Source organism: Strix aluco, chromosome 7 (assembly GCF_031877795.1).
Source record: "Strix aluco isolate bStrAlu1 chromosome 7, bStrAlu1.hap1, whole genome shotgun sequence".
In the NCBI taxonomy this organism is placed as follows: Eukaryota; Metazoa; Chordata; class Aves; order Strigiformes; family Strigidae; genus Strix; species Strix aluco.
This window is the reverse complement of record NC_133937.1, coordinates 30,033,179-30,177,357: the sequence shown is the minus strand read 5'-3', so window position 1 is coordinate 30,177,357 and position 144,179 is coordinate 30,033,179. Positions and strand designations below refer to the sequence as shown.

Below are 144,179 nucleotides of genomic sequence, written 5' to 3'. Positions count from 1 at the left end.
ACCTGCCTAAGCAACAGCCCCAGCTTTGCTAGCCCAAATCGTGTGAGAAGTCAAGTGCAAAATTCAGTAGAGTGGGTGAAACAGAAGCGGTGATGGAACCATGCTCAGACATAAAAGTGACCATATGTTCTACTTAAAAATAATTATTCTGATCTCAGCTGCCCTTAATACCACTAGTAAGGAAGATGGTTATGTTATTATGTGTGTCTTTTATAAAAAAAAATACTACTACTAGTACTGAAAATATCTCTACCTCTGCAACAATTTAATCAAGGTTTTTCAATTCTCCTCCACGCTCCTGAGCCCTATGGGATTAGACTACCTTTAGGGCAGCCATGTGAGCATGAACACAATCATTTCTAGTTGCCTGTTTTGGGGCCAGTGTACTCAGAAGCCAGCTCAGCCTGATCTGAGTCCATCAACCCCAGACACTGTAAACCAGGTGTGAGAATCCACTTCTGCTTCCACCACCCTCCCTGTTAAGCCAGAGAAAAGGGACTGGTCAAAAGCAGGGTGAAAGAAGATCTTTCTGCCCTGCCAACATTACAGATTGAAAGCACCAGAGAATGGGAAGGTGGTGGTTCGGTATGTTTTTACAGCAGAGAGAGGAGGATGTCAATAATACAGAAAAATGTGCCCTGCAGCTCTCGTGGTACTAGTGCTATAACATGCATGCATTTCTGGGCCACCTAATAATAGCAGAATATTGATAAATAGAGGGCTGGGACTAGGGTAGACAGTGAGTGGTGAAAACAATGATGACAAAGGATAAGCTGGTGCGGGAGGAGGCAGGAATTGATTAATATGAGAAAATTCGAGCAGGTAGGTAGCTCCACTATCAGCTGTCCACATGCTGGTGAAGGACATAAGTGGGCAGGCTGGCCAAGGTGACAGCCTGGCTGCAGGAGGTATGGGGTGTTCATCACCACTGGGGTGACAAGTGTCAGGTGAGGGGCTGCAGTCTGATGGGCGGCAATGGCATTTGTTTCTACCCTTCTCAGCTTAACCCAGACCAGCCCAAAACAGCGCAGCCCCACACACCCATCAGCTGCCGGGCTGCAATGCGGACAAACTTGATGCTCTGTGGTCCAGCCCCAGGCAGAGAGAGAGAGAAAACCTCACCGCCACGTACCACCCTCTGCACCCCACCCTGCATCATGGCCAGGGCCAGGCTTTTACACAAGCACTGATTTAACAAGATTCTCTGTCTTTTGCAGGATCGTGTCCTTCAGAGGTCCACAGGGTGAGGCCATGACATAAGGGAGCACTTTGCAGCGAGAGAGAGAAAATCCAGCAATGGGGAGCCCTCCCTGCCCGCTCCCACACCAGGAGAAGTGGCACGACCTCTCTGCATGCCCGTAAGTGCTTCTTCCTGGGACATAAATTGCTAGTAAATAAACCAACACATACGTCAAGGCTTGATTTGTTTTTTCCAACCTTTTCAAGCCCTTGGCAGCTATGAAGAGGGATGGGAGGATCTAGTTTTGGTAAGGAATTAGTGAAATTTTGCAGTTCTTGTTTATGTGTCAGGCTTTGAGGAGCCAGCGCTGAGCCCAGGCTGTGCACCGCCATCAGCAGGCCACGAACAAGCCATGACTTAACCACTGCTGAGGAAACCGAGTCGGAAAAAAATCCCTCGTGAATTCCCAAAACGGTCACCAGCTGATCTGGTACTGAGGTGACTAATAACAATTTGGACTGATTTTACAGTCTGTGGCTTTACTGGAAAGTTAACTCCCCCCACCGCCAGCGTAAAGAGGCTCCCTCCTCTTGCTGGGTTCCAGGGAAGTACAGAGGAAGCTCAAACAAAATAACAATTTACTTCAATGCTGTAAATGACACAGCAATCCCCATGGGAGGGAAGTGGGGAATTTAATTTGATCTGTGCTAAAATGTCCTAACTAGATAGTGTTCAGATACAGCATCTCAAACAGGCCCCACAATAAAGATGGCCAAGAGCAGAGAACAAAAACACACATCGAAGAGGAGAAATTTAAGCCAGTCTCTGTCAAAAAAGTGTGAGTTGGACCTCAGTGCACCTTCCTCTTGTTCAGCTTTGCTAATTATCCTGCCTAGGTTAGTTGGTTGTTTGCTTGTCTTTAAAATATTATTTCCCTGGTTTCTGGTTGAAACCTATTACACCTGCTCTCCAGGCTTCCGGGAAGCATTATCAGCCTTCAAAACCTCCTGCATTCCTCCTTCATGCTCCTGTTCCTGCATCACATCATCATCCACCAGCCCTCTGCCACAGGTGTCAATTAGAGGATGATCCCAGGGCACTCATATGATGCCATCAAAAAGCCACTGTGTCACCTCCTCACACCACTTCCTTGGCATTTGTTCCTACTATTTCCATTTTGCTGGAAGAGAGGAGCAGGAAAACAACTGTGACCTGTGCTTCTCCAGGACATAGTCGCAGCAGCTCTTTCTGTCAAATTAGTAAAAGGAACTGGCAGAGAGGAGCCTGTTATTCCAGTTCTGCTGGTTACCTGATGACAAAAGCAATTGATCCCAAATGTAAATAAAAATGTTATGAAATGAGTAAGAGTCAGTTGTCCTTAAAAAAAGTTTGCAACCAGAAAACTGCATTTTTTCTTTCCTTAGTAACAAGCCAGAAACAGAAATAAATTTGTCAACTGAATCATCTGGAGGTGCTTAGTCTGCAGGTTTCTTGAAACAATACTGAAGGATGAGATTTTTTTAAAGTTGGAGAAGAGGGATACAACCAAGCTGGCTCCTTCTTCTTCCCCTTTTCTAAGCATCCTTACTTGCATTGTCAGCAGAGCTACAGAAAACATAACAGAGGGAATTCAAGAAGCTCAGAAATGTTACATTTTTTCTATCAAGTTCTGAATTTTCCAACATGAGTCTTTTCAAGTGGGATGAAAAGAAATTCTATTTTTTTCTTAAGAAACAAATAAACAAAGAAGCCACCCACAAAGCATAACACCAGAAGCCATCCAAGTCGCGGTTTCAAAGTGAGCATTTCATGTAAATCTAATGTCTAGTTTTGTGAAATTGCTCCTGAGAAAAGCTCTAAGCCACAAATAACTCAATTATAACATTTTCAGACCCGAAGTTCTCAGGATTCATACTGCTTTGGGGCATTTGCATTTTCCCCCTCCCTCACTTCCTACTTCACCACAGAAAATATTTCAGGGAAGTTTAAATGCAAGTAAAAATCTGCTTTCAGTGCTGACTGTAATTTTCAAGTACACAGTATTGAATAGGAAGGGGAGGAGAATCTATCTTGATTTTTCTGTGGCTTTGTCCTGAATCACAAAGACCAGATGGGTAATTTCAAGCAGAATGATTTTTATGTCTGAATGGGAAACACGCAGAACAAATGAGAGCAAAAGCCAAGCCTCCTGCATAGCAAGTCCCTCCTATGGCAGTCCTCAGAATGAAACATGAAAAGCATCCCTGCCCCTGCAGACCCCTCAGAAATGGAAAGCTTCAGAGCGCTGAAATGCCTTTTTAAAAGACACTTCATAGCTATATGCACCAACTTTATAAACCTGTCTATTCCTTCACAGACAATATAGGATGGATGAACACTGAAAGGAAAAGCTCTTTTTCACTCTGTTAATATAAATGTGGCCTATTCTTTTATTCTTGTGCAGAGACTCTTGAGTGCATGTACTTGGTGTGCAAATAAAACAGTGCAACATTATTCTGATTCAGTCTTTACCTCTTGCCAAATGGCTGTAACTGAGAATAAACATTTCTATAAGTATAGCTTGCTCCACTCTCTAATATTTCTTTCCATCCCTTTGTGATGACTTAAACAATTATTTCTACAGTTATACAATCCCAATGCTGACTCACCTGTACTGGTTAAACCATTGTAAAGGGATTATTTCAATTTAATCCTTGTTGTCCTATAGATACAAATGAGAGCAGCATTTGAAATGCACAAGCCAACTCAACCTTTAACTTATGGTTTCCTTTCTTGTTCAGGTGTCTGTGGTCTCCCTTGCCTTAACAAATATCTTCCTATTGCTTCCCTTTTCAAAGCTCAAACATCACATCTGCACCTATACATTTCATCTGTTCTTGTACTGTGCCTCTCCATATTCCCTTCTCCATCTGTGTCTGCTCTTTTACCAGCTACTCAGATGCCACCACCCTTTCACTGTGCAAATACCTCTGAGCATCTCACACACTGAACCCCAGCTGGGTTTGCACCTATCCCTTCAGAAAAACCAGAAGAGCATCCCTGTTCTATGAGCTCCTGCTCTGCTGAACACCCACTCCAACCAAGGCATGGAGAGGAAACAATCAGTCTACAATGGCAAGGTCTCTTTTAACTGTTAATATTTCTTTCAAATTTGCATATTAGGAGATAAAGACAAGCCTGAAGCTCTATTACCATGGCCCCCTCTCCTGTAGTTCCTCCTCTTTAATGTTACATGTCATGTATTAGATTGCAAACTCTTTGCTCTGTGCAATGTCTCTGTTGCCAGTTTAGTAGTTTGACACAATGAGCTTCCAACCTTGATTTCAGTCTGAGTGACACGATAATAAATAACCAGTAACAAATATACCATAATACATTTCTACATGCTTACTGAGTATATCTGAAGGATATAGGCTGCACAACAGCATCCCTTGTGATTCTTGAAACTGGCAGATCTAATACTCCAAGACTTCTCTAAGCCTGGAAGTAAACAAACTCTCTACGGCACCACCCTGTGCTCCACCCATCAACTCTACTTTCCAAAAATAATGGGCAGTGAGTGAAAATGAAAGGGTTAATTTCTCTCTGTCCCTGGTTAATCTTTCCAGGCTATTCAGTTTCCTTTCAGACTCCAGCCCATTGGAGGCATTTGAGGTGAAGGATAGAATTACACACTGGGCATGTTTCCTGTACTTAGTGGGTGGATAGAGCACAACTTCCGCACTAATAATGTCAAGGTAATTAGGACATCCTGCAAAACCTGTAACAGGGAAGAAATAACCATTGTTTATTGTCATTTCTATTGCTGAGGTGGTGGGCTCCCCTCACAACTCTTCTTGTCTTTCGTTTTGAGCCCATCTGTAGCAGAGACACAACTGCGCCAAATACAAGAACCCCAGGATTTGCAATATGGACCTGGTCTAAAATCTGATTTTTTTTCCAGCTCCACCACACCTCCCAGTGCTGTCTAAGGGCCTGAAGCAGGCACTGAAACTGGCACCTCTGTCTGCCATGCAAGAGTCTGAGCCACTTGGCTGCAGAAGCACATCTCTTACTCAGCAATTAATTAGTTTATGCAGCATGACACATTCCCAACAAGATGGATCAAGAGTGTATCTCACACACCCACTTTTTCCACAAAGCAGACTCTAGTCTGGTGGTCAGGACAACCCTCAGGCAGACGAGGCAAGGCTCTAGAAAGGCATCTCCCATCTCAAGAAGAGCCCAGTGTGCAACAGCTTCTTACTGGAGCCACTTCTCTTCTTGGCTTCTGCTGCAAAGAAACACTTCTTGCTCAGCAATCGAAAGAAGAGGCACCAGCACTGACCTCCAAGTGTTATGAAGCCCAGAAGCCCCCTTCCAGGACATGTGGGCCAGAGTGGGATAAGATTTAAATAATTCTGCTCAGTGTTTCCTACTGGCTCCCTTAAAAAGCTCCTTTCTTTGATGTAGGTTTTGGTGGATGCCATTTAGAGGAGAGCTCTTCCTCTGCCCTTTGAGAAGCCAGATTTTGAAGAGAAGTAAAAAACCTTCCTTGGAGCCAGTGAATGTAGCTGGAAAAAAAGCAGACAAGCTTTGGATAACTAAGATGTCTTTTGGATCTCTGTTTCACAAGATTTTTAGCAGAGACAACTGACCTTACAGGTTTGCTATGAACTGCCTCTCCTCTCACTAAAAATATGCCAAGGATGACACGGTTGCATGGGCACGATACTGGGAACCAGTTGGATGTGCAGTCCAGGCCCCCGGCCCAGAGCTCTGCATTCACCGAGGGGCATGGATAGGAAATGAGACAACTGTGAGACAATGCGCAAGTCTTCGCCTCTCAAAAAAAAAAAAGAAAAAAGATCCTTTGCTCATCTTTTCTGGCTGCATTCATCACAGCCTGTGCATTCACGCAGATGCCAGCACAACCCGTCCCATATCACAGGAAGCGTCTACATGGTCAGATGCAGACAGTCATATGGTAGCTCAGCCTCACCGGAGAGCTGGGGGCTGCTGGGTTCCTGAAGCCATTTAGATGCATTAGCAAGGACCATCTCAGTATCACTTAAGCCTTGGCAAGGGAACGTGACTGTGCAGATGTACCCTTGACCGGGGCCACTAGGTACTAATTTGTGCATACGCTGCCCAGCTAAACGGGCCTTATGTTCATAATGGAATACAGATAATAATCTGTTAAATTACTGCTCTTTCCTTTTGTAAGATTTCCTGGTGCTGATGTTCGTAAGCACTTCAAGGAAAGCAACACTGATTTTTCCTCAGGTGGAGGATTTCAGGATGCCGCGTGTCTCTTGTTTGCTCTGCCAAACACATTTCTGAGAGTCATGGTTTTGCACACATTGCAAGCACAGCCTGCATCAATATCCTGGGGGAAACTGTGATTCTAATTAACGACAGAGTCCTTCTAAAGGTGTCTCTATTAAGCTTGTACATAAGGGCAGTCTGCTAGGAAATTTCCTTTCCCTCTCACATGGCACTAGCTGTTGCTATCTGCAACTTTTGCAATCTATTGACAATAATGCTGAGCCTCAATTGTTAAGTGTACTGCTGCTGGGCTTGTGGGGAGAGACACATGTTGTACAAGCCCTGTCTGAAGGGGTTTGTGTGTAATGAAATTCTGTACTTGCTTTTTAGAACTGCCAGGTTTTCAAATTGCACTTGTGATTGTCATCAAATTCAGCCTGTAAAAGAAAGCTGTGCATTTCAGATGTGAGGGAGAAGCAGGGAAAAAGGATCTTGGGTCCTGAAATAATTAAAGATTACTCTGAAACAGAGTCTGAAAAAATGAGATTGTGAAAATAAGTAACAGTATAAGTCAAGGCTAACAATCAGAAGATAATGGTTGTCCGTAACAACACTTTTCACTGTACAAAATAACATTGGTGTCTAAAGGCTGGTCTCCACTCAGAATTTACTTGCATAATTATACTGCTAAGAACACGACTATAGCTCTGGTTGGACACACTTATTTCAAAATAAGAACATTCATATAGGGTGGAAATACTGGTGTAACATAGAGTATAATTATTCTGGTAAGCTTCCTTTCCCTAAGGAAAAAAACCGCTTGTCTAGTTCATTGTATGCACTGATTTTAGAAGCAATCTCTGACCCGCAGATGAAAGAAAGAGCACACCCACCCAACAGACAGGTCCCACAGCCTGTGTGCTTCTCCATCTGCCAGGCTAGAACCAAAAAGCTGAGACTCACAGAAAAATCCACCTTTCCACAAAAGTCTGGAAGGAGAAGGTTGGTGGCCGAAGTGACTAAGTAACAGCAATGCCTCTGGTCTAGCTCACTGTTTCCTTTTCACTGCTACAACGTGGGAACAAAGCTGTGGGATAACTGGGGGTGGGAGAGCTGCAATGGTTGGTCTGGGTTGGTCTCTTCCCCTCAGAGACTGAGAATTTATATACAAAGCAGCCTGTGCCTCTCAGCCTTCTAGAGAAGTGCAGACCAGCAGAGGTTAACAGTTGACCCTAGCCCTTCTGCCTGGGAGTGGGCTGAACTGAGGCAGAGGCAGCACAAGTTCCTGCTGACGGGTCCAGAAGGGTCACCTAGGGATAGACTTAAGTTCTACCCAGACTCTGAAGAATGGCCCCGCTTGCCAGTTTTGCTAGGCCATTGAAAAAGTGCGGATTTCATGGGGCTGCTCAGCTGCAGGATTTTCCACCTAGTTTTCTTCTGAAAAGGAAGATCCCAGCCACTGAACTTGGGCACTGTAATCCTGAAGGTCATCTGTGAGCAGTCCATGACCATTCCCTGCCTCAACACTTTGCTTAACTCAGCCTGCAGTGACATAAGTTTCATGGGTTTCAACCACTTCCTTTGCAATGCTGCCTCATAGATATCCCCATGAGGAATGTCATTTCCTTTTGCTAAGCTTTTCATGCTATTTCTAGTCATGCCCAAGTAGCTATTCTCCTGTCTGATCTAGCCTTTGAAGACACACAGCTCCTAAGAGAGGCAGGTGCCAGAAGGTACTCTCAGGAGGAGTCCAGCATTAGGACATGAACACTTAATTGCTGCAGGCCTTCAAGTCCCAAGCATGTTGCACCAAATCTCTAGTAACTATTAATAGCAACGAAAGAAATGCTGTCTTTTGCCCTAGAGACTCTCCACTACTTGTTTGTAGCAGAGGGCTTTTGAAACAAAGCAGAGCTGTCATGGCCTGGATACAGACCAGAGTCAGTTCTGTTCATTGACTGCCTTCGGTTCCTCCCTCGGTCAACTTTCTAACAGAGAGAAGCAGCTACCCAAGACTCAAAGTTCTTCAGATGTTGATTTAATCTGTGCTCAGAGCTGTGTCTGCCCACAGGAACTTGGAGATGTCAGATAGATATAAGGAAGAGCTTTTGGTGGAGGGACTTTGGAGCAGCTCTGCTGCCTGCTCACAGATGCTGGAAAACAGATTGCGTCAGGACACAGTGAGTGAAAGAGGCCTATGAAATAATACTTGACATAGTCACTTTGAACAAAATGTGAATTTACCAGTGGAAACCCTTCACGAGAGAAATGAGTCACCAGAGAGCCTCACAGCAGGCTACAGACATCACCCAGCTCTCAGGGAGGAAGCAAATTCCCTTCATTGTGCAGTGCTGTGCAACCAACACATCTGCATGTGGCGACAAGCATCATGTCAGGAAAGAGCATCCACAAGGGATGACTGGAGACAAACAAAGAAACTGAGATGCCTTGCAAGGACCCTTCTTTAGAGGTCCTCTCACATTTTATATGGTTTTATAGGATCCCGAATGGAGCATGTTGCCTTACATGATGCTGTCTGGTGGAGGAGACCAGCTGGAGCACTCAGAAAATACACAGGGCCGCACTGAGTGGCCGCGACCAGTGTAGATAACCTGTGTTGGAGCTTAACTGCCAGATGGCATTGGGACTTTCATCAGACAATCAAAGGTCACACAAAACATGCACATACTTTAAAATAATCATTGACACCCTCAGAACAGAGATGAAGAGGCTTCTCTACATAGTTATTACAGCCTTGTATAGCTCCAGTTGGTGAGAAAACCTTAAAAGTACTCTTCTCATGAAAGTGATCACAGAAGTATTTCCCATCTCAGCTATCAGTCTGCGAACATCGCAGAGCTCAGCCTTTGCTTATGAGACACCCTGGATGTCAGGAATAACATAAGTCTGTTAATTCCACTAAATCATGCCTTCTGGTTCTTCAAAGAAAACAGCAGTCTCACTAAAGGCTCATTGTCATTGAAATTTCTCACACAGAAGAGCAGCAGAGCCGTTTCCCACCAGGTGGCCCTGTAAGGGACATCCTGTACAGACATGCTACCAGACCCCTACCCCAGCTCAACGGACACCTTGAGTGATCATGAACCCCACAGGTGCCTTGTCTCAAGTCTAAGTGCTTGGAGGATACAGCAAACGGTAGAGATTTCCCCTCCAGGTCTGCATGGGAGACTCATGAAGTCATGTCTGCACTGAAAAGCAGCATCGGCTGGTTTTTTTTAACTTAGGTCACCCTAAAACAATCCTTTGACTTAATCCTAAACCAGTCCCATTCCCGTCAGGACAGAAGTATGTTCCAGCGCCATCTAGCCAACGTGCCTTAGAAACACACAGCAGCACCTTGAAGCACGAAACCCCGTGCAGAATTTGTCCCTAAAAGCACAAACCTCTCACCACCAAACCCAACACCGAAGGGTGCCAGCTCTGGTCCCGACGTACACCTTGGCTTAGTAAGTTTGCTAAAGGCCTCGTGAACTAAGTTGGCTGATCAGTTCAGTGTTACCCGGAGACTGAGTTTCATATGCCAAAAGAAAAAAGATAACGAGGGAGCTCGTGTGACTTCAACTAACTTTCATTTCAGGTTTTGTAGTTCCTCTGAATGAGAAGCAAGAAGTGAAACCTTAGGGTGAGGGTGCAGTGTAAATCCCCAGAGAGATCAAATTCGATGAAAACTAGAGTTCTCTGTTCAGCTCTGTAATATGGCTTGACCTACACCAAAGATGGGCCTTAGTAAGGGGGAAGACTTTGCAAACAACTCCAAGCAAGAAACCCAGCCAGCACTCGGGATGGCTGTGACATGCATGGAAGGAGAACCAGTGCTAACAGAGACTAGCAGATTACATTCAAGGATTTGTTTTAGTGATCAGTTTAAGCCAATCTGAGTCTGCTTCCTCCCTGCTATACACTGCCATCAGCTCTCTTGTGTGGGTTCTGGTGACCAGAGGGTTAGGTGCAGTGCCAGACTGACCTGCTGATCCAGATGAAAACCAAAATCCTGAAAAGCAAAAGTCTTCAGACAGGTAGAAGCTAATCCTTCTCCCCATCCCAAGTGCCAGCACCAAGAAGGAAGATGGCAGAAAGATGTAGCCAAATGTTCAGGGGAGGACAGGACTGCTTCTTTGGGCCACAGTGCAAACCTAAAGCACAAATCTGTACTCCTAGCACTCTAGAGAAATCATTTAATTCCTAACAGCTAGCTAGAGTACATGCTTAGTGTCCCCACTGAGTACCCCTACCTCAGAGGTGAACTTTCATGTGAAACATCAGAAGATGACATAAAGGAAACCAGAAACTGAACTGCAGTAGCAACATAATAGCACCACCTGTAAGGTGACATGTCTGAATGCTGACCTTTTTTACTGAAAGTTCATTCTGCATCCTTCACACAGAATAGTAAAAAGAGATATTTGCTTCATCAATTGCAATCCAACCTGCTTTGTGTGTACAGAGGATCCCCAGCATTGATAAGATACAAATAAAAAGAAAATTCCAAGGTAGAATGGTTTACTTCTAAAAAATTAACAGAACCAATACTATTTGGGGATTAATTATAAATATATACACACATATATATATACACACATATATATTAAAATATGCATAAAAAAGAAGCAAATCAGTACACTGCACAATTCCTTCTGGCCTCATGTAAGTAAAGGCCACTAAATTTTAGTGGAAGAAGATTCGCGACAGCAGATTTTTCCTTTGTAGCAAACACTATGGCAGGTGTCAGTGCAGGCAGTTCTGTAAAGCTGGGCTGATGTGAAGCACCAAACACCCCAGTAATGAGTTTCTGAGATTATGGATTTGTGAATGCCTAATTTTAGAGAATGTGGGAGTGATACCCCTATTCCACTTGCAAATAATCTCATGAGCATTCTGTCCTTACGAAAAGAAATATCAGCCTTGGTTCACTGGTCACCAGAAACTGCAGAAGACTGCAGCCTAAAGCTGCATGTTGAAATGAGACATGCATACCTCAACCCTGGTGGGACGGTTTCTCCCTGAAGAGACTGAGGCAGGAGCCATTCAGACATTTCCCCCCAAGCCTCTAGCACATATGCCAGTCAGTGCAAAGGGCACAGGCAGTTCCCAGCAGTGTGGAAAGGCAGCTCCCAACTGCCAAGTCATGGGAGAATGACTTGAAATGGCCAGTTTTGCTTGTCCCTAGGGTCTCAATTTCCTCACTGCAGCATGTGGACGAGACTGCTTTTGTCAAACCTCTCTCCAGAGAGACAAGGTAACAGTTCAACTTTCACCCGTTGTCCGACTCACCCCGTTCAGAAGACTCATTGGACTGGCAGAAAGCAATGGTGTGATATTACTCACTTGGGTTATAACCCATCACACATTTAAGAATTTTGCCTTTTAATTTGTAAATGGGTTTTATTTTCATTTGAAAGTATTATAGTGCAATTTGGAATCTGTGCTTTCCCAAACACCGGAAAAGCAAAGGACTCAAAGCTTCAGTCCAGGCCTATCTCCAGGCCAGAATTTGGTGAGGAAACCACTGGCAGTACCCAGTATTTCCAGTTTTTCAGATCTAAATGCTGACAGCAAACCTTCCCCCCTCCCTGATGCTACATGAACTTTGATACAGCTGCTTCAATAGGCACAAAGAAGGTGACAGCTGAATTGCATATCTTTGTGTCACTCCTGCATCACCTGTGCCTGCATTAACCGTGGTAGAGCTAGACTCTTCATCTCTGGATTTTCTAAATACAAACAAGGATGTATTTCTATTTCTGACGGATGTGCTTTAAAAAAAACCCCAAAAGCCAGAAGTTATTGAGCCAGCGCAAAGATGAGTAAGATGAAATTCTCTCTAAAAACATGTTTCAAGTCTGAACAGTAGTGGGTCATTTCTGTGTTATAACCCAGGATAATGGGAACACAAATGGGGTTGCTTCAGAGAGTGATACAAGTTTGTGCCATTGGAGGAGAAGTGCTGCACCCCTGATTTTGCCATGAATATTGAGTCAATCTGGTCTGCGATATGAAGAGAGCCCGCAAATGTCTCCTGGTTACCCATTTAGTTACCAACCTCCCCAGATCATCACTTGAGGTAGCAACATGGCAAATGAAGGAGTGAATTGGTGTCACACCATGAACCAGGTAGAAGTTTATTTAGGAGGCACTTATTTACAAGTAGGCTACATCAGAGCAAATCTGTTAGGGCCAGTTATTGAAAGTTACTATGCAGATCGCTGAGCTGATGCAAAGAAGGGCTGATATTTGGGTAGGTTCTTTCTATTTAGCAAAGAGAGATACAGAAGAGTTGGCCCAGCAGCAGCCTTTTCTATATAATAACATCACAGTGACAGGAAATGCATGCTGTTCTCTGGCATTGACTTTCTAATTCTGGCATCTTGCTTCCCTCAAACAATTTTTGTCTTCTATGTAGCTGCACTAAAGCATTATTATCTTTTGAAAGCCTGGTTTGCAGCTTTTTGTGCTATAGTCAAACACAAGCAGTTTTTTGGCTTTGTAAAGAGTAGTATATTATTGCTCCATCATCGGAAAAAATTGAGAAATTTCTTTTGAGGCAGAGAGGAGTTGCAGAGGGAAAGAGGGAGAAAATATGTCTGTAGCTTGTTATGGGCTTGATGGAGATGCTCTGCTGTTTTTGTCAGTAGCTGTACAGCTCTTATATAATATTTTTGGACAATGGCCAGCTCAGCCTCACAGAACTGTTTTGATCAATGTTTTTTGGAAAGTAGGAGAGGATTTGAATATATCTGATATCTATGGGTAATGGAACAAAAAACAAAGATGATGCAGTTAATGCTGCAGCCCACATACATGGCTTCTAAATGCAATCATTGAGAAAGGGATTTTATCAGCAACTCTTCCCTGCCTATGTATGGTAAAAATACAATTGAATGCTGTGATAGCTAAGAATCCTAAAAAATACCCAGGGCACCCCTACCCATGGAGGTAATACTTTGCACTAACCAGCCCCACAGTACAGCTGGTGGAGTCCCACCTGTACCCAGCAGAGAGGCACGGTTTGCAGAGCGGGAAGGGAATAAGCATAATAAGGTGTTATGTGTAAAAGTCCTCTTACTAGAACAGCAGCATAGTCTCAAGAAGCTTTACAACCCTCCCGGTTGAAAACAAAACAGAAGCAACCCACACACCTGATCAGCATAGTTACACTAGTACCACATCCCCCTGCCACCTACAAGAGGACACCAGGCTGGGTCAGATGAGCATCTTGCATGGACACCTGTGATTTGACATGCCAAACAAAGTATTGGAGGAGGCCACGAAGATGCTTGGGAAACTGGAGCACCTCCCCTGTGAGGACAGGCTGAGAGAGTTGGGGTTGTTCAGTCTGGAGAAGAGAAGGCTCTGGAGACACCTTATAGTGGCCTTCCAGAACCTAAAGGGGGCTACAGGAAAGATGGGGAGGGACTCTTTATCAGAGGGTGTAGGGATAGGATGAGGGGTAATGGTTTTAAACTAAAAGAGGGGAGATTTAGATCAGATGCAAGGAAGAAATTATTTCTTGTAAGGAATATTTTCCTGGGCACAGGTTGCCCAGAGCAGCTGTGGCTGCCACCTCCCTGGAAGGGTTCAAGGCCAGGTTGGAACTGGATGATCTTTAAGGTCCCTTCCAACCCAAACCATTCTGTGATTCTGTGATTCTGTGATTCTGTGATTCTGTATTTGGAAATTACTGGATAGCAGGAATCCTGAGCCAAACACCAGAGACAAAAATACCCCAGCATTACGTAATATCTATAGCATTACTTATGGTGTATATATTTACCTAGATGTAAAAGGGAATTACTTCTACTGTGAAATTTTTTTCCTGCTTGAAAATTACCACTATTCCAGTAAATGCTGAAAAGCCATTGGAGATGCCCCTGTTGATGCTCTACTCTGTTAAACCTGCTCTGGTGCAGTAACTGTCACTGTGTCTAAAGGTGGTTACTGCTTTTGCTTGTCCATTCAGGCAAACTAAGCATGTGGTACTGTAATTTTGGGCTTGCTGGGCAGATGACTGATTTAAATAACCTGAAGTCTGTCTCAAATAACTGCAGCATCAGTATCAAATTATACGAATCCTGTGATTCCAGGATACACCTAAAGCAACCAGCCACTTTCTTGGATGGTCCCTTTCAACTGCACCTTCAACTCAATCCAACACACTCGCTGTCCTTTCAGCTCCCATACTGAAGTTGGTGTGCTGATGTGTGTCTTGGGTGCACCATGACTGGGGACTCCTCAGTCCCCAAAAGTACCAGCTGACATCAGGAAGGAAAAAGGAAGTGGTGAAAAGCCATTACTCCTGGTGGCTTTAAACCTTGAGATTGCATCATGTGAACAAGAACAGCCTCATAAAACCCTTTGTGCCTGCCTGGGGATTTGTGATTTCAAGTTTTTATTTACGAGCTGTGGCCAAATTTAGTTTCAACCTATGACATTCCTCTGTCATATTTTTTCCCATCTATATATTCTTGGTTCATCCTAAATTAGCCTATGGCCCAATCTAGACTGCAACAGTCAAGGACTCAATTACAACTTGTGTTGCAATCAGGTCTGGGAACAAATTATTTCCGTTTTGTGGTGTTGATGGGAACCGTGCCCATGAAAACTTGAACCCAGAGAAAGCCAGATGGTCCCATCAACTCCCTTGATGGGAGAGAGGAGCGGTGCTGGCAGAGCTGCTTTTGCACTGTTGTGCTGGACTATTATGAGAGCAAATTTCTTTCTCCATCCTTTAACCCAAGCTCACATGCACATTTTTGGTGGGTGGCACATCTGGCTCTCAAACTTATTGTTTCTCTGACTGACAGTTGGCAGAGGTTGGTGGGTGATTTTCATGACAAAAAGGCTTTTGTTTGGCACTCCTTTCCGGCTAGCAGATGAGAAGCAAAGACACACAGCAATATTCAATGAACATAGCACAGCTCTTTCCAGGGATATTTTCTTTTTGAGCCTTTTCTGCAATAAAAATAGCTTTTCCACTGAAGTCTACACATTTCTGGAGAAATTATATATATATATATATATATTATTGGTGTTACTCCTCCAGAATAAACATAGATATTTTGTATTTTAGCTTATCTGCTGTGAAGACTATTCAGTTTGCACAGCCACCCCAGAAGAATCTCAAAAACGAACTGAACAGCTTGAACTCAAGTCTCAACCTCAGATTCCCCTAACCAGTCTAAGTAAATTCAACTCAGGTCTGCATCTTATAAATGTGAACCAAACAAACTTCCCCGTACTGCTCTGAAATAGGGAATGACTGCCTGCATTATATAAAGGATTATTTCAGTCTTGCACAGAAATATGTTTGCCCAAGGTCACAAGAATATTCTGGAAGAGGCAAGAATAAAAATCTCTATTTCTTGTCTCCCAATCTGCCCTTTAGGCAACTGAAATCAAGCAAGTACCCTGGGGAAGGAGATATGCAAGCACTGCACCAAATTGGGAACAGGAGGGGAAGAGAATTATTATGACAGGACAAATATTCTCTTCCTCATGGGAACTGTATCTCTAAGGCCCCTTCCAGCAGATGCTGAAGCTCAAAGAAAAGGCTGATCTTTTTTCTTGTACCTCGGAAGTGCTGGGAGCCCACAGACAAGCCGTAAAACCAGAGCACCGACATTTCCCATCCCTTCACTGACATCCCAGGAGAGTTCACATCTGACACCAATTACTCCACTCGCTCCAGATGGTTTTCAAATACGTATCAGCAAATATTTAAGGTGTGTTTTTCCTTTTTAGCAACTGCTTTTCTTTATGGCTTAAAGAAATGCCCATTAATGAATGGATAAGAGAGGAAATCAACAGAGGAGTCAGAGGAGTGTGTTATTTGCTCCCAAACCTCACTTCCCAAATTGCTTCAAGACTTTTAACTGTGAAATGATTCTTCAGCATGTTAAAATGCATTAAAGCAAAGCTTGATTCCAGGCTTTAGTCACCTATTGGTGTCCCCTTAAGTGTCCCAGCCTGCCAACCCCAGCGGCTGGCACCCATCACCCCAGGATTCTCCCATCACCTGTGGCTGCTGGCATCGCACTGACTCCCCGTGCTGCCTACCCTGCTGTGATACAAGCTGGTGCTAAAGAGAAGGCTGTCTTCATGAGAAAGGCCGGACAAAGAGAAGAGGGGCTTCCCACCTTTCAAACACAGGAAGGCACGCCATCCCCATAGCACACCTGGCTCCATACTTCTGTGACAACCCAACTGTCAACTACAGCCCACGAATCCTACTTTGCACTGAGGCCCTTACACTGGGCTGACTCCACTGCCATGGCAGAGTCTGGAAGATTTATTTTTTTTACCTGCCTCTGAGAAAACCTCCATGAAATGACCAAATAGCACCTGGCTGCTGAGATGAAGAGTGGGTTAGTAAACCTTAATAACACTGTGCTCACCCAGAAGCACCCTTTGACAGAGGACTGACAGCACACCGGTTTTTCAAGTCTGAATTTGGCAAGAGCTGAGGGTATGCAGTGGGAGGAAACAAGTGTGTAAATGTGGAAAAGGCATACAAACTGTTACAGTGCTGTCAGATGAGTGATCAAGACCTTCCAGGGCTGGCCTGGATTACCACTGTTGCATCAGTGCCTAGTAAGACCAGTCCTGGGCTGAGCTGCCCCACGCTCCTCACCATGGTGCAAACACAGAACAAAGACCGTCCTTATGCAAAGTGCTTAGTAGAGGATACCCCAACCCACAGCACCACCAAAGCCACTCACCTCCAGTCACTGTCAGTACACTGCTTGTTCAGGTTATGAAAAAAAAATTTCATCTGTAAAAGCCTGTTGAGATCTTCGGACAAGACCCAGACCCCTCCTACATGGTATCTGTAAGAAAAAATAAGTTATATTGCATTGGCCTCTGAGGATCCTCATAATAAAGTCTGGGCCTGCTTAACTTAGCAGGCATTAATACTGACAAGAGTTCAGGGTTCATCAGTCAAGCTAATTTGTTGAACATTACCCTGCTGTTGCTTATCTGGGATACTCTTTCCTGCTGGAGGAGGGCAGCAGCAGGCTAATGCTCTTGGATCCCTTTTACATGAACTAGTTTTATCTTCCAGCCAGTGCTCCTGCTCTATTACAGCATTTCTGTTTAAAGGTGGCCACAAAGAGGGAAGAACGTGTATCAGTGTCTTTTGTTTCTATTTATTTCATGATGTGCCAATGAGACAATGAAGGCTTATCTCATTACGAATACCATATCTGTGCAGTTTCAGCAGCAGTACCAGAGGGCTGATATCGTGATAGGGTAAAACTGACGGTTTGTGAGCAAATCCGTTTTGAAAAGCCTCTGTGAAATTTGTTTTTGATAACCCAGATTTTCATTTATTTTCCCAATACACACTTGGGAGAAAAAGTTGTGTGGGAGATATGCCTGCCTCTTCCATCAGGAACTGAGAAAACTTTTATTCATTGATTCACTTGTGAAATTCTCCAGCAAAAACATTTGCCTGAAACATTTCAAAAACACAGAACATGCTTTTGTTGAGAAAGCCTTCAATGAAGGCACAGTAAATCATGAGACCAGACCACTTTAGCAGGGAACCATCAGTGTGAACGGAGCAGAGGAAGGGCTGAGGGACTGCACGTTCACTGAAGCATATGGTTACCAATTTGCTGGACATATGTTGTATTCCCCACAGGGCACAGGAGGATTTTTGGATTAAAGGGTGTAAATCATTGGTTATCACCATAGAATTAAGTTCTATTCTAAATGTACAGAGTCTAAATATATACCCTTTTCTCCCTGGAGATCTCTTCCCCTAGTTGTAGCTCAAAAAACACCAATCACATTGTGCATTTCTTTTAAGAAAGAAAATTAAAATAACTGTTCACACAGACTTTCTTCCCCTTATTATAATATACTTTTTTGGGGGCAGGGAGGGACAGAAAATGGCAGGGAGAAAGTAGAAAGATAGAAAAATGTCTTGGGACATTTTATCCCGTAATTTCCAGAGGGAGCCATTTATCACAGATGTGCTTTTACACCACAACAGCACTTAATTATTTTTCAGGATTGCTGCAATACATGTTTAGGAATCTCTGAATAATAGAACCATATGGTAACATTGTCAGGAGAAAATAGGAACCCAGTAGGCTGGGGGGGGAGGGAGAATGCATTAAAAAGTGCTGGCTGTAAATAGAAAACAATTTGTCAAACAAAGAATGAGGAAAAAGCAGGAATGTGAATTGTTGAAGATAATTATTTTCTTCACGCTCTCTGGAGAAGATTCCAAGAGCCTCGTTCTTTGTTTCCCGGCCTTTTTGCTACAGTCACTCCCAGAATACATGTCCTGTGAGACTGGGTATGGTCTGTCACAAAATTTTTGGAGGACTGAGCAGAAGCTTGGACAGTTGCTTTACACCAGGGCAGCAGACCTGGACATGACATGCACAGGGAGTTCTGGACGTGCCATCAGTTGTGTGAGGTCTGATGCTTCTGTGAAAGCTTCTCCTGGTGTCTTGAAAAGTGCTGAAGCAGCTACAGAAATATGGGAGGCTTTCCCATGGGATAGTGTCTGTCTGAACAGAGGTTGTCCAGGCAGTCCTGGTGTCTCCAGCTTCACAACCATATGAACACAGACTTGAGGCACACACTTTCTTTCCTGTAGAAGTTAAACCAGGGCCCACTGAAGGGTCCGGCTCTCAGAGGCACACTGAAAGAGCTCCTTTTAGGCCCATGAACTTCCACCTCTGCCTGGAGCATCTAAAATAGATGTGTATGTAATAGATAACACATAGGGAAGAGGGTAGTCTGATATGTCCCAGAGTGGAAAGAGCCTCTCGTGAACAAAAGGATGCCACCACAGTGATTACAATGTCCCCAGCATGAGGCAGGGGCAGCTGTAATTGTGCAAAGTGCTCTTTATTCATTACCCTTCACTGAAGCTGCGTTCTTGATTGTGCCTCTCAAAAAAACTTCAGGGTGACTTTCTTGTCCTCAGAAAGATGCAATTTCCTCTCTCCTCCTGGAGAGTATATGTAATCATTCTGTAAGGGACCAACTTTAATTGGCTCAATGACCTAATTTTAGATCTTCATTCCTGACTTCAGATTCACTTCAAATACACTTTATGAACATGAAATATAAATGATAACAATTTTAGGGTCACATTTTTCCAAGGGGCCCAGAAATCCTCACTGCAGCTATGTTCTTCATATATAACTATATATATAACTGTTCTTCATATATAACTAACTAAAGTCACAAATGATAGTTGTTAATGATCTGCCTAATGTGCAGAGAGCATCAGGTAGCCAGATCTCCAGAGGGCATTCACTGCAACCACAGCCGACTGCAGGAACAAAACTGGAAACTACTTGCCACCCACAGGCCTGTAACGTCACTGAAGGATTGGAAAGGGGAAGGAAACATGAAGATCTGTGCTCCTCCCCTCAAAAACCCCCAAACCTAAAGAACCTGAAGAAAAGTCAAAAGAACTAATCACTTAGCCTTTGACAAAACGAATGACTACTCAGTCTATTCAAAGATAGCTACAGATGACGTTAGGATATGTTGCTGTCATTCTTGCTTAAATAATTAAGTTTCAAAGAAATAAGAACAAACTCTTCATGCTTATTTCTTTTATTTTCTTTAGCTAGCTATAAAGGAACTAGTCTAGGCACAGGTAATAATCTCTCTACACACCAGGAAATTCTGTACAGGCTGGTTTACTCTGCTAAGACTCAGTTTACTGCTGATAATTAAAGCAGTGTAATGTTTTGCATTGACCCATCATTAACCTTGGCCCATGTAAATCCCTCCGAATTGCCTCAGCTGCTGGCTAAGGAAGGTAGCGACCGTGTGTTAGCCAGCCTAAACTCAACTGTTTCTTCCCATCAAGACCCAGACCTACCACTCTTCCAAACACTTTCCATTTTGATACTATCTTTCTGCTTTTGCTTCCCATTGCCAGCTTAATCTCCCTGTCCCTTCTGCCTCTCTTTAGCAATTACCATTTACTAGATTTCTCTTTTTCACAACATGAGTTTTGGATTTTCTTCCCAGATTTAGAAGTCTGCCCAAGCCAAACCTCAATCTTGATTTCTATCCAGGTTTTTAATCCTCCTAAATCAATTTGTATTGCCTTTTGTCAACATTGGTTGTCACAAAACCTCTCCTATCTTGCCATGATCAGCTTTTAAGTATTTTGTTAATCTATTTTACTTGGGGCAGAAGAGGAGAAGAGGAACATTTTACATTTCGAGCTCGGCACCAGAAGAGCCCAGCACAGTGCTCAGGGTACAATACCTTGCACAGGAAATATGTTCCCTATCGACATTCCTAGATGACAGAGTGGAAGTTGCACATGACAAACCAAACTCTGTTTTCTTAGTGATTCATAAAGGATTTGCATCTACAACAGACACCCAACATAACAATAATTACATGCCTAAATCCTTAACAAACCACACCACTAAGAAAGGCTTCACAGATGCATTTATCAGAAAAATGTTCAAGCAATAGCTTCTTCTGCTGCTGTGCTTTTATATATCTGACCTACAGACACTGCTTCCAGACTAAAAGGAGTTTCAGTTTCATGGCTCATTTCACCATTGACCTATCACTTATTCTTTTATGAGGGGATCACAGCAAGTGCCAACAAAGAGGGTATTTTCTGTAGATGTCCATGGGAACAAGAAAAAGACCCAGAGCATCCTATAAAAAAAAAAAAATACATGAATAAAGACTTGTTACTCCAGACAAAATGGGGCAATAAAAAACCAACACTGTAGACTGTAAGTAGAGAAATTCATTGGGTACTTTGTTTTATTTAGGTTTCCCTATCTGCTTGCAGAGATAGCCCCATTCTCTGAACAGCCAGTATACACAAGATTGCTTTACACTGTGTGGATATAACACAGCTACCTTTGACAAAATCTAAGGCTTTCTGGAGGGACAGCAGTCAGTCAGGGGAGGCCTTCTTAATGATGATATGAATTTGAAAACACTGATTTCTTAAAATTGTGAAGGTGACAAGTGGATTCAATTAATTCAGCCTGTGATCTTCTATTAGCTGTCACTGGCCTACACCCGCTATAAAAATTTTCTGGGCAAGAATAGCTTCCATGGAGCTGAGGCTGTGGGCTTGTACACACTCCCTTGGGGTGCTGGTCTTGGAGTCCAACTATCACTGAACCCACTGTTGTCCAGCACCCTTTCTGACCCAAGAAGATAATTTGAGGCTCAATTTTAAAAAATGGCCACACAAAACTCTGTAGACAGGATGTATTTTCAATCTCTGCCATAATGCTAGTGAGCAGTGAGTATGCAGCAATGGATTCACATTTTTATCACATCAGCTCTGCTTAGCATCCTTTCACAGTTTCTTTTTTGTCACACCACTAACTAACCTGACAGAGACTAACATAGCATGAAGCAAGGTAACACGATTGACGGGCTTGAGAGATATTAAACCAAATATATTGCAATGAAATTTGTACCACTCTAGCTGTTTTCCCTCCCTCTTTTTTCTTGAGAAGAGCGCAGGTGGGGAGAAATGGGATATTCAAAACCAGAAAGGGCCTTAAAAGCAAATCATGCGAATCCCTCAGTCCAGTAACTTGAAAGCTGGCCTTTATCTCGGAAAGTTTCCAGCAGTGCCAGTAAGCTGAAGAGAGAGGGGAAGAGAAGCCCTTGGTCCTAACCAGGGCCTTTCCCGCACTGATGGTGTAGGCACTGCCACTGTTGAGTGAAGAATCCCCACAGATGAATCAACGAACTAGACAACACTTATTAGTTACAACCATCATTTTCTTCCCTTTATGCTAAACCTGAATCTGCCCTCTCCCCAGAACAAGGTCAGAGCTGGGCCCTTCCCTTCCTTTGACCTGACCGCTATTTTGAATATTGCTGTTAAAGTATGATGGCCTAAAATGTTCTCGTCATTTGTACCCATAAAGTCATCCATATTTTGGGGCATCAGAAAGAAAATGATGCTGCTATTCACAGCTCTCAACCATTTCCCCTGACTCTGACTCGGGTTATCTAGTGCCATGACTCCATTTCTTTCTTGGCTCCTTGGCATCCTTGGGTGCTTTATACCCTGTGATGCAAAAAAAGAACACTGATTATGATATATTTCTGTTTTAAGTTACTCCAGTTTTCTTAGTAGATCTTTTGCTGAGGAACTGCTAATTCCTTCAATCTTAATGTTATAATGATACTGTTCCTGAAAGACAGAAACAAAGGAAAGAAAGACAGATAGAACAGACAGAAAGAAAAAGAATACAAACAACTTGCTAAACATTACCAACAAGATGTACTTCAAAATTACAGAAACGTTCACAAACTCCTGCACCAAAACCTAGCTATGATTAACCAAAACAAAGCTATTCTGTAGCATTAGCAATGACAATAAGGGGTAAAATTGCAATCAGGTTTCCACTGATTCCAGAGTACTGCAGCTCCATTACATTGGTATCTTAGTAAAGAAACCTTAGACATCTATTTAAAATTCATTAATTTTCCCACAGAAATACTTAAGAAATGTCCATAAAATTAGAAATAATAAACACAAGTGTGATATTGCTACTTTTTTGCTTTCACAGAAATGGCATCTACAACGTCTGTTGGGACACAGAAAATAGCAGATTTTGCAACAAGAAAACCTTGTCATTTTTATCTCTTTATGAAGTGATATTCTAACTCAAGCTAACTTAACAATATATTTCTACTTCTTGCTTTTTAGTTTGATTAAAGTTCTTACATGTGCCTTTAACTTCCTGACTTGCCCTGAACTTTACATGTCTTTTCTGAGGTTTCATTTCAACCTACTTTCCCACTCCTGATACTTCAGACTTTTTTCACAGCGTAAAAATACATCTTTTTTGGCGCTAGCCGTTCAGAACATTTTCTGGTGTTCATATTGTTCACCCACCTCTTTCAGTGTTGACTCATCTCTGTGACGTCCACTATTATCTGTCCTGTCATTTCTAATTCATGTCTTGCAGCATTATGATGTGTTTTCCCTTCCACACTGATGGACAGATATGGTTTGAAAGAGAGAAGTGATAGAAAATAAAGGGCATTCTTACTGATCTCATACCAGCTGGGTTACTCCAAGATGACACATTTTTCATCAGAACCCCCACCAAAACCAGAGGAGACCTCTGTTCCCCCAAAATATCAGCCTTTCTTTAGCCGGATGTCCTTAATCACCATTTCTTAATTCCATATGTTCCCACTCAGTGCTGTTCTCTGCACATTTTTGTATTTGTGTAACTTTAGTGGTTAAAGTTGAGCCATTTCTCTATGAAATGTCTATAAAACATAAGCTTTAAAAAGCTGATTATATGTCAGGAATAAGTCTTACTGATGTAAGGACCTCTACTCTCATTTAATGGCACTGGTTACCAGAAGGCTCATACCATGCAGATGCGCCCATGTGCACACAGGTCTGGCCACACTGGCACGGAAGCTGTGCAAAGACCAGGCACACACATGTGTCACACACCACTTCTGGCCCTTGAACCCTCCTGCGACAGGGTCGCTGAGGGTGGCTTTTACCCCTCAGAGCTGGAGGCTTTAGGGGTAACTGACCTAATGAAAGAACACAACAAATAGCTGCCTATACAGAGATGTTTGACTGAACCTACCTGTGCCAGTCATCATCCTTGGTAGTTTCACGGGTTTTGGCAGAAATCACATGAATACCCACACTTGTGTGGCCGTTACCAGAAACCAGACTAACCCAATAGGTTCTACCTTAAGGAACAGCAATGCACTAACACAAGGAGTTTCTTTACATGAGATAGATGAGTAGATAACAGGTGGTACTTAACACACCTGAAATGAGCATCGAGAGAGCAGGATGTGATAAAAAGCCATTATTTAGGGGGACAGAAAAGAGAGGAATGAAATAATTGACAACAGCAATCTGAGGACAGATAGCCTGCCCAGGAAATAACAGAAAACCAACATTTTATGTTGTCACCTACTGTTGTCCTGCAATCAGCTTATGGCCTTGTCTCACTGCCAACAGCAGTGACCTGTGCAGCTATTAGCATTGCAATTAGCTCAGCACCCTGCTCCCTGACTTCCCGCTTCAGTGCGACAAGTACTTCATGCTCTGATCATAACTCAGCAAGGACATATGTTGCTCCCACCAACACTTCTGATGGAGAGGTCTTTCACAGTTCTCCTGGATATCATATCTGTGAAAGATATCTGGATATTATACCCATAGATGTATTATTGGAAGAATTCCTGATAAAAATCAAGTAAAATTGTGGTAACCTACAAAGCAAGCCTGAAGGCATCACTCCCACTTCTCACTGGCCTATAGCATTGGATGGTAAATTATTGTACACTAGCATCGTGTTTGGCTCTTCCTGAGAACTACAGCGGTGGCAGCCTCCCAAAGCTAGGGAAAACAGTGGAGAGGAAGACTGGCAACATACAGTCCACTCTCATGTGGGCTGCAGACCTACAGATCTGTGGTGGTGGGAATTTCTGACCTCCCATCCCACACAGTCCATGGTCAGTGAGCACCACCACACAGCCCACTCTCTCCTCAGCTTGAGCTGAATCAAGGTTTCAGCCACACATTTGTTTTCTGCTCCAGGTCTGGGGAGCTGCTTGCCATTTAGGAAATTTGAGGGCAAGGAAATCAGCAGCCTTTGGAGACTGGTCAGCAATACCAATTCATACAACCAGACAACTGGACTGATCCAAGATGGACCATGTTTGGGAAAGGGGAAACTGCAGGGAATCAGCTTTGCTCAGCAGCAGGTGATGTAATGTCTCTGGAAAGCAAGATGGGCACAGAGCTCTGATGCATCCTCTCTCTGTCACAAGAACAAGAACTGGGGATGGAGGATATTCATACAAATGTGGGAAAAAGCAGAACAGAGGGAGGAAGGAACAAGCAGACGGGGAGGAGGAGGTGCTGAAAACCGGCAGGGGAACAGCTCTTTCTGGGAGAGAGTAGAAAAGATTTTGCGTTGAGGAAAGCTGTCGCCAGTTATTTTTGTACAGATTTTAAAGTTCACCGAACCCAGCTCTGGAAGTTGCATGTTGTGTTTTTGGCTGGCAATATCAACATACCATATGGAGAAGCCTCAGTTTGAGCTTTACAATATTGTTTGGATTTGATATGGATGTATTTTCATTACTGAACCTGCCTTGAATTGTATGTTCTTTTCTTTTGATATATGATGGGTGACTCAAACCCATAAAACAAAGAAGCAAAAACTAAAAACAACGAAAGAAATGCACAGGGAAATTCCTGTATTTTGAATTAGACCTGAAATTCATTGACTTTAGCATCCTGTCTTTAACTGCATCTACCAGATATGGTAGATTCCAGACAAGAGGAAGAGGCAAGAAATACTATACTACTGTAGATACCATGGATGCTGTTTCTCCATCTGTTTGTCCAATTATTATTGGACTGCTTCCCTGTTTTAGGGATTTTATGAACTAGTGGGGTAAAGGGGGGAACAGTCTAAAAATAGTTCTTACATTACTGGTATAATAAGAAATGAAGGGCAACAGCTCCCACCTTCCACACTCTGAGAACATCCCTAGCAGAAAATAATATGGAACAAAAACTTGGAATGGATGAAAGTGTAGAGGCTGAAGGGGGTGAAACGTACAGGGAACAGAAGAACCGGAGGTCCCAGAGACACAGGAGCTGAAACCACTTTCTAGTTTCTCTACTTGTAAAGCTTTTCTCTTGTAATGTTTTATTCTACTGCTGAAATGGTGCTGTATGTACTTTGAAAAGCTCAGGGCTTTTGTCACTCCAGACCACTGATCACAGCTGCCAAAGGCAAGACTGTCAGGTAATTAAATGCCATGCAGTCAACCTGCTGATCTGATCACAGCGCTTGGTGTTGAAACCTGGGGACCCAATCTAAGGCGAGGAGAACAACCATGGCCTTTCAGGTCAGCCCAGCTAATGCCCGAATGGAGCTGCTGAGAAAGAGCAGGAAAAGTCAGAGAGTGGGTGCTAGTCTCCAGCTATGAGAACCACTGCTGAGAGAGAAGGGCAGCTTACTCTGCAGACCTGGCATGCTGTAAGGAAATCAGTTAATTACATGGACTGTTGTCCATGGGGAATATGAGAATCCCAAGAAGCAACCTCTGCACTGCATGGAGGAGCTGCAAGAATACAGGGGAAGTCTAAGGGGGGCCAGTGTCATGGGGCCAAAACTGGCACTTGGGTATCTGAACCTGGTTTTGTTGTTTGTTTGGGTTTTTTGCTGGGATTTTTGTTAATAATGTATTAGGATTGCAAACTTCTTAGAACATGTTGACTGCACTCTTGTGCTCAACACCTTATGTCCTCATCCTGGATAGGGTCTCTCATTGTAATATGAAATCCTGTAATATGAAATCCTGTAATATGAAATCCAATATCCAACAGTATCCAGCAAACACCCTTGGTTTGATTTGAACCCTAGTGCTGTGCAGTGAAAAATTTTGCATTTTGTAAACCTCTCTTCAGCCAGCTACTGTCCCTAGTTGATACTTTTTGCTACAACCTGAATTTTAATAAACTATACTTTCCTCTGCTAATTACCATCAGCAGCATGAAATCGAGCAGTAGTAAAAAGCCCTCCTACGCATCTCTTCCTCCTCCTTGCAGCCCATGTCGCACCAAACTGCATATTTGCATTTTCAGAGACTGCTTGCCTGAAATGTAATTGAAGACATACAGATCATCTGTTTACAGTAACAAATTACAGTAATTTCAGTGAGGCTTTCGTGACAATTTCACTCCTAATGTGGCTATTTTTGATATGCGGTTAAAACACAAGGAAGATGATGGTGAGATGATCAGAAAGCCTGCAAAGAGAGTAGATGAAGAAGGAACACTAGTATTCTTTGCTAAATACAAGATATATAAATATAAGAAAAGCTATATCAAAGAAAGAGTCTCTTTTTCCCTTCATGGAACTCCAGATGAGGAAATTACAAGTACATGATTGCAACACTGTACTGGGTGATACTGTACCTCTGTGGCTGGCATAAGTTGTGCTCTGCAAGGGAGAACCCTGCTAGCCATGATCCTGCTCCAAAACCTCTCTTGAGCACCTCTCTAGCAGCAACTCCTGTACTCCCTTCCCTTGGCATCTCTGTTTATTCTTTAACCATTCAACAGGCTACAGACTATATCCATCTTCCAGCTGGCTGCAGGAGCTCCGCAACACAAGTTCAGATTGCTGCTTGATTCAACACATGAGATTTTTCTACTACTAGTTATGGGCTCTGGTCTGCATTTATTAGTCTGGTGACATGGAGTGCTCAGTGCCCTGCTGCAGAGCCAGAAACATGAGAACCCTTTTCACTGGTCTCCTGTCACCAGAAAATGTGGTGTTGGTAAAGATTTAGAAAGGAGTGTGAACAGTAAACGAAGTTATTCTGCTATGGTTGGAATCAAAGGCTCCCTGGAGAAACAGCTTGTTTGTTACACTGGGCACTGCCAGAGAAACTTTGAGACCAGTGACTGATGCAGAACTAAGTCTCTGATCTCCCCATAGATATTCACTGGAGGAAAAGCTCCATTGGATTCAGTATTCTCAGGCTTTTCCTGTACAAGTGGGAAAAAAGAAAGGGAAAAAGCATAGACTCATTTTTAATTTGCACTGAAGGTCACAATTAAAACCTGAAACTACACCTTAGGGAAAAAAAAAAGAAACAAACAAAAAAAAGAAACACTGCCCTTGATAAAATCACTGATATCACTTAATTATACTTTGGTTGATGTAACTGATATCCCACTATCCTGTCTAATTGCTTCTCAGTTCTTAACACTCTGCTGGCACTTCTGAGAAATTTTTCCACCTCTGCTTGTCCTGGAGTTGGAGCAGTGGGAAAGAGAGAGAAAAAACTGCTGCTGAAAACTCCACACTATCAGTGTGCCCTTATTTCTACTTGTAAGAGTGTTTGCAACACCAACCCAGCTCTGTCATCTCACAATCTTTAAAGGTATTCATTATGACAAGCACTGTTGAGGTAGAAAACACCCATACTGTCCCCATCGCAGAGCAGACTGAACCACCGAGAGATCAGATAATTTGTCCAGACACCCGAGACAACTCACATCTGCCAAGCCAAGGCACGGTGCTATGCCACCTTCCGACTGGTTCAGCTGAGCTCTGTTTCTCTGTTTTCTCCCATGCTTTCAAAAATATCTACCAATCCATTCTTAGCTTTAAAAGAAATTAAACCAAATAATTATTTGCACAAAGAACAGGTTTTTTAATCAGAAGAAACCCACAACTGAGTACCTTAAATCTTGAAAATACTAAATGTCATTCTGGAACCCAAATTCTCCTTGAATTTCACTAAATGCTTGGTTGAAGTTCTTAAAAATGGGCCATAGACCAAGTCTATTAACAGATTGTTCCTGTTAGCAAAATTCTTTCTTTTCATCACATGAGGAAGAATATGAAGCACTGATGACATTACGCAGATTAACAGGATATAGCAAGTATTCCTCAACTGACCCCATCAAAGTAGCCCAGTTATTTTTACAAAGCTGTTGATCAAACAGAGACAGCTGGAAAACATGGTTGACATTGAACACATGTGCATAATTATCAATTAACTTAAGATAATAAATGTACACACAAATTAGAATTTTTGCAGGGATACAGCTATAATGAACCATAAAAAGTTTCAGTATAAAAGAAACAGTAGCCTGACAGGACAGAAAAGCAGCATCTTCTAGGCAGAAGACAGTTCTGGAGGAAAGATACTAAATTCCAACACCCATATCAGGGACATGACTTCACATCTTTACTCTTCAAGGAACAACAGGTTATATGCAGATGAGACATAAACAGAAAATTTCTACCAAAAGCCTGGAATTGTTCCATTTATAAGGCAGATGAATTGACCCAGTGGAAATTCAGGTCATGAAGAGAGTAAAGCAGTCTTGCAAAACTGACTTCATAATTTTCAGATTGGTAGATTTCAGTTATATTTTTGAACTTATTTTCCCTATCTCTGACCTTCTGGAAAGAGATGAAATACTGATCTTCAGGAGAAACAGCCAGGCCAACCCTCCTGCACTTACCCGAACCCATTCAGCACATGGCAGGAAGGATGGTTCTGTGGTTAAGTCAACAGAGAGCTGGATTTTGTTCCCAGCTTTGTCTGTGACTGTGGATGCCTAAAAACTATAAAACTCATACCTCTGATAAAAAGAGAGGCTGCTGTAGAGGAATTTAATTCATCAGCATGTGCAAGCAAGCTCAGATATTGGAGCATTAGCATATGACAGAGTCTATGTGCAAAACATCTGTATGGTACAACTACCACTGCATTTGAGTTCATGCCACAGGATTTATGCCAGGTCTTGGGCACTCCTCATACTCAGGGATGCTCTTGGTCAATGGGGTCAATGTGCACAATGGGATACAGTGTAGATTGTACTGTTCTGCCACAATTAGTCCCAGAGTTTTCATTTGGCCCTCATACAGGATTTTGCTTTTTAAAAAAAAGGAAAAATATCACTCATGTGAAGAGAACGTCAAATGGAAATACCAGCCTGGCAGACAAGGCATCATTGTCTATAGCCAACAACGTCTATTACAACCATGTGAAGCAAGAGGCTGTGAAGCATATATTGCTGCAGCTGTATTTTTACCCGTATTGCCTGCAGGTATTTCAGTTTCCTCTCTCTCACCTATTTATATTGTTGTCTACAAGAGTACGTGAGCTGGTGGCAAGCCCTGCTATCTGTCACGCTGAAGTTGAAAGGAAATCAGAGATTCTCCTACAACAAATCAATTGAGGTAGATAAATCTTTAAGATGGCCCAGTACCTGACAGACAGAGCCAGAAAACTCTCCTTTCTTTGCCTCTATTTCTGTAGCATACCTCTGAAGAGACAGCTCTGCTCCAGTCCACCACAGAGTTCATTAGGAAGATGCTGCATGATGCATCAGATGTAGGTGTGCGTGGGAAGCAAAGTTCATAGTTTCACAAAGCATTTTGCAAATGCTTTTCTAAGCACGTGTAGTATCTTTTGCCTCAGCTGTTTAAACCTTTGCATTCGGAGCTCTGCTCACTAGAGTACTTCAAGCTACACAAGACAAATTTAATTAAAGCTTCATAAATATTTCTGTAAAGAAAGCTAAGTGAATTCTGTGCAAGCAGAAGGAACCAAACTGACTGACATCTCTATGAACTGAATTTCCTGGTTTACTTACAAAGCAGTCCAAGGCCAAACACAAAGCCAATTTTCCTCCTACACAATATACGTCAACCTGAGGAACCTTCTAGGAAAGGCAGGAGAGAATGCATCCATTCATTCATTAATTTTCTGTCCTAAGACTACCAGCTATGGAGATATAGCTGGGAAGGGGGAAGGAAAATAAAAACTCTGTGTGAGGCAGCCCCCCGCTTATTACAGGCTTGATGGAGGTCACAAAATTATTTTAGATGATCTTTATAAGAACTAAACCAAACAAAAAACCAAAACCAGGAGGCATTCAAAAGCAAGCTTTCTCATAGAGAAAGGATCTGCACACCTACCTATCCTGCCCTTAGATGCTTCCTTCAAGGAGAGAGATGGAGAACAGCACAAAGAAAACTTATATGGCTGCTAGAGCCATATGAACCTTTCCAGCAGCAGGAGTGCTTCAACCTCCAGATACATTAGGAGGGAAGTGACATTTATAGCCCTATTGAAAACAGAAATAAAGAAAAGCAATGAAGAGACCAGTTGTTTCCCCTGCCTTCCTTCCTCTCTTGCCTCCTCCTAACTCATATACCCTCCAGGAAGAAAGATTTGACTCTCCTTTGACTTTTCAGAACAGCTGGTCTGTCTCTAACAAATGAGATACCCAGAAGAGGAAGTTTAGGAGTGATCAAGCTGCTGAAGAGACCCAGCTGACCTCAGGGCATCGCATCCCCTCTACTAGAGAAACCCAACCCTTCCTAAATGCCAGAGTTGAGGCATTTGCCTACAGCAGTTCAGGGAAGTCTCTGTTTTGTGGGATGTATCTTGTTAATACTTTGCATCATTGCTCAAATCTTGCTCTCCATTTCATTTGAGGAATGCAGGAACAACTCAGCCACTGCTGTTTTGACCATTACACCACTGACAACTGCTGTGAGCCTTACACACAAGGGGCTGTGATTTTAGGTAGAAATTTTAGAGTTGTTTCTAACAAGCAGTATTTACTTACTTCTTTAAAGATTTGCCATTTGCTTAGTTATTTAAGTGGTGTTAGGTTTCTTCTAAGCAAAGGGAAGCAAGAATTTCAGATCAGAACAAGAGCTGATGCATTTCCAACCAGATTCATAAGAAATGCTTTCATGTCATGTTGCACTGAGTGGGGAGGGCCCCACCATTCTGCACAGCCAAGAAAGACTTTCAAGTTAATAGAGAAAGTAATACTGATGGCAGGCTATCTGCATCATTGTTCCACATTAGCCGTAGTGCAAAATGAGAGCTACGAAAAATGCCATGGCAAGCAGAGGGACACTGTGTTCATTAAGGGTTGCATGCAGATGGTAGTTAAAACCCGTCAGCAAAATGCTGCGTACATTCCTTAAGCACCTCAGTTGAAATAGCAAACACAAAACACCACAGGAATCTCATGTTCCTTGAGTCATTTCCAAAGCATTGGCCTCCACTAAGACCAGCGGACCAAAAGCTACTAATGAATGAGCAGGTGAGCCTTTGAATGATGCTCTGCACTCAGTATCAGAGGTGGTATAAAGTCTACAGCAATACCTGTCAGAAACATCCAGCAGACTGAATGACAAAGGGGGATGCTTTAACTATTGACAGCAGCCACTTTGTGTAGGAGCTCCTAAGTTTCTTGAAATTGTACCCAAAACCCTTAGACTGTCCAGAGAAGTTGCTCTTTGAAATGCCTCATCATGAAGCTCCCAACCATACATCTGCCATCACTGTCCCTGCATTCAGTTGGACAACTTGGACATCATTACATCAGGTCACTGAACTCTATACCCAGCTCCTATTAGAGATGAGCTTGAAGTGGCAAATTTAGATCTTCATGCTGCTATAAACTGGCACATATTCAGATGCAAGATCTGAGCCCCATCTCCTATTTCAGGCAGATGTATGAAAAAGCTTGCTTGGGAGAGTTAAGCAGTGGCGTCTTTAGTTCAAGCATGTGCTGCCATAACATACCATGAAATTATCATCTAGCAGTGACTTAATCTGTGACCTAAAAAGTATCCCCTTCCTCAGGAGGGGGAAGCAATACTGTTCAATCAAAGGCTGTCACTCACAAACCAAGTGCAATTAGCCAGAGGCGTGTTGCTACTGATAATAACTATAATGAATCCCAATCGGAGACACCTTCCGTGGCAGGCTGCTGTTTGGGCTTGAAAAACAGTTGCAGAATAAATACAACAAAAACAGAAGCCATCACATTAGCTACTGATTTTTCACCTCCTACTCAAGCACTCCATAGAGATCCACTCTGGGCTTCGTCAAAAGCAAGCAATTACTCTCAATCAGAGATCTCTGGCATGGAGGGAGTGACTTAGTGCATTCCTTGGGGTGGGTGGGTATTTTTATACTAATTCAGATAATGGAGCTAGCCTGCTGAGTGGGAGAGGACTACTCATTTCCAAGACTACGTCCCAGCCCCCCTTCCACTCCATTCCTTGATTTTTAACATACTCCCACTGCTTTATGACTGGTGCGTTACACATTACAGCTCCTGAGGTGACTGCTCCTGGGTAATAGGAGAGAATTGCTCACATTCCAATGTTGGGTGAGTTGATTTTCCTCTTTTTCTTTTTTTTGTATTGGATATAACAACATGTATATTACACTGCACTGCAGCAAACCCACATTTTTCCCCACCTCCCCTCAAATCAGACAATTGAGAAAGATAACTGAGAATGCCATGAACAAAGAAATCAGATGATGCCCTGTTGCAGAAAGATCTGGCCATAACTTGTGCTCAGCTTTTCATAGCTGGTCTCAAAAGGTACCAGACTGGTGACCAGTTATCTCAGGCAAAACCAGGACAGGAAAAGAACTGATGTCTGACTTCAGGCTGACATTTCTGACTCTGGCCAGGGCTGCCAAGCTGATATCCTGGGCTGACAGCTCATCTGGGCACATACTAACATCTCTCCCTTTTGTTAAACCAGCATTTGTACTTCTGGTCCCTTTCACTTGTCAGAGGATAAAGTGAGTCAAGAGAAAGCCTGTGCCAGCAAGCTGAGACTGTTCCAGGCACATTCCAGGCATACTGCTAGTATAGGCACCTTGTTCCAAAAGGCAGCCAAGACCCAGAGCCACCCTCCCCACTTCCAGCTACCTCAAATCCATTACTCCCTGCTTGGGTCCATTAGACTCCGTGTAAAGTGATGTTGTATCTCTACAGTCCTGCAAGAATTTGATGGTGTTGTAAAAAGCTTTTTTGTTATAAAGTACTGAAGAGTAGTGTTGTACAAAGTAACTTATTTGCTAATAAGTTCTTTTTGAAATCTTGTTAGTACAATCTGGGAAAAGAAATACAAGGGAAGTATTTTAACATTATTCCCTAATAAGGCACTCCCCTATTAAACACAGTAGGTCAATTATGCCATGTTATCAGTTATGCCATGTTATCACTGTCAGCCTGGATAGCCTAGACGGCATAGAGGTGCTTTCCTGGAAGATAATTTACTAGACCTACTTTTGTTTAACTCAAACCACTTTTGAGTACATATTCTCCAGAACAGAATTAAAGAATTATTTACCCCGAATCACTGAATGACAGTATTAGTGAAATCTCTTTCTAGCTTTATCTGTGCTAGACAGCTGGAAACTGTGGATGTCTGTGGCATCCAGGTAGAGATGTTTTCAGGGGCTGCTATTGGCAGTGCTCTGCAGCATGAGAGCCTGCAACGTAACAGGGTTGCTTTTCTTAGTACAGAATCTCTGTCTTGCAAAAAAGCATGTCCCTTGCTAGTATAATGTTGCCTGCTGTACACCAACTGCATAAGAGCAAATAAATTACAGTGGCACATCCAAATCTCAGTGTTCACTACAGGGAAACCTTGTCAGCAAATTTCCCCTATGGGATACATAATATGGTCTTCAAATACATTATCACTAGTAGTAGACAACTGGAAGTCAAACAGCAGCCATAAAACCCTGTGAGATATGGCAGTGGCACCTTACAGATGGGTATTGTTCAACACCTGTTACCATTTCTACCACTTTATTTTCTTCCCCATTATGAATCACACTGGTTTTCCCTGATATAATGCACACACCAAGCAGGTAAGGTAGCTGGCCAAAGAAAGCAAATCTTAGCTCTGTATAATTCCACAATGAATGTAATTAGTCACATCCTTGCTCTTATCACTTAAAACAATGCAAAAGAAAGGAAGGACCTACCTATTACTGAAAGTTTATTTAGATTAAGGCAGATGAACTTAAAGACAACAGTAATCTTTGAACAATTTGGTGTTCAAATTTAATCCAGAATAAAGGCAGGACTGCTGTGATTTACCTTCTTCAAAGATTTGCCTCCCAAGTACAGAAGTTAAACTGAAGGACGTACCATTTCTCTAAAATATTAAATTATTATTAAATATTAAAACATTAAATTATCATGGAATATTGTGCAGATGAATCCTCAGATTTTCAGAAAAAACACAACTCTACTGTGAAAAACAGAGAAACAGTTATTTCTGAGATAGCATGTCAGAACAAATATGCAAGAGCAAGAGAAGAGGAGGGAAATATAATGGCGAAGGAGAAAAGCTTTTAAATTTGGCTATGCATAAGAAAACAAAAATTACTCACTTCTCTCAACCTAAACTATGCTGAGTTTTTCTCTGTTATATAAATTTAGGCTTCCAATCCAGAGTCAGACCTACATTAGCATCACAACACTGAGTCACTCAGCTGACTGACGCAGACACACCGAGTTTTCCAGCTGAAGGACTTAAGCTTTTCCCTATTAAAAACAGAAACAGTCTTCCTTCTGTTTTCTTTTTTCTTTTTTTTTTTTTTTTTTTCTTTCTTAAACATATCGCTCCTCTTAGGAATATCAGTAGTTTTAAAATGGTGCAGTCTAAGAGTTGTAACATAGAAACTTAATTCTCTTCTTGGACAATAACCAACCTGCAACCTGAAAACAAATGTTACCTTCTGTGACAGCCTGGTTCACTTAAAGTTTAAAACCATTTTTTACCCCTTTGTGCAACTTCCCATGAGTAAAGTAGAAGCCTATCCCACGAACTGTGGTCATGGGAAAGGCTGCTGTTAAAGTACTATGATGTCTGAGCACTGCACATCAGTTTTAGTGTGAAAGATGAAGAAATAATTCCCGTTGTGCAAGTATTCCTGGAATGCTTGAAGCCTGAAAGTTAGTTAGCTGTGAAAGGCTAATGAATATTGAAGGTACTGACAAAAATGGTATTTTGTAACTCAGTTCAAGAAGTTCTAAGCACAGTAGTTGCCATAATGATGTTGCATGTTTTCATGTATTTCAAATGAAGAGGATTTAAATGAAAAAATACAATCCAATTGCGTATCTCACCACTGATTAACCAGCAGTTTGCCTCTTAAGCCACTATTAATAAGCAAAGAGTAGCTCTTCGTCATCCTAGCAGATGAGAGCACTTTACCATTAAAAAGTCACTTGCCCATAAATCAGAGCTTATCAAAAGCAACATTTGACGTGTGCAAGCAGAGGAGTAAGAGAGGAACTCGGCAAGCGAGCAGCAGGCTGAACGAGCGCACAGAAGCATGCTATACGCTGGACCAAATGTGCATATCGCACAGAGTGCGTATCACACAGAGACTCAGCACAGCTAATGACATCTTTTCTTGCCAGGCATTAAGATCCCATTAACTGGTGAATCATTCTACCATCTGCAAAAAGCAGGTCCTTCCTCTGCCCTCCCCTCACTCAGGACAAGTAAAGGGGAAGCTCGAAAACAACTTTTAGCTCTTTTAATTTGTCCATATGAGCAGTTTCATTGTCTCTCTTGGTGATATCATTGGTGATATCTCCAGTTCTCTCTCAACGAGATTTTGCTACAGTGTAATGTAACACGCAGAGACCAACAGGTTTCTAAGCTGCATATACACCAGCATTCAAAATGACAACCAAAATTGACACCTTTGAAGACAGCTGCATAGACAAATAGCTGGTTTCACGTTCCTTGCCATTAAGCAAAGCAGCATTCATTTTAGAGCCAGGTTTGAAGAAATACAAAATATTACAACAGAGCATTAAATTGGGAGACTAACAAAAAAACCCTGAATCTAGCTATTCGCTAAGCCCCCAGTCATTCTGCAATTTCCAGAGACTACAGGAATCTTCTGGCAGGCCAGATACAAAGCAGGGCAGTTTCATTTGCAGCTCTGTGCCTGTCATACAAGTTTTACTTGGTAGTTTGGTGCTCTGGTGCCACACAAAAACCTAGACAAAAAAGGAACTTGAGTCACCTGTCTATCTCAAGCTGCCAGTTGATAACCACATGCCAGGAACTGCTTCTCTTCCTCGTTCCAAGGAGGCCAATTAGTCACTCATCAGGATAGCCAGACCCAGGACCGTTAACAGTAGTGAGTGACTGGTTCAAAAGTTACTGTGAATGTGGTTCCCCAAGAATTTCCTTAGTAGCAGTCCACATCCCACATCGTTCCCACCAGAGCTGGCACGGCTGTTTGGACACCCACACTGGCAACCAGACCGGATAACTGATCCAGATGTAAAAAAAAAAAAGGTATTTTTTGCTGTGCTAGCATCATGGGGAACCTGGCATGAAAGCTGTTTAACATGACTTCAGCAACATTGCTGTAAAAAGCAAAACCACAGCCAAATGATCTGTTTTAGCAAGGAAGTTGTTTGATTTTGTGTTTTTTTAAAGATAATTTTCAAAATAGTTAAAGCTGCAATTCAAACTGCATTAGGCAGTATCTCTTCCCTCACCACCTTTTTTTTTTTTAAACACTCATCTGGCTCCCAGATCAAAATGAGAGTGCCACTAACAGTCTTGAAATCAGCTTAGGGCAAAAAAAACCCCACACCAACAAACCAATTCAGACAGTAACTGATTTCACAGGCATTTAGAGACTTTTTCAGACTTACAAACAACATTCCACAACATGCTGTTGCCCCTCAAGTTAGCTTGAAATCTCTAAGACTTAGGGCTGCTCCCTCCCCATGCCTGGTCAAGAACAAGGGGGGATGGGGCCAGCCCAAACACCCACTCTAGTCTGTTATTCATATTCGGCTCCAATTTCTATCAAGATAAAGAAGATATGGGGGTTGGACTAGATGACCTTTAAAGGTCCCTTCCAACCCAAACTATTCTTTGATTTTAAGAGAAGAGCATCACAGTGCTTAACACGCAGTTTTTCTAGTCATTTCCCTTAAGTCCTATATTTAAATAAACAAGAATTGAAACAGGAGAAGGAGGAGCCTTGGGTTGCTGTTGCACCAGTTTCAAGGGCTTCACACTGAATTGAACATGACACTCATAAAATTGTTGTTAGCTGCCTGGTGCACCTGAAGGATCGTTTCTATCTCAAGAATGACTTTTGCAGACCTTGTGGTTTTGGGACTTACTTTGTTTTTCTGTATAGAGACAACAACTAACTTAACAAATTGTAGATATTGTTTAGCTAACGTGCAAGCTTACCCATGCTTCATTATGGCATGAAACATCTAATCTCTTCTTCACTTTACATTATAACGAATGCATCCGTGGGTTTTTTTGTTTTGGCTTTAAAGAGAGCATCATTAAGTGCTGTGCCAAGAAACGTGATTAAGACACTATTTTAACATGTAAGTTCTAAAACAAACACTGAATTGACAGCTTTAAGTAGATGACAAATGAACTCCTTAAAAGAACATTTTAAAATCAAAGAGGTAAACCAATTCTACCCTGCAAGAAGAAGAAAAAATTACCGATTCATTAAGACTACTTTGATATACATTCACTCAACAAAGAAATGCAGATTGTCACAGCTGTCTTTAAGCAGCAATTACAAATGAGTTATTCAGAAGTACTATCCATTCCTTGATAAGAGTTATTCAAGTTATTTTACTACCGTCAAGTACAACAGCAGCGCACTGACAGTCTCCTGATGGTTCCCCAATGTCCCCAGCAGCTGGAAGTGGCAACTTTGCACCTTCTGAAAGAAAGCTCCCGAGAATGGGCAGTATTGGGCTACTGGGAGCTATGATCAGAGAAAAATGACATACTAAAACTTGACTGAACTTTCCAGGAACCTGGGGATTCTGGGGATTCCTTTTTTTTTTTCCTCCTTATTTCTATTTCCTTATTCTAAGATTCCACAAATAATCCATGAATAACTTATTCAGTGATTTAAGTTCCCTTTCTTGATCACTGCTCTGATATTTCATGAAGAGTGCTGCCAGCAGCAGCTGCTCAGGCAACTTAGATGATGTCGTTTGTGCTCTCTGACGGGATGAGTACTGTGGCGCTGCACTTCACAGCAGTCACCACTGAAAAAGCCACTGTGTCACTGGTGTGCCATGGACATCATCTCTTTGCAGGATTTCTCTTTCCTTTCCCTGCCATATCCTCAATTACCTTCAGCTTGTACTCTTGCTCTTCTAGTTTCCAAACACTGTCCTCACTGTGGCCATAATAGCAGATGGAGGAATTCTAGGGCGGGGGGGTGGACATCTCACTATTGTCTCTGCTTGTTGGTGCTTCCCTCAAATCACTATTTTGTTAACTACACAGCAGCTAAGCTAATGCCTCAGTATTAGACTCACGGGATATTAGAATTACAGAGGGGAAAAAGGATATGAGTAGCAAGAGGAAGTGTTAATCTGGCGTGTTTATAAAGCAGGTCCTTCTGTCCTCTTGCATCAGGTAGGCGACAGTAACCCAACAAGATTTCTCATTTAAAAAGAAAAAAATGAAAAAAGTATTAAAAAAAACCCCAACAACTGTAAAAACCACCATAGGGAGCAAACAACTTTCTGCACAAGTGTATGAGGCAGCTCTCCCTCCAGGAAAAGTTTTATTCTTCTCTTTGTGATTTATCCACCACTCAAACCTCCACGTTCTCCCCACCCTTCAGCGGCTGCCAGTTCACACAGACTTTTGTGATGTGATCCTCATCGATGCATCTCACGAGGCTTTATAATGACACCTTAATTTTCCACTCTGACCAACTCTCTCTGCCTTATACTTCCCACAGAGTAAGAATTTGAAAGAAACAAGAGGAGTCAGTCACCTAACTTCACATTTGCAATGAGTGGCTGCAGCCTGAGCTGAATCAGAGCCTTTTGAAATTGAGTCATTTTGTCTAGTTTGCTCTAATGTGATAAGCTAAATGGGATAGAAATTCTATACATTATTACACAGAATTATTTCAAAACATGGAGCTCAGATAAAAGCAGAGTCCAGGGAGGGCTAATCTGTGCCTGGCAGCCCACACTTTAATCACATGCCGATTACTTTGTTAGTCATCTCTTCATCAGTGCTCTCAACCCACTCCTGCTCCTCCTGCAGTAAACTTTAATTAACCAAAGAAACACTGGAGTTACTCACTGAGAACAGAGAAACAGAAAAATGGAGGAGCTGAATGCCTCTCATCATAGGTGAGAGTGAATCAGTCTGGAGGTAGAGGAAAAGTCAACTCTTTAAACCAAAGCAGCAGGAATACCTGTCTGTGAGCGAATGTTTTGAAACAATCCAAAAGGAAGATTTTTGTACCGTTGCACTTTCATGTTTCTTTTCCTGGCATATGTTTTGGGATAGCAACTGGTCTTTTACAATAAATTAAACTGAAAGAAAAGCAAATAGAACAACACATGAGTCACCTGCGTGGAGAGTTCACTAAAATCACTGCTCTTCATCTGCTGTGCATTATCCTTACTCTGATGGGACAATTGTTAGCTAAAAGCCAAAAACAAGCAAGTCACATAATAGCAATGTTTGTACTTTAGGCTGAGCCTTCAGTTCTTTCTAATTTTAGTGAGCTAGCACCACCCCTACATGTCATGCCAATTACCACAACAGTAACAGCATCTGTCATGCTACCAGCGAGTAACATCTGAGGTGTTATGGTTTTGTTGTGCTCTTAGGGATAATAATTAACCATGAATGGAAAGGAAACCACTACAGTAAAGGATGATCCCACTGTACAACTAGTTGAACAAGTTGTTAGGACTTGCCAAAGAGAATCCGTGGCAGAGCTAATGTGTTATCCTCCTGGATCACCATCCTTGCACCAGCACTAGCACTCTCCCTGCCACATCAAGCCAGGCAACATGAGATCTGGAAGATGACTAAAGGAAACCAATGTCCTGGCTCTTCAGGTGGGCACATTTCCATATCGGTTCTGGAGTGCGAAGAACCTACTAGATTACTTTAGCTATTAGGTAAGTATCGAAGAAACAAAACGGGCAGGCCCCAGACTCTACTGGGTTTTACAACAGCAGCCAGTACTCTGAGTCACACAGAATAGCTCTGCTTCGGACCAAAGCTGCCTATTAGCCTCGCATGCTCATAAGAGATTCTGCATAGCATCCTGCACCCAGCATGCACCTGGCACATTTGCATAATTTGCAGTATGAGAGTAGAAAGAGGATTATGAAAACAATGACTGAGGCAATATTCAGCTCCAAATGGATGTGCTGCTACTACCCGGCCATAATAGGCTGCTGACAGAACAAGATTTAGATAGATTTGTCATATCCTTGGCCTCATTGTCCCTTTATTTTTCCCCTAACCTCTGTGTTACTCCATTAATGCCTTTCCCAGCTTCTCTTTCTTCCCACTTTTCACCATGATCTACATTTTGCCCACCCACAGCACTCTGCCACTGCACCACTCTCTCCCTTTCTCCCACTCATGATGTGATGCCTCTCTTCATGACAGCATCTCTGCTTCAGCCACAACAGGACCAAGATCAACTACACCAGAATCCTGCTTTTGACAGCAACTACTGGCAGGTACCCAAGCAAGACAGTAAGAATCAGGTTCTTTTTCCTCCAGTTGTGGAGCCTCCCCACTTCTGCCCCTCACCTTGCTGTCAGTCAGCACTTGCTCTCACGCCTGATCATGTGAGGATACAAAAGATCCTAATAACTAGGTTTGAGAGGAACAAGAGCAAAGCTTTACAGGAGCTTGCCATCTGGACAGTGCTTGGTATAGAGCTGTCATTCAGTGCCACATTCACATGCCAAGTCAGATCTATCATTAGAGAGATGCCTGTATGCATGGGCTATATTCATAGCTGAAGCAGGGCAAATCTCAAAGAATTAATCTCCATTTTTATACACTCTCTTTCATCTCAGGCAATGCTGTAGCAGTATCCCTGATCACACTATTGCTGCATCCCAAACAGCAAAACAAGCGCCAAAGGTAATGAGGGATTGCTTCTCGCAAGCACACTGTGAGAGGCAGGAGAGACTGTTAAAGCTCCCATTCCCCTTAAACAATTTCAATTTTGCTGCTGCAAACTGCTATCTCCCTCCCCTCATCAAAATCCCACAGCGGTAAGTGCACTTAACCACCTCTGTATTTCACAGTCTAGAAAAAGAGAGAATGACTGTTGTGTTGGCACAGGAAGGATATGCAGTCAGCCGCATACAAACTTGCTGACCTGGCACAACATTTCAGCTGTAATGCAGAACTATTTTCCCATGCAACTCATTGTTAGTGTTTAATTGCGAACACTGTAGAAAAGGCTAAGGGATCTGGAGGGAGGTTATGGGAAGCAGAGCATGATCTCTAATGCTGCTCTGCGGCTCAGAGAGCCATCGGGGAAAGGCAGCAGAGGCTGCCTGGATAAATGGGGAAGGCTGAGAGAAACTAGCACCATGCAACAGCCTGTCTTCAAGCACAAATGAGACTGGATTGCCACAGAAATCCAGTTTTGTAGCTGCTCTCATGCCCACTATAAAAGGTATATAAATCACATCATTAATAAAAGAGTATTAAATCACATAAGTATTGCATGATTGGAATTGGGGGGAGCAAAGGCAAAATTCAGCATGGTGTCTGCAGGAGAGGGTTGAAGTCCTTGACTACAGAGGAGTGGTTTGGAGCTGAAAGAGCCCATATTTTCCTGAGCGCTCACTTTGATTACTAACATGTAGATGTGCAAGTCACATGATTCAATACAAGCATGTAAATCACATGTGAATTGAATTCAAAACTGAATTTCATGAAATTCACATATCAATGCAAAACAAGCCGATTGTAAAGAACTGTTAATTTATTGTCAATTATGTCCAGACCTTCTTTCTTATGTAAGGTTTTCAACTCAGATGTCTTACAGTTTGATTTATACCAAGAGGTCTCATCTCCTCTAGATTGCACAGAGGAGTTTTGATAGTTGAGTAATTACTCACACATTGAAAGAACAGACTTCATCATGCCCTCTGTCATGGTGTCTTACAACTCTTAAGTCCAAATCACTGATAAATGCTGTATCTAAGATGCCTGTAACTGCAGAAATGGAGGAATAGCTGTATTGTCTGTTACCTTTCATACACTTGTATGCTTTGATAATTGTTCTAAAATACTAATACAACCATCAGAGAGGCAGATCAGAGACAGAAGTTTCAAAAGCCCCCACTCCTCCCTGTGCAAGAAGCTCTTCTAAGCACTAAGTTCTTCTGCAGGTTCCCCTTTGTACTTGTCTGAAGCCCCACTCATTTCTGAAACTCTCATCTTCTGTTTATCTAGCATGAGACTTACTAGTAAAGACTGATTTTTTTTCCCTAAATCTAAGATAGCTTAAATCACTATGATCTGTAGATGGCAGAAATTTGCATCTAGACATTTGTACCTGCCAGCTGGTAGAGAAGCTCCTCTACACTATGTATAGATAAAAAAAATAAATAAAAATCCTTAACTAAGCTTCACAGTCCATTTATTACAAATAAACATCATGCTTCACTACACCGTCTTGTCCATCAAGTCCCTTCCTTTCAGCTCAGTGGGACCCTTGAGTCCCTTCTGATATCCAATTCCTACCAGGAGCTATAACTTATCATGTCACCCAGCTGGAACCCTGCTTAGGATATTAAAAAACAAAAATATATGCTTCTCAATAGCTCTCTCTTGATTACCTAATTGATTTTTAGAAATTAACAATAATAATGCTAAAACACCCAGCAGCCTAATTATCAGCTGCTTTTCATTTATACTCCCATTAAATTCACAGCTGCTTTGCAAAGTGACAGGCTGCTGTACGAAGACTGCCTTGTATGCTCTCACTCAAGCCCCTTCCATTTATTCCATAGAGAATGATGACACAAATAACTCAAATGCCTGCTTGGTATTTGGCAGATGCCATTCGCATATGACACACTATTCAAAAAGCAAACAGCAAGAATAACATGACGTTCTAAAGCAAAAAAAGGGGCATTTTCTTCCTCTCATGCTAGTAGAACAGTTAATTTTCAAGTATCCGCTAATCTTTCCGCTATCCAAAAGAATTTTACTTTGAGCCAAATCTGCCATCTTACCTGTCTTGCAACAAACTATAGCTGAAAAGTGGCTAGCTGTGAATACAGCAACTGCTGTTGAAAGGTGGGAGGAGAAGAACTGACAAGCAAAGTGTCTGGCATGACTGGCACACTCTAGATAGGACCCTGAGGTGTCGAAGTACCATCTTCCAAAACCCACCCAGCTGGGTTCCTTGGCAGGAACACCTCAAAAAGAAGAAAGAACCTGCAATTACATTTTGTTGGCTTTGAAACATGCTAAGTTGACTGAATATGTGTCAACTTCATGCAGTGAGATGTTTCAGCATCTTTAAAATGTATTTGCAGGTATATTTCTAATTTGTCAGAGCATTCTCACACCAAGCATGCAGGCACTTAACTGACAACACAATCTACACCAAGAACAAGCCTGCATCATCTCAGCTAAGAACTTGAGTAGTTTTGCTAGACAGAACTAGGCTGATTTCAGGCTGGATGTTATGAGGAAACAGAGAGAGGGGTATTACATTATCCCATGCATTACATAGGAACAGCCTTGGTGTAACTCAGTCTGCCAGTGTTTTGGCCCCTGAAGTATTGTTGCCCATAAGGTGGTCCATCAAAACTGATGGTTTTTACACACATGTTCCTGTCCACTAAGATTCAGGCTGGGATTTGCTAAACCTGCCTTTTTCAGGTTTAGCAAAAGGCTCCCACTGTAAAATTTTACCTACTACGTATTCAGCTGGAATCATCCAGACGACCTAAGGATAAATATTCTAAATAATGAACAGACACCCTGAGGCATTTTGTATTCCAGGATCAACTAATCACACACCGCCCAGTAGCTTAATTCAGTGTCTCCAATGAAAGTGAGAAGCACAACTGAGACATCTTCAAGTAATTACATTTTCACAGGAACCAATTCTATCATCATATAAAATGAAGTTATTTCTATCTATTCACACTACCCATAACTAAAGAACCAGCAAAAATACAGAACATGTGAAATACTGTTTTTAGAGCAGCCATCAAAGGCCAAACACAGCCTTCAGGCTCAGCTGATGTTTGTTTATTCCTGATTTAAAACAGCGAAAAAATGGTATATTTGGGCCATATTTGGTTTAAAAGCTCTCTTAAACAGACTCCTCAAAGTCAGTCAGGATGGAGAACAAAACATATGGGCTAAAACATTGGACATGCTCAATTTCTGAAGACAGTGATTGTATTTAAAGGAATGTTTGTCATGAAAGAATGAATATGAAGAAAAGGTGCTGGACTCGAGCAGGATAGAAAGTAATATACAAAAACAGTTTAGCAATATCAGTTGACATGAGAGGTGACAATCCCACATTCTAGTGGTTTAAGAGTTGTAAAAAAGCATCCCCATTTAGATCAGAGCCTCTGCATGGACTGAAATACTCCCTGTACGTTCATCTGGAGCAGAGGTTGCTACGCTTTGTGCACAAAGATCTTGGGACAGGTGCAGTTTATAAACCACAGAACAACCCCAAAGTACAAGATGCAGCCTTAAATAATAATTTGCAGTAAATGCCACAACCTGAGCTGAAAGGAGGGAGAAAGATAATTTGCACTTGCTATTTTAGGGGTTGACTCAGACAAAAAGCCAACAAATCACTTTGAAACTGTGATTTTTGTTAAAATTTTTTTACCAACTCATTTTTGTCTCATAAATGTTATTTTCAAAGACCAATTAAAAAACCGAAATAATAAAATATGGAAAAGCATAATAAACCTAACAGCCTTGCAGAAATTTGTGATAGGATCTGCATGCCTTGGTTCATGTTTTAGAATAAATCAGATGTCAAGTTTGGATTCAGCCTAGAATTTTGCGGGTTTTTTTATTATGGGGTAACCAAACTATGAATAATGTACTTATTTTAATTTCTGTTACCAAGTCCATCAAAAAAACCTGTGTGTCTTACAGTTTCTTCTAGCTGCCCTCAGCCAACATACACAGCTTACCAATGGTATAAACCTGACAAATTACATCTGGTTTCATCACCATGTAGCCCATAAACCACAAAGCAGACCAAAAGCACGTTTTTACAAAATGATTTGGAGTCAATCAAGTTTCAGAGTTTTAAGATTTTGAACTTAGAAACAGAGCAAGAATCAGGAGGCAAACACATGTGAATTTAAGGCAAAGGGTGTGTTTACTATAAATGATGTTCCCTCTCTGGCGTGACTATAAACATTTGGGTGGCTTATTTTTGAAGGGGTAAGGAACAGGTGATGAAATTAGATTCAATGATTCTGTTTGTTACAGAAAACAAGATGTTTTTATTTATTGGTTTATAACTGAGTGCTCTGGGATCTTTCCTGATAGATGCTTCACTAGCTGAGTCACAGCGTGTGCAGGATTAGTCACCGCTGTAGAAATGTCCCAAGGTTTCATTTACAGTGCAGATTTACCTGATGTATATTCATTTCTTCTGTAAACTGAAACTCTCTGAAGTTGTGTGCTTCAGAAACTCCTGGCTCCGTCATCTCCTCCACGCACTCCACCTGCACTGTTCGAACACGAGGGTCAGACTGCAATAGCACGCAAGAAGGAAGGCGATGTCTGACGGCCGTGGTAGGGAAGAGGAACAGAGGGCTCGCAGCTTGTACATCAACATATGCTATGTGGGCCACAACACAGCAGAGCATGCGTCATGCTGACTTGATGCTATTTTAAGCGGCAATGGGTAAACTAAATGACTTAGATGAGTGACCAAGCACCCTCCTTCCATATATGCTCCTGCATAGAAGTCTGAGAATCTGGCAGTACTTCCGTGTGTGTTAGCTTCTACCCTGTGGTATTCCCACTCTGCAGATGGGGAGCAAGAACAAGAGATAAGTAACTTTTCCCAGGGTTAAACTGCAAATTCCTGGCAGAATAAAAGCCCTATCAATACCTCAGGCCTTCAGGTTTTAAGTCACCCTCTCCATGTAATCCCTAAACATCTTCTGTCTGGAAGATCTGATCTAGCAAAGCCTGGCTCTTCCATGGGAGGTGTCAATAACTGCCTACATAGGATCACCAAACAAACATCAGGCATCTTATCTCCATTGCCTTTTCTCACAAGCTTGAGCAAAGTCTGAACATGGGTGGGTGTCCGAGTTAGCTGCACGTCCTCTGTTTTGAGAGGCTTGCATGAAGCAGAAGGCCAATCAAACCTGACCACATGAGCAACAGTACAAAACCAGAAATGTAGGATTCCTAAATGGCTTAAATGCATAGCCAGCCTTTGAAACCTTAAGACACACAGCTTTTTGGCACCCTACATCCAGCTTGTACCCATACCATAAACATGGCTCTATTTAGACACAGAGAGCCCTTCTGCTGGTGCCCACAGCCTTACGCTACCTGTGTGAACGATGCTGCTTTCTCAATGGGCAGTTCACTTTCTGCCCAAGGGACATGTCAGAGACTTGTCCCCAATCAAGTGAACTATGTACACACTTGAAGTTACCTCAAATGGATGTCTATCTTAACGGAAAAACATTAAAAAAGATAAACATATTTGAAAAGATAAAATTATAAAGTAAAAATTATTTAAACTGCACTTAAAGGGTATGTTATTACAGGAACAGCCCTTAAATAAAGTTACAATCTCTGTTAAATACATTTTTACACAAAAGCAAATCACAGCGAAGTCTAAATAATGGCACTTAACTGCTCTACGCTGACTTACATTGTTTACAGCTTCAAAGACAGATACAGAGGCCAATTTGTCTAATGAAAACAAACAGCTCCACAAGACTATTCAGTTTCTTGTGAGGTGAATATACATTTTAGCAGTTTAGCATATTCACGCAGTATGTGATATACATTGACTCAATTTTGCATTTCTTCCTGAAGCAGACCCCAAATTGTTAACTCTCATCTGCAGGTTAAACCATGCCTAATTTCCTTCCTTCTATTATTCTATATTCTCCTTCCTCTCTTCCTGTTTCTGCTCTAAGGATACTGACATCTACTTATGATGAAATTTTCCTCCTCACTTTCAACAATTTCTCCAATTAACAAATTGCTGTAGAAGGTTCTTAATTGGTCTTATTAGACACACAGAGTCCTTTAATACCATGTAAATGCAAATATACTATCTGAAAGGTTGACTCCAAAAGAGTTGAAAAGGTAGCTCCAAAAGAGAAGTGATCAATACCTACTGAACACTCTGTACTAAAATCACTTATATTATTAATACAGCTGATAATAGGACTTGTCCACAGAGACTTATCAGTGATTTAGAGTTTCAAAAAAAATAGTATTTCCCTGCTCAGATCTGTACAGATGCTCCAAAGAAATCTAGAAATATTATTTCCCAAGAGGTTTCACTAAAAAAACCCAACCCAGGACTAACATAGCTGATCTAATATTTCAATCACTGCACCACAGTTCCTGACAAGAGCTCCCTCAAGGTTAGCCTTAAATTATATCACAGACTAATTTGGCCTTGTTTTACATTAGTCTGAAACCATGTCTATATTTTATTTAACTCTGATTCTGTTACTGGTTTTACATATTATCCAGATTAAATTTTTAAGATGGTTTCATGGTTTGAAAAGCATCATCATCTACTGGTAGGGAGTTTTTAGTGCAGTGGGAAATGGAATTAGGAAAGATCTACTGACTTAATTGAATATGCCACTAAAAGCTTTGTCAACTGCAGATATCCTGCCCTTCCAATTTCAGCAGTGATCCTGGGAGGAGTGTGGAGCAAACTACTCTCCATGCACACAGCAACTCTACTGTAGAGAAGACTGTGATATAGAACGGGACTGCCTATGTACATCAGAGCTAGGGGTGCATTTACTGTCTTTAGACCCACTAATGTCATCAATATGATTTTGGGATGTGCAATAATTTGATACGATAATTGTGCTGTGTTGTGCCTGCTCTCTAGCTCCCACAGAAACACCATCTCTGGAAGAAAAACATAATTCAACACCACAAAAACCTCTACCTTCTCCACTGCTGCAATGTATATTTGAATCCCCAAAATGACTAAAAAAAAGAGAAATGTACTATGAAAACTCAACTAGAGATATGCAAATGGTATTTTCTATGCTCACTATTCTGATTTACCAGGCAGTTACTGTCCTGATTCTATTACAAAAAAGGGAGGTGGAGAGCCCAAATGAATGCCCTAAATCTAGAAATATTAACACCATGAGTGTTAGTGAAATAAGCCTGCTTGGAAATATCTCAAAAAAAGGGAAGAATTAAAAAACCCTATGTTTGAGTTTTGCTACCACATTTTCTCTCTGTGGCTTAAGATATCAGTGTCATGACTCACTCCGGGGATTGAATTGTTCCCTGGGTGACATGACCTCCTCATACCAGCTTTGTTCCTCATACTAGTAAAAATTGGTCATCCACAAACGCTGAATGAAGAAACTTCCTTATTAGTCATATCTGGATCTATAAAGCTAATACTAGAAAATGATGTTTAAACAAGCCCACTGCTGCTTCAGGTATGTGGCCTTCCAACATTTCAAAGCTAAATAGTTTCATCAGGTGTGGGAGGGAAGGCAGAAAGAGTAAAAAAAGTTAGATACATAAGACATCTGCTTTGTGGCTCTAGATAAAATCTCTGGATCAGCACTGCTTGCAGCAGTTTGGATACATATTTAGCTTTTCATGTTTATTTGCTTGACTGGCAAATCCCAAGGAGATTTTGAGACTGATGCTTAAAAAAAAGCAAACATAAAAACCTTCGAACTCAGAAGGCTCAGCTCTCAGCTGCACTTTAGCTGATTAGCTGTCCACCCTTAATTATGCTGTAAAACACTGTGCCTTCCCATATTCAGTTAAAAACTACACATTAAATTCTCTTGCTGAACACAGGAAGAACAGGTATTTGTCTACACATGCTCTTGCCTGCACCTCTCCTGGGAAAGTTCAGTCAGTACATTACTGACCTGGCAGGTAGCTAAAAACTCAGAGAAAAGCAGGCTGCATCTCAGTAATTAGTGTGATTATAGGCTCAGCTGCTTAATTCAAAAGATACTGCAATGGTATCAAATAATACCTGTTATAATGGTCGCTGACAATAAACATCATCTTGTTCCCACTGACATTGGTTGCTTTTTGTTTTAAGCTCCCTCCACTGATAGCAGTACAGGGTCGAATGCCATCGAACAGCGTATTTTAACGTCTCACCAAATTACGTGAATAGGCTTGACCAAGACGAGGACAAACATTCGCATCATCTCAGGGGAGCTTATCAGAATCCATCACCTATCCCTGAGTCAGCAAAGTACCAAGGTAAGTTCTAAATGCTCCTGCAGCTCCAAAGCTTTGGAAAGACTTTGGGTCTATAACTACAATGAAGAACTGGAACCTTCTCACAAAGGAAATATAGCATGGGGAATCAAAATCCTTCTGGAAAAAAATCCAGTGTATGAAACAGCACAACATATCAACTATATCTTTTCTCCTTTGTACGTAAAGGATGTAGATAGCACTGCACTTAAGAAGAGTAAGATGAAATTGCTAAAACACTTGAAAGAAAAATTAAAAAACCAACCAGTCAAAAACCTCCCATATATTTTTAGCCAATACACAATGAATAAAAATTATCCCAGAACCCAAACATGATGTTGATACCTCTGTGTGAACAAGAATCATGTAGTTAGGCTTCCAAATCTCCTGTATCTTCGTATACTCTTGGTAACCTGTCATCTCGGTTTCCCCGACACATTAAGATGGATACCACAATATTTTTTATATGAAATTTAGCATTTAAAGAAATATGAACCATTAGCTCCACATTTTTTTTCCTTCAAGTGACATATAAATAGCAACACTGGTAAAGAGATTTCTAAGTGCCCATCTGATATACTCTTCTTTTATTAGTAGCCTCTGCAAAGCGCCATTTGCTGGCCAAGGATGCAAACTAACTTCATTTGGAGACAGCTGCAAGGACGTGCAAGACAATTACTGTAAGAGACATTTCAGTTTCATTTTCAGAGGAAACATCTGTAGAAGGACTTTCAGTTTCTTTAAGCATTGGATCAGCTGTAGGACATGAGACAACACTGATCACCAGGAACAGGATGCTAAACCACATGAAAGCTGTCTCACTACTCAAGTAGTGACTAACATGATGTAGAAGGGAACATTTAACAAGTTCGTTCACGCCACAGGATGGGTGGTTGCCATCTCTCACCACTACGTGCATACTCCAGAAATTCTCTCACTTCAGGAAAATGTGTCTCAAAGTCTGTCAGTAAAATGAAGGATGGAAAAGTTTGGAACAGCGATGTGCATATTTTGCATTTTATGCAAATTGCACATGTTGTGTACATTGGTAAAGAGAGCACATCAATGCAAGTGAATTCTACAGCTACTACAGCATAGTTAACATTTTTAAAGGTTCATGTTCAGTGTAGCTAGCAAAAATAACTATCAGAGTTTAGCATTAAAAATGTTAACTGTGGGCAACTTCTAGGTTCACAGGATGGATGTAGAACATGGCATGACAAAGCCAGACTTCAACAGCCCTTGATACTGCTCTGATCCCAGACATTCACAATCTGGTTCTATGTCAGTGGAACTCACTATTTGACATGGATGCCTCAAATTCTATTTTAAAGAGAGAATTCGTCATTTTCTTACTGGCTTTCATTTGGTATCCATCACTACTATATCGCAGCATTTTTTAAGTATTAGTTTCTACCACATAAGGTAGCTTTATTATCCCTTGTTCTACGGGAGGGCAAAGAAACAGATAAAGAGGTCCAAAGGTGTCCAAGTGACTAATTAAAGTTCTGATGTTGTTAACTTCAGAAGAGGCAGCAAATAATGAGAACCCTCTTTGTAAATAAGCACCACTGTCTCAAATTACTTTTTTTGGTTTTGACTGCCCCCAAAAAACTACTCATATGGCCTAAGAAACACTGATCAGGAATGGTAGCTCTCCCAAGCCAACATGCTATGATTTCTCAAAAGCTAGGAATGTATGACAGTTCCTAAAAGCAATCTAACCATACCCCAGTGGCAGCAAAATTACCTCCAGCTGAATCAGAGCTTCTTTGGTCAGTTTTCAGTGACAAGTCCCACGGGGTAATTAGCTCTATGTTTAACAGCTGATCCAATGCTTAGAGAAGCTCTGAGCTTTCTTTTTTACATTCACAACTCTACCTCACTCACGGTATGTAGCTACTCCTACCCAGGAGAGTAAGTCCAGATCTTTATAGTGGTATTCAGTAGCCCTCTTGCAAAGCTCTCTTCCTCTTCTTTCAGCTCACTTCCCTTTAAAATTCAGCAAGCAGAGATACAGGACCTACAAACAACAGCCTATTTTTAACTACATATCCTTGATTACTGTAAATCCTGTGTTCTGAACAGAGTGCTCAGACCAGGAGCGTGCAGCTCCCCTGTGGGCAGCCCACCAAAGATGGGCTGCCAGCACCGCGCTGCAGCTGTGGGACACAGCCGAGCGGCTCACCAGCGCAGAGCAGCCCCCCGGCTCTTTGGGGGTGACTGCTAACTGGCTGCCACAAACCCCAGCCAGTGCGCAGCGTGCGGCTGGTAGAAACCCTTACTGGGGAAAAGATATACAGTCATCGCTGCTGTCAGCTGCACCTAATATCCCTTCCCTCATCTTTCACGTACTCACTACAAGTTTCCCTCTCCCTACGCATACAATACCCTTCCTTCTGTCTACCCTCACTACTGCAGGACTTAGGTCTCCTCTCCTCCATAACAACCCCACAATCCATCAGGGCAGTCTGCCTTGTTCCTTACTCCCCAGGTCCCTCCCCACACAAAAACACAAAATACCCCCACGCTGTTCCCATGTTAACCTCGAGTTCCTGCTTCCCAAACCTCCCACACTGCTGGCTCACTGCTTCAAGCTCCTCTCCTAATCCTCCCAGGCTCCTCTGCCCACTGCAATGGCCCTTGCTTCCTACTTTTCAAACTCTTCTCAACTTTTCTGCCATTCAAACCCTTTCTGAATGTAAGGAGTCTCAGCAACAGACTTCCCAGCACCCTGAGAAGAAGAACCAGCGTCCCAGCTGCTGCCTTCTGAAGTCCCCAGGCCTCCAGCACTGACATGCTCCCTGACGCAGATGGCAGAATGCCTCAGAGAAAGAAGTTGCACCTTGACTTGGCATATTGCTCCCAACTGAAGACTCACGTTAAGCTGAAAATACCATCTGACAAACTGTTGTGTAGGCCTGATTAAGACCCATCAAACCGACCTGCTGCTTGTGCCAGTAAAGTAAATGATCACAGTGGCAGGTTGTCATTTCCCACGTAAGCTGGCATTTTGTCAGCTCTCACAAGCCGTCAATTGCAGGGGAATGGAAATCCAAGAGCCTCAGACCCTTCTGAAGAGGACGACATCCTAATGGACGCAAGCTTTCTGTCTATTCTTCCTACTTCTGACATTTTCTCCTTATCTCCACGCTGCCCCACCTGGTTCTTATTCCTCATCCAGTTCTGATTCACTTTTCCTCCTCAGTTTTAGTCACCATGCCTTTTCACTCATGGGGCATAATTACTGCAATCATTCAGAGCACAGAACGTGTTTGAGCTCTGTTTCTTTGCTTAGCACCACAACCCATGTTGACTACCAGGATTGTAGAGAGTTAAAATTATGTTTGGAAATGTGCTCAACTGACTTCACTGCCGCACAAACTTCTGTGTAAACAGGTATTTCAAAACCCTACAGCTAGGCCAAATTCCAGGAGAGTAGAACAGCAAAAAGTAAAGCCTTAAAACAAGCAGAACTCCCCTAAGAAGTTTTGAGCCTGTGCTTTAAAATGAAGAGGCAGTTGAATCTCTCAACAGAATAGCTGTATATCTTAATGATGTGCCTGTCCAATCAGCATTTCTTCCTATAACTTGATTTTATAAGTGTCAAACTGCTGAAGCTTTCCAAAGTTCAACCAGAGCCAAACAGCCAGTGCAGAAAAAAATTCAGCCTAGAGAAACAAATTTTGCAGGAGCAACAACACAAAAACACCTCATAATGGGAAATACTGCATAATTGCATCTATGGATGAAGTTGATAGCTCTGCCCATGATGACAAATGGTAAAAAAAAAAATTAAAAATGAAGCAAATTTTGCTTGGAGGCACAAGTCAACTGAAAGAAAAAAAAAACCCCACATCTTCAGGAAAACAACCCTCAAAATTGAAGTATTAATATGATATTTTCTTGATGGTTTGATCCAAATGAATATACCAATGCCTTTCAAGCCTGACATACTGCCCTACTAACAGGGCAATGCCTGCCAGGCAGGCAGCCTACCAGAAAAGCCTAAAAAAATCCAGTGTCTCCATCCTGGCCTAGACTTGGATTTCAATTTCTGTCATGAGGACAGACTGTTTTGTTTGCAGAAGCCAATTTTTTGCTAGTGACTAGGTCCCTGTGCTGAGAACAACAATCCATCCATACAAAGTTGAAAATGAGGGCATTAAACCATTTGGATATAATAATGTCTTTATGGCATTAATTGTTGCTGAGCACTCCGATGTCTGACCCTTTGCTGCTTCAGGATTTAACATTAAGGAATGCAGAGTATTGATGATTTAAGTGTACTCATTCACCATAACTCATACATGTTTCAAAAGACTGTATAGTCCAAGCTATCTTCAAAAATAATATATATATATTATGTTCCCATAAGCTCTAGCTATAAAAATAACGCAGCAGACTGTGAAAAAGAGCCACAGTTGTAGGTCTGCAACAGTATCCGTTTCCTGGGTTGCTAGTTAAACACGGCTGATGATACAGACGTCTTGTGCAGCACCACTACCACCTCCTGGGCAAGCCAAGCACGGCTGCAGGATGCACCAGTGTCTCTTCCAACTGTAAATTAGTTTGCCTTAAACACAGACAGCCCCTTTATGAGCCCCAAGGCATACCCAGCTATACTGGTTACTAGAAACCTCACCTTCCCAACAAGCTGTGCCACTCACTACAGAGTATCACCACTCACGCTACACAACCTGCTGCTCCACAGCATCAGCACGGTGAGAAAGTCCCCAGTTACACCAATTTTCCCAAGTTGTTCCCCAAGTACAGTCATGTCCATCAGGAAGCTTCCCACTAGGAATAACAGCTGAAAGTCTCAATGCTAATAATGGTGAGTTTGGCTTAAGCAAAAGCTGATCAAGTTGCCTTTTCTTTCTAAGTTAGGGAAACAAATTCTACAGCATTTGTGAGGAAGAATTGTCTTAAATTTACATGCCTTCATTTGCCCACAGACTACACTAAAACTCTACGTATCATATATGATAAAATGTGAGAGATACATTCCAGTAACATGGTATCGATTACTTTGTAATAATGATATTACTGCAGTATAACTTTATAAATAATATGGCTCAATTCTATGAATACACTGTAATATCACACTACAATGTATAAACATCTCATACACAGTAAGGATTTATGAAGAGACACAGTCTGGTAGCTACTCTGTTGCCCATGGTTAAGATGAAATTACTGGATGAAGTTAGAAACATTCAGATATGGCACAAACGTAGCTGAACTCGTTTTGATCTACTAACAAACACAGAAAGAACAAAATCGTGACAACAACTGGATATATAGTTTCAAATAGGGCTAACTATGCAGATATCCTGCCAAGCCAACCATTTCATGGACTGTAAAATATAGTTTAAAAATTGTAATCTGTAAGATAGCAGGAAGATGTCCTGGTTACATTGTGTTTCTCCTCAATATAGTATAAAAGAGCTTCTCTAGTCAAACACAGAAAAAAGATCTCTATTTTTGGGTGAAGACAAATCCAGTTTTAAGGATGCAATTAATGAGCATTTATAACAGTTAAAGATCAGTGGTTTCAAGATCTGGCTTGCCTTCCTACACGTAGCAGCCTGTGTTTGAATGATAGCATATGTTGAAAGAGCGTCTGAAAAGGCACTATCCTGAGCTGAAGAAACCCAAGAGGAAAAAACCCAAAAAACTCTTAAGGGTAATTCTACCTTTAGCTTTTAGTCAACTGGGCATTGCAATGTTTTTATGTTTCAAGTACTTCATACTATTTTCCTTTCAAATCAGTTACATGTTGTAATCAAGTCACCTCCTGGTCTTCCTTTATGAACTAAACAGATTGGGCATGTCAGCCTTTCACTGAGAAAGGCATTTTCTCCGGCCATCGAATAATGTTGGTGGCTCTTTTTAGAAGTCTGCAGACCCCATAAAACTCCAGACTTTAGAACCATATATAGTATTTCAGTACCAACTCTCACCAAAACTTTTATAGCAGTAAAATACCTCTTTATGCTTGCTCCTGCTGATGCAACCACAGAAATGCTCTTTTTGCTGTTGTTGCCTTTGGAGATACCCAGACATTGCATGTCTCCTCAGTCCCTCTCTCTCTTCAGTCCTGCAGATACAGTCTAGATTTCTTGTTCTGGGATGTGATGATTGTATTAATGTGTATTTTAACTCACAGGTATGCTCACAAGGTCATTAGGATTGCTCCGTATCAATAAATTTGTATGCCTTTTCAACAGTTGCTGATCTGTCCGCAAAGTTTTATCAGAAAATGTTCTCTTTATCTATTTCTAGATTATTAATAAAATTACTAAAAAGATGCTGTTATCTTGTTACACTTGGTCTCATCAATCAGTTTGTGAACAGTGTCCAAAAATGTGTTTTAATTACCAAATCATACACCAAGATACAGAAATACGTTTTATCCTCAGTCAGGATATCCTCTGAGGGCATAAACCAAGTATCATGGAGCAGAGTAGATGTATTTCCCCCTTAACATGTAAACAAACCCGAAGAGTCCAGGCGAAGTCGTCTTCCTGTGAAGCCCTACATGCAGACAGCGACAAGGGACAGGATGTTTGCAGGAGACACCTATCCTCCTGGTAATACTAAGAAACTTTTTGGATGCCTGCTTCATTTGCCTGGCTCACAGCCTCAAGGGCAAATTAATTACTGGATTTCCACCAGGAAATATTTTTCCCTTCCTGTGACAGGCTTGAAGAAGCCACTGAGCTTTTCCTCCCCCTTTCCTCTCCTGTTGTAGGACCAAATACCAAAGCTTACTCTCTTCTAAATTGTTTGCTAGCGGGTTTTGCAGCCGCAAAGCATCGTGTTTATCAACAACAAAGATGTGAGCGAGCGTATCTGTCAGGTTCGCGCAGCCTCGGTGCCCAGCGGTCCCCTACAGCAGCCAGTGGTCAGACATCAGAAACTTGACATCACTCTGAACAAAGAGCTGCGCCCTGCCCGGAGGAGGAAGCTTTCCATGCCGTCAGGATCTCCTGCTGACGTCCACCCTGGCACGCCAGCCGCAGCGCTGAGGCCGGGCAGCTCCCTCCCCGTCCCGCCGAGCGGCTGCAGGCAGGGCCGGGCTGCGGAGGGACTGCCGAGCTCTCCTCACACGGGACCGCGAGGGGACGGCGGCAGCAGGAACCCCGTGAGCGCGGCCAGGCCGCAGCGGCTCCGCCCTGCGCACGCGCCATCGGCACCCCAAAGCGAGCTCCCGCCCCGCACGCGGCCTCGCGAGGCGGCCAGAGAACACCCCCACCACCACCACCCCGCCACGTGACCCGGAGGCCGCGCGAGGCGGCGGCGTTGCTCGGCCGACCAGCGCCGCGCGCCGGCAGCACGTGACCGGCGGGGCGCTCTCGCGAGCGCCGGCGCGCGCTGGGCCCTTTGCCCCGCCCGCGGCGAAGGAGACGGAAGCGGCCGCGGCCCGACGGGACCCAGAGCGGCGCCCCCCGCCCGCCGCCCCGCCCCCCTCCCCCCGGCCCGGCCCGGGCCCCGCTCGCCCGCCGAGGTGAGAACCGGTGCCTCCCCGCCGCCCTCGCGCCTCCCACGGTGCCGCCCGGCGGCCTCGTCCTTCCCGCTTTGAGGGGGCCTGGGCCTAGGCCTCGGCTTAGGCCTGAGCCTGGGCCCGTCCGCCGGCGCGGGCCCTTCCTCGCGGGCCCGACCCCGCTTCCTCGCTGTTCCGCCGCGCCCCGAGTCGCCCGGCTCGGTCCGACAAGGAGCGGGTGGCCCCGGACCAGGCTCGCCGCCACCGGCGGCCCTGGGGCCAGACGGTTGGCTCCCGGGAGGGGCCGGTCCCCGGGTGCCGCAGAGGATTTCGCTGATGTAAACGTGACGACTCTGATTTGTGGCATCCAGAGGGGAAAAACTGCCGTGCGCGGTGGTTTGCTAAAGGTGTGGGTAATTTTGAGCCTGCCCAAAGGGCCGCTGGTTACGTACTGTAAGTTACGCGTTTTCCCAGTGCACGCACGCAGGCACGTGTTTAAGCTTTCTGTTTTTTGAAATTGCCTGGGAGTAGTTGAACCGTACAAAAGTTAAGGTGAGTGGCTATCTATAATGAAATAACGTGTTATTGAAACTCAGTTGTATTTTTAATAGTAACAGCTTTTTGTGTTACTTTTTTATTAACTTCACTTTACTCGCACCACAAGATGTGATTAAAAAGCAGCAAGCCTGTTGTTTTGATGTGTTGCGTGTGTGTATATGTTTCTTGCAGATGTCAGAAGACCTTGCTAAGCAGTTAGCTAGCTACAAAGCTCAGCTTCAGCAAGTTGAGGCAGCCTTATCTGGGAATGCAGAAAATGAAGATTTACTAAAACTGAAGAAAGACTTACAGGTGAGAACTTGACGGTACGAGTAGCTGAAACTTTAAGGTCTTTAGCAAGTGTTTAATCTTTCCTAAATATTTGCACTGCAACAAAAATGTATACTTGGTGTGTTTAGGACTTTTCACATAGTTTGATATGGTTATGGTAGTGTTGGTTTGAAAAAAACCCAAAGCGCGGCCTATTTTAAACCTGTCTTGTAGATCAGTAAAAAAGATGTACTAATTGATACAGCAAACTCTTCTGCTGAGACCTTTAGCCAGAGTGATGAAAGATAAACCAGTGCTCTCTTTGCTATCTCTTTATTTTTTTTAAAGTGTTTTTCAGAAAGTCATTATATTTTGTTGCTTTTACTACACTGAAGCCTGATGGTTGGGCTTAACATTGTGACTTTCTGCTTATTTTTGAGTTGTCAAATCATTTGATCCAGCATCTGTTTATTCGTTGCAGGCATTTGCAATGATAAAAGCTTTAGAGTGTAGTTCTATATTCCTTGTACATCTAAGCCTTGATTATCTTAAGGTTTTTATATAAGAAAGGAAAAGGATCATGTTCTTCATTTGCCACCTGCAGTGTTTTAAACATATGAGAGCATACCTCATTCTTAAGAGCGAAAAACCATTTCTGGTCCTTAGGGTATTGTTCAGTGACAGGAAGACCGCCAGCTTAATTTTAAGTTGATAAGTGGTATTTTAGATTCTCCTGTGTATAAGGACACATTGGCATATTAAAAAAACCAGCAGTACTGTTAAAATTTGTCATGAGAGTGCGAGATGCTGCTTCATTTCTGTTGTGGATTGCTTTAGCCATCAGATCTAAAAATACATAAAACCACCCAGCACAAGATTCAGTGACCACTAATCTGTATGGAAATAACAGCAATAAAAATGATGCTTCAACCAAAAGACGAGTAGTGCCTCAAATCAGTGATCTGTAGAATTCCTTTTAAATTACAAAGGCTTTGTGCCCACAAGGCACTTTATAGATCATCTTGATGTCCTTCATTGTACACTGTTAAAAGCATGTGTATATTTTTATATTTTTAAAATGCACAGCAAAACCCATATGGGATGATATTTCCGATACCAACACGACCTCGGCTTTGATATGCAGAGATCATTGATGTGAAAGGACAACTTGCAGACTTTTTTATAAAAGCTTTCTGCACAGAATGGGGAAGATCTTTACACTTTCGTCCCCAAAAGGTTTGCTATCCATATGTTCCACCTTGAAAATGACATACTGTTTTGCAGACTTAATATATGCCAATCCAACAGTTATAAAAATGGGTTCGATGCTTCAGTGTCCCAGCTAAACAGCTTCTTGTGTCTTCAAAAAGACTGCTACTATGTAATTGAAACATTTTTTTGCTATCATAAATAGTGATGCACTAGTGCATTTCATATACTTAGCTTATTGCTGAGTAACGAGATTAAAATAAATATTAGAAGAAATTTTTATAAATACTTAGCTTTTGACTTTGTTTCACTGAAGCACTTCTAGGACAGCGTCTGAGCACCCAGGAACCAAATTTACTTTTGTATCAAGTAGAATTGATGGCAGCTGTCATCTTCAGTAATTGGAGATTGTATCTGTGGGCATTGTGTTCTGGAGTGTAGAGTTCTGTCTGGCTTTGTAAAGACCAGTTGGTAGGAAAAATCTTGGCAAACTGTAACTGGTATTCTCTGTGGGTCACACCGTTGTGTCACAGGGACGTGGCAGCAAGCCATACTGTTCAACTCATTTGGCTGCGCTGAGCTGCTGTGGTAGTCTAACTTGTGCTCAGAAGTTTTGTTTGAATGAGCTATTCCATTAAAGACTTTAGAACTGTCTCATGGGTTGCAAGAAAATTAATGTTTCTATCTTGTGTGCTATGATACATGAATATCAGATGAAGATTTTTACCAAGTTTGCTATTTATAGCCTGGTGTGGAGGTCACTTTATCAAATTCAAAGAATTCTTGGTAGACTTGTCTGAAACTCTTCACATTTGAGTTCTACAATAAGCCATCTATGAACGTGGCAAGAATAAGTCTACCAGTAATATGAAACTGTTGTCTACATAGCTGAAACACTTGCTTTCAGGTGGCTTGTGCCTGATGTATTGTATTTGACCTGCTGAGATAAGATACCTATTTCAAACCATGATGCCTCCAGGATTTGCAGAATGCAGCTATCTACATGTTGAGGAATAGTTAGGGAGGGAAAATTAGGCTAATGCTGTGTGTTCTGCAGAGCATTCTCAAATTAGGTAACTTGATAATCAAAATCTGTTCTGGTTCAGCTGTAGTACTATGGAAAATGGAGACCAAAGCAGTAGAAGTAATTGTAAGTGTGTTTCTGTGGCAGTTGCAACTGGTGGTGCTTACTGTTGCAGGCACTAACTACCAGCTCCTCTTAAATGAAGAGCAGAACTTTTGTTAGGAGGGTGTTGGAAATTCAGATGTTAACAGCTGCAACAGAAACAAACCGTTAGGCCATTCGTGCCAGTTGTATAGTTTATCAGATAAAAATGCATGTAAGTTTATATTGTATTAACTTCTTATTTGGGAACTGCTTATGATCCTTTAGGCTCCTGAGGAATGAAGAACAGCTTCTTTAACCACTTTTTCCTGAGCTAGGCTTTGTACACTTATAGCTGAACTAGGGTGTGAAACTGGGAGGAAAGTTCAGGCTCCGCTGAGCCTCAGTTGAACATTGTTTATCTGTAACCCTCCCCTAATTTAAATATTTACTGTTAGTTAGGAGAGTGACAATGGTTGATGCTGAGATACTCAAAGAACTGAAGAATTTTTCCTCTTTAAGGACTGCATAGTGGCTTTGCCTTCTATGGAAAGTTTAAATGGCCTTTTAGGTGCTGGCTCCTCTGACTTAACACTAGTGGAAACCAGTGGTCTTGATTGCACAGAGTAAGAATATAATACTGACAGCAAGTTGGGGAGGGGCTTTTGCATGCTGCTGTCTGTGAATTAATAATATTTAAAGGAACTGGGGAAATTTGTTACTTTGTTGTTTCTCTTGTTGGATTAGCAAGGGAATACCTGACCTGAAATCTTAAGGTCAGGGAATTTAGAGAAAATCAAAATGACTTTAGGAAATCAATTTCTTTAGTATGCACCTGAATGCTTTCTCTAAACAAGAGGACTTTGCAGAGTGGCAGTTGTGGATGGTATTCTTCCACCCTGGCTCTGGGTGATTCAGTTCAGCCAATCCATGTATTTTTGAGGAAACTGAAAAATGTTTCATCACTTAGAAATGCTGCAATTATCCTTGTAGTTGTGTGTTTTAGAGATCACTATATATAATAGAGCCAGCCAGTCCAAAAGGGGAAGGGATGGAAGAAACTGCCAGCTACAGAGAGAATAGAAGCATTCTGTCCTTTCATGTTTTGTCTTCACAGCAGTGTCCTGCTGAATTCTTGCTCTGCCACATGTTGTGTGATTTCTGGTCAATAACCAACATCACGTGCAGCCATGTGTACAGAATCACACCGTTGATTTTTTGGTTTTTTTATTGAGACTGTCTTGCTGTATCTTTGTGCCTACTGATAAACAATTCACCTAGAAAGAAATGCTATAAAATAATAGGCTACTTCTTGAAATTTTGAGGTGGGCACGGGCAACTTTACTGCAATACAGTGAGGACCATATACCTTTTTATCTGTGTTGGCAATGAGTGAGTTTAGTTAAATGATTAAAAAAACCAAAACAAACTTAGTCCACTTTACATCAGCTATGAATTTAATACAGTAACTTCAAAAAAACCCCAACCAGTAAGCTTGGGGTAAAAATATGCGTGGTAACAGAGTTTGGAAAATTATTCTTTGTGGGGTTTTTGTCTTTTATAGGAAGTCATAGAATTAACCAAAGATCTCCTTTCAACACAACCTTCGGAAACTCTTGCAAGTTCTGACAGTTCTGCTTCTGCTCTGCCCAGTCACTCCTGGAAGGTTGGGGATAGGTGTATGGCCATATGGAGTGAGGATGGACAGTAAGTGTAGAAAACTTCTCTAACAGTTACATGAAATAGTTCAATGGTAAGAGACTTTCATTCAGTTTGAACTGCCCCTAAGGTGACTAAAAGCAAAAAGAAATTAGGAAAGAAATATAATATTAGCTATTATTGTACTCTCTTTATTAAAGGTCAGTATTTTAGATAAAAAGCAAAGAGATGTGGGGTCATTTTCTAGAAGTGCCCTGTTTGTCACTAACCTTATAAAAGTAGGGTAGCTTTGGTAAATTACCATTTGCTAATGTAATAAATGGCAGAGTTTCATGAATTATCTGTCAGAACAGTCTTTCGTAAAGGTTTCAGGATGTATAATTCATAATTTGTCATTGCATTCATATATATGTAATTGACATCAAGAAAAATCCTTGCTGTATCTCAGTTTGCCTCTAATTGGAAATTAATTTTTAATTGGAAATGCTGAGTTTTGGCTATGAAATAACTAGCTGTGTAATGTAACTATAGAATTAATCAACGTTTTGGATTTAGTCTCCATTACATTAGTCTGTGAAGTTCTGGGAACCCAAGCAGTTCATTCTGGCTTCATAATCTTTGAAATAAACATTTTAAAATTACTTTCTATGCTGCAAAACGTTGCAGCTTTTTAAAATTTACTATTTATGCCAGACTAACATCCCAGTCATTACCACTTAGAGAAGCAATATTGCTCAGCGAATGTGGTTCTGTTTAACAGTGTAGTAACCACATAGAGATTTTGGTATAGCTGTTGACATCTTGGGTAGGAAACGAACCTAGAAGGGAACAGTTTTTCTGTCACAGATTGAGTAAAATGCTTTTGTGTAAGAACTTAAAAATTGAATCTTACTGTCTTAGGTCACCATTGGGTCATTCTTCTTGCTCTGATCACTGGGCTAAAGGATCAGAGCTTGGGGAAGAATGTGCCAGTGTCTACTGAAGTGGATCTTACTGGGCTCAATTGTATTGCTTTTTTTTTTTTTTAAAAAATGCCCTGCTTCTGTTACAACATTCCTTAAGTGACCAGTGTTTCATGGAGAGCTAGCCAGAGATTAATACCTCACATGGTTTGTGTTTCCATGTATTTTCATCTAGCTCAACTCAAGATGTTGCTGGCCCACTAAAATCGCACAAGAAATTAATTTAGTAAATGTTAACTGGAATATCTATGAAACTTCTCATTTTATTCCTCTGTTTGCTTTAGATGTATCCTTTTGCTTGGAATTTAGACTCAATTATTTTAAATATTTTTGGAAATGCCACTTTTTTCTATCTTCCCCATTATGAGGTTGGTTTGACCAAAATGTTTCATGCACATAAATAAGAAATGGACTGATTTCTTCTAAAATTTCAAAATTGCTGTTTTAAATCAACAAGAGAACTTTTTAATTTTATAAGTGTTGAAAAGGGAATATTTTGAAAACTTCAGTTTTTCTTAATTCTTTTTCATATGGAGAAAAATGGAACTAAAGCTTTGCTCTTGTAAGCTGACAATTTTCCAAAACTCCTCAGTGAATTCCCTGAAAGCTGTGTTCTGTGAATGCAGTATTTTGTTGGGTCTTTTTTTTGGTTTTGGGTTTTTTTTTTTTTTCAATCCTATGACCTGCCAGAACTAGAACCAAATCAAGATATCTGATTAGATTGGCCCCAGCATTAATCATTAGTCTTGGTAACTGTGAGGCCATTGCTTCTTGATGCTAAAGGTCAAATACAGCAGATTCTGGTCTTTGTACTTGTGTCCCTTTGACCTTAAGAAAATAATCTCTTGGTTTGATTTGTGTATTGTCCTTGAAAATGAAGGCTGATATTTGCAAATTTTTTACTTAATGCCATTAGCTGGCTGACAGTGTAGGTGTTGACGGGCTGAGTATTAAAGCTTTACTCACATGCTTACAGCCATGATATCTTTACAGGTGTTATGAAGCTGAGATTGAAGAAATAGATGAGGAGAATGGAACAGCTGCGGTCACATTTGCTGGATATGGCAATGCTGAAGTTACGCCTCTGTTCAACCTCAAGCCTGTGGAAGAGGGAAGAAAAGCAAAAGAGGACAGTGGCAACAAACCCATGTCCAAGTAAGTAATACACAGGTAGAAGTCTGAAAGCTGCTTTGGCTTTTTTCCCCACAGCTATAAAAAATGATGGAATAGAAAAATTACTGAAATAGAATCTCTTTTTTTAAAATTTTACATCTCTTTAATCTCTTCACGTTTGCTTGGAAAAGGATCTTAAATCAATTTAGCATATAATGTTTGGTAGATTATTGTTGGTGGTATCGTGTTTATGTATCCTGGCAAGATAACATGGTAGACTTTGTTTTACTCCGATTATGCTATCTCAAGATAGCAAGTGTGTAAGCAGTAGATTAAAAAAAAGTTAGTACTTTTTGATTGAGAGCAGAGAGCCTACAAGTTTCAGCCCAGCTCTAGTGCAGGCTGTTCTCAGAGCTGTGGTTTGGCTAATGACAACTGCACTCACCAGTATGAAGGACTTTGGCTTCTGCCTGTCCCTGTTAGGATAACTGTGTGACCCCATTGCTGGGGAGATGTGCTTTACTCAGTATCCTGCTGTGTCTAACACAGAAAGGCATTTTTAAGGGCTGAAAACATTTTTGTGGGGTGGGGTGGGGGGGAAGGCAGTACAATTTCAGAGTTGGTTATAGGGAATGATCCCTTCCCTAAAGGATTGTTCTGAGGGGCGCTGCACTGTGGCATAGATCGACTCATTGAACTTCCTTATCTTTACTGAAGTAACTTATCTTTGTTCTCTTTCTTCATTCCTGTCCAATACTTGGTACATGAGAGTCTTGCAGACCTCCAGAAAAGTTTGGGCTTTTCACTTGAATGGGCTATTTAAATTTTCCAAACCCTAGATGTTTCTGAAATGTAGAAGTGCTGATAGGTACCTTTTCAGTTTGAGAGGAATTGCATGTGATCCTATGGGTTGCTGCATTTGGCATGGTCTTAATCAGGTGGTGGTGGTGGTGCTTGTTCTTGTGCATAAATATATAAATAAGCAATGTAATCCTTATGCGTAGAAAGACTTGTTTGGGTTTTTTTCCTTCAAGTGGAGAATATTTACAAGCTTTGTTTTCTGTCACTTACTCATGGAAAATTATTGTGCATGTCTGTCTTACAGGGGTTTTAGTTTCTTACAAGAAAAGGCACAAACATAAAATGTCTTTCTTCCTTCTCTCCAGGAAAGAGATGATAGCCCAGCAACGAGAGTATAAAAAGAAGAAAGCTTTGAAAAAAGCGCAGAGAATTAAAGAACTTGAACAGGAACGAGAGGACCAGAAAGTCAAGTGGCAACAGTTTAACAACAGAGCCTATTCTAAAAACAAAAAAGGCCAGGTTTGTTTGGTTTTGTCAGTATGCGAGTAACAACAGGGCACAGACTTCTGTGCAGTACTTTGGGAGAGAGGAGGAGGTGGTTTTCAGAGGGGAATCATCTTTGGGATTCTGAAGTGTGCAGTTTGGTATTTTGAAGACTCAAAAGGCCTGGTTTTGTACTGGCTGATTTTGAAGGAGTGCTGCTCTGAGAGGCTGAGCTTGCACTCAGCTTGGAGAGCTGGACTCACTGTCACTTGCCAGGTTGTGTTTGTTGGAGCTTAGAACCTGAGGGCCTGTCTGAACCTCCAAGCTTGACTTCTTGCTGTGTTATAACCTGGCAGATACAACGCTAAGTCATGGCCCTGGAGTAGCAAGCGTAGTGCAAAAAAGGTAGCCAAGGACATTTTAAAGCCTTATTTCATTTTTATCATGGCTTGACCAAGAGCTGCCAGACATAGAGGTAAAGCTTCAGTCTTCCTTATGAACAGTTATTAGAGATCATTGTATGAGAGGGGTGAATTTTATTCATTATTGGTCTGACCCAAAGTCCTGAGTACCACATCACATCCAGTGAGTGCTAGAAAGTTCCCAGCCCTGTTGTTGCACTTTGCTAACATCACAGATGAGCTAGCCTCTAGAGAGTGTCTACAGAGTTAAGCTCAGGATTTTGAAACACTTCAAAGGGTAATGTTTGGGATTTTTTAAGGGCAAGTTAGCAATTATTCAGAAATGTTGTTTTCTGTTTCATTTGCAGGTAAAGAGGAGTATTTTTGCTTCCCCTGAGAGCGTAACTGGCAAGGTTGGAGTTGGAACATGTGGAATTGCAGACAAACCTATGACACAGTATCAAGATACCTCTAAATATAATGTCAGGCATTTGATGCCTCAGTAACAGGGGAAAAAGGTGGAACTTCATCTCTGCAGGGCTTTACACTTATCTTTTTATCATTATATTTTTCTAAAAGTAAATTATTTGTTGGCACATAGCGAGTAGTCCATTTTGTCACCATCACTTTGGCTTCAGCTGATACGAGCCTTAAATCTCCAGCTATTGATTTGATCCCCCCCCAGTCATTAAACTTTTCATAGTTGCATTAAAATATATTCTGCAGGTAAATGCTTTCATGAACTGCTGTTACCTGTTACTCTGAAAGGAGTAGTTATCTGCAGCTTTGATCTCTAGAATCTTCCCTTCATACTAGTAGTGAAGTTTCTCTTCCTTAAGAGAAGTGGTGGTATAAAAGTGGCACAGTAACAGCCTCCCTCACTTCTGTAGCCACTGTGCTGTCTGAGCAATGAGCTCAGCACTACAGAGCTGCTGCAGCTCTGGGAGAGCCAGACTCCATCCCAGCTTACATGTCATCGAATTGCTAAGGAAGTTCTAATTACTCCCCTACAGGTCCCCTGCAGATCGATTTGTACAGCTGTAAATGAGGGCAGAACAGGGCTGATAGGATCTTTACTACTACTGGTGATTCATGTGCTAGAAACAATAAATCTGACTTTAATTCCAGTCTGAATTGCCTGCACTAGAAGTTAAGCAGAGGAGATACTACTTTTTTTTTTTAAAATACTCATCAAATTTTCATAGGAGGCTATTGAAATGTAACCAGAAAACCATAGGACAAAGTATTTAGACTCCACTTTCAAAGCAGAGAACTGTACTTAAAAATACCTGCCCCATCCCTCCCTGAGGATGAGAGAGTGGGAGAACAGAAAGGGTTGTGCTTTGGGAAGGAGCCATCATCTCCCCTCCTGTAGATCTTGTGGGTTTAGTGGCACAGTCACAGACCTGGAATACACAGCTCGTCCCTGGGCCTCCCTCTGGCCAAGCAGAACTGCAGCACAGCGGATAGGAATGCCCAGAGCACACTGAGTTGTGAGGGAATAAAGGTTAGTCTGGAGTTCCTGTCCTTAAATAACTGACTGGCCCTAGTCTTCATTGTAACTTCAGCTGTATTACAGTGCTGCTGAGCCCCTTCAGTTTTATTCAGGAAACCACGTGTAAAAGCTCTTGCTTTCTTGTATTTTATGTGATTTGCGTTCCTCTGTTACTTGTCTCACTTACGGTAGTGGTGCCATCTCTGAACCCGTAATGTGTTAAAGAAGTTAATGGGTAGCCCTGTATACAATGTAGATATTATTTTTGTAAAATCTAGGGCTGAGTTAATGGACAAGAGTACATCAGCTGTTTCCCCCATTAAATAATTAAAGGGTGTTTCTTGTCCATTAACCCTGACCATTATTTCCCTGTATATTATGTTAATGTAGCTCATTTTGTAATTTGTTAACTAGATCAGGTCACGTCAGCAATTGTTGATGCACTGATTGGTGGACATGTCCATCAGTTACCTGAGTCACAACTCAAGCTAAACTCTACAACTGGTAGTTTAGAATCCATACATAGAAAAAGGTTCTCCCTATAATGGGAGAAGGTGATTTTTATGAATACAAAGTGTGTTAATTTCAGTTTTGTATGTTTAACTTTTATTAAATAAAGTGTTTAAAATCTGCTGGATATATTTGACAAAGTGAAAGTAGGTATGGTGGGGGCACAGTGAATGATCAGGAAAGTGGTAAGTATAGAATCTGCTGGGCAGAATGTAACACTCAGACGTGAATCAAAAGTACTTCCCCTTCACTGCAAGATGAAGTAGATGTTGCCCAATTCCTCATCTTCACTGGTAGCAGGGGGGTAAATTTTCTTTTTCATAGAAAAGCTCCTAACTTAAAATCATCTGACAGCACTGCTTTTTAGAAAAGGATTTTGTACTACAGCCTGCACCCTACAGACACAAGTCTCAGCAGTGACATTCAACAGGCAGTAGTCCTGAAACACACTGAAGTAGGCAGACTGGAGTTTTCAGGAAGCCATATAAGGCTTTTCTTAACTCCACCTGTTTTTTAAAAAAAGTAATAGTCTTCAGACAAAGAAACTTAATCCATACCTGACAGGCACATTTGCTCATCTTTTGATGTAATAAATACAATAAATGGTCTACCACAGGACTATGTGTTCACTAGTCCTGAAGAGAACTTAAGGTACAGTGAGGCATCAGACTGCAATGGGGGTGGGAGCCTCCCTTATACCAGACAGTCCAGCCCAAGTTAAAACTAGTTGGTCTCATGGACTTCCTTCATTTTTGCCAAGCCTTTCAAAAAAAATTTAGCAAAACTAGTACCTTTCCTTTGAGTAACTTTCTGTCACCTCTCAGAACATGGATTGCCTCATGAACTTAGCTGTAATTCTTCTGTTAGGCACTGCAACAAAATGCTGAAAGTTACGTTTTGATAACTTTTCTTAAATACCTTACCTGGAACAGTGACAGTGATGCCACTGCGGCTGGGGTGGTTGATCTATGCAAGAGAGAGCGTTTTTAAGACAACTTGTATAAATAAAAGATGCCACCAAAACTGCCATCTTGACCACACAGCCATTCCTTGCAGCACTTGATTTTTTTTTTTTTTTGATGCTGTTTCCTCATCATGGGCCAGTTCATGTGTAGTCTGGCTCGGGAACACTGGCCTTGGTAAAGTGTCACGCCATTCACGTAGTAAAAATAAATCATGAGTTAAGCAATGCTGGTAATTGCCAAAAAACCCACACAAAGTTCCTTATTTTACAAATGCTGAAGTGACCTGAAATGTAAACTGAAAGCGTTTTAGCAGTGGTTTGTTGGTTTTTTTATAATTTATTTCCCAGTTTTATTATCTGGTCTAAACAATAAGAAAGCTGATTTTTCAGAACTTATGCTGTGCATTGACTTCTGGGCCTCAGCAAGCAGAGCAAGTACCTACCCCAGTGCTAGCAAATCCTACTACAGAGAAGACAGTACTTAGAATGACTGGAATGACAGAAGGAAAGTTAGTTAAGTGTAAAAGTGTGTAAAACCACTAAGCTAGAGACATTATGGAAAAGATATTTGTTGGAGAACACAGATTTGTTCCTTTCAGCTAAGGATACTGTGCAAGATGACCAGTATGGGCTATACATTTCCTCTTTAAGTTACTACAGGAAATGGTTTATCTACTACAGCCCCAATCTTGTACAAATTGTATCTATTGTGGAAATGCACAGATGTGGGACTGCTCCAGTCAGTTTAAGTATTTAGTACAGTTGTAAGAGTAGCAAATTTAAATTTTCATGGTCATGGCGATCCATTTCTCTTCTGCTTCCCCTTATGCCAGAGTGAGAGTGTTGTGACACTTACTTCTGTAGATGCTTGGTCTCAGAGGTTTGTAAATACAAAAAAGGACTTGAACATCAAAGACTGCAGTTCAACACGGCAGATGTTTAGAAGGCAAAACTGATGATAGCAAACTTCTGTCATTCCCACTGATGTTCCGCTCACCTGAGTCAGCTCGGTGGTGGTATTTTGTGGAACAACCACCACGTGCTTGTCTCACAACAGTTATGCTAAAGCCTGGGATTATGGAAAATATTCTTGGGCCAGGCCAAGACCAGCTGGTGCTGCTCTTTGTGCTGCAATTTGTCCAGTCTTTATCTACACTCTAAAAAGCTTCACTTAGATACTGCAAAATAAGGAGGGAAGTTTGCATCAGGACTATGGTAAACATCCACACCACATACCCAAGCTAGCGACCTGTTAACATACCACCTGATGAAGCAATGTCACTGACAAGTCAAAACTCTGGCCTTCAGCTGAAGGCTCTGCTACACAAAAGCACCCACGTTATTTCCTTTTGTAAAGCAATTACCTTTCTACGCTGAACTCGCAACGGTTCCTTGGTCTGTACAGAAGTGCAAAGCCTCCCCACGATGGATGCAGACAGAAAATGTCTTGCTCTCACCTAGACTGACGTTACTTCCCAGAGAGATATTGTCCATGAGGAATCCAGGTGGTGCTAAGTTAAGCCTTGCACGTTTGGCAGACCTGTGTCTATTTTGTGTAGTTATGCTATTTTGTACAGTTGTTCACCACTCCAGGAGAAGAAAGAGCTTTTATATTTCCCCATCAAGCTTTCCAGGAGGAGACCCAAACCAATGAATTGTTTTGAGACCAGTATTTTTGAAAAGGGATTAAATGGAAAAAACTTCCTAGCCTTAGCTAAACTGAGCACTAGCTAGAGTGCTGAGGTCTGTGTACATTCTGACTAGCAACCACAGTATTAAAACCACCATAAAATGCTTTAAATTCCTTGATGGTTTGTCCTGCTTTGCTGCTGTGTCCCTCAAGATCAAAATTAATCCTTGCTGAACGCAGCCCTCATTGAGACCTTAGGGAAGGGGTGAATTTGGCCCAAAGCTCACTGCGTACGCACGCGGAGTGGCTTTCTGGCTCACTAGCCTTTCTTTCAACGGTAATCACAGGGGAGAGAACAGACGAATGCTAAATCTGTCTTCTCTCAAACCACCCCTGTAACTATCACGTCGTGGGGGAGGCACGCTAGAGCTATGGCTTGCTTCTGGAAGGCAATGCCAGTGTCCTCCAGTCCCGTATGCTACTGTCAGATCTGTGTGACGAAACATCCCAGAGGACCTTACTGCAGAAAATCCCAGCCTGAGAGCACCCCCTGAGGTGAGATTAGCATTATTACTGGTGCTCAGAGCCACTTACTCATCATTCCTCTCTTCCTGATTTCTCTGAATTGCCACATTTCCAGTACACGAATGCCCTTCATGGCCTTAAAAGCACTGGCCGGGGGCACCCTGCACTCCCCAGGAACATGCAGAAGCTGGCTGCCTGCCCTTGACCTGCTGAAGACCAGCATCAGTCCTCTGCAGTGCTTTGTTTCCTCTGAGTGAGCACTGTATTAAAGTGAAGCTTCAGCACGTATCTGTAGCACAGCAGACTGCAAGTCAAGGTGTTGAATGACTTGTTGAAGTACGATGTATTAACCAGCTCACCCCACCAGCTTGCTCTGGGCCTCTCTGGGGTACTACAAACTAAAGGGAAAATTTTTTCCAGTGTGGTAAAAATAAATTATTAGCCATAGCCCTTACAGCATGGTTAACATTGAAGATCTTTCTGAAAGAAAATGACACTTCACACCTTCGAGCTGCATCAGTCAGGCCAGCGGCACAGTGTGACTCAGTTGTTCAGCCCCATATGAGCACACACCTCATCGGACACACCCGCCCTTCCCAGGGGCTGCTCAGCAATTCCTGATCCTTGGTATTTTTGAAGGGACTTCAACACCAGAGTCTCCTTCTGAGACAACTTTAGTTTTAGTCAAACACAGCAACACCCCAAACAGAAACCCTAAATACTACATATTTAGTACCACAGCCACAGCACCAACACCCACAGACTCCTTATTTCTGCTTCTGCCTATAATTAAAGGATCAGCCCTCTTTTCATGAGGGAATGAGCAGAGAAGCAGAGGTCAGTGCTGATGTATTATCCCCAACTGAACAACTTGCCTTTCTGTAACAGGTTGCTCTGAAGAAAAACATTGTGTATGCAGATAACCACTCTTCTGGGTTTGTCCTCCCAAACACCACTCAGATCTGTTGGCCAATTTCAAGAAAATTTGACAGTGCATCAGTATTTTCTAGGTATTTTGTGCAGATTGGCGAAGAGAGAGGAAAAAGGATGCAATCCTTTTCCCTGAGAGTCCCACAGGACAATTCAGAGACTGTATGGCAGATGCAGGGGAGTTTCAGTCACTATCAGGTCACAGAATTTATCACTCACCAGCGAATCCGTCCATAGGACAAAGCCCCAGGAAAAAACACCAGACTTTATTATTTATGGACTTTTTCATTATTAGTATTATCACCTCCCTAACCTCAGAATGAAGTCCTGGATTTTACCATTCTCTTCCAGGAAGCAATCCCAGTTTCTCTTTCTCTGGCAGCAGCCAGAAAACATGCAAGAAGAAAAGCTTATGATCTTGGGGGAAAAAAAAAAAATACTATCTCCATTTAGTGCACACAATGGATCCCACTTCCACTGAAACTAAATGTTTCATCCATTTCAACAGGGCAACAGAGAAACACAGACTACAAACAGGGAGCAGCAAGTACAAGAGAACAAAAAGAGTAGAAAAGCAGGAGGCTGGAGCTCACAGGCCAGAAACAGATGGAGGCAAACAAACAAACAAAAGGGAAACACAACCACAAAACCTGGAAAATGATAGGTCTGTATAGTTAACCCCATTTCTATTGACCTACAGATTTCTTGAGACAGCTGGATTTGAGACCACTTTTGTCACTGCCATGCCTCTAATGGAACGGACATTAAAATGACCTTCAAGTGACAACTCGCCACAGGATAACCATGACAAATGCAGCCAGATAGTCATCTCCACCTTGTCTGCAGACACGAGATGACATACTGTAATACGCTTGTGTCAGAAGGAGGAAAATGCTGGATGGTCTTTTTAATGGGTTTGTCCGTAGCAAAAGGACCCACCGGGGATCTAATTTACAGAGCGAGGACTTGACAGAATGAGCTTATGAGGGAGCTGTGCGGGCGCAAGCATGTGTGTCTACTGGGTGGGCAAGCTGCCTAAGGAAAGCACATCCAATTCTGTTTTTATGGGAAAACTTACTGTATTCTTGTAAAATTAAGCAGAGAATAGATTTAGGACTTCAGTTACTCTACAGACAGAAAATTAAAGCAGAAAAACAATAGCACCCATAAAGCAAACCATAAAAAAGCCTCACACAATTTTGCAAAGCTGAAAGGAAAATGCGATTCCATGCCCAGATTACCATGTAGCAAGAATAAGCATTATTCTGGATGAAACTAGAGTTAATGCAGTGGGCAGAACCCAGGGCCTCAGAGGAGAAGACTGGAAGTGAAAGTGTTTCACTTTACTTGCAGAGGAGTAAAAGGAGGTCTCAGGAGCAGCACAAATCCTGCATAATTGTGGATTAAAAAAATACTTCAGTTAAGAACCCAAACAGCAACATGCTTTCAGTGTCTATATCTTTTGAGGTGAATGAAAAATAACTCTTTTTTTTTTATTTTTTTAAAGAACAGAGTTTGGACAAAACAGACAGTAAGCTTCTGTGAGCATTTTCTGGGAAAAACGGTAAATCTGACTTGCTCTGTTGGATCGGTTAGACTTCAGTAGTGTGAGGGACCATCTCAGCCTCCAAAGGGTGAGAGAGACTTCACCCTCTAGGGTTTGGATCTGCACCTTTGGATACTCACTCTCTTTTACAAGATTTGAGGGTGGCTAGTAGAAACTTTGATGGTACTTTGAAAAGTAACATGACCTTAAAGCAGATCTGGCACACAGGACTATTCCGGCTTGCCACAACAGGGGCAATTCAGGAGATTCATGCATTTTTAAGCAGCAGGAACTACTATGATCATCTAACTGATGCCCTGCATAACCATACGAATTGACCTAAAAGTAACTTATAGCGACTTCTCTAAGCAAATGAGTCATCTTGAAGATTTCGATGTGACACACCAGACCAATGAAGGGAGACGTGAGGAGTGTGACAGACCGTGTGAGGTGCAAGCGTACAGCAAAGGCCGGAGTCCACAAGGCAGCAATAAAGCAGCACAGGACAACCTCGATAAAGCCAGAACAATGTTTCCATCACATAAACTATGCAACCTCTAGCTGAAATCTGCTAAGACCTGCCACAAAGAACCCCCCATCACCAGAGCAACCAACCCCACATCTTTAGCAGTTATTACAAAGGCTCTTAATTTTGTTTTAACCCTGGTCCTCTTCCTGGCTGGACCACTGCTGCTAGCTGAGCGGTCAGGCAGGTGGCTGGCGATGGAAGCTCAATTCCTGCCACATTTCCCCCATTGTATTTGCACTTGATATCAAGACCTCTCCAAGTCCACAATGCTAGAAAAGGTAGGAGATACCAAAGTGGCCCTGGACCATAGAAGCAAACATTTCAGAAATGTTTATTCCAACCATGTTTTATACCAACTAGGAGAGCATAGCCATTCCCCCACACCTTGAACTTCAGTATTTCTCAGCTGTGGTATTTCTCTTCCAAGTGCCCATTTAAAATAAACAGAATTAACAGGAAGGGGGAGGTGCTGGGACAGCTACAGAAAAAGGGTCATAAATAAATAAATCCCACTGGTATTCAACTGCTCAGCACCAGGGCTGCCAGTGGTCAACACTTTCAAGGAGAATAATACGAATTAAATAAGGCCCTGCTAGAGCTAAAGTTTCCCACTTTTCACCACTCAGAAGACTGTCCCAAACCTTGTGTCATCCAGAGATTATATGCACCCCAAACATAAATCCAAGCAGCATTTCTTCTTTGAAAGCCCTCGGGCCCCATTTGTTAACCTAGAGCTCAATGCTCTGTGGCAGACTCCTGCTCCTGCCAGGTCACCTCCCAGAAGGAAGAAGAACAGATGTACTGAGCCACTGGATTACATACACACAAGTGAAAACAGACATAACAGCAGCAACCTGATCCAGACTTAGTAAACAAATTAATTTCAAAAATCCAAACCAAACATAAATTGTTCATTACAGCCATGGAAAGAATTCCTCTACTCAAGCATGTGTGTTGTGCCTCTTACAGGGGATGACACATTTTGGAGGAGAGTGGGGAAACATCAGAATATTCAAACACAGGCAACTTATCATAACGCAAAAGTCTACAGCAGACTCCCTCAGGATCTTTTCATCGCAGGATCAAAGGGCACAAGAAGAACAAAGAGTCAGCTAAAGTGATACAAATGACCAAGATGGAAGAACACGACTCACTTCAGATACAGAAATGTTTAATGGCGTTAAAGTGCTACTTTAATGGGGACCATATGCTAACATTTAAACACAATTCCACTGCACTGCTAAATATGGTTGTCTTTATTTTTTTTTATTTTCTCTTTTTGCCCAGCCCTACCTAAAACAATAAAATAAAATCTAAAGGACTGAAATTAACAACTCATTCAAATCAGCAATAAGTTATGAATTTTATAAAGCATTTTTTCCTCTTTTTTTTCTTAGTAACGAGGGGTAGTTAAATTACTTAAGGATATACAAAGTTTCAAACAATGCCATAGGTGAGGACTCTATTAAGGTTTTTAAAACTTGGAGAACAAAATAATCCTGGCCATTAAAAAGACAAAAATAAAAAAAGCAAAGCCCTCAAAGTGCAGGTTAGAATGCTCGTCTCCGAGAAAATTAGAAAACATTCGCTATAATAGCTCTTAACAGCACCTGCACAGATAAGATGGCAAGGCCCTTGGGAACAGGACGTGCAGTCAAAACGTTACATTAACATGAGAGACGTGCTGAGCTTAACTAGTTTAACTACTGGACTGAAACTTCAAAAGTCAGCAAAGGGAATGATTCTAAAAAGAAAACCGAAGAAACCCCCACCAAACCTGGCCTCTTCCAGCTAGCACAGCCTTCATCCATTGTGTGCATGGCAAAAAGCATCTTTGCATTTCATTGGGTCAAGTGCTTCATCAAAACAGAGATCTTTTCATGGCATAAATTCATATAAAAGACATCTAAGGTTTCATATGGACAAGCTCTAAAAAGACGCATCAGACTTGGGGTGTTTTCCCTCCCAACACATTTACAAATGTTTATCAAAAAATCTCTTCAAATAAAAAGGTCATAGTGGCTCAGTATCTGGGCATGACTTTCTGGCATATCACCTCTCGTATGTGCTGGTTTCTTTCTGTCCTCAGCTGGTTTTGTGCCTGCGTATGAGCACGCATCTACCGGGAGATCTGCTGTCAGTGTCACAGCCTGAGGCATGACACAGCCCACGATGTGCTGGTAGATTACAAGTGTGCACCTCTTGCTTTAGCCACGCATCAGAGGTACTTGCTTTTTAAATGATGTCCAACAGAAAGCTGAGCTGAATGGTGTTCTCTCCTGAACATCCCTCTTTGCTGCCCCTCTCTCTCTGGGCACAGAATGAGATCTTAATCATTATCATCACTGTTATTCCTAGGCTAGGTAAGCCTTCTTAAGATTTCCTAGTACATTACGACAGCATTGGATTGTGCTAAACTGTAGGACACGGTCCTTTTAGGACCACAAAAGCTCTTCTGAAGGGCCTAAACTAGGTTACTCAACCTGAATGTAATATAAGAAGTTCTGACAGTTCTCAGATCTCATGACAGAAAGAGAGGGATGAGTCTCTAGTATCCTCTTTCAAACAAATAAATTCAAAACAAAGTGTTTCATCACTAAGGTCCCACAGAAACAAACGGATTTTACTGACTTCAAAGGGACTAGTGTTTGGTCTAACTTTTTGCCAGCAGGAATTGGGATTGGTAACATGACCAAATGAACACATCTGGGTTTCTGTGGAGGCTTCCTTTACCCAAAAAGCTTTATATACAGGTCTCTCCAGGACTAGCTGTCAATATGTCATTTCTGAAAGAGGATACTGGCATCTAGGACCCAGTTTGATCACCCCAGTGAAATCATTCGCCCTGCACTGTTGTCTCACTTGGTTCTAGGAAGCAAACGAGAGCTTGACACTGGCGCTGGAGTAACCCTCGTCACTCCCAATACTCTGCAAGCTGCTGTGATCATCAATGTCACTGATGCTGGTTGTGCTGATATTGTCCACTTCTCCATGGGAGAACTCTGTGCTTTCAACGTCCACTTCAATCTCTTCTAAAAAGGAAAATAAAAGAAACACACCCAGGTTAGCACCACAAACCCAACCGCTCCCTTCAAGCCAGTGAGCTGCTGGGACTCCCCCAGTCAGGGATGAAGCAGCAGTACAGCAGGAAGACTTCCAGAGTTCTCCCTGGAATGGGATGGGCTGTGCATATGGTTTATAAAATGACTAGATACCGGCTTGGAGTATTTTCTTAGGGACATGGCAAAGGGGTTTGACTCCTCCAGCATGCAAGCCACACTATCGGCATAGGTGGGCCACCCCATGCACTGAACTTGTTCTGCTACCTCTTTCTTTGGAACTCTACTACCCCAGTGTTGGAAACAAAAAGAAACAGATAAAACAAGGGCAACAGAGAAAATGGAGCATGAAGTTACCCCAAAAGATGCTACTTGATTGATATTTTGTTGCCAAAGCTGGGACCACTCATACAGGGTATTACAATGCATTACCATGGGGATCTGGGTTACTCTCAAAGATGCTCAGTGGACTTTAGAACATAGATCTTACTTTTAAGAAAGACTTTGAAAGCAGAGATCTAGTTAACTTGATCTTGGTTCCCATATTGTTTAGGAATTTTCCAAAAGGATCTTTTTTTTTAAAAACTACAGACTCACACCCAAACTATACAGCATCTTTGGGTCCATCAGTAAATACCAAACCACCTATTGTGCCTACATATCTCCACAGCAGAGATATCTAAAAAAAAAAAAATGATCTGAGTTTAGTTAGCCATTCAGATCATCCCTGTCCAGTTTTAACTGAGGAGATGAACTCTATGGGAAGCTTGGAAAAAAAAAAAGGGGTGTGGTATGTGTAGAATTTTAAGAGGCCATTTGCGTGGTTCTGTTTGCTCAGTTATACCACGTCCCAAATACAGAATGACAAGCTGGATGCTGCTTTGCAACATCTGTTCCAGTCCCACTAAGATCTTGTTAGATTTTCCTCTTTGTGTTACCGAGAGATTCAGTAGACCAAAGAGCACAATGGATACCTCAACTTTATCATTAAATATTTAGCCACCATCTTGTGATCACGTTATTTTTCTTAACTAACGCTCTGGCATTTTGGAGAGCTTTTCAGAGAAACAGGTCACTTTAAATGCCACAGAAATCAACTCGACAATAACAACACTTCTTCCAGACTTAATCAGAACTCTTGCAAAATACTAAACTCTTCATATATACATGAGTGTCTGTGTGTGTGCGCATGTGAGCCAAATCAGTAGCCTAAATGAATCTCATGCCCTTGCTTCAGAGTCCTGGGGATTCAGTGCTAGTTCAGCAACACCAACCTCGCTCCGAGTCCGAGCGATCCGAGGAAATGGTAGATCCAATGCTGTCCATTCGTATTCGCTCTATCTCCTGAGGACCCTGTAGTTGTTCCAGTCTTCTCTTTAGGAATCTTTGTTCTCGTTCCAGATTCTCAAGCTGGTGTTGGCTTCTCCTCTCAGCCTCTTCAAGTTTCTGACATGATCAAATATGACTCAATAATTAGTTTTATCCTCTTCTCCTTCCCTCTCGCCTCCACTGCCCAGCCACCTGCTTTGCTTAGACCTTCCCAGTTCCCAGAAGGATTTAAGCTGCAAAAGAGCCCTGAACAAAGCTGCCTTGCAGTTTCCAAGAACAATGTCATCTCCTCACATCTTTTCCACCTCCCAAGTCCTGATATATCCCATACACATTAGTATAAATATATACAAGTATATATATTATATACACATATATATACACACACACATTAGTATAAAAAAAAAATCTCTGAGGACAGAGCCTCTCTCCAGGGGAAAGGATTTGAATTGTAGCAGTTTGTGGGTCATTTCACATGGGTTCAGCCATGCATTACCAAATCTGTCCACGAAGGGGCCTCAATTGCTTTAACCAAACGAATTCAGGGTTTGTTATGATCCACTGTAACATAAAAACGTGCCCTGGGAGTTCTGTGTTCCTTGCTGCATGGTTTAGTAGGATTTCTCAGAAACAGTTTTCTATTCAGTAAGTGATTTACATAACCTACTACAGATTTCTTTGATCACAGCTGGGAAATCTACCAGGGCACTGTTCTTTGTTTCCTACAACAAGCACATTGCATAAGGAGGAGTCATTTCAGGCTAACTCTGTCCCTTCAGCAGTGCTTTTTCTCCTTCACCACCCATCCTCCCTCCCACTATCCTGACCTGTGACAAAGTATTTCAGCCTCTTCCAGATACTGACAATGCTGCATTTTCTTTTCATGCTTCGCTTTGCCAAAAGTGAATCTAGAAGAGCGCTGGGCTAGCTGGCAGGTTCACACATGAAACCCCAGCAAGCTAACCCTGTCTCACACTCTTGTGGTTTGTGCTAATGCTTCGGCAGTGGAAATTCACTAGCACATCAGAGAAAAAAGCTGTATTTCCCATCAAAATGCAGTCATTCAATAGTAGGTATGTTTTTCTTTAAAGAGATGCAGCTGTCAGCGAATGATCACAATACAGAACAAGATGCCTGCTCTCCAAATCAATCATTTCTGTAGTTAACAGAGTTCATTATGGACTCTTCTAACAATGTGGCTTGTAGTAATGATAAATGATTAACCAAGGGGGCAAGGCTTGCTTGCCTTTTTTTGTTTTGTTTTGTTTTTAAAAAAGGTGTTAGTCTCCTTCAACAGAGTTACTTCTAGGCAGCAAGAGTGAGCAATTGAATTGCACTTCCCAACAGCCCTGACTGAAAGCAGCTGGAAGAGCAGCTCTTACCTTGATATGTGCTTTGGCTTTGTTGAGCAGCCCAAGCGTTGTGTGCCTGGTGCAGTCTGGTCCTAGCGGTATCAGAACTTTTAAGCGTTCTAGACACAGGCGGAGGTGAGCTCGGCTGCAAGGGGAGAAGAGGAGGATCAGAACTATGCTTTCAGAAAAGGAATGTCATTTCCTTCTCTACTTCCCTCCTACAAGGCAGCTTCCATGATTCCCTCTTTCCACACATCACAAGATTCCCCACAGGTACCAGGACAGCCTGCCACTAAAAACTATTTACACTGCAAACATCAGCTGCTCACCAATACCTGCATTATTGCTAACCTCTGACAGACACTGTTTATTTTCTTCCTGTCTGAACTGATAATCTGACTCATCTGGATGAACTTTGTGCAGGGTCAAGGCACACAGGCAAATGGTACAAGTTATTGTGTGGGTTTCCTCTCTCTCAGCTATTTGCTGTCTGTTTTGCTGAGAACTTTTGTGAAAGCAGTTTCAAACAACTGCTACCCCCTGCACACTTGTGTATTGCTGGTTCACGGCCATTTGCTATGAAACTGAGCTAAGTACAGTCTTTTTGCATAAAATTAAGATGATCAATGAGAAAAATGGTCAGTCCAAAACACCCAAACAATCCCTGCTGGCAGTTAAAGGAGCTAGAGGGATGGTAGTTCCCAAGAGCTCCTACTCCCTCCTGGGCCGAGGTCTGAAATGCTGCCCAGGGTGCAAGGTCTGTGGGAACAAGGGAACCCAAGACCTTCCCCCAGGCAGTTTTCTGATCTTGGCTCACACCTACAAAGACAGGCTCAAGCATGACAGTGTTGCTGAAGATATGAGCCATTTTCTGCAAAATATGGAAATATGTTCTGAGGAAAATGGTTCAGGGAGCAGTGGCAAAGCACATCGTCCTAAGGCTGCACAGGAAAACTGTTCCTGCTGTCTCCTCCTCTGTATCATGTATGCGGGAATGAACAGCAGATTTATGGAAAACTATCAAGTGTGGGTTGCCTTTTTCCCCTCCCTCTCTCTTTCCCAGACATTAATGATTTATGTCCAAACTTGTCATCCCAATCAATAACACCATGACATCAGCTCCACCATTCACATGCAAGAAACATGGGTGTAAGAGAGTCCTGAAAGCCTATCCCAGCCCCTGCTCATGCACAAAGAAACTGAATCTTAGCCCGATCCATCTCAATGCAGAGGAAGGAAAAAAAAAAAAAGAAAAAAGAGGACAGACAGTTCATTTCCATTTGTTTTTCAAATTCACTATTGCACCCGGTTTGAAAGGGGTGGGGGAGAGGAGTCTGTAATCAGGCAATTATGTCAGTGACAAGCAAGGATGATTAAGGGTGGAAGGGTCAGGGGGTTTGCTGATGAACTGTCAGCGCAGGGGAGTGTTCACTAGCGGTGCTGGAGTGTGAGCTCCTCACTGTTTCTATTATAAATCTCTTTACGAAGGGTCCATCATTCTGTCTCAATGATGGAGCCTTCGTAAAGAGAACGAACAGCCACAGGGCTGCATATGACCAGCAAGGACCTTGAAGAACACGTGTTTTTCATTAAATATTAACAACTGGAGGGGTGGTGAGAGGGAAATCATAACCCAAAAATCAAACTGAAAAAATAGTAGTCACATCAATCTCATCTTCTCAGCTTGCTCTAGGGCAAACTCCACTGACATTAAATGGCTGATACAGGGGGATTTTTCCTACCTGGAAGCCCATTTTCAATGTAGAGCTTGATGAACAGGAGTTGTGTGCACCCACTGTGGGTGTTTGCCCCAAGTCCAATGATGACCTGTAGGGCCAGCAATGAAAAAGCATTGCTGGTTCACACTGGCACTATAGCTTATGTCATCCCAAGGAGACTGGACACTGTCTTCTTGCAGCTCGGGAAAGGAAGAGGAGGAGTATCTTGTGGTTAAAGACATTCTGGGTTTTGAACCCATTTTTGGCTATGTCACAGATTTCCTGAACGGCCACAGAGGCAAGTCACTGAGTCAGAGATGTCAGAGCACAGGCATCAAGCTGCAGCGCAGAACAGCACGTGTCTCTTCATGACACGAGTACGAGCACCAGCCATACACTTCACCTATGGGATCAGCCCAAGTTAAAAATGCAGCTCGAGTAGAGCTCAAGATGTGTGCACAGATCTGGGGGCTGAGGAGAAGGGCTAGTTCCACCTAATAGGGGACTTACTGCATAGTACTTGCTACAGGTAGGGACCACAGACTCCCCCCTGTCCTGCTGGGCAAGGGCAGCTTCCAGCCTATGGGGAAAACTGAATTATTTGTGCAACAGAAAACAAAAAGTTTGGGGAATCAACACCTAACCAGTGTCAAACATATCACAGGACACTCCTGAATGCAGGGAGAAATGGACAACACTTCTACAGCCTGAGCTTTGGGCTCAGTCTCAGCACGGGATGTTTTATCAGGAACCGGGAAAGGCGCTGCACCAGGAACTGCAATTCCTGGAACCAGCGATCGGCTTCGGGCATGAGCAAGCACTGTCTGGATTGCTGAGACAGCAGTTAAAAGGATGGCACTGATCTGCCACGTCAAAAGCTAGGTTACGTGCACACTCAATGAGTTAAGCACCTGAATGCTATATGCAATGTTTCAGCCATATAATAAAACCCCGGACACTGAAACCCTTCCTTCTGTGTCCCAGGACCATGGGGTGGATCAAAGGTTACTGCACTCTGTAGGCCCTGACAAGGGTAGGGAGAGGACAAAGCAGTCAGAAGGTCTGTCCTCATGAGGACACTGGAAAAAGCTAGCAGACTTACTTCTCCAGCATGCATGGCCCCAGAGGGGACATTCCCCCAGTTCTGGATCCCCATGTCGGCTCTCAAAGCCCAGAAGTTTGGCCCAGGCTCATGCAGATGGTTTTCAGAGAAGCCACTCCTGGCAGCAGCTCTGCTGGCTGGTCGCCAAAGGCCACGGCTCGCAGCAGGGGTGATGGCCTCTGCCGGCACACCAGGCATCAGGAGCGAACGCCTGCTTGCGACAGAGGCTGTGAGCGCGAGCTGATAAGCTCACAACAGCACGTAGCACGGCTCGGACAACGAGCATGCTGCAGGGGCAGGTGGCGATGGCTGAGCCACGGCAGGTTTGTAAGAGGTTTGACCAAAGCAATCACTTCTGTGCTGCTATTGGACTTTCCCCTTATTTTGCACTCAGAGCTGAGCCACACTGAGTTTTCACGCCAGTGCAAAGGTTAAGCGCATTTCTATCTCCAACCACAGGCTAATGGAGGGAAATGCACAGGGCTTTACATGAGCATACCGCAGTGGGCCTGCCACGGTGCACAGGCTGGTGCAGGCCAGGGACAGCCAGGTCCTTCAGTCCCCGCAGTCACCTCTCGCTGCTGGGGATGACACCGCTGAGGAGCCGCTCTGGAGCTCCCTGGCCCAGTGCAGCTGGGATAGCCCGCAAACCATCCTGGCACACAAGTGTGTTGCTTGCTTTCAGAGAGATCAGATCAAACAGTTTCCCCAGCTCTCTCCCCTCCGCAGTGTTCAACACTTAGCCTTTTTATTTTTAAAATCTAAGCCAGTCACAGTCCCTGACCTCTCTCAACTTCCAACAGCCTGAGCAGATCGTGATGGGCTCTTAAACCACAGAGCACACAGGCATGTCTGATGCACTGATGGGTGGCTTCAGTAAAACCCAGAAATAAAACTCCAGAGCTCAAAAGCATCACAGCAAACGTAGCTAAAAGACCATTTCAGAGAGAAAGCAATGACAAACCTATTAATCTTTCTTATCAAGTCCTGGAGCTGTACCTGGACAGTTGTAATCCCACATGTCAGGCCATGCTGCAAATGTCTTTTCCCCTTGTTTACCTGGACTCTATTGCAACGTGGCTTTGACAATGCTGCAGGCTCTTGTATTCAATGAAAATACCAGCATTGTGCAGGCTCCAGACAGAGCCAGACGGCTTTCCATGTAAACCACTGGATTATGCCAATATTTGACGCATCTGCCAATATCTGGAAAAACAAGTCTAAATGCTCATATTGTTATATAACAGAGAAACAACTCGGGCTTGGCGCGAACGGCTGCTGCCTCTCGCTGCCTTGATCCCAGGGAAGACAGAGATGACAGAAGAAGAACTCCAGTTTCAGACAAGGCTGAAGCCTTTGCATGCTAGCTGCAGGGGAGACGGGAGAAGCTGGAGTCCTTTCTTCTGTCTAAGTGGTCTTGGAAAAAATCACGCTTGCACAGCAGCATCCTGAACACACGGTAAATGCTGGATGTGCTGAAGAAGGAATCCACAGAGGATTTGAAAGGAGGGGGCTCTCCTCTTTCCCAAGAGATCAGCCTGGTGCCCCGCTCTTGCTCAGCCTGATAAGGGGGAAGACTGCTGTTTGAGATTCCCATGTGGGGTATCAGGGTGGTCATAAAAGACGCAAAGCACCCGAGAGGCTTCAGAAAACCAGAACCTAACACGCACCTCTCTGTCCCAAAGAGCTGAGGACAACCTTTCATCCTTGTCTACCTGGCAGCTCTGGCTAGGACAGAGCCCCTCTGCCACTTCTGCTTTCTCCCCTGTGCAGGACCAGGAGGAGCCTAAAAGCAAGTTCCTCTGGGATGTGGAGGGCAAGCAGAGTGAGAATGCCCTCTCCTCTCTGCCAGGAGCTACTGTGGGAAAAAGGTACATCAGCTCCTAAACAGACAGGCTAGGAGACTGAACCAGAAAAGGGATGAGCAAGCTCAGCAGCCCCATAGCTGTACCAGCTGATCCACAACAAGCTATAAGTGGCTGCATGTGGAAGAAGGGGGTGCTGGCCACTGAAACAGCAGCCCCACTGCTACCCACTGGACACGTGCTGTTCCTCCCCCTTTTCCTTTGTGCCTGTGTGAGGCTTTCTGACTGTATTCGAATTACCTACTTCTCGCCCCTCAGCTCCCCTCCAAGCCTGAGCCCCTGGGCCCTCCGTCCTGAGCCTCTATCAGAGCACAGCCTGGCCCTTGCTCTGTGCAGCCCCTCCTTGCACTTGGCTCTGCCTGGCTGCAGAGGGCTGTAATTTCACAGCCTGCTCTCCTCTCTGGCTCCCAATGACATCATCCACTCTGATTATATAAAGCACAGGGAGGAAGCCTTTATTTATGCGTGCTTTTTGCTCATAGCTTCATCTGTCTCACTGTACAACACGCACCCAAATCCCACTGCAGGGAATGGGCTCCCTTCTGCCTGGATCAAAACTGCAGTGCAGAAAAAGGTGTGGGTGCCAAAAAAATTTCCCCATTTCCTTCCCCCACTCCTCTGAGGACATTTTTGAAGGGTTTGGGTAGGAATCAACTTACCCCACTGCTCTGCACCACAACAAGCTGGGCACAAAGCCACCAGCCTCTTCCCTGCCTGAGAAGTCCCCAGAAAGCTGAGGGACCTGTTGTGGCATCTCCAAGCCTTGTGTCTGCTGGTCACAAACCAGCTACACAGGAACTAGAAACCTACCCACCTTCAACACCCAGGGAGCCCCCTGCCAGGGCCAGCCCAGGGCTGCAAAGCCACCGGCAGGTTCCTTCCCTGGGCCCTGGTGGGCTCACGCAAACCCCTGCGCACCCCCTGCCAAGTGGGTGACCCCCCGCTTGGGTCCATCCTCCTCTTGCAAATGTTGCAGCAATGGCTGTGAGCACGATGGTCCAGGAGCCACCCCTGAATGTAAACATCCCTGGAGAGACTGCAGCTTCTTTGCTAGGACAAGTTTTGGGTTTGTGGGTTTTTTTTTCCAGTTTTGACCGTGTGCAGAAGCAATGGAAACAGACAAGAAACTTCCTCTGCTGAGGAGTCAGTCAAACACACGTGCACACTCAGCTCTGAAGCAGCAGGTTTACCAGATTCAGCACTACCCCCTTGTCAGACACTGCTGATAGACTTTGCTGAATCAAGGCCCGAACATCTGCAACACACACACGCACACAGACACACTCTCTTCCCATCTTTAAAAGACCAAGCCTCCCTCCCAGCAGGAAATGACCAACTTGCCTCCAGCAGCATTTCAAAATGCTGAATTCTGATTTTTGTATGTTGAAAGAAGGGAGCATCTAAGGGAAAAGAGCATTTCTCAGATATTTTTGTACCATGCCTGCAAGTCTACAGGGCTTGAATTCAACAGTGGATTTAAGCATGTGCTCAACATTAGGAATATCCTCAAGTCCCACTGAAGCTAAATCAGACACTTGATCTTCCAGAGATGTTAAAAAATCAGAACCAAACCAAACGAAGCACCAAAAGAACCAGCAGAAGGAAGACCCTAACATGGAAAAGGACGTCATCATCCTTCCCCTCTTCCCTTCTCTTCCCTCTACACCTTTTCAAAGTCGAGTCTAATTTAACCCTGAAATTAGAAACCACCAACTTTGTTTGGATTTCAGAGCTAATAGATTGCTTAAAAAATTCAGGAGGGATCACTGGTTAAAGAAAGCAATTCCTGGAGAAACGCAAGTGACCCCACATCAATAATTCACTGGACGAGAATGATTTTGAGATAAAAGTAATGAGAAACACATGCAAAAACCACAGGGCAGGGAAAATGGGGGGAAAAATATGGTTTCCTTCTAAAAGCAATTCATAGGTCAGAGGCGTGCTTATCTCTAACAGCCATCATACAACTTGATGTTTTTTCCTTACTCTTGTCTCTAACCCCAGCCCAGCTCTCTCTGCAACGGTATCTGCCCCCTGCTTTACTGAACGCTTGTCTTCAGCGAAGGAAGAGGTTTTGCCAAGCACCTGGATCAGGAATGGCGAGGCAGCCAGGCATGGGAGGCCGAGCCCGTGCTTCCTCTGCTGCAGAGCGTTATGCAAGTGCTGCGAGCCCTCCAGCCACGCGCAATAAAGCTGTGGTGGCATCCAGCCAGCCTGCAATAAACACACTCACACCCGCTCACCCCAATTCCACAGGACACCAGAGACATGTTTTAGAAGGAAATGTGGCTCACAAATATGCAGTTAAAAGTTAATATTCTGCACCTGAGCTGTGAAATCATTCAGAACAAGCCTTGCTTTCTGATTTTAAATCAGGTCTCTTCTCACGATTATTTGTTTTCCTGCATTTGCTCCCGGTTGAAGGAGATACTTGCTCATTTAATGCCTCTTTGTTTCCAGTCAATTTCTACCGATGGCTCTCTGGCATGTAGGAGTATTTGTATTCCAAATGCTAATAAAATGTACCATGAAAAAGTAATTGAAAAAAGCGCCTTTAGATCTTTACATTTTTTAAAGCCTTTCTATCATTTAAAATAAACAAAGAAATGAAAATTTAGGACTGACAATAAAAAGACTTGACAATGTATTATAAAAGGAATTTAAAGGAACAAAAAAAAGTTCTATGGGCAGCATTTTCAGCCTGATCTTAACCATACCAGTTCTGTCTGCAAAAGTTAAAGATGAACATGTACCCAACTGTATTCTCAAATCAAGGGCAGATGAGAAACAAACACCACAAATGAAGAAACCTATGATTAAACAATAGCAAGAGCAATAATAGTAATAAAAACAAAAAACCAAGGCAATGCAGCTTTTCAAAGTCACACAAATCAATGCACCTCTGCCTGGTGACAAGCTATGTAACAGGGAGATAATGGGTGCTACAGTGCTCCAGAAAGCAGCATCCTGACTCAAGCCAGTAAGTGGAAACGAATACAAACAACAATGTATTGATGCACTCTGCAACAGCGGCGTCTTGTCCAAAGGCCACCTCAGTCACAAAACCAAGACAAGGTACAGTGGGAAAGGAAGTATCTTAACAAACAACTTAAATACTTGGAAAAAATGGCCAGTTTTGTCACAAACCCCTCTCCACACCTGCAACAGAAGCTGCAAGCCTTAAGATAAGCATAAAGCAAGGACTTTAACTTAAAATATACTGCCCACATTCTCCACTGTAACCTTTGAAAGAAGCTGTCCTACAAACCCTGCCCTGACTGTCCCTGAGCCCCGCGTGGCCTTCCACAGCAGAGCTAGCAGTGCACCCCCACAGGCACACAGACGTTACTTCTACCCCCAACTCTCCTAGATGGGCAGACTCATCACTGATTTCAACTTTGGAAGAGCTTCAGGCTCTTGGCAAACAGGCTGCAAGACCAACAAACCTTGTGCCAAGTGGTCTGTTGCCACTGCTGGCCCATTCCAATATGGCTCTTTCTAGCCTACTACTGCAGTCTGGAGGGAGACATGCTCTCCCCACCTCCCTCCATGTCACACAACTGACAAGGTCTCTCCCTTTCCTGAGATCCTTCTAGGTATAAAACTGAGTATTACTGAGAGGGCTCTCCTAATTTTGTCACGATTTTGAAGGCAAATTAATTACTTCAAGGCTTTCCAAAATTAAAAAAGGGGAAGAGAGGGTGGGAGGGAGGGAAATCAGGCAGTCTCCAATCCCTTGGTGAAATACATGGGATCTGGCTGAAAGATTTGGCTTTCCTGCAGGACAGCCCCTCCTGGGCTACAACATGGAGGAATAATGAACACTTTTAGCTCTATCTCCCAAAGGCCAATCAGTTTGTCCATACTGTGCAGACATTAAGTGTAAATCATGTTCAGTGGGTGCAGGGGCTGCCTACAAACACCTCCAGTTATGTGGACACATGAGAGAACTTCCAGGATTCCAGGTCACAGCACTGTGGACACGTCTGTGAACAGGATACTTGTGGAAGTCTCAGGGCCCTACTCTCATCTCAGAGGGCACTTCAGGGAGTGAGGAGGATTGCTCTCATCTCGCATTGAGTCTCTATTACCTTTCCTTTCACTCTGTCCTCTGACCAGCACTGCAAAGGCTGGAATGTTTGCTCTGCTCTGCTATCACTAGCTGTCATCCTTCAGCACGTCCAGGTTTTGGTTTCTGTCCTCTTCTCCAACAGTTTACTGGATTGGAAACTCTTTGGAACAAGAATACATTTGCCAAATGCACTGATATCTAAACAGGATCCCATGACTGCACTCAGAAATTCTAAATCAAGCAGATCCCAAACAATTAGACTAAAGCAACATTATGAACCTGAAGCTGAAGTGATATATTTGGGGTTATTTTTATTCACACAGTAACTTCTGGGCCTTTGGGTCTTATTTGTTGCGTATCTTGAAGTTTTTCTCTTTGAACTAGAGGGCTAGAATACAGAAGCTTCATTTAAATGAATAAAATAATTAAAAAGACCATCTGTAGCCCCATGACTTCCAAAACCAGGATGCTTAAAGGAATGGCAAAAAAACATTTGAATACTGATGCTCACAGTGTAATAAAAATGATACTATTTTGGAAGGTGCCTCCTCCAGAATGAACTCACAGCTGTTCAGTAACATGACTGCTCATCCTTTCCTAACCCCTTTGATCTTCAGAGGCACCAATGAGACAGACTACTTCAACTCAGCAGGAAAAGATCAAATATAACAGCCTGTGCTTCACAATGAAAAGGTGATGAGAGCAGGATAGGTGGCCATCTGCCCAGCAGAGGAATGGAGTCAATCAATGCCTGGCATTTTCTCTCACCCCTTCATTTTCATCCAGATCTAGCACCGAGCGCTCAGTGCCCGTTCATTAGTTTCTCTTCCCTCCTCCCAGATCCTCTATGTCTTTCTTTGAAAGCAATTTGGGCAGTTGTTAAGAGATGTCAAATAGCAACAGATGCTCTGGAGCAGTGTCTATTATTATTTATCAACATTAATCCCCCCTAAAATTACATACTGAGGACCTACTATTATTGATCTTGGCCATTAGCCATAAAGTATTTTAATCCCTGGTAAATACAATTAACTGAACTTTACTGTAGCACAATACATGATGTTACCAGCTAAACTCCTTTTAGGCTGAGCTGTGCTTACAACAGCATGCTAAACTCTAGGGCCATCACAGGCCATAAATGCTCTACATCACACTCTCCTTCTGACTTAGAAGCACAGCCTAGCTGCCGCCGGTACGGTCCATCCAGGTATATCTTGCATAAGATCATTTGGCATCAACTTTTCAATCATGCTCACTGCCAACCATGCAGGTATCACAGTTGTGCTACCCTGGCAGCGAGATATGGTTACAATCCTGCATCTGACTATCAGAGAACATGGAAAGCAAGCTGTAAACATCAATGTGCAACCCAGGCTGGTTAATTATAAAGTCCCAACTATCCCAGTCTAATAAAAACTCCATCTTTGTTAAAAGGTGGTTAAAAATAGACCTGCTCTTTAAATAGCCAACAGTGTCCTGTGCCCTCATTCTCACTAATACCATTAGAATCATCCTTCTAGGGATATGCAGTGCTCTCACAGCCGCAAAGTCTGGTGATGCTGCTCCAACCAGCGCAGCGTCCTCCTCCACACCACCAACATGCCTGCAAAGCAGCTGTGCCATTCATCAGAAACCTGCTTTGCTGAAGAGGAGGCAGTAACCTGCTTTGCTCCGACCTACGGATTTTCAGCTTTACTGCTAGAATTAGGTCACTGGCAAAGATAGCCAAGATTTTCCAAACTCGCCAGCTATTCTTGGTTATTCTGTTCAGAGGTTTCCTGGCTAAGCACCGTGCCTTTGAAAAGAAATGAGGAGGGATTTCAGGCTCCTGCAAGGTTTCTGCAGCCAGGCACAGAGAAGCAGGGATGCTCTCACCCCATAATCCTTAACTGCCTCTAAAACTGCCAGGCAATGGAAGAGCTCTCCAGTTCAGATCTACTACCACCAAGTCCTTGCAGTCTCTCAAGGAGAAATCAAAGATGGTGCACATCAGAAAATGGATGAATTGGCAAGAATATGCAGAGACCCTTGAAGACTACCTGCCTGCACTGATCCTGGAAGAACCTGAGACACCAGGCAGCTGGAGAGTGCCCCTGGACTGGTGTCCTGGCTACAGTGGAAGAGCTACCCATGGTCCACAGGGTGCCCTGCCAGTAAAGGCATAGACAGTACCCTAAACCAGAGCCTCTGCTTCTTCCTAACACTGCTGAGACCCTGGACTTTGGTGCCTACTAAATATAGTCAGGTTTTAAACTAGTAACGCCATCAACCAGTTGAAAGAAGCAAGCATTTGCTTTGTAAGATAGATGTTTGTCCATCAGTGAAAGAGTAAAGGATGCTACCAACTTGTTATTTGGGAAAACATATTTCCTGTTTTCAAAATAACAAGTGGGGAACATGCTGATACCAAGAATACATTCTGATCTGATACTAGAAGTTATTTTTGTCATCAACATTTTTTTAAACTACACAGGTAAGCTATTGATAGTAGAAGATATTTTTACTGTTCATTAAGATGGGACAGTTTTTCCACTCCATATATTTCTTTTTCTGAAGTTATATTCGAGTTTCCTCACCTCATGGAAGAAAATTGTAATTCCCGATGAAAAAATAATTTAAGAATGTGACCATCTGAAATACTTGTTTACACAGAATCTTCTATGTCAGAAGGAAAGCATGTGCTCTTCATCTAATACGTCTTCACACTGTCAGAAATATTTAAGGAGTCATCAAATATCTACTGTACCTTTCAGGTATAGAGGGCATGCATCTGGAACAGAGGAAGCAGTGCATGTAATTTCACCTTGTAAAATTATTTTAAATTTAACCGCAGACTTCCCAGGAAAAAGGAATTACCAGCCAAGGTCACTATCGGATGTATGTTTGGAAAAAAGCACTAGGAAGGAGACGTTAAGAGATCCTAGCACAATTTTTTCCTATTGGATATGGATTTTTGCGCATAAAGAACAGCAATACTGTATTTCAAAAGGCTAGCAGTTAGCAAATGTTAAGTGACAAGCAGTTTTAACTCAAGTTAACTATGTATGTTACTCAGCAGGGGAACCTAACAAAGAAGTATAGCTCCCAGCATGATGACACCAGAGGAGTCATGTCCTGATGTCATACATACAGAGATACCAGGAAAGAAAAGGGTTTTTGAAAGGAGTTACCAGAGTGTGAAAACACACAGTTGCTTCTGCTTAACTGGTGTGATGTGCTAATACAATCTCATTGTCAATACAGTTGTTCCAAAAAGGAGCAGGGTTTATCACCTAGAAAACTAAAACTATAAACTTCAGGGGGAAAAAAACAACAACAACACAAAGCCCCTGTCTTGCCCTTTCCCTTCAACGATCCTTGACACCTTCCTTGCATTTTCTTTCTCTCCTCTTGGCATGTGTGAAGGCTAAGAGATGTAAGACTACTCAAACTTCAAACAAGGAAAAAGCATGAAGCTGGCCACTTGGAAACCATTTCATTGGGCAGGAAGCAAGACAAAATATATCCATAACACATGAAAATTGCTTGATTTTTTTCAGCTCAACTACAAAACTCCTAATGCTTCCAAAAGGGCTCAAAAAGTCATTACATTAAGCACAGGACACTCTACCTAGCGGACTCTCGATCAACTGGAGAAGCTCATTATGACCTCTGCCTGGGTCAGCAATGCCACAAACGGATATAATTTTAATTCCCCCAAACCAAGACCAGTTGTAGTTGAGTAAACTAACATTTGTGGGAGGATTAGCTGCCTTACACTCGCTTTCTCTGTATTTTCCCAGCAGGAGAAGGGTTAGGATCCAAACTGGGAACAAACCAGACACTGAAAGGTTCATGGTTTGTTTCGGAAATAAAAATAATTAAAAAAAAAAAAAAGAGGAACTGGAATACCTAGTCCTCTGATTTGGTGGAAAATGGTTTCCATGTGCTCAACTGTCAGGACAATATTAAGAAAATAACCACATCAGTTTACGGAAATACCTGCTGTGGCACTGCATTATAAGCACAATCACACCCCTCCTTCCCTGTTATTTTGTAGTACTTATGTCACTCACAGGATCTCATGACTTTAGGCAAGATAAATTACTGCTTCATGGCCAGATTATTTTCTATACAGCATCTCATCCTGGGCTCACTCCTTGTTGGTTTCAAAAATCACTGGTGTTAAAAATAATTAAAAAACAAGGAAAACAACAAAAAAAGATAATTTTCACCACAAACCATTCACCTGGGGAGAGGCTGTGGTGGGTTTCCTCATCATGAGAGCCAAATGGCAAACCAGAGGCACAGAATTCTTGACTCTCCTAGTGCTGTGCTAGCCAGGAGCTTGCAGAGTTTGCATGCACTTTCAGGAAGGGTGAAGCAGCAACCAAACAGAGCCGAGATTTCAACTCTCCCCACAAGCAGAAAAGAGTTATGCAGCAGGCAAGACCTTTAAGTGAGAGTCAGGAAACCTGTCTGCAGACAGCTTGCATGACCTCAGGTAAATCCCTTGAGGAACTGAAGCACGCACCGCTCATCCACAAAATGGAGCTAATCCTAAATCCTTCACGGAGTACTGCACAGCTAAATCCACTCTTGGTTTTCAGGTGCTCATGTAGCTCAGCAACAACACTGGTATGTGAAGTGCCTAGAGAGCAGGACACTTTGGGAAGCTAATTCATTCAGCTTTCTCTGCTAGTTAATAACGGCCAGAGTACAAGATGGCCACACTTCTCAAAATGGATCAATAAGCCCTCACTGCTCCCCCTCATATATGCAGCAAAAAAACCTGAGGTCTCCTCTTACCTCTGTCCCAAGAAACTCCCAAGACGGAGTTTCAGCAAAGTTCAAAGGAATTTTGTCAGAATCAGGACGACAAGATGGGCTGTATTGTTGACTTCGCAATCAAGCAGTCATAAAAGTTTTTATTTCTTCAAAACCTTTAGTTTCTGATGTCCCACTGTTAATCCAATGCACCCAGAAGTTTATGATTTAGGCCCCATTAAAAAAAAAAAAAACACCAGAGTAGCTCAGACATCACGATTTAAAAAAATCAAACATAAACACCTACATAGGATGCTTCCTTCTCTTTCTGTTTTTTAAATACATAGGTTACACTGGCTCATACACTGCTTTTATGCAGTGGATAGAAAACACTTAACTCTGGCTAGGATTCGAGAATTGCAGAATCTCACCAGAGTTGCAGTGGAGGTTACAAAAACTGGCAAGATTAATCGTATTTTTCACTTTAAATAACAGAACAGTTTTAACACATACTCCTTCAGAAAGAAAAAAAAAAAAGCCTTTCAGAAACTTACGCAATTTGCTTTCCCTGGATAGCTGAGGGGAAATGCAAGGCAGCGCTGTCTGCACAGACCTGAGAGCCAGCTCGGAGGACTTATGGGAGTCCCCTACTTCTGTACAACAGCCTTCCACTTCGACTATGGCTAACCATTTACAATATGCCCAACCCACAGTATAATCCCCTTTCCACTCTGCTCTTTCCCCACCACATGTATTTTTATCAGAGATCACCAAGAAAAAAACCCACAACTTAAAGAAACTCCAAGAGACCCTCATGACTCCAGACAGCCTTCGCATGTTTTCCTGAAATATATGACACCAGATATAAGATTACTCTTCTTCTCCCCCTTTGCAATCCCTTCACTGAAACGCATCCCCATATGGGCTTTTTCCAGTGAACGCCAGGCCTGTAAGCTGCTTTTCCAAGCCAAGAAAAGTTTAAAAGAGGTCACGCCACAGAGAACAGGCTTTGCACATTTCCTAAGAGGGTCATATTACGTAGAATATCCACCAGAGACAAAGCATTCCCATCCGGTTTCCCACTTCTTTTGGCATCAAAGTTGCTTTTCTGGGTAGGTGAAGTGGCAAACACATGCATTGGGAAAAGGAGAGATGAGTATTTTTTCCCCCCTATTTGCTTATCTCAGCCAGAATTCCTGAGCATGCTTCTAGGGTCTAACAGAGCGATTCTTGCTATGAAAACTGATTACTATATTCAGCGTTTGGGACTCTCCCCTTCACACACACAGAGGCAATCTTTGGATGGCTTTTTTTCTCCCCTAGAACAATGCCAAAATCATTTTCTCTTAGTTAGACATTAGGAAGAACTTCCTAGCGGTAACAACAGTTAATCAGGCCAATAGGTTGCACTGCCTCCCTCCACAATCCTGCTGTTAAAGGCTTTTAAGGCCACACTAGATCAGCATCTGTCAAGAAAGGTTTAGATAGAGCTTATCCTGCCTTGGGGCCAGGGGACAGACTGAATGAGCGCTGCAGGCCCCTCTCAGCCCCATCTTTGACAAAACACCACAGCTTCACAAAATGCCACGTATGTCTGAAGAGTGCAGTTTCTTGACCTCCTTTAGGCACAGGGCCTGAGCCAGCTGCAGGGGCAGCAGGGGCTGCATGCTGCATCTCTGGAAAGGAAAGGGGAACTTTGCCTCTCTGAGCTATGACCCTGGTGACAGGGCAGAAGATTTGCTCTAGAGCAGCAATGGTTGCTGCTGCATGCAGCTGGAAAACAGCAGTAATGCCACGTGTGTGGGAGCAGGTAGGCAAAGTAAAAGGGAAGATCCTGAGTCAACTGCAAGGCACAGTTTTCACTAGCAGAATGAGACAATCCCCTGCTGTGTGGGTTGGCAAGGAAAGGACAGGAGCAAAGCAAACAGGACGGGTTGCAGGAAAAAGAAACCCCCACACCAAGCCGCTGAAACCAGTTACACCCCAGTCACCCCAGTGAGCTTCTCTACATGCAGCTATGCAGCTGCAAACACGGAAAAGGGCAGCCAGCTCTGAGGAGCGCCAGGATCCAGCCTATGAGAAACACTGGAAACAAACACAGATCAAAGGGAAACACCAAGCTGTATACACAGCTGGGGCTGTCTTCCCCTGTTAAGAGAGACAGGCACATAGATTTTAACTGCAAGCTCTTTGTGTGTCCTTGCACGTAACTGTGTGCATCTGTGCAAATGCGAGTACTCCCCCCACATTCAGCCTCTTGACATTACCAAAGTGTAGCTAACGAATGGTATTTTCCATGCTGTATGTGAGATTCACATACAGCTGGGCAAAACCTGACCGGGCAACTCGCAACTCAACCCACCCCAGGGAACAAGGCCAAATTGGTGGGAATGAAAGACATGGGAGATACAAAGCAACCACTTTTTATCCTCTGATTTCTACATTAAACCTGTTACATCACTTCTCCTTTCAGAATAACTCATTTGAAGAATTTCACTGAGTTTCCAGGAGCAGAACACTTCCCATTTAAGGGCTGGACTTTGGCCATGTGGAATTATAGTGAATTATCCCAAGCGTTCAACAGATTGTGTCTTTAAGTAGCACTGGAAAGTCCCTCCTGGGAGGAAAACGTGGAGGACACATCACCCAGAACTTCCTGGGAGAGACAGAGCAATCCCTCCCGCACAATCCAGCTGAGTGAAAAGAGCAGAGAACACACTGCAGTAGCAGATGGAAATGCTGGCAGCTGCCGGTTCTCAGGTCCTGAGACACTCTTGGCTGACCAGGCTCTTCAAGGCTAGGGACAGCCACAGTGAGCTCCTCTGGGCTGATCTCACCTCTGAACCTGCCTGTTCTGTTCCTTTTCTCTCCTGGGCTGCTCACAGGGAGATCTACCGATGCACAAATAAGCAGCAAAATCGAGTCTGGCATCGATTTCCTCCTCCTTTTCACACATCCCCTCCAACGGGTGTGTGGCTTTGCCAGCCTTCACCCTTGTAGAAGGGTCCTTACCCTTTCTCTACAAACACACAAACTCACTTATTCACATGAAGAGCAGCATCTATCAAACACCCTCCTTTCATTGTTGCACTATTTACTGCCCTGGACAGTAAGTTGTTTGATGCAGGAACCCACTGCACTGCTCTCCATAACTGGGCATAACTACAGCACTGCGGAGACAACTAGGGAGGAGCAACAATTGCCCAAGTGAAGGAGCAAGTGTTCATTTGAGAGTCATTAAGAGGTGCCCTTCTAAACGATTCAGGTGCTTTTAGATCTTCCACCCTAGCTCAGCAACCAGCTAACTCAGAGATAGCAGCCTGCACTTGACTTTATAAGCATGACTAAGTTTTGTGCAGCTGTTTACCACCTACCATGATAAAAACCACACCCTTATCATACGAACTGTTATCAGCCTGGACCATGTGTGAACCCACTGATACCATTCACAGAACATTTCTATGAAAGTTAACACTGCATTTCAACCTCACGTCCTGTTTCCACTGGAGGTTTCAGTGCGTAAGCTTTTTTTGTATCAATTTCTGTTATGCCTCCTTCTTTACCTCAGCCCCTCCTGGGCAGAAACCCTTGTACAACAGTTACAAGATCACTATGCAACTGCTACATCCCCTTTCCTGCCTCAACTTCTGTGAGTTGAATATGCTCATTTGCAAAATCACCCATTCACAGCAACGCCTTCTTCATCTTGAGTCTTAAGATACTCAATTTAAACTCCTGGGCAAAAAGTAAGAGCAAGGAGCATCCATCCTTTGCAAAAGCCTTTCATTTTTCCCTAAATAAGTCGTGTTGCTTTCAGAATGCACTCTCAAAGGTAAATAATTAACAGGCAAGAGGGACAGAAAATCTCATTACACAGCTAATGGGAAGTGACGCTCAGGCAGCAGTGTACACATAAAGGATAGCTTCAAAAGACAGCTGTTAATTTTTTTTAATGGAACATTGGGCAGAAGACCCAACTCATCCGTTGCTCTGGGATCCAGGAACTCCTCTGCATTCTTCCAGACTTGAACAAATCCAAAACCTTTATACGAGATTCAGCCTGCATCTGGCAGGCTCAAGTGCCACTTGTGAAAAAGGGGATACTCCAATTTTGCAAATGCACTGTCAGGATTTACCAAACAGAAAACACAAAGAGCACTAGGCAGAGATGTTCTGTATTTCTATACAAATTCAAAATCCCAAGGTACACAGAAAGGGAGGCAGGTAGATGACACCACCTAATGCTATGTTCTGCCACGGCCCTGACTTAGCCCTGTCCACTTTACCCGATGGTTTCATGGGAGGAGAATTCCTGATCCTTGATTGCACATTGCCCATTTAATTGTTTTATGGTTGTCACATGCACTGTCTGGGAGGAAACCTGCCTAGTCTGTTTGCCCACAGCTATGCAAACTGCTGGGGGTGATCAGCACCATTTGCAGCCAGGCAACAACCACAGCAACTGCCAGACGAAGCCCTTTGGGTTTCATTTCCCAGCCAAGGCTATGAATGGCCATTACAGACATGCACTACCCACCAGAGCACCCAGACCAAGGGGCTAGACCATACTGCACCGAGCCCCGCCAGCCTCCCACAGCAGCAAAGCTATCCCTTTGTGCCCCTCTTCTCTTTCCAGAGGGGAGAAGGTGCAAGGGCAGCAAGATGGCGTCACGCAGCACCTCCTGGCCCTGGGCAACACTGACAGGGAGGACGCTGAGGGGGACACATGGAGTGAGCATGAAGTTTTGAAAGAAGCAGAGCTGGGACAGGGGAAACTTTTGTGAAGGAGAGAAAAAGCAAGCAACTGGATGAAGATGTGGATCAATGAAGCAAAGGAGTGGGTTGTTGCAAACTTGCTCCCACTGGCCCATTACTCCAGGCACTGGATCCATATGTGTTTCTGCTCCTCACCTGTTAAATAGGGGTGTCCGACTCTTCCCACCAGCCCCTTGGCATATCTTAAGGTTACAGGTTCTCAAAATTGTGATACTTTGGTACAAATGGACCACACACAGAAAGGAAAATGAGAAACTTCCTTGCCTATATTTCTTATCCCACACCAAATTTCCTTTTGTGTCCCAAGTCTGCATGGGCTATGTTACTATAGTACCCTCAACACACGTCCCAGATACAGATCAGCACACACAACTGTAGCTTCTGCCCCAAGAGTACCAAGTCCTGAAACTTGTTGTTAACAGGTAATCTGTCTCAAAAATTATATTATTATTACCTCATCTTCTCTCAGGCAGCAACTCCCCAAGTGGCTTTTAGCTAGTAATGCTTTCAGGCCCATGAGCAATGTTAGTCACTTGAACAAGAAAAGTTGTTGCATCACAATTTCTGGCTCTTGGCACTTCAAACAGCAGCATCCCCCAGGAAAAAAAAAAAAAAAAAAGACAAAAAAAAAAAAGCTTGCAAAGTCTCCAGAGATGCATTTGGGAGAGAGATGTCAAATACAGAGACCTGACACGACTGAAAACTGAGCCAGGAAAGCCGAATTCTTGACTTCCTACCTGAGGCCAGATTCTTCCCCGGTCCAAGCTCACTGATTACAGAGGGGATTTGCCCAGTCTTTATTTTTTTCAGGACAGCCATAAACACACAGAACTGGACAGGGTTCAGCCTGAAAGAAAACTGCAGCAGCACACCCAAGTAGAAATTCGAGGATACAAGTTTGGGAAGAGATTCAAGAACCAGTGCTGGCAATGATGCACTCCAAATCAGATACCATCTAAGTACATAGGACTGCTTTCATTACACATCCCCAGCAGCTACCAGACCCCCTCCTGGCTCCCTGAAAGCAGTAAATAACCAGTAACGCACCATTTGATACCTCTTCTATTCACTGCTCTGGAAATCTTAAGTACAGGGTGCTGAAAGCAAGAACTCAGTCAGTATATGGGGAGACTTGACTGCAGAGCATGTTTCTTTCCAAGATGGGGGTTTCCTCTGAAGACTCCCTTCTGGGAGGCAAGACAAAAGGATTCTCAGCATCAGACCATTATGGCAAGGCCAAGCAGATTGCGCTGGCAGTTCTTTCTACACTATGGGAGGAAAACACAACAGAAAGTGTCCCTAAAACACATCTTATCGAGAAGAGCTTTGCGATAAGTATCTGTTTCTGAAAACTGGCTTATAACAGTGATTTTATTGTGCAACATTGTTGAAATAAAAACATTTTGCTTTGTGACAGTTTATGCGAAATAGTAGTATTGTTCTTTTTTTCCCTCTTCTTTCTCCAACTGCTATTGGATTCATAAGGGAGGTGCAGAGATCTGGGAGCAGAAAGGAAGGCAGGCATGCATTCACTCTTCACTGCATCACTCTGAATAAAAAAAATAATCATACTGAAACTAGAAATTCTAATATGAGCATACTAAAGGACTTCCAACAAAATGAGGATCATTTTGCTTCCTTCAAATTTTGGCATGGAGATTAACTGTCCCTTTTCAGCAGCTTTACTCAGAGTTCAAAATGTTCTGCTGCCCAGCCAATGTGAAACAAAGCCTTTGCAGACTTTCAGTTGTAAGTGAATCGAAATACTGCTTCTGCACAAGGAGGCACTTTGCGTGAACAAGTGTAGTGGTCAAAGAGACTGATCCCAGTTTTACAGCATCCGACTGGTGAGTTCTCAGAACAATGCAGAGAAATAACTGCAATATAGCAAAAGGTAGACTGACGCTAAACAACGACGACTAAGCCTGAACATACCCCAAAAGAACATCTCTCCGATAGCCTTACTCCACAAACTACAGACTTCACTCTCTCCAGGTTAAGCAAAACCAGGCACAACAGTGTAATAAGTCATCCAGATCTCCTAACTAGAGGAACATGCTTCAGCTCTGCTGAAAATTGTTAGTCCCAGCTGAAATCCACATGACAGAGTCGAAGACAGCTAGCTACCTCCAGCTCTTGTTCCATACTGCCCATGGAGACAGGAGGTTTAGCTACAGTTCCCACAAGGAGCAAGTTGGATCAGTGCATGCTCTGACCTTTGGATGTGTCAAAGAAAGATGCATGCTCAGCTGTGTTGGACATAGTTTGACTGCTGCAGGGAACATCACAGGTTCCAAGTTTTATTAATGAGGAAAACAATATGTACTGTCAACATTTGCTACATGAACTTAACATGAAAACAAAGCCCACTCCAGAGAACAAACGAAACTTAGTGGATTAGTTTCTTGTTCCAGCTCTCCTGATAAATAGCACTGAACTCAACACCACATTGATTAGTTGGTTCAAGACAAACACTGATCAGATTGCCTTGGCAAGTATATATAGCACTACAAAAGCACAATCATCCATGTCTATTCAGAGTAGCAAAGATTCACTATACTTTCATTTCCCTTCCCTCTATCTTTCCCAGCCTAGACAGCATGTCTGCACTATTTAAATGCCCTATGTTAAATGCTTTCCCCTCCTTCTCTTGCATTTTGCTAAGAAACGCTCAAGCCCCTGTTCTAAAGAAACAGAATCAAACTGTGCAATTGCTGCAGAGCCCCAGAAGGCCCCACGTTTCAGTGCAAGCTGACCCAGGTCATGGTTTTCTCCTAAATGTTCAGTAGGGTTTTTTGTTTATCTCATCTGCTACCTCAAATATGCAACCTAGAGTAACAGTCAGCTCTGCATGAGAAACCGTTTTGGAGAAACACTCTGCAATAACAGTCTCTCATGTTAAAGAGAGAATGGGTGGGGAATCACAGAAGATAGACAGGGGATCTTGTAAGAGTCAGAAAGGCTAAAAAACACAGTACTCGATGATTGCCATGTGTCTGTCTTCCTCACTTTGTTTCGTATCATCTCAAAAGATATCAAAAGATCTTACACCACTTCACTCTGTGCTTTTACACTAAGCACAACTCCTTAGCAACCTGGTTTAGGAGTTTTGTCTCCTTTAGACTTTGTCCTTTTTCATTTTAAATGAGGTACTTTTGCAGAGCCACAAATTCTGTGGGATCTTCAGAAAATTCTAATTTCAGTGATTATCCCAAGGTCTCTTTTCCTCCTCAGATCTATCTCTTGTTTGAACTAAATTATTGTTACTGTAAGAAAAATTTGCCCTAATAACTCATTCTTTACCCAATTACTCAGCTTTGTTTTCCTTCCTTCTGCTGTATTACAATGCAACCATCACCAAAATCAAATAGAACAATCTAGGATATACACAAAACCATTTTTTAAAAAAAACCTGATCAACAGCTTCACAAACATCTCTCTTGTTCTATCAGGAGACATAACTTTTCTGACAGACACCACCACCATGGTGGTCTACCAGAACTGCCACTTCACAGAGCAGCAGGAAAGTCATCTCGGTGCCATGCATCTTCTCTTTATACCACAGTGACCACATCCTTCCAAAACTGGTGTGTGTCTAAAATGTTCACAGACAACAGTTAATTCTGCTATCTGTATAATACACACCATTTAACTTAAGCCTGAATTTTATTTATTATCCTTTTTTGAGAAAATATTACACTAGTGAAATTCATCTTTCAGTCACTTGCTTTATCATGTTTTCTTTTCGAAAATGATGGGGTGTTGCTTACAAATCAGTTTTTTAGTGAGCATGTTAAAGGACTAAAAAGCATTGTTTTAGTGATGCCTTACAGCAGATGAGAAGCAGAATACCGGTTTGTTGTTTAAATGCAAGCTATGACTCATCCTGGGCAGAGATAAACTGAAACATACCCATTAAATAAAAAACACAAACAATTTTCCAACATAAGGATTAATGACAGATAATAACTATAAATTAACTTTAATCTTTTATAAATAAAACAAAGCCTTACATAAATGTCACTGCAATCTCTTCAGATAAAAAACAAAATCAAAGCAGAAAGTCACTTAAATACTACAGTTAATATTCAGTACCAATTAAACAGCTCCTTAGCAGAACCACTGGAGTGTTCATGAAATACTTCAAGACTAAGAAAAGGAGTGGAGCTTAAAAAAAAAAATCGCTTCAATTTTTTTAATATATGTTTAGTTACTTTTCAACATCAAAGGGGTACAAGATTCTTAATCTGATACACTGAAACATCATCAGCTCTGCAATACTGAGTCCAAGTCAAACCATATATTCAAAAAGGAGAAGAGCGTTTTGTTTTTCTAGTATTCTCTTGCTGCTGCTTGAAAGAAACTCTATATAATTGTTGAATGGGTTAAAACAGAATTTAACTGAATGTAAGAAGGCCGCTGTTAGCAGACAAGAGGGGAAAAACCAGAGTCAGAGACCTAATAGTGGACAATTTTGAAAATTATAGTGTGTGTCAATAATGGAGATAACAGTTAGATTCAAAAGGAATAATCGCAAATAATAAGGAAAATGAGCACCTGCCAGACACAAAGCCATTAGTATCAGGGCTTTTATCTTTGCAACAGTTAAGTCTGGAGACACTGACAAACTTAATGACACAGCAAATAAAACATGGTGAAAATCTAACTGGGAAGCTATCCACTTCACTTGGAAAACACTGCTGTGGAGTTTGAAAATAAATGCTTTCAGTATAAAACTCACTGTCCAAATCACTGGTAAACACTGCAAACCCAGCCTAGCCACTACAGGGTCCGGCTGGGTTTGCAGGTGTGTGTAGCTGCTCAGGCCACAGCATCTGCATTAAGGGACCGATAATCCCAAACAAGAAGCCGCAGGCTCCCAACCAAAGACCCCAGATCCAGGAGTTTGCCTGTACAGACCACCCAATGTGATCCAATGTGTGCCCTTCCCAGAAGGGTGAAACCCAAGGGCTTGTAAAACCATGGCTGAGACACAGATCTGGAATACAGTGCCTTGGGATGGGAAGCCCTGGAGGAAAGACTTTGCTAAGAAGGCTGATGGTTAGGAGTCTTCAACCTGGAGCGCGTAGGGACTAGGGAGCATAACTTGAGACAGAAAGAGAGGAAGAGAGAGAGATGATATTATTACCAACTGGGAATGTAGCAAGCAAACAGCTTGTCAACATTCAGAAAAAGGTGGCGTAAGGGGCAGCACAGGTAGTAACACTCCTCTCGCTAGTAACATATATAACAAAGTGCTGGACAGCAGTCAATCGTCATGATATCCCCACCCCAGGTAGTATCACTGTCCTCAGTTAAACACAGGGAATCACGGCAGAAACTTCCTCAGCTCACACAGGCAGCTGGTATCAGGCATACCTTAAACCCCTCAATACTTGCCAGTCCTTAGCTGGACAATAACTATGCAATGCTAACTGCTGAGATCTCACCCAGAGAGTCTGAAGCTTCACTGCCTGCCCCACAAGCCCGAGGGTAGAGAAAGATGGTCACAGATCCACACAAACTTGGACAATGTGAGACCACCAGGTTGGTACAGGGAAAGATGGAGACAGCCCTGCTCTAAAGCTGTACTGAGGGCAAGTAGCATTTGCAGTAACAATTAGATATGCAAATAAGCACACTGAAAATTAGTGATGGTTTACTGTTGTCATGGAGAAAACACCCTCCATTCTGGGTCAGATCCAATCACCGCATTTTTTTTTTTTTCCTCACTAGTAAATAAAACTGTAAAGGGCACTGGAAAACTCAGGAGCCAACACTTCTCAACACAGCTTAATCTGGAACTGGAAAGGTTGGGACCTGGGGAGCAACACAGCCCAAATAAACAGGACCATGACAACTCTGTAGCCCCTCAAAGCTACCAGGAGGTAGAAGCACAGTCTAGAAGAAGCACCCACACCATGCAAAGGCCAAGCTGCTTCCCAGCACTGCTGCTGCTGGGAGAGACAGATGTGGGGGAAACTGAGGGTAAGGTGATGCATGAGGTACTCAGCTCCGATTCCCTTGAAGCTACATGGGAAGATCTTGTCTGAATGGAAATACACACTTGGCCTGAAGCCTCTGTGTATCTTTGGCCATCCTTATAGGGCTCCTAGCCCTTGTTAAATGATGGCTGCTAAGAGGGAAGAGGAGGCAATCAACCTATTTAGACTCAGCTTTCCTACCCTGGGGGTTTCTTCATAGGAGCAGCTGGCCAGAGCACTCCCTTTGTTCCAGAAGCCACAAAAAATACAGACACCCCCCTCTCAGCCCCCCTAAAATCCCAAAGAAGAGCCAAGATAAGTTTATAATGGAAACCCTGACACAACCTTAACTATAGCATCCTGAATGGAAAGCGATAATCTGATCTGTGTGTGAACTAGCTCCCCTTGTCTCAAATGGTATTTATCTTACTTTAACTTCTGTTACAAAAGGGTTGAGTCATATAGCAGAGCTAGCCAAGTAACAAAACTGCAAGGCTTGCTAAAACTTTAGATTCAAGGATAAACAGGCATAATCCTAAAACAGGTTAGAAGAGAGAGTCTCCACGGGAGCGCTGGTAGCCAGACCTCCGAGCCTCTGGACAATGGTATTTTCTTCTGTACCACAGAGATTATCAAAGCCCAGCAGAGGGGTGGGAGGGAGAGGGTGTAGAGCACAGGGCTCTGCCCTTCGGTTCATGGTAACACGTACTACCCAGGGCCCAAGAAACCTGATCCCGTAGCAACCTCATGTATGGAAAGTGCCCCAATCAGATTTCACTGTGTCAGGAGAAGAACAGTATTTACTCTGCATACAGATTAGTCACAAAACTGGGTCACTTCTTGCCTTTTCAGAGAGAGAAAAAAACCCAACCAAAAACAAGGCTTCTTTTTCAGATCTTTTTGTGTCTTCTCTCCCGACTTTTAAAACTAGGTGATGCAGTGTGGTCATTCACAGCTAAGCTGATCAAACAGCACCTGCATGTGTAAGGTTAAAGCACATTACACTCACCAGGCTTGCATTTCTTAGAATTCAGCTCATTAGCTACTTACCGGTTCTTTTCTAGTTCGTTGTGCGTAGACCTGAAAGATAAACAAAAATTTGGATTAGCAACCTTTGACCTCTCAGCACCAAAGTTCAATTGCCACAAGCCGTACACATCCCCAGCGGCACATTGCAGCATAAAGCCAACCAACTATATACATTAAAATCTACAGCTATAACCTCAGCCTCCCTGCCGGCAAGAGATTCCTCCCCTCCGGTATTTACCTGCTACATGCAAAGCTGGTACTCTTACTGGCGCTACAGAAGATGTTCCCTAGAGACTTAAATGCACACAAAATCCTGAAGAGAGGCAACAATTAGAACAGGGGACCAGAGTCAGCCATTTCCAGACTACTTCCGGCTCTGCCACCAAGTACAGGACTGCAGTTACGTTTCTTTGTGCCTTAGCTTCTCCATTCACCCTGCAAAAATACTGGTATCATCTGCTAACACAGGAGCTTATGGAGTATTAATTTATGCACATCAAATACATGGGAACCTTCCAGCAGAATTGGTTCTGTAAGGACAACCCCTGGAGCCCTTCAGCAGTCACATGCTAGATTTAGCAAACTTACTAGAACCAGATATGGCCATCATTTGGCCACAAAACAGGATGGCCACTACTGCCATGTTTGCAAACAGCAGCAGCACTGAGTAGCACTTTTAGGATGCCTGGAAACCCCTCGGGGATTGAAACAGCACTGCCACAGCACTAGCTTGCAGTGAAGTAAGTGACCCATAAAGTGGCACTGTGACCACTTGACAAAGGAGGGGGCTTTGTCTTTATACCTGCCTGCCACACCAAGCACGCTGCCAGCACTCCCTAATTTACAGCTCACAGCTTGAAAATGAGACCAACTAGAAACAAAAGGGAACTGAGCAAGTTCATTCTCCTTGCCTCTGTGATGGCAGCACAAGCGGCAAAAAAAGCTTAAATCCTTTCAGGATTTCTAGTCTAACGATGTTATTAGTAACCCAGGTATGGTTGTTGAGGATTATTTAAAAAGAAGAGCCATTTATCCAACATTTCTCTTTTACAGGAGGTCACCTTAAAATAAGAGTAAAAGGAGCCCAAGAGCTTAATAAAAAGGATCTATTTTCTGTAATTTGGCATCACATTTCTTCCGGAGCTCTGAGAAGATTATGCTCTATCCTCCATCTGGAGAATCCCACAGAGAATTCTACAATTAGGGAACTGAATGGAGGATGTGCTCCAAGGGAAACCCTGTCATAATTAAATGCTTCTCCAAAAAAGGAGAAGTGCTTAACAGGTGTTAGAACCTCATTGAAGATGACGAATAAACTATGGATGTCTGCGAAAAACAAGGTAAATGAGTCTTAGCTAGCAGTGGCTGAGAGCTGCAGGTGGCCAGAGGAAAAACAAAACATTACTGTATGTCTGTGCAAGATACCCTGTGCAGCAGGATACGGGACACACTAAAGGCAAGGCACACTACAGCCAAACTCCTGAAGTTGAGGAAACTCCCAAAGTAAGTCCTCCCCTTCCAAAAAGAGAGGATCCCTTAAGTCTGATTCCCAGGAATCAGAGATGTGAACATAATATTTAGTCCATAAAATCTCCCAAATCAAACCCACATCCCCCACAGGGTCTATAGCAGCAAAATCCAGGCAACTTGGATGCAAATTAACCCACCAGGACTGAGCTGAGGCCCTTTAAAACCACTGCCCGTACGTTCTTTGGAACATGCTTATTGTTCTTATTTATTGTATGTTCCTGCAGGACACTTTGCGCTCTTCTTGGCTATGACATTAGCAGTTATAAAGCCAGAGATATGCAATGGCTTGAATTCCTATATTATATCGAGCCAATTATCAAGGCCAGCACTGAAAGAACAGAGTTTGGCCCACTGCTGTGAACAAAATTAAACCAGCAGGTTCTCCCTACTCCTCTCACACAGGAGACTCTTTATTACCTATCTGCCTTCTGATGAACAAGACAACTGAGAGGGGTCACAGGCTTTTCACCAAGTCAGGAAATTTATGCTGTGACTTTTAACCATATTGGTGGCAAGGAAAAAAGCAAACCCCACCCCCCCTCCCAACACTTTCCCACCGAAGCTGAATGCAAAGAAAAGAATCTCAGCAATGCTGAATGAATCCTATGGGGATGTTACTTCTCTCACCTGCCTATGCTTTGCTTAGTCTTACTGGGGACATTTGGAAAAGTTTTAATTTTTCCCTTCATCTAAATTGAGGAAAAAAACCTCAGTACCACTCCCCACTACCACCATTCACTAACTCTTATCTTCTGTGCCAGTTTCCCTTTGCTTGGACAATGGATACAGAAAAAAAACCCCTCTCTTCTGTTTGTAATTCATTTCATTTTCTGTAGCTCCTGATCTAGAGATTAATTTTCTCCACTCGTCTTTGCACTGCACATGTTACTAAGATTTATTTGGAGTTAAACAAGGACAGTGCTGTCAGCAAAGTGGAAAAAAGTACAGAAACCTCTGCTGATACCACATTCAGGAAAAAAAAATCTTCTAGATTCCAGAAACAAATGTAACTGGACCTTTTTAATCGAGCTGGTCTTATCAACTGAGAACCCAGAGAGTTATCGCCAGACTGAAATCAAAGCTCCATCCTTGTATGCCATCACCAGCTTTTTGACGGGTACAGGATGACCACCACAGCTGTGAACTATTGCAGCACTCTGGGAACATTTCAGGGTTACTTGTACCACTCTGCATTTTCAACAGCAAGGAACTGGTGTGTTCAGTGTGATGTTGCTCTGCTGCTGTTGACAGTCAGTCACAGCCTGTGTCACCCAGTGAAATAAGGACACCACCATCAAGCATGGACCACAAACCAGAGGAACTCGCATCCCCGCTGTCAGGCGAATAGGGCAAGAAAGACCTTGGCCCCACCTGCAAAGCTGAAACCCCAGCAATGTGGGTACAGACATGTCCCGAGAGGAAAACAAAAGCCCAAGCACACATACCGGCACTGCTCAAAACCTCAGCTGCAGTTTAAAAGTAGCTCAAGCACAAACTGTCTGCAGGGTTCTCAATAAGCCAGGTTTCTATAGCAGTCAGTTCTTTCACAATAAATTTAAAACACCCAAACTGATAAAACTACCCCTAAAAACTGAAGGAATATTATATAAGGAGGAGGATCCAGCTGAGTACATTTTGAAAACAGCTTGGGAAAAGATCAAGAAAGCGTTTTAGAAGCTTAACATAAAGGAGCCAAGCAAACAACAACAAAAACAGCAGAGCAGTCTCCTTTCAACAAAAGGCTGAAAGAGGAGAAACTAAAGTTTATCCATCTTTACCCCAGATACTTGAAACCGAATACAAAATAGGAAGAAACAGGGAAGCAGCAACTGTCAGTCACTCTAATTTAAGGTCAAATGTAACAACTTTTTTGCACCAGTTACTGTGATTCTGCCTGCAACCTTGCTATCCCACACTGTAACAAGGTGTTGCCAAAGCATTAAGCTACACTGAAGCCCCCCAGTGAATGAGACATTGTAAATCTGTCACTTTATACCAGTTTTATTTAAATTAAATCTCTCCTACCATGGCAGACGCAGCCAAACTTTCCCTGAGCACAGGTAAGCCAACAAAACAAACTGCGTCAGGGAGAAACAAGCTCTAAAGAGCACTGAATTCATTTGTCATTGGGTTTTTTACTGTAATTAAAATCACAAAGCTGCCACATGACATTAAACACAGCTGACCTTTCTGGTTTACACATTTAATATTGATAAATAGCCCAATGAATGCATTCGCAGCGTATCTGCATTTTCGTTTGGCTTCTTAGTGAGGTAACTATTTTCTGTTGGGAAAACACAGCAATCGAGAGTCCTTGCCCTACGCGATACGTGGATGGCATTTAGACTTAGACCCACTGACCCTGTCATCTCCTCGTACGTGGTCACCCTCCTGTCTATATCTGGCACCAGCTCCTGGCTCCAGAGGAGCCCAGGACTCCAGGAGCTCCACCACAACAGAGATACTGGTGGCTCAGGAGATGCTGCTGGCCATAAATACTGTCAGGTAAGGGGGCTGGGGAGAGAAATAAAAAATACCGCTTCCAATACATGTCCTTAATGCCAACACAGAGCCAGTGCTTATCCTCCAAATTCACTCACCCCATTCTGCTTTAACAAGAGATTAATCAGGAAATAAATATTCCATCAGCTTGTGCAAACAATGGCACAGTTACCTGAATCATGTTTAGCAAAACAGCAAGAACATCCATCCCCAGACCAGGCCAACCACTTTCTGTCTTAACTTCCCTCTGCCCAGGTTCAGCCACCTCTGCTGCTTATGCACCATCACATCACATACAATCTCATTCTTCTTCATTTTACAGACCTTTCCCACCTTCTGGTCCTGTTGACACTCATTCACTTGGCCACCAAATTCCCCTGTAGGAAATGCCTTCTTCCATTCCCCAAGCCAAGATCAGCCACCCTTCTAGAACCAGTGAACCACATTACCACTCTCTCTTGTGCAAGTTCATCAACAGCTTCTTTCCATTTTAAATCCACCCGTGTCCACAAAACAGAACTTACTGGCTGAAGAACCCCTGTTTTGCCAGGGTTTCAAGTAGCCGTGGATCAACACCATAAGTAGTCTATGAAACCAACTGCACAAGCCGTAGTCCGGGAAGCCTGTGGAGAAGCTCCACCAGTAGTAGCGTGTGAGGCTTCCAGCCCAATGGTTAAGACTAATGATAGCTGTGCAAGACTCAAATCTTCCTGCCCAGGTGGAGCTGCTCAAGGGCGGAGTTTCTAAGGGAGTTGTGAACCCACCTCACATCTGGGAGGCCCAGGAGCCTGGCTCTCAGGGGGCTCCACAGGAGCCTTGGGAACACAGCAGCGTGTGGTACTCAACCCTGCTAAGAGCTCCTACGGTGAGAAGCGGGATGCAGCTGAACAGGAGATGGCATAGCTCCATCAGAAGTCCTCCTGCTGCCGTTCTTATGCCCTTCGCAAGTACCATCTAACAAAACATTTCTTTCCATGCAATACTAGAGACAGAAGTTATCTCAGTCATTACTATTCCATGATCCCCTGACACTGTCTGGCCTCGAGGTCCAGAATAAATGCCTCTCCATGAGGAGCTGAGGTGAGGAGACAGAACAGACTGTTTCACCCTCCCACTGACGTCAATGGAGATGCACCAGATTACCCTGGCCCCAAACTCTGGCTAGTTTTTCTGTCGCTCTTAGATGGACATGGTATCAGATTCCTCCCAAGGCTCTGATCAAAGCTGTTTTCCCAGGATCAGGCCAGACCCTTTCCAAAGTTCACATTCTCTGTCTCCAACAGAGAAGGGGACAGAGCCATACCGGCATCTGCTTGTGTTTGTTCATCTTTGGAAAAGGATAAATGGTCCCACAGCCTGTTTTCAGCTCAACGAGGGAAAGAGAGCCCCTTCGTGTGGTTCACAACCGCAGAAAGTCACCTATCCCCGGGTGTCTACACAGTATCCTGAAAGCCTCCTGCAACACTCAGTCAAAAACAACTTTCAAAGGTACACTGTACACATCCCTTCAAAGCCACCTACAGTATTTACACAGCTCCTCTCCGTTTGGTACCTGCTCCTCATAATCACTATTTCTGTTGGCAACACTTCAGAAAGCAACTCTTCCCTAACATGTTTTATGCAGGGGGGACAACACCAACAACAGAAATTCTAAATGATTTTCCCAAGGTCACACAAGAAGCCTGTGGCAGAGCAGCATACTTAACTTGGGTTCTCTGAACCCCAGGATAAGGCTTGCATCACTGGGTTGCTGTTCTCAGGCATCCCAGATAGACACCTAACAAGGACATTTGTGTCATCTGATTCTTGGGTCAAAGACAAAAAAAAAAAAAGAGACATAATCATTGTAAGCTGCAAGTGGGAGAGTGGAAAAAAAAAAACACCAACCAACAACCCAAGCCTAAACCAGCCCTCAGGTCTTGGCCGCTGTCTGCCAAGTGAGCCAACCCTCCTCTCAGACACCACTGTATGAGGTGCCAGGGAAGAATCTAAAATGGGAGCCAAGAGTAAAGTAATATTAGTTTACCAATAAAATTCATCTGATAGACATATCAGGCATAACCCTCAGGTGGGGAAGGAACTGCAGCCACAGTCCCAAACAAGGCACACTCTTCTGTTGGTGCACGTTCTGCTTTTTCAGCACAAGGGAGGAAAGAGCAGAAGACAGCTCCTTCTTGCTGAGCACGAATCTCTCCCAGTCCCAGAGCTGGGCTCCCCCAAACCAGAGCAACACCATGTCAAACGGCACATGGTGGCACTCTGCAGGGGAAGGGTTTTCCAAGCCAGGCCACACAACAACAGGAATGTTGTTTCGCATTCAGTGCTGCTATCTGGGGCCAGCAAAGAAGTCCACAGCTGGCTTTCCTCCCCACTGTACAGGCTGGGAGCAAGCGTGCTGGTGTGGGCCTTCTCGTGTGGGCCTTGGGTGTGGTACCACCTGAGACCCTCCATGCAGAGGCGGGTCCTAGCCCCAAGTGCTAAGGGAAAACTGCCCCATCTCCAACACTCCCTCACACAGGGCCCTGCACAGCCAAGAAGAACTGGGTTTGCTGAACAAGCAGCTATTCAATATTTTGTTTTCTCCTCATTGTTCAACGTGTGGCCTCAAGCCAAGCCCTGCTCTGAATACAGAACCGGTGGTTTCCTTGCAGGCTTTCTGACAGGCTCACCGAGAGCAGTGGCTGGGCAGCTCACAAGCACGTTTATTGTCAAGCATCCTCGCTTTCCAAATCAGAAGCTAAGAAACAGGGAAATCAGAGTTGCAGCTTCTCATCCCTCTGAGTGCCTCTATGAAGACCCCTAAGGGCCTGGTTTTCTGGGCCACTTTAAAAAGCATAACTCCTGCTGGTGTCCCTTGTGACTGTGCATCATCAGCACTTCCACAGCTCAGATCCCAGGCTCATACCTTGGGAAAAAAAAAAAATCACAATATGAGGAACAGACTATTTGGGGGTCTCCTATGACAAGCTGGTCTGAAAGGGATTTGTTGAATGTACAGAGGGCTGCTGACAGGGGCCAGGAGTGAAGCGAGTTCTCCAATGCGCTATTCACTGTGCCATTTGTCTGCCTCCTTACTTCTGCGACAAGTGAGCAAAGGTCCTACAGAAACCACCTCCTTCCCTTCCCAGCCCACAGTTAACCACATCAGAAGGGGCTTGTGCACACAGATCAGACACAAAGGCTGATATATGTTCATTCTGGGAGGTATCTTAGCCATGTCAGTAGAGAAACCCTAACCCACCTCCCTTGGACATGCTGCAGCCATCATCTACAGTGATTCAGAACTTGGCCAAATTCAGATAGTTTCTTACAGGTCAGGAAAAAGTGTATTCTTTGCCTTCATCAAGGCAAGATTCCTGTCTATGATCCATGATGCAAGGGAGTTTGAGCTCCCTTCTAGACAAATTCTTGACTTTTTTTTTATTTTTTCAATACATCTCAACAAAATCATGGTTTTCAGAATCTGGTGAAGAGAAATGTCAGGTGGCTTCACCACAGCACCTCCAAGCTCCCCCATGAGCAAAGAAGAGCATGGCACAGAACGAGGACAGCAAAATACAGACAATTCCTCACACTAATGTCTGGTGTGAGCTGTCTCCCAGGTCTCCCCCAAGTGCTACTTGGGAAGGACAATCTCCCTACATGATCATCATAAACAGATCACTTGAAGCAAAATGAATTATTTAAGTAAAATGAGGCACAGACTTCATCCATCCCCTGCTAACACCTTAATATTTCTGTTAACAAAATTTTCTCTGTTGAATGTTCAAGTGTATTACAGACCAGGACAGGGCTCAACGCTACAGCAAGCTCTATGCAGTCCCTGCCCCACTGACTTCCAGCAGGCTCCATGAGTCTCACTGCATGCTCAGGGACTCACGTCTCTTCTAAGGCCACACCAGTATCTTAGCTGCTGGTACCTGCACAGCAGAGAGATCACAGTGATTCACAGAAAGAAAATAAAGGCACAGGAGGCAATTTTCAAATCTACCTAGAAAACTTAGGATCTTCAGTCTCATCTTCTTTCAAACAGCCACAAGCTCCAAACCACCAATTCTGCTCCTGAAAACAGGATTAGAAAAGTGTGCGCATTACCCCACCGTACAGATGGTAGGAACCATGTAATGTACAGATGGTAGGACCCATGTAGGTCATCTGACGTGCCCAGATCTTGTAGCCTTTCGGCAGCAGACTCAGGAAATGATCCAAGGGCCCAGCATGCCAGCCCTCTGCCCTATACCATGCTTCTTCCCACACATAACATTACCCTTTTGAGGAAGATGGTCATACCCAGAAATAGCCTTAGCAATGTCATCTGCAGAGCAACAGTCTGTTTGGGGAACACATACTTCTCTGCAACATGCATCTTCTGACCTAAAGAAACTGCCTTTGGATGCACTGGGGAAAATGAGCTTTTTGAGTAAACACCACCTGACTGAAACACACTTTGTTTGAAAAGAAACTGATGGCATTTGTATGGCTGTGGGCCAGGCCAGACTTTCTTCACTTCTACTTAGACTTGTTAGTTATCTCTCATGTTACAACTATATTGCTGCAATACTGTGCCTGGAGAAGAAGGGAGGGGAAACATAGTTGAAAATACATTAACATCACTCTTAGCTACACACTGTATTAGGGAAACTGAGGCACAAAGACTTACACAGGCTGTAACAATATCAGGAAGAGAACCCAGATGTCCTGATGTCTGGGGTTATATTCTGTCAACAGGGACACGCTCACCTAGCATCTGGGAGATCCATGAAAAAGGAAGGCTGAGAAAAACAGAAGAGCTCCAATTTCTTCTCTTCTTACAGTTCTGGCTCACAAGCAGAAGCAACTAACATGAAGGCAGCAAGGTGGCTACCTCCCACTGCTTCCAGATGGCCAAGCTACTTGTGAAACAGTTCATGAACTGCTACAGTTTGTAGCCTAACTGTTAAAGGCAAACCAGAAGCAGTGTCATGTTACCTTACCATTTCTATATATTGCTTTACAGCTGCCCAAGCACCTGGGCAATGATGACTGGAGTAATAGTCTCAACAGCAAACCCAATGTCATCTGCCCCTTCCCATAACGTCTCCCTTCTTGATGGTATAACAGATGGAAGGAGATAAACGAGAAGCGTTCAGAAAATAATTGACTTATTTATGCAGAGGAACTTTAATCAAAACTGAGGCAAAAGAATTGCTCTCAGTCCACATGCCTGCTTGTCACAGAGCAAGCAGCAAAGTATAAATAAGTAATTAAGATAATGTTGGAAATCATCTAGGCTACTTCAAACTGGATTCATAAAGCAACAGAACTGAAGTGAAATCACTTTCATATCAGAGAATGGAAGTACAGTGGGGAGCACAGAAATGAGAGATGGGAATATATCCAGCAGGATGGAAAAAGCAGGCCTGTTCCCTTGGAGCTGACCAACAAGGCAGTGTCTCATAGAGAAGAGATCAGACAAAGGTCAGCCAAGTGCACAGCCCCAGAGACCCACAGCCTCTGATCAAGAGGGCCCAAAATAGTCAAAAACAACAAATCCTATCTTTGTTGGTTCAAACGGGGTAGGGAGTAGGAGCCAGCACTCTCAAGAGGAGAACAAACAGAAGCCAGTCTTTGAATTTGGGCAGAAGTTTGTCAGGAGGGATCAGGAGATGATCAACAGCAGGAACTCCAACAAGCAAGACAATTAACTCAGCAGCATGACGTGGACTGGTCTGTTTGGGTCAGAAAGAGAAACGGACTTGAAAGTTCAACCAGGAGCAAGAAAGGAAAAAGTCAGTCTTACCTACACACAGAGAAGCAGATAGAAAAATGCTACAGGTGACAACCAATTCACTGTCAAACAAAGGATCAGGTCAGGTTAAACAAAAGCATGAAGGATAAATCCCTGCATGTGTTGTGGATAAGGCATTACACAGAGAAGATACAAAAAGGGTACAAACGTGGTGAGAGGGGAAAAAAACCCCAAAACACCTGACAAACAAGGAATACTACATAAACCAGGGAATTCACTGTACACTGAATATAAATGGCAGAGCAGATGAGGGAATTCCAGGAACAGATGACGAGATCTGGCCCAAATATCCTCCCTACCATCCCAGGGGACCAAATATCTCTAGGATCTGGGGCTAAGCACCTCCACATTTCAAAAGACCCTAAGCACCAAAATCTGAAGTTTCTTGTCGTTGTGCCAGCCCTGCTATCAGTGATGCAAATCAGCCCATGGCAGTTGCAGCACAGCTTTACCTGGGTAGAGTGCTGCAACACGAACAGCACGAGCCCTGACTAACAGTCCCACTGCTGCAAAACAGCATGCTCCTGCAGAGGCCTCCCCCAAATCTGGGAGGACAAAGGCATCATGAGCCTTCAGCCACAGAGTGCGACAATTCACGGGCGACAGATGCTGCAGCAGTGAATTATAGCTAAATTGCAGATAACATCAACAACTGGGCCTGCCTCTAGTTTACACAAAGGCCTCTTTGCACAACTCAGAGATTACAAATTAAATTTTACACCCACTGAAGGTATCAAAGTTTAAATTCAGCCCAGAATCATGGGTTTCTGCCACACAGATCTCCCTATGCGTGGCTATATTACTAATACAAGAAGGAAAGCATGAACTGCAGCTCTGCAGGATCTTCCCACCTGGAGGGCTATAAAATAAACAGAGTGACAAAGGGGAACACAGCAGGTTCCCCCGTGGAAACTGCTACATCAGCCCTAGAACTTTTGGAGGCCTTGCTCCTCACTAGGGAGTGGGGTTTATGCTTCCCATGTCATTTGCTGGGTTCACCCTCACTTTCTGTATTTTGCCTGGTAACCTGCCAGTTGTAGTACTGCAAAGCCAAGCATCACTGACAAGACACTGCATACAAACCTCACCTACACGGGGTATTTCCCCCCCCCCGCCCCAAATCATTGGCAGGATCTCAGCTTCTGATGTCAATCAGCAGAGACAAGGAAAGGCACAGCTTAGTGCCAGCAGGTTCAGAAACTCCAGTATCACTATGACTTGCTTGCCTACACTTGCAGGCTGCATTGGGGAAAATTACATCAAATGGCAGATGGGATGTGCTGAGGCTGAACTGAGCTATTTGAGTACAGCCCTACCTGCCAACCTGCTCTGATCAACTGTACTCCAGTGCAAACCTACAGAAGATAGTGGGATTTTAACAAGGGGTGATTCCACCCCTCGTGCATCGACCAGCAATCCATTTTCCCAGTCTAACACTCAAACTGTCATTATGCTTTCTCAAAAAGTCATGCTCACACCTAACTATAGTCAATACTGCTGGCCAGTCCCTCTCAACACCTCTAACAGAGAAGCAATCCTTAACAGCTCAGCCTTGTCCAGTTTTCCTTTCTTGAAAAATTAACTAGCACATTCATGTATAGTCTGTACTGAAAGGCAAGATCCCATCTCCAACTATTTCTAGACAAAACTTCAACAGCAACACAAAGATTCCAGATAGTAATCACACTGTTTGTACATTATCAAAATGTGGCATAAATCAAAACACGGCCAGCAAATCTCATCCCTTCTCTGTTTTACACATGTGGATTTGTACTCTATGAAGCAAAGCCAAGTCCTGAGCCATGAATAGAGCTCCCTGGCACTACAAGGCTTGAGACAGAAAGCAGTCTCTATCCCCGGCGTATTACACAAGGGCCAGATTCTAACCCACCTACACATGGCGAGTCAAAACTCAACTCCCACTAGCTGTGGAGTAAGGCGTGATCCAGTGCGATCCAGCCTGCGATTGCAAGTGGCTAAAAAAAAAAAAAAGCCCACAAGCAAATAAACAAAGTATCATGCAGAAACAAATAACAACTGATAGGGGCTAGGAAGCAGCAAAGTGGTCAACAAAAAGCCTGAGACCATCTCTCTGGGATGTGAAGAAAGGTGTAGGGACTTTGTGCAGAAAAGTAGACCAACATGGGCTGACGCAGCAATTTGCTCTTTCAGAAATTTCTTACATAAGACAGACAAACTACTCAGCCCCCTGCAACTCCTCTCCCTCAATAAAATCAGAATTACAGCACTGTCCTAACTCCAGGGGCTATAGGAAGGACTGAAAATTTCCAGGTACCCAGTCATCAGCACAATGGGGGGGTAGTGAACCTCCTCTGACACAGAAGATATATTATATTTAAAACTGTGCTTAAGCAAGTGTTCACCAACTGCCCGACTCCTCCCCTGCACAGCACGGTACAGCTGCACAGCACTGCTGCTCTGGTAAATCAGGCTGTCTGGTGCACCAGCCAGCCAGGCTGACCTGCAGCTACACACGCCACATCCTTTCAGCTTTTGCACCCATGTTTCCGAACCTGTGGCACATGAAGCCACCACCTGAGGCACACGAGGTACCTAATGCACACCTACCTGTCCCCCCCCAGTCCTTGCTCAAGGACACTGTGAGCAAGTTAAGCTTAAAGCCAAGAGTACTGAGGGTTTCAATAGTACAGTCCCCATCTCTACCCTCAAAAAACAGCTTCAAAGGTTATGAGGGTGGAGGGCTACAGAGAAGATTCAGCACAAAACCAAGTGTTGGGATTTAGAAGTGTAGAAAAAAAATTTCAAATGGGGCAGAGGAGAGCACAACACACCAGAAAAAAATGAAGAGCTGCATCACTAGAATTGCCAAAAGGGCAAAGAAACCCAGACACCCAGATTTTCAAGACACCACGTCCAAAATGCCTTACCATACCCATTACAGCTGGTGATTCCAAGCTCTGCAGGCAATGTGCTACCGGACTGTAGATGTCTGAAAGGCCCTTGGGAAGCAGCCTCAGACACAAGGGAGGATAATGGGAAGAGAGGAAAATGAAAGGAAAAAGAAACTGGACAGAGATCAAACCCTCCCCCATGGAACTGAGCAATAGATTCTTTGAGTGTCCTTAACAACATGGGCCTCCTGGGAGAGCTGAGGGCTCCTAGCGCCGCTGGGAGGGTGCTTGGCATTTCCCCAGGATCAGACCAAAAAATAACAGGCTTTTCTACATGCCTGAGAGTCTAAATAAAAACAACATACAAATGACAATCTAATATTGCAACATAATTTCAGATTGTTATAAATCTTAACTTCATTAAACTGATTGTATTATTGGGGGGGGGGGCGGAATCATTTAGTATCCCTGCTGTTTATTTTATTTCCTGCTGACACAGCGATTCAAATTGATTAAAAAGTCTTCTCAATTATTTTCCAAAATGTATACACATCAAACCACTCTAATCCTGACTAACTACAATGAACCTTTCAAATAACTGGGTCTATTTAGAACTGCATATGTAGGGTCTGTAAGAGCAGTTTCCTGTGACATCGAATGCAAGTTAATGTACCCACAGAACCCTACTCCCAGCACGGTCTACTTCACTTCTTTAGCAAGTTTTTAGAAATCAGCTTCTGTCCCAGAAACATCTTCAGAAGGAACAAACATTAAACAAGTGATACTGTAGGTAACAATAAACCTCTGCTAATTTTTCATCACAGTCCAAAAACCAGAAGATACTTTTGTCAAGAGCAGATCAAAAAAAAGCAGAATTAAATTCTAATTTATTATGGGTTGGCTAATTGATTTGCTTGGCTTTTTTTGCTTTTAATTATGTGTTAAATGGGATTTTTTTAAAAAAGTTTCCCTTGTTTATTATGAAGTCCAGGTCACAATGACTGATTCTCCATCTATTTTTGCAGGTGGGTAATTTTCAGTACCTAAATATCCCTGACTAAAGCAAGACTGCGTATTTTAATTATATTCAGGTTTTAACTCACAGCATGCAACACTAGGTCTTTAAAATACCCACACAGAATATTACACATATATAAAGTCTGGAGGATTGCAGAGGGGAACCCCTCTGCAGCAGTCTGCATGCTGTCACCTGCACAGTTGAGATGAATGAAGGGAGAACCTGAGCCAAAACATCCTTCTTTAAAGACGCATCATGTAAATTAGAAATAATGAAGCAGTGTTTTCCCTCTTATCTACATGCCCTGTTTGTGGTAGAAAAAAACCCTATTTTGCTGGCACTGGGAGACCGTTGTAAGAATAAGATTTGCTCCACCATTGCCATCCAGAGCTGGGCTTCCTGTTCTTCAGAACTTTCTGGGTGTTTGTGCCATGACAGCACAGAGCCTGCAAATGCTGAAGGGAAATACTTGAATTTAAACTATGAATTAAAGAGCATCCAGGCTCTGTAAATACCCTGTGCCACATAATCATGGATTAATTATTTGGTTCAATAAAGAGCAGCAACAATGCACACGTGTCAATTTCTAAAAGGGTATAAATAAAGGGAAAAAAAGAAAACAGCTGTGCTTTGCCAAGGCTGCTTGAGAGACACTTTTACAGGAGGCTTTCAAATGACAAGATCTGCACGAGATCTCAATGCATAATTTCTCTACACTAACTAAACATTTTGAAACAAAAGCAATCTAAGAAAAATCTCTTCTCCACACATGAAATCTAAGTCTTGCCCCTCATCAAGGGCTTGATATTTTATTCAAAGTCCATTCAACCTCCACTAGACAGAACTTACTGAATTGTCCCTTTGATTTTAACAGGAGGGGATGATACAGAGCCTTCCTCAAACAAGGCTGATGCTATACTCAGCGTCACGCAAAACACACTGCAGTGAATTTGGAGGCACCCTGAACTTCACAGTTGTCACTTCCCAGCACTGCAGCCATCTGGAAGGCCTGCCATCTCCTACAGCAAGTGCAAGCTGCTACGACTTGCGCTAAAAGAAACTTCCATTTCCAACTGTGTGTGTAAGGTCTGAGCTCCCCAAAAGACCCGCTCTGGTCTCCACCCGGAGCAGACCTGACGCTGGTCACTCCCTGAGGCCGAAACAAGCATGGGAAGCAACTCAGTGGGTAACACTCTCACTCTGAAGATTCAATTTGGCCTCAGCACTCCCTGCATAATGAAGGTTTTCAAATAAGACCAGAAAGTATCTTTTCTGCTTCTGTGTTGCCTTTCCCCCCACATCAGTATATTCAGACTGTCATGCTGAACGGCCCAGCGGGCTGGTCTCTGCACAGAAAGGTGCCCGTGAGAGCTGTGCCTGGGGGCTCTGTGCTGGCAGGGCGCACTGAGCACCCCGGCCCAGGGACTGGGAGTGCTCTGCATCCCTCTCCAGCCTACAGGCTGCTGGATTCGGTGCTAAGGAGCTCCTGAGGGGGATGTGCTTCCAGCCCTCCTCTGGAGAAGGGCAGGTTGCCATGACAAAGGCCTTTGAGAGAAAGAGGTGTGGGATGGAAAAATAGTATGTGAGAAACCTAGAGGGGAAAAATACAGATCTCAGTTCAGCATTTGCCATCATTTCCCAACACAAAGTCACTGGGATTTGGGACTTTGGTTCCCATCAAACCATAAATGGCTACAACTGCCCTGAAATCAGGAGAGGCTGGATGAAGGGTAGAAGCAGGTATAAACATGCAGCATACAAAGAGCTCAGGATATGCTGATCCTGATGAAGAAATCTTCCCCACAGCAAGGTGTCCTAACATCACTTCTAACAACCTTTATTATCAAATGCTGCCGAAGCAGAATCCCTGCAAGCAAAGGCACCTTTCCCCTAGGCCTTTACAGGTCCTTCCCAATGGCCTTAAGAAAGCTTTAATCACCTGAGCCACCTGCCACCATTTTATGGATTGCACAGGCATTGCTGCAGTAAAAGCAAGCTTGCAATTGCCTTTTCAAAATTATACTTTATCTTTCTAAAGTTTCTCTATCCCAGAAGGTCTGAACAATTCTACAGAAGGGAGCAAAAGAAAACAAAAAAGAACAGGAATGAGAAGTGAGAGGCAGATCCTACCACAGCACCAAGAGACAGGCTTAATTCCGTTGTCTCTTCTAGATTTAAGAAACCAAGAAATGCGGCATTGCATAATAAGAGAAGTGTCAAAAATGTGGAGTTCTACAATTACTAAGCAATCAGAAAGCTGGGAAATCCCACTGCCCTGAAAGGCAGAGTGAAAGACAGCTTCATTTTCCTGAACTGAATTTTTAACACGTCGTACATAGCAGCCAGTCATCTCCCTCTCTCCCATTTGTTGTAGGGGATCCATTTCAAAACATCATTTCCTTGCTTCAAATCATGCCTGTCATTACAATCCCAAAGCACCCAGGCTGCACGCACGCTATCCCTTAAAAGCGGTGACTTCTGGGTTGGAAAGACATCAGCTGTATATAATGGGAACAGCTATTGCCTACCTCCTCCCTAAACCCAATGAACAGATCTCCCTATTCCCCTTCCCTCTGCAGCATCCGAGCCTTGGCACAGAGTCAGCTGGCAGTGCCACTTCAGATACAGCTCCCCTGTGTCCCCTCTGCTCTCAGCGCTATGGATCCAGAAGGGATGCTGCACCTGTGTGTCCCAGCTCTGAATCCTCCTGTGCTCAGGCTCTTCTCATTTTCCCCTCAGGGTAAGTTTCTCTCCTCGGCCTCCTGCTTTCCTCTCCAGCGTCACCCTCCCAGCCAGCCCTGCACCCCAAGCCTTCCTCCCCGCATCGTACCTGTTGGCAATACTTGCATTGCTGCCACTGCCGCTGTGTTTTCTTGCCCGGCTCAGCCGCCGCGTGGGCTTTGGGTCTTGTAGTCCAGGACTTGGAACTGAGGGGAAGGTCGAGGCATAGCCATGTTCGCACTCTGCATGAGAATCAACAGGCAGGGGATAAAAAAAGAAGGGTCATTAAAAAAAAAAAAAAAAGTCAGCAGGCAGGCCTCACCAGTAACCCGTCAGCCTAGCTGGGGAGGCCCTTAACCACAACAGCTCAGGGAAATGACTGATGATGTATTCAGAGGGAAGTGGACTGGGAGGTGGAGAAAAGAGAGGAAGGGGAGTGTAAAGGCTCTGCCAACCTTGGAGGAAGGACAACACCACTCAAACACCTGAAAACATCAAAAGAAAACATCACAGCCCAGCGAGCGCCTTGTCTCTCTCCTCCTATCCAAGCTATTTGAACCAGGCAAACCAGGTGTATTTCACTGTGCCATCGAGGTCTCTGCAAAGCCAGAGCCACCCCCACCACCATCCTTCCTGCCCGGTGGGAAACTTTCACACCAATCCCCACTTTTCCTTCCAGAAATGGCACTCACTTCATTCTCCTCCTCTCTGAAAAAACCTTCCACCTCAGTCACCACCTCCAAGAGGATGTGCCAGCCCTGTCCCTCATCAAACTCCTCACTCCTGGGGATTTACCACCAGCCCACCGGCAAACGCTCGCTCTAATCCCCTTCTCCAGGGTCACTCTCACCCCTCCGCGGGGATCTGTGACCCCAGCCCCGCTCCCCCCACGGAGGGCTGTTATCCCAGCACCCCTCCTCCCCCCATTACCTCTCTCCCTTCGCTCCAGATACTCGGCCGCCTCCAGCAGCCGCTGGATGTTGATCATCTGGACCTGCTCCATGGCCCCCAGGCCGGCAGCCGGGGGACTCCGCAGCCCCGGGCCCCCCTCCGCCCCCACGCTCCCAGCTCCCCCGCTACAAACGGGGGCGGCTGCGGGGGGGAGGAGCGAGGGATCGCCGTCTCTCCCCAGTCCCCGGGCCTCCTCACACCGACAGCCCTCTCCTCCCGGAGGGGGGCGGGGGGGCGGCAGCTCTCCCGGGAGGGCGAGGGGTGGGCGCACGGAGGTGGCAAGAGAACACGCGAGGAAATGCCGGAGGAAGGACTGGGACCGGGATCCTCCCCCCGGGGGAGGCAGCGAGGCCAGTGCTCTTCCTGACCCAGACCCGTCCCTACCGCCCGGCCGAGCGCTGCCCACACCCGCAACCCCCGCTCCGGCCCGGCCCGCAGCCCACCGCCGCCGGTCCCGGCCCCAGCCCCGGCCCGGATTTACCCCCGCTTCGGGCCCTGCCAGGATCCAACCCCCTCGGCCCCCGCCTGGGCTCGCCGCCCCCCGCCCGGCCCGGCCCCTCAGCCCCGCGGCGGGACCGGCCCCTCCGGCCGCCCCGCCCCACCCGCGCGCCCGCCGCCGCCTCGCACCACTTTGTTTACCTCTGCCCCGCGCCCACGGGAGGGGGAGGGAGGGCGGGGCGCCGCGCGCCGCCGCGGGGCTGCCTGGGAAATGCAGTTCCCGGGCGCCGGCGGGACGGCGGCTGAGCGGGGACAGCGCCCGGCCCGCACTGCCGCCCCCCGGCCCCGCGCAGCCCCCCGGGGCAACGGCGGGGCGCCCGCACGCCGGAGGCGGCGGCTCCGCGCTCGCCCGGGCCCTGAGGTGCCGGTGGCCAGGCCCGGAGGAGATGGCCGCGCGCCAACCCGGGGCCTGAGGGGCCGGTGGCCGGGCCCTGAGGGGCCGGTGGTTTGCCCTGTCATTCCTCCCTCGCCGCCAGCTCACGAACCCATCGGCACGCACTGCCCAGTGGTGGGGTGATGAGTGGGCACCGCTGCCCCCCGCCCCGGGCACAGCCACCCGTGGGCAGCATCGCTGCCACACCACAGCAGCCCGCGGGCCGCAGGTCTGTGCTCCAGCAACACGCTGGTGGGGAGATGGACATGGCCTAGGAGGCAGGGGGGACCTGCAGCCACTTCGTCCCTCTCCTTGCAAACACCAGGGCTTTCCACAGGTGGAATTGTCCGGACTGTGGCAAGAATAAAGCAGAGAGACCACAAAAGAAAAAGCTGCAGCCACAGGGCGGGAGCCTTCCACAGCTCACCTGCGGGATGTAGCTAAAGACAAGGTGCCAGGCTCTGGGAAGTCACACCTGGAGTGACTGACACAGTATTTCTGATGGGAGGCAGAGGTGCAAGACCCATTTTTTAATGGGAACACAGCCCTTTGATATCACAGACAGAAGATGTCACATACAGCAATCTCACCATGTACCACTTCGTATGTTTGAAGCAGCATGTAAACAGCAGTGACCACCTCAACATTTTAATAGTCACACCTATACCTTGCAATCTGATCCCCATTCTTCTCAGCATCTTCATTAGGCATTTACATCCTGATTTTCATACAGGCGTGAACCCTCATGATCACTTCTGTGACTCTAAATTTTGCCAATTACTTTAACGTTTGCTGGAACTTAAAAAATGCTTAGCATTTAATTGTATGATACCAGTCTCCAAAATATTTGATTTACACTCATAAAGGGAACATTCAAAATCAGAACATCCAGAGCAATAATCTGAATCTCAAGATGATACTGACTTAGAAACCCTTGAAGGATTGTTTTGTAGTTCTAATTGGGGTCATGTTTCATGGGTCTGAACCTTTAGGCTATGACTGGTTACATTTGCAAGCATTCCTCCATCAGAATGGGAGCTGGAAAAGTACCTTGCAAAAAAACAGAAAAGATGAGATTATCAATTAATGGCTTGTGTCTGGTAGCAAGAGCTTTAAGCAGAGCACAAACTATCAGGAGACTCATGATGAAGTTGCAAGAGTTGGCAGCATTCAACCTAGGAAGGCCTGAAAAAAAGTGGATTCAGGGTAGCTAACTTTTCTTTAAACGTTTCGCTGATTCACCATTTCTGAGGTTTCCTCAGAAAACTGCAGGCTTGCAGCTGATGGAGGTAAAAATAATACAACTATTCAGTTCTTACACAGACCTTTTCATCTCCAAATCTCAAAGGGTTGATTTGTTTTGTTTCTCGTAAGACGGGACAGTTGAAGAATAAAGGAAGCTGGGACACTTTCAGGGACATACCTCGCTCACCCTGCACTGTGGAAAAGCAAGCCCCAGCCCTCGCTCAGGCAGGACAGCCTCCATTCACACACCTACACTGAGTCAGACCATAGCACTGGTAAAAATTGGCTTTTGTCTGGGTGAGAACTCAGGGAAGGAAGTATTCTCTCTCTCCCCACCTCTTTTTTCTACACCGGAAACTGCTGATAGAGCAGATTGTTAAAACCACTTGGAAAATTTTAAATTTGAGCAATCTCAGGGAGTACTTACAGGATCTTGGATTACTCACAAAGGGAAAAGGACACTGGTACACACACCGCTCCACATCAGCGGGGTTAATGCGAGAGCATTTCTGAGCTCTAACTGTGCTTCCTCTAACCTGCTTCCAAAATCAGGCAGCCATTTGACTCTCGGGATTAGCAATAATTAATTAAAATAAACATTAAAAAACCCCACCCCACAAACCCCCCCCCCAAAAAAAAACCCCACGATGAAGCCCCAAAATCACTGCAAGACAGGTTCTCGTCAGCATCCACTACCACTAGTTTTTCTGACGGCACATTTGGAGATACGTGGTGCCATTTTAGGGATTAAATAGGGAAAGCCACGGCTGGAAAATGAAGGGGTAGTTTAGGAGCACATCAAAGTGTCAGCCTCCTGAAGCGAGTTCAAGATACAAAATAAAAGAGTATGAAGGAGGGGGACACTGATACACACGGTGAATGAAATCAGCCCTGGAATGAAGTAACAGCAGGCCCAGTTCTGCGTGAAATGATGTAGGATCAGCTCTTCCATTTACACATCAGCTCAGCTTCCAAGTCTTTGTTTCTGAAGTAAACAATGTACAATTAGAAAAAAAATTCTGTGTGAAACAAAGACAAATTTGAGCATAAACTGTGGGACATCTTCCCAAAGAACGAGCCCTGAAGAGGCAGGCAAGCCGACCGCGGAGCCACAGCGGATCTGCAAAATCTTTTAGTTGCCATCCCAAGTGCTCATGTGGGCAGGTCAGCCTGCAAAATGCCAGAGTTGTATGTGACAGAAACAAAAGTGGGTGGAAAGTGAATGGCACGAAGAGGCCCGATGCTATTCAACTGCTGACCAAAACCCCCCCAAAGTCACATTTTAAATGTGGTTGAGCAATCCACAGGCAATGCTGGGGAGGGGCTAAGAGAAGAGTGTTTTAGGGGAGAGTGAGATCATTTAATTTAGTGGCTCCGAATGATCTGTAAGTACAGTTTTCTGATTATAAGTGCTTGCTGCTTGGCATCCCTTCTGGCAGCTGTGATTCACTTTCATTGTGTGTTCTGCTGCTTCGCCCTTTAGAAAGGGGCTTTTTACATTTTATTAAATGGCACTTCGGCAGCCCTCCATTTCCAGCCTTAATAATGGATTTGTTAATCTCCCTGATAGCCTTTCCCTCCTCCTTAGCAACAATTTAAATATCCAAGAAGAAATCTGCAGTGCAGAAATCAATTAATATTTACATCTGAAACACTGCTGTACTATTTTAATCAAGTAGAACAGATGTGGTGTGTTTTTTACCAACATCACTATCACTTGCGTTAAACTAGCATCTTCCATCAGAGAAATCTTCTAAGAGCTTTCCAGAAAGTATGTCTTAAGCTTCTCAAACCTGCAATGACTTCAGCTCTTTTCTTTCCACTCTGCAGGAAGGGAAACTGAGGTGTAAGCAGCATAATCGCTCACATGAAGACACACCCTAAGCTAGAGGTGGAACAGGAACACAGCTCACGAATCAAGATGCCCAACCCTCTGCTTTGAACACAAGGCTTAGAAATAACACAATGCTTTGCAACGTGGAAATTATTTTCAGCAAGGCAATCCCCTTGGCTAAACTGCCTAGTTTTCCATCACTTCTTTGTCTTTTTCTAAAATCTTCCTATCATCTCCAACTCCTTGCAGCCTCCAGGAGGAACATAAAGATGCAAGAACTTCCTTTGCCCACTTTCACACAAACCCTGCAAACTCTTAGTATCTCTTTCAAAGCCTTGAAACCTAACACCCCTGCAATCAAGGCATGAATAGAGATCCCCAGCAGGAATCATTCTCTGCTGCTCTCAAATTAGTGAAAAGATTCATCAATTCCCCAAATTTCTGGGCACAGCAGATCCATAAAACTCCTCAGTTTTTCTAGCCAGGGGAACAACAGTTCTGCTATACCTGAATATTCCACCTACCAGCACACACTGTAACAACCAGGTCTCTACTCTTACAGCCATGACCGTAACGGCTCAGCATCGGAGGACTTGCAGCAGCAGGCTGGAGAACATCCCAAATCCCACCTACTCAACACCCTTCCAATGCTTGCAATACCTTCAGCAAGGGACCTACACCACCTATAGGACCTGGCCTCATTTCTCATCCAGGAGCCTCATTCTTTCCCAAAGCATCAGATAATCCCTTTCAGCACTCCCACTGGTGCCTGGAACCCATCCACTGGTGAGGACAGACATTTCTCGGAGCCAAACCACCTGGATATCCCAAGAGTTTGAACAGGAATACAGCGCATGCTGTATTATACCTCACTCTGATTCAAAGAGCAAGCTCTGCCAATCAATAAGGCAAAAGCCACAGGTGCACCAGCTCTTTGGGCTACTCGCTCCTTTCCTCTCCCCAGTTTATTCTGAGTCAGTGACTTATTCTGTGACTTTGGTCAAGTCACTTGACTGACCCAGCTGCAAAATTAAGTAAGAGGACCTCCCATGAGAAAAAAATACATCATATACAGGATGGGGTGCCTCAGCTAAACAAGAAGAACGTAGGATTCTCCAGCCAACAGCAGAAGGTGCTTTTCCGCCAGCTCTCACGTTGCTCTGCTGACAAAGGACGTGATCGGTTCTCAGCAGTGCTTCTGGCACAGTCCCACAGTTTTACCTCTGCCCTATCATTTCTCCTGCTGTGGCTTCCTTCTGAATTTTATGCTGAGGTCCAAACAGTGTGAGTCAAAATAACCCAACCTGGAAGTGGCTAACACATGAATCACTGTGGCCAGGTCACGAACCAGAAGGAATGAAAGGGGTTTATTGTGAGCTGGATGAAAATATATATAAATAAAGGAGCCCTGTACTGCTCCATATATCACATCACCGTAAGACCCAAGACCATCTATACTGACCTTGAGCCACGTGTTCACCTCTTATTGATTCAGTGGGAGCTCTGCGCACAGACTGAAGGCAGTCTCGGCTCCTTCTGCCCTCCGCTAATTATAGGTTTTTGATACTTCTTTACTTTGGCTTGTCAAAAAAAGACCCCAAACAGCACATAAACAACGGAAGGAGCATGATGAAGATACTGTTGACTCACCCTCTAGGCTCAGTTTTCCTCTCCTTCAGAGAGGATTATTCAGGAGCAAAGGACAAATCTAAGGTCACCCATTTGTTATTCCTGGTCAGAAAGTCAATAAACATAGCCAGTATGTGAAGAAGATCTAGCTGTCTTGTGTGAGGAGCCAAAGTCCACTGTCCCATGCATGCGCACCTCTACAAGACTTGTGAATAAGGACACTGCAGTTACAGTGGCTTGCTTGCCTTCATGCTTTTAGAAAAGGATATGGCAACATACGTCTGTATCTGTAGTGAGATCAGTATATATTACATACCACGTCTATTACAGGTAGAGTCATCATATCCGAAGAATTCATCACCTGTTTATGCAACTCCTACTGACAAAAGCCTGAGTCCACACACACAAAGGGGATGCTTGACACACACTAAACCTCAGCTGAGTTTACTCCAGGTACCTCTAAAAACATCTTCCAAACTCCAGCATTTCAGCTGCTACAGACTTCCAGCCATGCTTATTCATGAAGTGGCATTTGCAGAGGTTATGGATACACCAACAGAGCTGCTCTTAGCACAACCTCCATTTCTGAAAACAGCCACTGTAATTTTTTTCATGTGACGTTTCTATTCCTTAGATACCAAGCTTAAATTTCTAGAAACAGGTCATTTGGAAACCTGTACATGTCAGTTAACAAGATGTGTTGGGATTGGGTTTTGTGATTTCGCCATGAGAACTGCAGCAAGCAGGCAGGCATCCCTGTTACTCATTTCCAGAGGCTCAACTGGAAAAATAATTCAGTTATATTTCAGTATCTAAAATACTCCAGTTTACCCAATCAGTCTGGTAACAAGACTCAAGCCTCCCCTACCACTGTACTGTAACACAGATAATTTTTATTCCAATATTTTTTAAAGCTGAGTGAATACTACAATGGTAGTTTCACTGCTGGTGCTGAAAGGGCACTCCTGAAGCATAGTCTTCCCCTGCTCTGACGGTACATTGGTACATCCTACTCTGTCCCGTGGCTCTCAGCCCTGCGGTTCTGTTTCCACACCATCCAGCCAACCCACGGCCCCTCTGCTATTATTCACAACCACGATGATGGGATGTGGGACCTATAAATGTAAAACAATAATCTCCTTATTTCTCCCTCTGCACCAAACAGGTAGGAAACTCCTGCCTTAACTGAAAGTCCTGCCCTAAACATGGAAGGCTCCACCGCCCACCTCACACCACTGACCTGCTGGCAGAGGTGGGAAAATGGTGTGTTTTGGGGGCTGAAAAGGGCCTTGTAGCTGCTCCTCTACTGCCAGAAGGTGTGACATGCACACTCAGGGATAGCCAAGAGTTTGGATCCACAAGAGACAGGGTTGACTCTGCCTCTCAGGGTGGGCCCCCACCAAATGGCATCTACTCCTGCTTGGGACAGTGTTTTTAAAAGGTGAATAATCTGGTATAGCCACCAAAGGCTTGGAAGAATGAATGTAGAACGAGTGTCGTTTATCAGAAACTGTGTAAAACTACTAGGAAAACCACTTGGAACTTGTCCAGCCATAATAACCCTTCCTTAAATTCCTGCCTTTGGTTCCCAAAGACCTTCAGCCTCCCCACAGCTGTGACACTGATCCCAGCCAGCATCCCGGCGCTTCACCCAGCCCCATCCCTGTCACCCGTCCTGGCCAGGAAGAGACAAACACCTGCCTGTTACCTGTTTTTTTAAGACTGTGTTTCCTTGAGGCAGGGCACTGTCATTCCTCTACGTGTCCAGCACCTAGCACAACAGGGCTGTGACTCAACCACCTTCCTGACGGGAGTAACACCAAAATAGCTCGTTACAGCCCTGCGTAACACCGCGGTCAAATGACCTGGGCATCCTGCAGGAAGCAGGCGAGCACCGAGTCTGTCTGCAACCAAGTTTGGCTGCAGTCTCCATCACCAAACTTTTTTGAGCCGGTCTCCTCTGGTACTGCTAATTGCCAGGTTGAAGCCTGCAACGAGGAGTGACCAGCCATTACCGACGTCTCTGCCACGCTGCCAGCACGGGGTGCACTGAGCAATCACTCCTGCGCTGGCAGACGAAAGGGCATAGTATCCTCTTGGTGCAATAACCTCAGCTCTGCATGTAAATCTCTTCCCTATGTATATATGTTAGTATATAACCCTCCCACTTCTGCAGCTATTCCTTAGTTTAGATAGGGCCTGTAGCGCTCAGAGATTGTTTTCCAATCCCAGCAGCATTTTTCTTTGTTTGAGAGCAACATGTAAAAGCTGCCTGGTTTACGATGGTCACGTTCTGAACAGCACGTTCAGTAGTTGAGCCTTTGGTTAAATGGGACTTTTCAACCAAAAATGTCCTGATTGCAAATTAAAATATTGAAAGGTTTTGTAGAATTGCCTAATCAAAGTGAGGATTTTCAGTGCTATGACCATGATGATTGTTAGTGAAAGCTTCAGTGAAAACAAGTGTCAGGAATGGAGCTGTTTGGATGCAAACACCTCCTTTCAAAATTTAGCAATAAAAAATCCAGTATCCTCCTGTCCTGCTCATTTTCCAGTTCCAAACAAGGAACTGCATAAAATGATGCATTTTTAAATGGAGCATATAAAAAACCCAGATACTATCCACCTCAACGGCAAGAAAAATTCTATCCCCTCCCCAAAAAAACCCCACGATTTTGACAGTTCACCTCCAAGACAGGAACATGCTGAAAGAAAAAAAACAAAAACAAACCAGCGGTCTCACACTCGATTTCCAAAGCAGCGGTGCTGCTGCTTTCACACGCAAACCCGTTTTTTGCTGGTAACTCCTGTCGTTTTCCTACTCGCAGCCGCCGGCCGCGGTGCTGCTCAGCTCCTCAGATGCGTGGCTTTGCAGATTCATTACGAAACAACAGCTAGCACGTGAGGAAAAAACCCACCCCGATATTAATTCAACTTTCGAAAACAGAAAAGCAGCCTGGATTTGTTCTGGGCGAGCGGAGAACAAGGGCTTTCGGCCCATCGCCCCCATGGCTTTAGCAGCACAGCAGCTTCTCCGCAGAGGGATCCCTTTCCCTGGAAGCCTGCGTGCACGCAGCTGCTCCCGCAGAACAAGGGCACCCTATATTGTCACCTGCGTGGGACCTATAGCTGCCATAGAGGGGTTAGCAGCAAGGGGAGGGTGATGGAGCGATGGAGAGGGGCGGTGGGGGACGCGCTGATCCCTTTGTAAACTTAAACGAAAAGGAAAACGCAGCACAGCACACGGTCCATGAAGAGGAGGAACAAAAGGGAAAAGGGAAAACTGGGGACGAAATAGGAAAAATAAAAGAGAAAAAAAAAGATATGAAAAAATGAACTAGACAAAAAAATCAAAATAAAGACTAGAAGAAAGAATAACAGAGAAACCCGAGGAAAACAAGGGTAAAGCGCGGGGTGTGGGGGAGCGGGTTCCGGGGCTCCCAGCGGCGCTTGCATGTGACACCCCGGGGAACAGCGGCACCCCCGCCCCGCCGGCCCCTCGCCCCCCCTCTCTCCCCCGCCGCTCCGCTCCGCGCCCGCTCCGCGCCCCGCTCGGCAACGCGTGACGTCACACGGGGGACCCCGGCGCCGCAGATTGGTGGAGCGGGCCGCGGGGCCCCGCCCCTCGGGAATCCGCCGCCAATGAGCGCGGCGGGCTGGCTCCATGTGCGAACCATGTGGCTGCGGGGGCGGGGCTCCGGCGGGCGCAGCGCCGCGGGTGTCCGCTCCGCGCGTGGGGCTCCGCAGGCGCGCACCGCCGCGGGGGGCACGGCGGCCCCTTTGTTCCCAACGCGGTTGTTCCCTACGGGGCCGCCCGTCCCTCGCAGCCCGCTCCCCGCTCGGGACACCGATCCGCAGGGGAAAGGCGCGGGCTCCGCGCACCCTCCGCACCCGCGGAGCGGGAGGGCGGCGGCGCGGCTGATCGCCACCTCGCACCGGGCGCTCGCCCTGCCCGGCCCTGCCCTGCCCTGCCCTCCCCGCCGGCTACCTGGCGAGCGCTGCCGCTTGCCTACGTGACTCTGCCCATGCCCCGGCGGGGGGAGCGGGGACGTGTCACCGCCTCCTCCCCCGCCGCTCCGGCTCCGCCACCGGCTCCGGCTCCGCGCGGGGCCCGCCGACCCCCCCGGACCCTCTCCGCGCCCCCCCCCGCCCTCCCCGAGAAGCGGAGATGCCCCACCACCACCCCCGCGCCGTCTCGCCCCGCTCTCCATCCCAAACTTTCCCCCACGGGCCCGGCTTCCCGGTAGCGGGGGGGGGGGTGGGGGGGGCGGGCGGGGGTCCCACGCGTGCCTCCGCCGCGGGGACTGCCGGCCAGCCCCGGCGCTCTTTGTCACTGTGCCCCCGGCCCCTGCTGCCAGCCAAAAGTTTAGGTTATTATTTTTTTCCCCCCTTCGCCCCCCCGCCCCGCCGGTCACGCACACGCGCGGCCACGGCTACAAGCCCACACTTACTTTTATTCTCCTTCTCGATCCGCTCCAGGTAGCTGGCGGCCTCCAGCAGCACCTGCACGTTGTAGAGGAAGGTGTCCATGCCCGCCGCGGGGCCCGTGTTGCAGATGTCCCCGAGGGGGCACCGGGCCCCGCCGGCCACCCCCGCGCCCCGCGGCTCCCTCCGCGGCCGGCCGCGCTTCCCCATGCCCCGCCGCCTCCCCGCGCGGCGCTGCGAGCGCGCCTGTCCGTCTCTCTGTCCGCCTGTCTGTCCGTCTGCCGGCGAGCCCGGCGGCCGCCGCGGTCCTAGCGCTGCCGCCGCCGCCCGCCCCGCCGCTGTGTCGCCCCACGGGCCGCCGCCGCCGTCCCGCCCCCCCCCGCGCCCCGGCGGGGCGGCCCGGCCCGGCCGCGCCTGCGGAGTGCGAGCGCCGGCGGCTGCGCGGCTCTCAGCACGGAGCGGGGGGGGAGCTTGTCCCGGGGTGGGGGGGACCGGTGGGTCACCCCCCAGCAGCCCCGGGATGTCCTGCACAGCCCCCTCGCCCCCTCCCCCCCCCCCCCCAGCGGCAGACGACCGCCTGGAAACGGGGGGGGGGGGCTGTGGCGCCCGCGGTGGTGGCACCGCGCCCCCGGGGACAGGGGCACCGCACCTCCAGGACAGGGGCGCTGCACCCCCGGGGACAGGGGCACCACACCCCCAGGACAGGGGCGCTTCACCCCTGGGACAGTGACACGGCACCCCCGGGACAGTGCACTGCACCGCTGGGACAGTGGCACAGCACTCGCAGTGCCATTGTGGTGGTGGGGGCCCCGCTGCACCCATACTCACTCACAGAGGCACAGCCAGGCCTGTCGTGCCCCTTGTCACCCCCTGTCACCTCCCGTCACTGCCTGAGGGTCCTTCCCTGGGCAGGGACCCGGAGTGACAGGCAGGCTGGGGGCCTCTGCTACGCCCAGCCCTGGGGGCGCAGCCCCTACCTCCAGCAGACCCCCACGGCACGAAGCACCAGTGGTTTAATACCAAATTACTCCTCCTTTTTTGCATGGTGCCCTCCAGAAAGCCCTCTCTGGGTTCAAAGTCCAAAAGCAATTAATAGTTTTTTTCCAAAGCAAATCAAAGCTGGAGAGCAGGTGGGGGGTGGCCCAGCCTCCCCCCAGCCCTGTCCATCCCTGCAGACCCGGGGTCAGGGCCGGGCACACCGGGGCTGGGGCGTATCCTTATTTTCCCCTTGTTTTGCAGCCAGGCAGGTGGAGAAAGAGCACCTGCACCCTGGGGAGAGGGCGCAGGGCCTGACACGGGCTGAGGAGGAGGAGGAGGAGGGGGGCGAGTCTTCACACTTCCACAAACCATCTGCCATCTCAGGTCTGTGAGTGTTGAGGGGGCAGCAAGAGGGGACCCCGCTGGCACCAGGCCGGCAGCAGGTGCCCTCAGACCCCCTCCTGGCTCTGTTTCCATCCATGGTGGCAACGCCCGAGCCGCGGTGCTACAGCGTGAAACCCTGCTCCTGCCTGGCCGGTCGGGTCGGTCTGGATCAGCTGAGGAGCCCTGCGGGAGCGGCCGGGGTGAAGCATCGCCCCAGAGGTGTGCTGGGGCGCGGGGACCTGCTAATGCCCCACTGCCATGGGGCTCCGTGTGCCTGGCGGGGCTCACCCGCCTCACAGGGGCCAGCGCCGGCTGGAGGTAAGAAGAGAGGTTGCGGTGGCGTTTAAAAGATGCCATATTAGTAAGTGTTAATTGGTATCTGGAGCCCGGGCGTCACGGGGACCTGAATCATCCAAGAGGGGACGATGCCCCAGATGGCAGCGCATGCAATGAAGTCCCTCCAGCTCCCAATTGCTGGAGGCTGGCAAACTATTGTTGGGAAGCAGGGCTGCAGGATTTCGTCGGTCGCACACCCTTCCCAGGCCACGTGCAGGAGCCAGGCCGGCTCTCCAGGCTCTTGGCCCAGGCTCTCCCATGGCAGCATGGCACCTCCACGCCGGCAGCACCACCCGGCTGCTGCCGCATCAAAGATGCCACAACTTGTCCTATCATAGTGCGTGGCAGAGTGCCCCTACTACCACCCAAAATGGGCTGATGGATGGCACAGGATGGACCAGCAGTGCCCGGAGATGGGAAGTCCCTGGAAAATTAGGCAGTGGCAGGGCATGAAGCATCAGCTGGATTTAGTCGTGGCCTGGAGAAGGCAGAGGTGAGAGCCCGGTGTGCCGGGAGGGGAGCGGGAGAGCACGCCGCTGCCGGGCTGGGGTGTGCTCAGCACCCGCAGGTGTCTGGCCATCTGCAAGAGCAGGATTTCAGCTGGAAAAGCAGGGCCTGAACAGAGCAGGGGGTGGACGTGGGAGCCATAAAGGAGATCCAGGTGAGCAAAGGACTCAAAAGGTACTTGGCTTTTATTAACTCCACTAACTAGCTGAGATAAGACACAATTCCTGCTTTACAAGTGTGCACCGGCAAACACTCCCATTAAAACATCAGGCAGAGAGTCTCTGGCTTTCTAATTGCGCAGGGACCGAGCCGGGAACGCAACTCTGCTCTAACCAGCCCTGCTTGCATCTGCTGGAAACCTGGGCACAAGTGCTGCCCAGCTCAGCCTAGCGCTGAGGGCATCTCTCTGCCTGCTCACCAACGGGGAGAAGGTTTCCGTGACCTTAGCTTAAAGTACAAGAAGTTGTTACTGAAAACACATCAAAGGCAGCAGAGGCAGCCAGCATCAGATTGCTTAAAAATCACATGATTTAAAAATCTCGGCCCCTTTCCCAGAAGAAGATGAGGATGTGTATGGTCATCTGGAGTTCATACTGTAGTTCCCATGCCTAATGGCAGCCTTCTCTGTTACCTACTGCATTTCTTGATCCTCCTCATGCACTTATGCAACCCTTCTGATATTTTTGAATGTTTTGTATGAATCGGTGCTGATTCAACCATCAGTAGTGGGTACTGCTTTTCCCAGTGTCACATCCCCAGGGTTCAAAGCCAGAATAATCATAATTTTGATTCCCTTCCCTTCTAGCTTTATTCTGAGATTTTCTTCTTTAAAGTTACTTCCACAGAGAAAAGTGATCTGAACTATCAGTCTCCCCAAACAGCTGGCCTTGGAGGGGTTCAAGCAGCTTTGCAGGATGCAGGACGGTCCTTGTCCCCATGAGGTTTGTACTCAGAGACAGTCCACGGCAAGGCACAGCTCAGGTTGTTGCCCACTGGAGGTGTCAGGAGGTGCAAGAACACTTGCCTGTTCTGTCTGCTCCTGGGACAGCAGAGGGTTAAGGCATTTGTTAGGGAATGGGGTAGGGAAATACCAGCATTTCCAAGGGAATGGTCCAAGTGCAGGATTTGCAAGGGACCTGCCTCAGGAGAAATGGGGTTTCTAGGGGATATGGGTTGGGGTGTATGCTGCAAAAAAAGGGGTGGGTAGGAGAAAGCAGACAGATCAGAGAGGCAACATGGAGTGCTAAGGGAGGAGGTTTTGCAATATTGCCATCTCTGCACACATCCAGCAGCTGTGGACCAGCACCCTCATCCATGGCAGCCTTCTAAATACAGCCAGTTAAGGGCATGCTCTCTTTATTTGCCTTCTCTTTTACTTTGTTTAAGCATTGAGCTCACCCTGAAGTCTTACCGTCAGTTTTTACTCTGCAAGGCGATGGTGGAGCTGCTTCTCAGACAAAAGTGGAGGGACTGAGTGCAGCTCTGTGGGCCCATGGGAGCAGGAGATGGGGTGAGCTGGGGTGAGCCGCCAGCACAGCCCCACTGCCCACGCCATCGGCACGGCCGCCGCTGCCCGGGCACATCGCCAAAGCATCGCTCACCACGTGGGAGATCCCCAGAGCTTTTATCAGCAGCCTGTGGCCGTATGCTGCCCTCGGTACGGCATGGCACGGCAAGGCGAGCGTGGCCTGAGGGTGCAGAGGTCAGGTGCCCATGGTGCTCTTACCAAATTCACACTCGTAGAAGTGGAAAAAATATCTACCCCATCATCTGGGGATTGGGCCAGGTAAGAGGTAAGATTGCTGAGGTGCTTTTGTTTTTCAGTGCTCCACAACACAGCAAAGTGTGGGTTTAGGTGCAAAGCTGCCTGGTGGTGTGACTTGCCAGGAGAAACCCTAGGTTAGAGAGTGAGCATCCCAGTCTGCTCTGCCCTGGGTATCTTGTGCGTGTGTGTTGTGCCTTTGTTGGACCAAATAGTGAAAAACAGAGCTATAGCTCTGAGCACGAATGGTAAATCCCCTTCGGTGGGTGCTTTTTGACATTGTTCTGCTGGTCTCACACACTCACAGCCGCTATTTCCCCACATCACAGGTGTTACCTATTCAACTTGTTCTGGTGGCAGCACCAGTGTAAATCACCCCCTGGACAGACCTGGCAGGGTCTGGAGAGGGTTTGAAAGGGTGGGGGCCAGAAGAACCCTGGGTTTCCATTTGCAAAGTCTCCTGGAGGCACCTGCTCTCTCTCCTTTCCAGCTAATCCCATTGTAATCCTTTTATAAAATTTCACCTGCCTTTAAAAGTCTGCTGCTGCCCTTTTGGAAGGACGAACCTGTTTTCCAAGTGATAATTGCACTGCCCATCTGCCAAGGGCAGGTACTTCTCTCTGCACAAGAGCGATATCAATACATCAAAAAATTGATTGGAGGACTACCACATCTCTTTTTTTCTTCTTTTTGTATGGATACTGTTGTTGTTGTGGTGATGAGCTAGAGGTGGTCTGGAGTGGTTGTACCCTGGAGGGGAGCAGATCTCTGACAGATCCTGTGTGACTTCTAAAGTCTTGAGCTTACTGTTGAACCCAGAAAGTTTATAAGCTCAGGCCCGAGACAAAAAGTTGCTGCTGCTACCAGGATGGTTATTTCAGCAGCACTAGTGGGCACCATTAGCCCTCTCAGCCCCTTTGGGTGCCCATGTGGGAAGCCCAGCAGTGCCCCAGAAACTGCTGTGCAGGTTGGGATCTTCTCACACCACCACCTGCACTAGGACATGCTGTGGGTTGCAACAGGGAAGCAGAAAGCCTCTATCCCTCATAAGAAACATAGCTACGAGAAAGAGTGTTTTATTTTTCAGCATTTCTTTTCCCGCTCTGATACCAGCCTTTTCACTTCCATATACCCAGGTGCTCATTTTTTAATTTGCAACCTGATTTGCAAAAAAATCAGACTTGACACTCAGCAGTGTGTCAGGCCACAGGGGCTTGCTTTGCAGGTGAGCTCCATCCCAGGAGATGTGTTCCCAGCATCGCTATTTGTGATCAGCCAAGAGGCCCCAGCCCAACGGTGAGCACAGGTGGTGCCCAGCTCCTCACCCAGGTGCCCAGGCACAACTTAATTGTGGTACAGAAATCTGCCAGCACAGAGTGATGCACAGAGGTTGGTGAGATCTTGTATTTAATCTTTTCAGTTTCCCATCTTTGTTGGAGACAATTCATGATTCTGCTAAGGCCGCTGCTGAGAGCCTTCTCCGTCATCACAGGTCCAAAGCATCGTCTCTATAGGGTAGACAAAACCAGCCTTGGGGGCTGGCTGCCAACAGGTTTGGGCTTTAGGAAGTCAGGGAAGATGCGGCTACTAGCCTCTGTCCCCTGTGTGCCCACAGCGCATCCATAAAATAGCTCCCGAGCCCCCAGAGGTGGGTCCAATAGTCCATCAAAGCACCAGCGTTTCTCCAGATGTTGGGGACTCGGCCAGCTCTCAGGCACTTCCCAGCACTCCCTCTTTCCTGATGTCACTCATTCCACTGGTGGGTTATTTATGGGGAAGAATTGAGCCTTACTGATCAAATGTTTCCCTTGTTCAAAGAAAAAAGGCTCATGGCAAGAAAAAAATCTTGAGGAGAGGTTTAAAAGAAGATGTATTTCTTCATGTTCCAATCAGACTATTTTTTTCACCTTTTCAAAGCACAGATAAATGTCATGGGCCATCAAACACCTATCCTTATTTTGAAGAGGAAGGGCAGAAGAGGAGGAATGTTGCTATTTTCATTTCCTCTATGATATTCATCTAATTTGTTTCAAAGTTTTAGAGAAGATTTCCAATTCAACCCACGGATTTTGCAACGAGTCATCTGGGAAGTTTTGTGGGCAACATTTTAACGGCCTGTGAGCATCTCTGCTCCAGAGCATCCTTCACAAGTCAGTAATTAATAAACTTAATTCTCCCCAGCACTGGCTACAGGGTCTCCCGCCAGGCCCTTGGCTGCCACCTGCTATTGCCACCTGCTGTCCCCGGTCCTGAGGTGTGACATGGGACTGGAATTTGTAGCAGGGCTACGCGTCCTGCTGTGAGACAGGTAGATGTCTGCAGCCAAGGGTTGTGTGTCTCCTTAGAGAGGCTGTCAGAACCTGAGTCTCACTTTACCAGACCTGGAGTGGGGGGATGCATCCAGCCCTCTGTTACAAAGCCATCGTTACAAGGACCTTTCACTTTCCTGATTGCTCCCTAAATTTAAACAAGCGATCAGAATGACTTAGAGGTGCCCCAGGAGAACAGCACTTGTCAGTGTTTCAGGTGCCTGCTCCAGCAGCCCTTACACACAGGGTTGCTCCTGGGGCTCCTAAGTGGTCCTGATGGCTCTTTGCTGGGGCTCAGGGAAGCACCGTGGCTTTGCTGGGTGGGTCTCAGGCTGCCCGATGCTGCAGTGGGCACAGCAGGCAGCAGGGAGGGTGCATTGCCTTTGTGATCTGCCATTTGATGCTCTTTTTTGTGTGTGTGCTAGAAATAACTAAGCTAGAAATGGTGTTGATGTTTCCTCTTGCCTGCTCCTGTCTTGCCCAGCCATACTGTTTATCTCAGATCCATTTATGCTGCTGTTATTTACAGTTTCATCCTTCTAGTACCTCTAAAGCTTCAACTTAATTTCCTTTGAAATCCCTCCTTACAAGCTACCTGTGTGGTGCCTCCTGATCTCATCCAGCATTCATTAAGCAAGCCTGAGCTATGATCTATTATTTTACAATAAGCATTTTTTTACACCCCCCCCCGCCTCCTGATTGCCCTCCCCACTCTCCATCTATGCAATTGTAAGTTTTCTGTCTCAGAGGCTATGAGCTGGCACAAGCTCTTCTTTGCTCTTACCAGTTCTTCGCCGTTTGTGCTTGGCCTTTCACAGTAGTTGCTATGCAGTACGGATATAAAAATAATAAAGAATATTTTCTTGCCCACCCTTAAGGGAAAGCACACATATGGTCTAAAATTGCGCTGTGCCAGCAGAAAAAAGCACATCTCTTGGTGGGTGGATTCACTGCTGAATATTCCCAGCAGGTCTGGGTGGCTCCATAAGGGGTGGATGGGATCTGCCAAGGCAGGTGGGAGGATGGACGTGGCCAAAGGCCCAAGAACGTGTCCCTGGTGAAACGGGCCAAGTGGAGGATCTAGTTCTTTGGCTGCTGAACTGAAAACTTTACACCACTCCTAGGAATACACTGATTGATCCTCAAGTCTAGGCTGGCGGACAAAGAGAAGGTCATTTGACATTGCTCCAAGCCGGAAGAACTTGTAATATTCACAGTGTGCAATTTTGCATGCTCTGGCTTTGGGTTTTTATGTTATACTCAGTATCTGTGACATCCAACACATCACTGAGATTTGTGCTTTCTGTGCTGGGGCTGAGGGGCCGAGGGGCCATTAGGACAAGCCCTGGAGGATGCACTGCAGGAAGAACATAGAAAGAGGGACCTCTTGATGGATGGTTTGAGACTCTTCTCACTTTCAAATACCTTGTGTCCCTCTCCCCAGCTGGCCTTTTAACTGATTTCACAATAAATAGCCTCCCAATCCCCCTGAGTTTTGATATGTTAGCTCACCTTCCTGAGGTGCTGGCAGCTATGAAACCATGCATCCCTGGGATCATGCACAAATTTTAGCAAGTCAGGCGCTTCATTTTTCCCTTTCACCCTCTCCGAGTCTCATGTCTTGATGAGCTGGCTGCAGAAAATAAAGCCTAGAGGAAGAGAAAGGCAGAAACTTGACAAGAAGAAACATTCTGGGAGGTTTCCAGCTGTTCTTCCACAAGATGACGGGGCACACAGAAATGATGCCCAGGGGTTTGGAGGGACAGGAACTCGGTTTTGCCCTCCACAGGGCCATCTGGCACATGCACAGACAAGTTAGTTCCCTTGGATTTCGTGGCTAAATTGGGCTTTGCAATAGCTGGGGGTGGCATTATGGTGGGGAAATCCACCAGGGCACAGCCAATTCTTGACTCCAGTGATGGTAGCAACAAAATAATAGGGAAAAATTACCTGTGGTCCTTCAAAGGGGCTCCCTGGTTATTCCGAATAAAAGGCTGGATAAAGGTTTAATTTTAAAAATTAATTAAATTTTAGAAAAAATGTCATGTGTGAAAGGGGTCATTCCCAGACCAGGTGTCATTGCTCGCTTGCAGCCAGGAGAAGGGGTCAGTGTCCAGGGAAAGCCTACAGGGGGCTGACGGGCACAGGCTGCTGGGGTGGTTTTGGGGGCTGGGGAGACACAAGGACGCTGCTCTTGTCCCTACTGCTATGCCACAGCGGGCAGGGGAAAGCAGCCCTGGGCCACGGTGCCCACAGTGATGGAGACCGGCTGGGGAAGGGAGCGCGTGGCGTGGGGCTGCCAGCGTTCCCCGGGAGGGGCTCCGCTGCGGGAGGGACCTGGGGAGCGGCCGGTGCCACCAGCCACTGGCTCTGCCAGGTTAGTGTGGGAGCGACACATCGAGAGCCAACTCGTGAGTCTCGCAGTGTAATTATGGTTGCTTAATGATTTCCTTCATCTCTCACCAGCAGCTCCCTCCAACAGCTCTGTGGCTTGCGGCAGGGCTTGCTGCGCCTCTGTGGGGCACTGGCAGGCAGGTTTTGACCCCAGGAACTGATGCAGAAGGGTTTCCTGGCACATCCCAAGAACAAAAAAAGCACAGCAGTGTTTGGATGCAGTTTTGCTCATCTTTACTTGCTTGACATCCTAATATTCAAATACAAATAGACTGGCTCTGCTGCTACTCAGAGCACCTGGTGTCACAAGGGAAGGCCGAAACCAGAGGGGATCTCCTGGGTCATTTAGTCCAACTATTCTGAGCAGCCGCGTCATATAATCCCCTTCACAAATTTCCCAGCTTCCCAGCAGCCCCCACCAGTTAATACTCATTTGTTCATCTGCCAACATTATCTGTGGTTTAAAAACTATTCTCTCTCTCCAGTATTTCCCTATGGTTTCCTCCTTGTCTTCCTCTGCCCCCCTCTCACTGTAACTAAGGAGAAGGATCGTGCATCCTCCCAGGTTGATCCCGCCCAGCATCTTCCACCTTTGCCCTGGCAGTGACTGATTGTTGCACCAGCACCACGAGCAAGTCACGGCATCTCGGCCCCTGGTTTGTTGCCCACAGCCATGCCACATGGATGGCTTCTGATTTCTTTTCAATGGACCGAGATCCCTGTGTCTTATTCCAACTTATTCCCTGTGTTGCAGCAAAACCTGCTGCTGCTGGTCCCGATGCCCCTTCTGGGCAGGTCCCGGCTCCGCTGAGTGGGGGGTGACATCCCCCACCGCTCCCCTTGGCCAGCGCGTTGCCCACTTTGCTGCTCATTTACTAATCCTCACCTGCTCTGGTTCCACTAACAGCTTCTCACATGGTACTGTCAGATGTGTGCCTGAAGAAGAGATTTGATCTGTTTCATTGCTTGGCCTAGAAAAATCACTGGTTATAAAGGCAAAAAATCAGAGTGACCTACTCATTGCACTTTTAACCCTTTCCCCGTCTGCTCCAGGCCTCTGACTGTTGTTTCCTCCAGAACCCCAGATGCTGTAGGATCCCCCAAAGAGCAAACTGTGTGAGGAGTAAAACCAAACAAAATGCCTTGCAATGCCCCATCTGCCCCCAACCCAACATGCAGGACAGGAGTGAGTGACCGTGGGTCCCTGGCAGGGCTGGCCAAGGCAGCACCTTCAGCAGGAACAACTTTGCTCCGTGTTACTGACTTGCTGCCCTGCGTTGGGTATTTCCCTTCCTGGGTACTCCTACAGCCACCCTTTGTTCAGGGCTCACAAAACACTCTACAAACCTGTGAGTATTTACTCTCAAAAAGCTGGTGACAGAGAGGAATAAAAATGGTATCTGCTCTGTTTTTCAGACTGCTGAACTTGGTGGCAGATGACTTGGTCCACACCAACCAGTTTAAATCCATGGCTGCAATGAGACTTTGACGCTAATTTTCCCATTGCCTGCTCCGGCTGCCAGATCGCTTCACCACGAGCGCCACTTTGGCAGTGCTTAAAGGTGCTGTTTGCAAGCACACTCCTCTACATCCACCCAGAAATGCTCTTGGTACCTGCAGAAAGCTGATCCCAGAGATCCTGGGTCAAAGCTACCTGCATTTATATGTCTAACACTGAGAAAACACTCCAGCCCACAGTGAGATGGCCCCATCCCTCAGAGCACTCATAGCCTCTGGAGAATGGAGAAAAAGGTATTTATTGGGATGTCCAGAATTAGCAACAGGATTTGTTGTCTTCAAAACACTTGGGGGTGATTCAGTGTTGGAGGCTGAGCGAGGAGGACAGGAACGTGCTGTGGGGCATGGTGGGTGAAGAAGGATGGGGACAGCAAATCCCACCTGGGGACAATGCAGGAGGCTGGCGGCGGGATGGCACCGCCACAAGCTCAGTGCTGGCAGCTGGGGCACAGGGGCGCTGAAGAAGACGCCATAGAAAACCAGGGTTGATTTGATGGGCAACCAAGCTGAAGCACTAAATCGTACCCAGGCATACAAGATGTGGCCACCCGGTGCCACTGCCAGCAGGAGCAGCCCCCAGGGCTCAAGGGCCAGAAAGCAGCTGGAGAAAGGCAGAGACCGGCTGCAGGGTGAAAGCAAAGAGTCCTGTAGCCACTGGTGAGCCGACCCAGCACTGTGCAGGGTGGGCATCGCCGGTTGTTTGGGCTGAAGCCAAACAGGTGAAAACTCACTGGATCTAGGCGCCATCCCTGCCCACTCCCTGCCAAACCCTGCCCTGTGCAGGTTTCACCCAGCCGGGCAGCCAGACACGGTGGAGGTTACAGCAAAGACATAAATAAAAAGGTTAATATTTTCCACCCGTCTCTCCCAGCTGCCATGCAGATTGCAGCTGTTTCTCCCCAGTCACGTTGGCCGCAATACTCGTTGGGTTGGTATTTAATTGCCTCTCCCTAACGACACATTAGGCAGGGTGTAATTTGCTGGCGCTGGTCAAACAATACAGATAAACTGGGTTTGCACACAAAGGCAGTGAAGCGGCGAAACTTCGCAGTCTGATTCTGCTCCTCTTTGGAGCTGGTGGCTCCAGACATGGGCGGGATACGAAGCGACAGACGTCTCGGCCTTCGGGAGGAGGAAGGAAAATGTCAAATAACAGGAGACACCCGCTTGTGCTGCAGTGAGACTGGGTGAAGCCATAAGTGACCCCAGCGTCACCAGGGCTGGGCTACCACGTGGCAGCTCAAGGGCTGGCCACGTGTTGTTACAGCTCAGCGCATCCCTTTCCTTGGGCTTTCTTTTCTTTTTCCTGAATTTCAG

At 44.7% G+C, this 144,179-nt stretch overlaps 2 protein-coding genes and 1 long non-coding RNA gene across 5 annotated transcripts; 1 reads left to right on the top strand and 2 right to left on the bottom strand.

Moving 5' to 3' along the window:
- The first annotated feature begins 57,491 nt into the window (after positions 1 to 57,491).
- Positions 57,492 to 68,258, top strand: SMNDC1 (survival motor neuron domain containing 1). 2 transcript variants are annotated; one of them, XM_074831244.1, is made up of 6 exons: positions 57,492 to 57,610; positions 58,316 to 58,435; positions 62,272 to 62,414; positions 64,322 to 64,483; positions 65,608 to 65,761; positions 66,495 to 68,258. In XM_074831244.1, exons 2-6 carry the CDS (start codon positions 58,316 to 58,318, stop codon positions 66,630 to 66,632), a joined length of 717 nt encoding a protein of 238 aa, XP_074687345.1. In that variant the 5' UTR covers positions 57,492 to 57,610; the 3' UTR covers positions 66,633 to 68,258. The 2 variants fall into 2 exon arrangements, with proteins under 2 accessions (XP_074687345.1, XP_074687346.1); XM_074831245.1 differs by lacking the exon at positions 57,492 to 57,610 and adding an exon at positions 57,662 to 58,138.
- Positions 62,142 to 64,384, bottom strand: LOC141926079 (uncharacterized). Its single transcript, XR_012624021.1, has 2 exons — positions 64,295 to 64,384; positions 62,142 to 63,184 (listed from the first exon to the last, which is right to left on the bottom strand). It is a non-coding gene; the product is annotated as an uncharacterized LOC141926079 (long non-coding RNA).
- Positions 68,259 to 75,409: 7,151 nt separating the features above from the next.
- Positions 75,410 to 132,925, bottom strand: MXI1 (MAX interactor 1, dimerization protein). Of its 2 annotated transcripts, none has more exons than XM_074831242.1 (6): positions 132,701 to 132,925; positions 121,829 to 121,961; positions 105,309 to 105,338; positions 80,026 to 80,140; positions 78,589 to 78,760; positions 75,410 to 77,287 (listed from the first exon to the last, which is right to left on the bottom strand). In XM_074831242.1, the coding sequence occupies exons 1-6, from the start codon at positions 132,882 to 132,884 to the stop codon at positions 77,124 to 77,126; spliced, it is 798 nt and encodes a 265-aa protein (XP_074687343.1). In that variant the 5' UTR covers positions 132,885 to 132,925; the 3' UTR covers positions 75,410 to 77,123. The 2 variants fall into 2 exon arrangements, with proteins under 2 accessions (XP_074687343.1, XP_074687344.1); XM_074831243.1 differs by lacking the exon at positions 132,701 to 132,925 and adding an exon at positions 122,650 to 123,144.
- Between the last annotated feature and the right edge of the window lie 11,254 nt (positions 132,926 to 144,179).

Excerpts from the sequence above, each read along its gene's own strand:
- SMNDC1 (XM_074831244.1), top strand. The coding sequence starts at position 58,316 with ATGTCAGAAGACCTTGCTAAGCAGTTAGCTAGCTACAAAGCTCAGCTT. Across the intron at positions 62,415-64,321 it reads ATATGGAGTGAGGATGGACA|GTGTTATGAAGCTGAGATTG; the intron begins GTAAGTGTAGAA and ends ATATCTTTACAG. Across the intron at positions 64,484-65,607 it reads GGCAACAAACCCATGTCCAA|GAAAGAGATGATAGCCCAGC; the intron begins GTAAGTAATACA and ends CCTTCTCTCCAG.
- MXI1 (XM_074831242.1), bottom strand. The coding sequence starts at position 132,884 with ATGGGGAAGCGCGGCCGGCCGCGGAGGGAGCCGCGGGGCGCGGGGGTG. Across the intron at positions 105,339-121,828 it reads AATGCAAGTATTGCCAACAG|GTCTACGCACAACGAACTAG; the intron begins GTACGATGCGGG and ends TTTATCTTTCAG. Across the intron at positions 80,141-105,308 it reads AACGAACTAGAAAAGAACCG|CCGAGCTCACCTCCGCCTGT; the intron begins GTAAGTAGCTAA and ends CTCCCCTTGCAG.